This window comes from Lytechinus pictus, chromosome 9, assembly GCF_037042905.1.
Source record: "Lytechinus pictus isolate F3 Inbred chromosome 9, Lp3.0, whole genome shotgun sequence".
Lineage (NCBI taxonomy): Eukaryota > Metazoa > Echinodermata > Echinoidea > Temnopleuroida > Toxopneustidae > Lytechinus > Lytechinus pictus.
Genome location: NC_087253.1, coordinates 6,258,455 through 6,402,633, shown reverse-complemented (window position 1 = coordinate 6,402,633; position 144,179 = coordinate 6,258,455). Strand labels below are relative to the sequence as shown.

The 144,179-nt window shown below is 36.4% G+C and overlaps 3 protein-coding genes across 4 annotated transcripts; 1 reads left to right on the top strand and 2 right to left on the bottom strand.

Annotated features, from left to right (window-relative positions):
- Positions 1 to 35,943: 35,943 nt before the first annotated feature.
- On the top strand, positions 35,944 to 60,647 carry LOC129267858 (uncharacterized). Its single transcript, XM_064104566.1, has 7 exons — positions 35,944 to 36,046; positions 42,395 to 42,568; positions 43,618 to 43,800; positions 44,802 to 44,984; positions 52,192 to 52,861; positions 53,329 to 53,362; positions 56,784 to 60,647. Exons 1-7 carry the CDS (start codon positions 36,029 to 36,031, stop codon positions 56,998 to 57,000), a joined length of 1,479 nt encoding a protein of 492 aa, XP_063960636.1. The 5' UTR covers positions 35,944 to 36,028; the 3' UTR covers positions 57,001 to 60,647.
- A 12,304-nt stretch (positions 60,648 to 72,951) lies between these two features.
- On the bottom strand, positions 72,952 to 100,401 carry LOC129267845 (uncharacterized). Its single transcript, XM_064104297.1, has 9 exons — positions 98,765 to 100,401; positions 91,974 to 93,148; positions 88,650 to 88,819; positions 85,969 to 86,061; positions 78,503 to 78,652; positions 77,266 to 77,490; positions 76,101 to 76,460; positions 74,733 to 75,150; positions 72,952 to 74,153 (listed from the first exon to the last, which is right to left on the bottom strand). Exons 2-9 carry the CDS (start codon positions 93,097 to 93,099, stop codon positions 73,969 to 73,971), a joined length of 2,727 nt encoding a protein of 908 aa, XP_063960367.1. The 5' UTR covers positions 93,100 to 93,148; positions 98,765 to 100,401; the 3' UTR covers positions 72,952 to 73,968.
- A 12,259-nt stretch (positions 100,402 to 112,660) lies between these two features.
- On the bottom strand, positions 112,661 to 131,286 carry LOC129267920 (uncharacterized). 2 transcript variants are annotated; one of them, XM_064104564.1, is made up of 5 exons: positions 131,160 to 131,286; positions 126,427 to 126,510; positions 124,481 to 124,592; positions 122,172 to 122,187; positions 112,661 to 120,369 (listed from the first exon to the last, which is right to left on the bottom strand). In XM_064104564.1, the coding sequence occupies exons 1-5, from the start codon at positions 131,178 to 131,180 to the stop codon at positions 120,180 to 120,182; spliced, it is 423 nt and encodes a 140-aa protein (XP_063960634.1). In that variant the 5' UTR covers positions 131,181 to 131,286; the 3' UTR covers positions 112,661 to 120,179. The 2 variants fall into 2 exon arrangements, with proteins under 2 accessions (XP_063960634.1, XP_063960635.1); XM_064104565.1 differs by having other exon boundaries at positions 124,481 to 124,589.
- Between the last annotated feature and the right edge of the window lie 12,893 nt (positions 131,287 to 144,179).

The following is a 144,179-nucleotide window of genomic DNA, read 5'->3' as shown; positions in this document are numbered from 1 at the left end:
CGAGAGAAAAATAATTGACAAAGTATTTTCAAATGGAGAAAGGACAAAAATGTGCATATTATCTTTTTACAGGGACACTTTTAGTACTCAAGAAATAGTTAGGAACTGGAGTTCATTGTGGGAGGGGAATTGTATTTATAGTCATGGTACAAAAGGATAAAACATACAATTATTGACCCAAATGGCAGATAATTTTCATAATCGGTCTGTTGCAAAATCAGCAGGTTGTGTTAGGAAATGTTTATTTTCTGTTAGAAATCAAAGAACAGGAGCAACTATTTTTTTGGAAAAAATTTTCAACGATTTTGGAAAAGAAAAAACCTAGAAATAGACCTTTTATTATAGGAGAGGACTTTAATATGATGAGGAATGTACTTTTAGATTATAAAGGATGTAGCATTAATAAAATACAATCTAGGCTTAGTATGGATTTTGAAGGGGTTTTTTTATAATCAAAAGGCAATAGATATATGGCGATTTAGAAATATCGATAAGATGCAATACACTTATCATCAACAAAATCCTTACATGCAGAGCAGATTAGATCATTGTGTGATATCATATATTTTTGTTGAAAAAGTATCAAATTGTGAAATAATATCATTCTGCAATAGAATTAAGTATTGATTCTGCCATTACTCATCCTGTTATAACGATAGGACATTGGAAATTGAACAATAACCTTTGTTACGATGAAGAATATGTTAAAAGAATGAAAGAGGAAATAAGTCGTCTAAAACTTCGGCTGTCTGAAGAGATTATTGACAATAGAGTATTTTGGGATTATTATAAAATGGAAATTTGAAATTTCACAAGAAAATACTCTAAGAAAAAAAGCTAAAGAAAGAAAAGAGAAGGTTGATAGGTTAGAAAAGAAAATTATGAAATTGGAGAAGGAAGTACAATTACAGCAAACATGATCGAACTCAAATGATATTTTGACTGATCTTCTGGCAAAATAGAAGTGAGCTAAAAACAATATATTCGTACTTAAATGAAGGTATAAAAATCAGATCTCGAGCCCCATGGTTTAAAAGTGGAGAACGAGAAACTGCATATTTTAAACAACTGGTAGGTTATAATGGTCGGATGGGATTTATTAAAGAACTTAAAATTAATGGAAATGTAATTGATGCCGAAGCTAGTATTTAAAAATTAGATTTTTTTTCCCTCATTTTGTTAGGAGAGGTAAAATCTGGTGATCATTATTTTCCTAGAAACTTTATACCAAAACTAAGCGAACCCCCCCCCCAAAAAAAAAAAAAAAAAAAAACATCATTGCGAAGGGAAAATACCATGATCACAAATTGTATTGAAATTACAAAAGAAATACAATTAAATAAATCACCAGAAAATGTCGTCGGTTTAAATGTTAAGTTTTATAAAATAATGATGCCATGAAATATAAAGAATAGTAACCTTTTCAAAAACAAAAACATAATCACAATTAATCATAACGAAGGTAAAAATTCGATGTTTATTAGCAATTATAGACTAATTTCCTTGCTTAATGCAGATTATATAATCCTAACTAAAATACTTTCTAAAAGAATTAAAACAATTTTGGATAACATTGTTTCAATCGACAGTAGGTTACTTAAATGATAGGAATGTTGGTGATAATAATATTAAAGAATAATAAACGATATGATCTTTCATACATCCAATTTTGATATTCCAGGATACTGAGTTGCAATCGATTTTGAAAAGGCGTTTGACTCAATTTCACATTCATTCCTTCAAGGGGTGCTTAAATCGTTTGGTTTTGGGCCGATTTCTCTTAACTGGGCTAATGTTCCTTACACCAATTCGCTGAGTCGTGTCTTTAATGGGGGGGGGGGGTCGACCGGTTATTTTGCAATCGAGAGGGAGCTAAGACAAAGCTCGGTGAAGAAATGGCAAAGGTAAAAATGGCAAAAGTAAAACTGGCAGAGGTAATAATGGCAGAGGTAAAAATGGCAGAGGTAAAAATGGCAGAGGTAAAATGGCAAAGGTAAAAATTGCACAGGTAAACAATGACAGTGGTAATATATGGCAGAGGTGAAAATACAAAAGTATAAATGGTCAGTCTTAAACCCCCATGCCCCCAATCCGAGGTCCGACCACTTGACCGAAGGTCCGCAAGACCGAGGGTCCGCGAGACCGATGGTCCGCGAGACCGAAGGCCCGCGAGACCGACTTTTTTTCCTTCATCGGTTGCCGCGGTCGAGTGGTTTAAGACGCCTCGTTGCAGCGGCGTAACAGGTGCCTGTTATCGGGAGGGGGGGGGGGGCAAATAATTCCCGGTAACTAAAGTTGTATCAGTGGCGTTGCTAGGATTTCATTTTAGGGGGCGGTGGTGAGCACGCGAATCGTGCGAAGCATGTAATGCGCGCACGAAACGCCCGAGTCTCTCAGGGGCGGGGGGGGGGGGGGTGCAGGGAGGGGGTGTTTTCGCTACTTCCAGTATAAACTTACGATGCCTTATTTCACTGACACTACTTAATCATTTGAAATTGTGCATTTAATGTTTAACAAGAAAACTGGAAATATTATGGAAATACATACAGCTGGAACATTGAACCTTCATTATGGGCAATCATATCTTAGCATTTTTTTTCTTCATTTAAACAGAATAATAAGAACAAGAAGGTGAACGTTCTAAAGAAAAAAAAAACGTATATCAATTTGTCACTGAAATAGAAGTGCCGGTTTAAATCAGTTTTCCTCCGGGAAGCCTATCCTCGGGTGAAAGGTCCTTCGGGGGAGTTTTCATTGGGAAGTTGTCATGGGGGAGTCGCCCTCCAGAGGAGTAGTCCTCTCGGGGAGTTGTCCTAAAACCATTTTTTTTTTATTTAGTAGTAGTAGTCAGGGGCGGATCCAGCCTTCGCAAATAGGGGGGGGGGCGGAATTTTTTTAAGCCATATTTTCCCCGATCGGCCGCACAAAGATGATTGGTGTCGGGATTTTTTGTTTCTTTGAAGGGGTAGACCTAATAGTCAATTCTTAGCTTTATTTTTATGAGTAAACCTAAATATATAACACGATCATCCTTATTTATATAATGCGAGCGCGAAGCGAGCGGAAAATTTCGAGATTTAGACCCACCGAACGAGACACTCTATTCAACTTTTGTAAATCATGAAAAGGATGAGTAAGTGGGGATCTTCCTTACATTAATAATGCTAACGCAGAGCGCGAGTAGAAAATGTTTATATACGTTTTGAACTGATCGAAAAGGTACCTATTAAGGACTGCTTGCACTTAGCCATGAAGACGTTACATATTTAGACAATAAAATAATGCCCGCAGCCCAGCGCCAAACGCGAGCTGAAAATTTTGAAATTTCTACATAAAAAATGTAAAATTGTAATCAATTTTTGTAATCGTAAACATGATAGGTATATAACCAAACAATTGATGGGAAGCGCGAGCGGAAAAAAAATCGAGATTTACACCTAAAACGGGACACTCTATTCATGTTTTGTAAATCATGAAAAGAATGAGTAATAGGGGATCTTCCTACATTAATAATGCGAGCGCAACGTGCGAGCAGAAAACTTTTGATATTGTGATCTTAAACTGGATAATGATTTCAATAGAGAACAAGTTGACTATCTAAATAAACGTGCGCGCGCCCGTTTCATAATTATATAGACCTAGAATCTACACTGTAGGCATTCTAAATATATCTTTTATCATGAACATCAAAGCGAGCGCGAAGCGCGAGCTTAAACTATTTGATATTCCGATCTGAAAAAGGATCAATTTCAGCTCTATTATTTCAAGCACTTTGTAGGAAAAGGAAGATAAAGAGCTGATATTTTTAATTATTATTACTTTGACTTTTAATGTAGGATCGGGACATCCTTAGGACATACATATGAAAATGATGATTATCTTCCTATTCCTATTGCTAAGTGCGAGATGAAACAAAAGGGACACTTTAATCATCAAATTAATATCTAGTTCATTAATGCCTAATAATGGCGCGAAATCTGATGATACTATGGCCTGAAATCTGGACATCTCAAGCATTTTTGTAACTATAAATAGGATACATCAAGTTAACATATTTTAATCATTAATGCGAGGGTTAACCCTAATTTTGTAAAAAATTTTTGTTTCACCTCGGTTGTGTAGATTTCTTCAGAGACTATGGCATGATTTGGTAAGACGATGAAGTGAGAGAGAGGATGGGGTGTCCGATTTCGTAGTATTATTATGAAAAGCATTTTTGCAAACCATTCCCAGTCTAATAATACACCGGCAGAAGCTAAAATGCTATCTAAAGAATTGATATTTAAAAAAGGAATGTATTAATGAATGGTTGAATGAATGAATGAGTAATTAAATAAAATGAATAATTATATTTATTAATTGATTACACCCTCGTAGCAATAAAAAACAAACAAACGCCAGTCCCCCCTCCCCTAAAAAGGGGGAACGTGAGCGAGAAAATAAAAAGGTATAGGAGAACGTAAGACAATTTCAATTTCAATTTTTATTTCATTCATAAAAACACATAAATATACATAGTAATAAACAAAATATCAATATAAGAATGTGGAGACAGCTTAGAAGAACCAAGTCTTATACAGTGCTGCCACCAAAATGTAAGCACAAACATTTTAAAATGGACATTTTAACATAATAATAAGAAAATAACGATGATAAATAAAAATACAAATTATTAATATTCCAAGACAAACCCTACACGATACTTGAACAAACAAAGCCTGATAATTTTATAAGTAATATTTTTTTTTAATAATCGTTTGAAAGAATTGAGTGATACACTTAATTTAATGTCATCAGGTAATGCATTCCAAATTTTAGGACCCTTAAAGAATATAGAATTGATACCAATATTGGTTCTCTCAAATGGCAAGTGAAAATCTAAAGGCTTTCGCATATTATACAAGTAAAAATCAGAATTCAATTTGAAAAATGTTGAAAGACTAGATGGTATAATTTTATTAAAAACTAAAAACATGAAAACTGCAATATTAAAATCATTCATATCAAAAATATTCAATAACTTCAATTCTTTGAAAATTGGTTTAGAATGGGCAAGATAATTGGCATGAAAAACTATTCTTATGGCTTTCTTTTGTAATAAGAATAATCTCATCATTGAATAATTTCTAGAATTGGCCCATACAATATTGCAATAGTTTAAATGAGGTGAAATTATAGCATTGTAAATCATCAATAAAATTTTACGTGGGAAATGCTTTAACCTATAAAGTACGCCAATGCATTTTGAAACTTTGTTACAAACTTGATTGATGTGCTCATGCCATAACAGTTTATTATTCACAATCACCCCAAGAAAATTGATAGACGTAGCAACATTTATTTTAGTACCATTCATTTCAATAATAATGTTATTGTAATTAATTTTCTTATTGGTGAATATCATACATTGAGTTTTATTTACATTTAAAATCAATCTATTTACAACAAGCCACTGAGATAGTTTGCACAACTCATTATTGAAGTTAACCATTAAACTGTTAATATTTGTGTCAGACATAAAAACACTTGTATCATCAGCATACAAGATAAAATGTAATTTCTCAGAAATATTGCATACATCATTTATATAAATAAGAAATAATAAAGGTCCCAGGATGGACCCCTGAGGCACTCCGCATCCTACTGTATCTAATTCGGATTTAACATTATTAATAAAAACATATTGTTTACGATTAGATATATAACTTTCAAATAAATCTAAGAGGACACCACGAATACCATAATTTTGTAACTTATATAAAAGAATATTATGATCTAAAGTGTCAAATGCCTTACTCAAATCCAAAAATAATCCAAATAATATTTCTTTATAATTAAAAGCAGTTGAGACTTTACAAACTAAATCAGCTAATGCAGAGGATGTGGAGTGCCCGGGACGGAATCCATACTGGGATTTAACAATAATGTCATATTTATCCAGAAAATATAAGAGGCGATTGTATATACATTTTTCAAGCATTTTTGAGAAAACAGGTAACACAGATATAGGTCTATAGTTTGAAACATTAGCCGGAGATCCATTTTTAAAAACCGGAACAACTTTGCCAATCTTTAATTGATCCGGAAAAACACCAATAGATAAAACAGAGTTAAATATATTGCACAGAGGATAGCAGATGATATGTATAATTTTTTTAACAATTGAAATATTTATTTCATCAAAACCTGCACTAGACTGATTATCAAAGCTAGAAGTGATTTTTATTATTTCGCCGGGGGTGATGGGATTAAAAAATGCAGTATGAATATTTCGTTTTAAGTACTGTGTAAAATTATTGCCAGAGGTATTGCACTGTATATTATTAGTTAATGAGGAGCCAATCTCAATAAAATATTTATTAAATGTTTGTGCTTTTATGAAATCGTCAGTAATAATTTCATCATGAACATTGATATTTTCAATAATGTTTACTTTTCTTTTATTACCCAGAGCTTTGTTAATAAGATTCCAAGTTCTTTTTAAATTCGCCTTTACTTCAAAAAATTGATTTTAAAAATACTCCCTTTTAACACGTTTTATTTCACTATTAACTTTATTACGGAATGATTTATACGTTCGTTCTCTATACTCCGTTGGATTTCTAATATATTTTTTATATAATAGAAACTTTTTATGACACATTTTGCGCAAGTCTAGATTAAACCATGGCTTATCTTTCCTAGATTTGTTTTTCATTTCGACCTTTGGAAAACATTCATTATAGACTTGCATAAATTGATGCAAAAAATTATTATAACTAGTATTTGGATCCTCATCAACTGTGTGCCAGACGACATTCTCCAATTTATTTGTGAAATCAAGAATATTATGATCATTAACGACACGTTTAGTTAATTTGATTTTTTTTATTAGGTACAATAACCTTTGAGTGTATACAAAATATGGGGAAATGATCGCTAACATCAACAAGGAAAATTCCACATGACACATCATTTAAATCATTAGTGAAGATATTATCAATCAACGTTACAGATTGATCCGTAACTCTGGTTGGATAATGAATAGTGGGATAAACAGACTTATGGGGTGTTGCAAGAAACTTGCGATTGAACGCAAATCGAACGCAACTCCCAAAATTGAGCGTAAGTCCTCCGATTAAACGCAAATCTGCAATTGAACGCAAGTTACGTTCAATCCTGTTGCAAGAAGAAGTTGCGTTTGATCAATTGAACGTAGATCAAGCGCAAGCTTTGCGATTGATTGCAAATCGAACGTAACTTATGTAAGATTTTGGAGGATGCGCAAAATTTGCGTTCGATGTACGTTCAATTGATTGTCCATAGGCTTGTGTACTAAAAATTCTGCAAAAATTTTTTTTTTTTTTTTTTTTTTTGAAAACTTGTGTAAATTATGCCATTTTCAATTTTCCATAGGTTTTTTTCAAGAAAAAACTTGAAATAATGTTATTTTCAATCTTTATAGGCCTCTTCAGCAATTATGCCATTATTTTCACACAATTTCAGTACATTCTCTCCTAATATCATTTTAAAGTGTGTCAATCACCAAAAATATTCTGCTCTTGTTATCAGAGGTCATGGAATATTCAAATTGTGATTTCTGAAATAATTTGTATGAAGAAATGTTGAAGAAATAATAACTCTCCATAGGCACAAAAGCCACTCTTTATTAAAACACTTCATGCACTGGCAAATGCTTATCACTATTTCTGAGCATTTGCAGTAAATACAACTCAGAATATGTTTTGCAAGAGAACTAAATTGCTTAAATGCTTTCATTCATACATATCATAATGAATAACATGCCCAATTAAGTTTTTCAAATAAAACATACATTTCAGGAGATTGCTACACTTCAAAATCTGAAGCTCTCTTGTTTCTCTCTCTTTAATCATGAGATTGCATCGTAGATATGTATCACACTTGCATACAGGGATGAGGTCGAGGCTGATTCTTCCGAGTCATGAGGCAGCTTGAGAGAACTTCCCATAGATTCTGTACAGTGACTCGGACCAAGGCCAGCAACATGTTGCCTCGAGGTCAGCATTGACTACATCCCTGCTTGGACTTGAAAAGATCCATTGATCTGTGCACAAAAAAGAACACTGCTCAAGACATTCATTATTGATGGACCTTTTATTTTTATTTTTCATTATTTCTTGCTCCCAAGGAATCACTTCTGAGATTCAGTAATAAAATTTCATTTCATCTGCATCAAGTGTTTCACCACAGAATGTCTTGTTTGAAATTGATGTGTATCATGCAGAAGACCACAGTTCTTAAGGTTGGCATGAAGAATCCATAGAAGTCCAGTCAGGAAAGCCACAAGCATCTCTGCTTGAAGGAACAAATCTGGTTTCCAGAAGCAGTCTAATTTGCGATGAATTTGGAGAGCTCCATGGAGTGAAGTTTTTAAACAAGCAACGCCTTCATTCTGTAGTCCACTCTTATAATGGTGTTACTACAGACAGGAGCAGCTCTGAATTCAGTTCTGATAATCAACCTCACCTGTTCATAAAAAAATAATATGGGAAATAATGCAAGCCCATAACTATACATAGCTTGGGTTAGTTCAAATTTTGTCCTTTCAGTGCAAGAATGCCCTTAGCAAACCATTTTTGTGCACCCATCGGTGCAGAAATGCCCCTATGTCTGCTGGTAAGGGCGTTGTTTGCACCCAAATGATGATATGATAGAGGGATAGTGGCTTACTCCTGAGACCATAGTAATTGGCAATTTGCCATGATGTAATCTAAAAAAGTGTGAACTGATTGTTTTTCCCCAAATAAAAGAATCATGGAAATCAAAATATGCAATAAATTAAATCAATGAAAGCAAAATACACACTTTCATACAGTACACCTTGGATGAGCACAACCACCCCCTCCCCTCCCCCCCCCCATCAATGGGATGTCTTCATTGCTGAGAAGTCCAGTCAAGATAGAGATTTGTGTTAGCCTTTTTCATTTTGCATTATCCTTGGGTCAATGTGTACAGATTTCACCCCCATCCGCATCATGGTGAATTATTAATAATAATACAGTTTACATGTAACCTACCATTCAAGAGTTGATAAAATGAATCAATCAGCTGGTTGCAAGAACACACATTGTAGCAGACACAGTTATGGTGGTTCTGAGGTTCCAGACTTCTTTGTCATAACTGTAGTAAGCAATTAAAAGCAAAAAGCAAATAGATAAAACATATTCATGAAATTAATATCCAAGTTAAGCTCAGTTGCCAGTGTGTTAATCATTATAGTAGTCCAAGGGTGTTTTGATTAAAGTCACTTCTGGCCTGGGGAGGGGCACTATGGTTCCTCAGCCATGGGCGGCGCAATTAAAAAAAGTATGAAATCATACCTTTTGCTTTAATTTACTAAAAAAAGCTCGTAATAGAATGCCAAACTTTGGTGTACATATTCCTTTCTAGAGCAATCCTAACAACTTTACTTTAAAAAATCTGGTATCAAAATAAATTCCTTTCAATTCATGTTTTTTTTTTTGTTTTTTTTTCTTAACTTCTTAATTTTTTTTTTATTGTTATTTTCAAGACAAAGTTCATCAGTGACAGTAAATTACTATTGTCAATAAAAAACAAATTACCCAGTTATGAATATTGACTTTTTACATGTAATCATGTTTTTGTCTGACATGTACTTAAACAAACATAATGTTGCAAAATTTCCTGACCCTGTACCTGGGAATGGCAAATTTAGTACCAAAAGTTGTGTGAGACTTGAAAGTAAAACGTCAGTCAGTGGTGCGGTAATAAAATTTTGAGTGGCAGATTTATTCTGGAAAATGTCAAGGGGGACCATATGCCCCCCCCCCCCAAGTATTGTGCTTGATGTAAAAGGATGTAAAAAAAAAATCATGATTATGCATTCAATATTAATACTGATGCACCATATGAGACACCCTTTAACTGAAAGCACCTGGAAAAGCATTGTAATCATCCATTAAACAATTTAAAGTGAAAAAAAAGTATGTCATCTTTTTACATGTGCTTGCATAAAAATCAAGAGTCAGCTACATAGTAGCCCGGGGGGGGGGGGGGAACTCACGAGATAAGGCATATGGGGATATGCCGCAGGAATGGGTCGCCTTTTTTGAAGAAATCCCTAAACATGGCGTTTAGTTTTATGATGGAAAATCCCTAAGCATGGCCCAATTTTTAGATAATGTCCTTAAACATGGGTCCATATTCTAATCCAATGTCTTAGGTGCAAATACAAAAGGACCTTACATTTTGGGTGATAACCTTTTTTTCTTTTTTTTTGCTTGTCAAGTTTTTCCAGGCGAAAATGTGCCCCCCCCCCCTTTTTGGAAATCCTGGATCCGCCCCTGTAATGAATCCCTAATAATGGGTACCTTTTTAGCCAAAATGACCTGTAAATATGGGTACGGGTTTTAAACTTTCAGCCACACACCTTTGTCCAAACCAAATCTAAGTACCTCCCCCCTGGCATAGTAGATCTACATATTGAATCTAAAAAATAAAATGTATTTACATGTATATCTTTTTATATTTATATGAGATGGATATTAAAAATGTGACGGCACATCATTACAAATCAACGACACAAATAGACTGTCCTTGCAAAGAACCTCTTGTGCAATCTGCCCGTAAGAAATTTAAAAGGGCCCTGGGCAGGCAACATCCTATTCAATGTTAAAACTTTCCCAAGAATGTGGCAGATGTGGCCAATAGATTCTGAAAAGTAGGCCAACACATGTAGACCCCCTATACCTTTTTTTTTTTTCTTGTCTGGCGAGATATACGGAGTCTGGAGAACCCCCCCCCCCCCCCCCCAAATAAAAAAAAAATAATAATAACTAATTTTTTTTTTAATCCTCCAAAGACCAAAGTCGAAACAGCAAAATTTTCACTTTATCCCAGGCCAGGCCAAGGAAAGTCATAAAAAGGGAGGTTAACGGTAGACTACCTCGAGCGAAGTTTGTGCAGGCTCCACTCCACTTCACTACCGCTACACTACGCTCCACCTACCCGAACTTCGAGACCGTGAACTCTATCGTATAAATAATTCACTGCCGATTTCAAAACATTGCATGCACGCGCGATACGGCAGCAAATTATTTATTTGTGTGAGGAACTTCATGTTGGCTCTAAATCACCAATTTTGAGACTGATAGAAGCATGAAAAAGTGAAACTTGGTGTAAAGTAAGAATATTAGTTTTAATTGTTTTTAAAGATCGTGATGTTGCATGAATTTTATATTTTCCCCCCATAAAATCCCACCTTTGTCACTCGGAATATCAGATACTAGAGTTCAGTCTCGAAGTTCGGGTAGGGGGAGCGTAGCGTAGCGGTAGTGAAGTGGAGTAGGGCCTGCACGAACTTCGCTCGAGGTAACGTTAGACAGACTCTTAAAAAAAGAGAGACAAATGGAGAGGAATCTTTTTTTTTTTGCCTTTTTTGGAAATGTCTAGACTGTAATGGAAGTCTTTAATTTCTATTTACTGGATGGCTATTCTCCGTTGAAACCGATATAACTTAAAAAATCATTTCAAATAGGAACAAAAATAATCTTTGAAGGTCACTTTCGATGTTTCATACATAATTAGAGCCTACACATTTACTTGCTTCTGGGTGATTTTTAACAGCACTGCACCGGCAATGACCTGCCGTGTTGTTGATACAACCGTGCATTACCGACACAAAAAGTCAAGTGTGGGACTGGGATTGAAATTGTACGGTAGAAAATTTGTTGAAGGTGAAATTTCGACCGGCGATAAAGATACAGTTTCACTTTTTTCAAAATAATTTTTTCCCTGGCATAGGACTAAAATATATAAATTCTCTAAAAACATACATAATGGAGAAAGAATTGTCTGAAAAATGAATATTTTCTACTTACTCTCTTCCACAAACAGGATTGTTGCAAGCCATTATTTTGCTTTTTCGGCTAGTCTTGTGCTGCAGACCCTGTTTACAGCTGCAAATCGTCTGCAGATCAGCTGCAACTTGCGTTCAATCGCAAGCCTTTTTCTTGCAACGCAAATTGGCGATTGATTGCTAGTTGCAGTCGATCGGAATCGGCTGCAAAGTTGCAGTCGATTTGCAATCAATTGCAACATAACTTTCTTGCAACGCCCCATTAGTCATAAAAGCATCCAAAAAATCACTAACATTTGAGCAAGAATCGGCATTATACAAATTAAGATTAAAATCTCCAATAAAATATAATAATTTATTTTCACTATTTACATTTCCTAAAAGAATATTCAAGGATTCGATAAAATTAGGAAATGATGAATTTGGAGGTCTATAAATAACATTGAATGAAATATTTTTTGGGCAAGACTTTATTTCTATACAAATACATTCAATAGATTCAGAAAAAAATATTATATTCATTTCTATGTACAAAGTTAAAATCATTTCGAATAAAAGCTCCCACACCGCCCCCTCTACGTCCTGTGCGGGAAAGACCTATAAATGAATAACCGTCAATTTTATAATCAGAATCATTTTGTTTAAGCCAAGTTTCGGTGATACCAATAGCACAAAAGTCTAAATCAATGCAATTTAAAAACGATGTTAAACCATCAATGTTTTTCTTTAAACTTCTGCTATTTATATGCAAACATGAAAATCTATTTTTGAAATTAATAAAAGACTCAAAATCTTTTAGACATGTGTTGAATTCATTTGGCAAATAATAATTTTGATTGGGGCCATTAAAATAATCACTACCATCAATTGGAGACAACAATTCATTGATCCTCGATAAATCAATATCTTGTAAACATTGTTGATATAAAATGCAGTCAGGCATGTAAGTTAAAACAGCATAAAAATAACAAAACAAACAACAAATAGAAATGAGTTAACACACATACAATTATAGTTGGGAGGTAAAAAAACAACCAAAACCAAACCAAACCACCGGGGATCTGTTCAAAATACTATTTTGTAGAACAATTTATATCAAAATGTTCAAGTATATTCGAATAAATACAATTGAAGAGTCAATACGAGTTTAAAACAACAAATAAACAAACAAAAAACTCAGTCTCATTTGGCAAGAAGCAAGCAGATTACAATTTGTTCAGATCACTTTGTCTTCTGATTAGTTGTCTGTCAAGTTTTCCGCCCTCATTTTTGACGATGGCGAAGACACGACCATCAGATGTCCAAGAAGATGTGACTTTTGGGTGGCGAGAGGTCTGAGTTAGGAGGTCGGCATTCTTTTTCGTCAAATCTTCGACTACCACCACGCCGGACCCTTTCAACCTTCTCCGATGCTTCATCATCTGTTGCTTTGATTTAAAAGATGTGAATTTGACGATGGTGGCAGGAGATTTTGAACTACTGTGCAATTCGTCCCTAGAAGTCTGACGACTCGGGAGTCGGTGGGAACGGTCGATGTCGACGGCATTCATCTGGACTCCAATCCTTTTCGCGACATCTATCACAACAGCATCGGTGTCCTCCTCAGGCGTCACCTTGACTCCGAGAATGCGTATGTTGTTTCGACGCGAGTATTGCTCGATGTGATCCAGCCTGTTTGAGAGTTCGTTCACCTTATCTGCACTGGCTTCAACCTTGGATTTGACGTCATGGAGCTCGTGAAGCTTGATGTCGATCGCCACTTCAAGATCGTGGAGGGCAGCAATCTTTTCGTCCAGAGCAACACGCAAACGAGACTCCATTTTCAGAAGATCATCGCTGATCTTTTGCCGCTCAGTCGCCATGGCTGAAGCCACAGCCTTTTGAACTATCATCTCAATAGTCGATTTCACATTTTCCGAACCTAGAAATGTTCTTTCCGATGAAGTTTTTTTCTTGATTCGTGTTCCTATGGGGTCCTCGAACAAATTCAGCTTGGTTGCCCAAAGTTGCCGGTTGGGCAATTTTTCTAATTGCATAAATCCAAAATGGCCGCCACATGCCATCTTAAAAACCTAGCTTTTGATCCCCTTGCCCTAAAATGATGAGGAATGTCTCCTTTTATGGGTTTAGGGGTGTGTAGAATCCATTTCTATAATCATTTTTGCAATATAAGGTCATCTTGAGGTCAAATCCAAGATGGCCGCCAGATGACGCCATCTTGAAATATTAACTTTTGAACCCTTTGCTCCAGAATCATGAATAATAACTATATTCGTGAGTCATTTGGTATGTTGATTCGATTTCTGATGTAATTTTGCAACAAAGAATATTCTTCAGATCAAATCCAAGATGGCCGCCAAGCGCCATCTTGAAAAATTTCTTTCCAAGGCTTGTAGTGTAAGAACTTATTTAAGGGGATTTCAGGAAGAATACAATTTTTTTTTATTAATTCTCAATTTTTAGTTCAAGGGGAAGCAGATCTGAGATGTTGCCAGACGTTCGACATTTACTGCTCACCTAAAAGAGAATCTTCTTTATGTTTCGGCTATGATCAATTTTGTATTTGTATTTTTTTTAATGTCCATCCATACTTTTGTACTGAAGAGGCTTTAAAGTCTTATTTGAATTTGAAAGTGTTTTCTCCATATTTTCCCTAAATCAATGTGTCCAATGATAGGTAGGCATCAGTTCGTCTCAAAAGACGATGGTGTAGCGCGCTATTACATTTTCGAGAGTGGTTGTAGAGCTCCGCTCTAGAGTGGCAGTCTCTAAAGCAAATTTCGTACAGACGAGGGAGCATGGCGCTGAGACAGGTTCAGATAGAGATGCTGCCCTAGCCTTCCTATTTGGTCTTTGGCCTGCCAATGTAGAATTCCGATTATTTTCTGACGTCTTGACCCCTGTACTTATAGTAGCTCTCCATAGATGGCGACTATCATCTACATCTTCACAAGTGTTAGTGTTTATGCCGGCAAGTTTTATGTCACGTTTGCAGGTGTGTTTATAACGGAGGTGATCTATCAGGGGACCAGTCACACAGCTCATCTTACATTGGCGATTCCATTCAAGGATTTACCAAAGTTTCATCCGGCGAACATGAGTCATAAGCTGGGGATGCCAGCATGTTCGTACGCTGAAGGGCCTTATATTCCGGGCTTGTATTTTTCACTCTGTCCTGCCATTTAATGTGTAGGATACGTCCGAGGCAGCTGGCATGGAAGGTGTTTAGTCGCTTTTCTTGATCGGCGTACGTTTTCCAGGACTTATTTCCGTTTAGGGGCTTGGCCATGGTTGTGACAGAGTTTCCTATCCTGGTGCTTATCTCATTGTCCAGTGAAAGGGAACTAGAGACAGATAGTCAATGCAAGGTTGGTAAGGAGTCCACCACAACCAAACGAGTGTGTGGTGTTGATAGAGATATCTGGAGGACAGTCAGTGTCTTGAGTCGATCAGGATTTCTGTCTTACAGGCTGATGGTTCATCCAAACTCCTTCCATCATGTAGGCCGGGCATACATGCAAAAAACAGGCGGCTGTATGACTAGGTCTTGTAGGCCTACTCCAGCTTCTTTATGAAAGGCAGGGGCGACATCTCACGAATGAGAACCATCCTGACCATTGTTTTGGCACGTAGCCGGTCGATGTTGAAGAGTTTCCCATCTGCTCTGGTACGGATATGTAGATGCATTCTGTGCATTCGCCAAGTGCATACTGGGGAAGCATGGAGAAGAAGATCCTAAGATCCTGTCAGGGCCAGGCGCAGCCTAATTGCTTCACGCCACTGCTCACAGGAACTGAGGGAAGCTACAAGATGTTCCAGCATTGTAGCAAACTGTTGACATGGAATGATATGACCATGGATCAGTCTTGGGGAGCCTGTCTTCTACAGGAGGCTAAAAAGTGCACTCGTGCTGACCAAGTCAAAGGCTTTTGTCAGGACGAAAAGTCCAATGATAATTATAAAGGAAGGTAATAAGTTTACAGATTTTCTGACAAATACTGAGAAATCACTATTTAGTTAAAAATAATACTTTGAAGTCCTTTCACTAGAAAAATATGGCTGGACTTCAAAAATAACTATGAGAACTCCCGAAATAGGTCATAGCCCAAACTTTGAATGGTTTCATTCCAAGGTGAGCGGTAAATGACAAAATATATCAACCATCTTACCATCTCAGTCCTTACTTTATTGACCACTGAAAATGGAGAAATTAAAAGAAATGAATCATTCTTACTGAAATACCCTTACATGAGCTCCTACACATAATAGTAAATCTCTTTAGGACAGCATGTCCGATTTTTTGGAGAGTACTTCTTCAAGGTTCAATAGTCTCGGGGATATTTTTTTTTTCATATGGTGTTTACCGGCCATCTTTTTTTTCTTTATCTGAATGATCCTATATTGCAAAATTATTAACAGAAATGGAATCAACATATCGAATAACTCACGAAAAGAGGTATTATTCATGATTCTTGGACAAAGGGTTCAGAAGTAATTTTTTTCAAAATGGTATCATTTGGCGGCCATCTTGAATTTGACCTGAAGATGACATTATATTGCAAAATAGATAGCAGAAAGAGATTCTACACACCCCAAAACCCCTAAACAGAGGTATTACTCGTCATTATGGGGCAAGGGGATCAAAAGTCAATTTTTCAAGATGGCATCTGGTGGCCATCTTTGATTTGACCTGAAGATGACCTTATATTGCAAAAAATGATTATAGAAATGGATTCTACACACTCCTAAACCCCTAAAAATAGTCATTACTCATCATTTTGGGGCAAGGGGTTCAAAAGTTAAGTTTTTTAGGTGGCATCTCGCGGCCATTTTGGATTTATGCAAATTTGCAAAATTGCCCAACCGGCAACTTTGGGCAACCAAGCTGAATTTGTTCTAGGACCCCTTAGGAAAACGAATCAAGAAAAAAACTTCATCGGAAAGAACTTTTCTAGGTTGGTGTATTGAGCCTATGGGACTGTCAAATCGACTACAAGATGATGTGGGCTAAGAGCTCGGTCAGTGTTTGACGACTTTCCGGGTGGTGTGAACGAGCGTTTCTTATTGGGAAACCCCGTTGTTACTGGGGAAACTGGCTGGGCTGAGTCCGATTTAACTCTAAATCGGGTATTGTGTCTTTTCACAGCATCAGTAGACATAATGAATGAGTTACGTAACGACACAATAAAACGTTAAACAGCTCTCACACAGACAAGTACAAATTGAGTCACACAAAAACGTCAATGTGGGACTAGAAAGGCAAGTAGACTCTCTGTATTGCAAACTACAGTGAAGGTACAAACTGACTCACCAATATAAATGCACAATAATGCAAGTTCTCCCGGTGGTTAGGAACAGTTATCCACACATATATTAGTCCATTTTAAGATCCACAGATGGATAGTCCAATAAAAATCAAACGATGCAGTAAAAACATGAATCTGAGCACGAATGGTCAGTATAAGCATTCACATGAAAGTATGTTTACCCTGCAGGCAATGGAGCGAGAGCAGACAAGAAATAGTTCAAGGGATCGCCACAGCTTCTCCCTCCACGCATGATTCCCCCCCCCCCCCCGGGAACGCAGTGTTTCACTGACTACCGCCCCTTTGAACTAAATCATAGCTTCGCCACTAATTTTAGACTTAGTTATAACGGGAAATTTTTGGCTGTGCCCCCCCCCCCATTTCAGACAGAAAACGTAAGAAGAGCGTATGCAGACAAGGAACGATTCAAAGGAACGTTGGAGCTTCCGCAATTCAAATGTTTTCTCACCCCCCGCCCCTCCTCCGTTAACAGGCAGAGAACGTAAAAAGGAACAATTCGAAGGGAGTGGGAAAAATCCCTTTAAAATATGGATCGCCTTTTATTAAGTGTTTCTCACACTTTGCGTGCTCAACACCATCACCTAAAATTAAATCCTATAGCAAAGCCACTGATTCTGGACTTAGTTACCGGGTATTTTTTGCTCTGCCCACCCCCTCCCCCCTCCGATAACAGGCAGAGGACGTATTAAGATAAGCGAGAGCAGATAAGGAACAATTCAAAGGAACGTCGGACCTTCCCCACTTCTTGCGGGGGAGTGCACCCCCACCCTGCATGCACCCCTCCCCCCGGAACGCGCTTCCCGTGCTCACTACTGCCACCTAAACTGAAATCCTAGTTATGCCACTAATTCTAGACGGAATTACTGGGAAATATTTGGCTCTGCCCCCCCCCCCCCCGCCATCTGATAACAGGCAAATGTTACGCCGCTGCAACGAGGCGCCTCAAACCCTCGATCGCGGCAACCAATGAAGGGGAAAAAATCTGTCTCGCGTGCCTTAAAGGTCAAGTCCACCCCAGGAAAATGCTGACTTGAATAAATAGAGAAAAATCAAACTAGCATAGTGCTGAAAATTTCATCAAAATCGGATGTAAAATAAGAAAGTTATGACATTTTAAAGTTTCGCTTATTTTTCACAAAACATTGATATGCATAAGTAGGTGACTCAGTCGATGATGTCCATCAATCACTATTTCTTTTGTTTTTTATTGTTTGAATTATACAATATTTCATCTTTTTAATAGATTTTACAATAAGGACCAACTTGACTGAACCATACAGTATTAAACACTACTAATTCCACATGTTCAGGAAGGAATTAATTGTTGTATCACTTGACAATGAGGAGAAAATTAAAATATTTCATATTTCACATAATAAAATACAAAAGAAATAGTGAGTGGATGACGTCATAGTCTCCTCAATTGCATACCAGCCAGGATGTGCATGTAACTGTTTTGTGAAATTAAGCGAAACTTTAAAATGTCATAACTTTCTTATTTGACATCCGATCTGGATGAAATTTTCAGTGTTGTGCTTGTTGGATTTTTATCTTTTTATTCAAATCAACTTTTTGTTGGGATGGACTTGTCCTTTAAGTTCGGTCTCGCGGCCCTCGTTTTCGCGGACCCTCGGGCTAGCGGGCTGTCACCACTAGTCCCCCCATGTACAAAATGTTAAATAAGAAATGTTCTGAGAATAAAATTAGAATTATAAATATTCAAATTAGAAGCACACTCTGGCTCCCAAGTATTTTACCTTATTCATTAAAGGGGAATTTCACCCTGACATAAAGTTGTTTTTGTAAAAATAGCAGAAAATAATCAAAATGATAATAGTGAAGGTTTCAGGTAATCCATCAACGATTAAAAAGCAAATGGAATTTTTATTTAAACGATGGTGTCATTTACGAGCAGTTTTTCCCATATATGGTGTAATGAAATATACCAATGACATGTTTAACGCATTGTATTCGTAATGATGATGGGTATTCGATTTGGTGAAACGGACATTAAACAAATACTTTATGATGACGATAAATTATAACTATATTCGTAGAAGATATAGATTCAGTATAAAGATTATGCTACTAGGAAATGCTTTGCTTTGAATGGTTTGATATAACTGTGTTGATCAAAAAGGACATAAGTAATAACAAAATATTTTTTCAATAACAGGCTATGAAGAGCTTCCTTACAAAAGGGGTTAGGTACTTTTTTCATCAAATTTGATTTGTACGTCTCAATAGTAGACGGGTCCTTAAAGGGTATCTGCAGCTGTAAATACGAATACATGTGATTTATCTACAATTACAAACATACGGACATAGTGAGGGGGTGGAGCACCTGGTAGACGAGGAAAAGAAAAAATATATTGATAGTTGCTAGGTGAGAAAAAGTATCAAAGGAAGCAAAACTTAGAAGACAGGAAGAGGTATGTGATTGATAAAAGAGCTTCCCTGACTACCAGGCGCCCAATCCACTATCTGACCGTCCTAAAAGTATTCACAAATGAGTACAAATATATAAATATATATTGTATATTTAAAGCGTACAATTGGGTTCTACGAGGAGTTATATTGTCTCAAAAGAGACGTTTTCAATTTTCTTTTAAAAGCAGTTAAGCTAACAGATCTTTTTATATCGAGATTTTGAGAATTCCAATATTTGGGACCTGAATAAATAATAGTATTGTGGGCAAATTTTCTTCTGGCTTTTGGAAGATGAAATGAAAATGCTTGGCGTGTTGGATAGTCATGCAACTGGTTGTTTTTTATGAACATATAATTAAGTGCCTGAGGCAAATCATTATTGTTCAATTGAAACAAAACAGAACCCAACTGCAGATAAAAAAATATATTAGAAACTGTTAAAACACCCTTTTCTAATAAGAGACCTGTTTGAGCCCGTATATGGGCATTGGGAATTATACGAATTACTCTCTTTTGGATAACCAAAATTTTATCAAGTTGAAGCTTACTAGAATTTCCACAGGCAAGAATGCCATAGTTTAAATACGGGAGTATTATTTATACCCAATTCTATGTTCACATGATAGGGTAGTATATCATGACAATTTAGTTTCTCATAAGAATATTGCAATAAGTGAAAATAAAAGACTTGGTTTTTCTCGGAAGGGTCCAAGGTGGATCTAACCCTTTTTGCAACTAAATTCTTCATATCGAAATTGAAGGAAAAGCGTATTTTCCTGAAAATATTTTCTTAACAAAACACATACAAACTGCACCATTTATAGAAGAACATGGTGAAATTAAATCAAATACTTATTTTAAATCTATGAGTCTAAATGACGACGAAATAATAAAAACACGTTCCTTTGGAATGGAAAATTGAATAAAAAATAATACTTTAGTTGATAGTTTGAGGATTGAATCAATTTTCCTTAAAAATGTTTTCCGGCTCTAGTCGGGTTGTCCAAAACAATTGTATAGATCATGTGTAAACATGTGTAAACAAGATTGCCGACACTCGTGTCAGTTTTTACAATCTCGAATAACTTGTCAGAAAAAAAGTATATTGTCATCCGAGATTTTGCACATTAGATAATACGTTAATAGAGTTTCAATATACATTATTATACAATATTATCGTCGTTAGCCACCATTTATATAGGTTTTGATTCATATCGAGTAATGAATGCTCTTTTTGCGATAAAGATAAAGAAACTTCTAGACATATATATTATGAATGTGAAATGGTTGAATGATTGTGGAGATTGTGTAGCAATATATAAAACTTTCAGATCCTTAGAAGCTTACAGTGGAAGGATATCAATACTGGACTCGGAGAGACTGCAGAAAATAGACAATTACTAAATCATATTGTTTTACTTATCAAAGGTTAAATATATTTATGGAAGGGGGTCATAAACTACCAATTGCTGAAGAGATACAAAGTAAAGCTTTTAAAAGTAAAGAAGACGAAAAGAAAATTGCAATAGAGCGAAAAGGCAATTATTTAAGAAGCATTAGGAAGGGGTGGTTACTCCCGGTTTGCACATTTGCGGGGTTGTCTGATCTGTGCCACACTATTTTCTTTTTTTTTTGCATGTTACTTCGATCTCCTTCCTTTCTTTATTAATTTTTTTCTTTCCTTTTTTCTTCTTTCTTTCTTTCCTTCTCTCTCTTTCTTTCTTGCTTGATTTCCCTTTTTTCTGCTTTTCTTTCTTCTTATTTTTTTGTACTGTCTAATTGTTTTCTGCCTTGTATGTGTTTTTGGGGTCGGGTGTGAGAGCGATTTCGTTCTTTCGTGAGGGTGTGTGTGTGTGTGTGGCCGTGCGTGGGGATCGAGTGAGCACCCGATCCCTTTTGTCCGTTTTTTATATTATAAATTTAATTCAGTTTCATCAATGTTGAGCAATGAATTTTACTGCATAACTATTGTATGATTCCGTGAATTCTTATTGGTTATAAATGTTTAATATTAACATTTTTTGTTTTAATGAATTTATCCATTCTTTATGAATATGTTAATACTATGAAAGTTTGTACGATTATTTGTATTATTTTTAGTATCCCATAATTAGTAACCATCTGGAATAAAATTATTGGAAATGGTTTTTTGACTGATTTGAGTAGGTATGGGTGTCAACATTTACCAACAAAAATAGTTAGGAGGAATAAAGGTTGGGGAAAGTGCTTTTTTTCAAGGTCAAAGGTCAATGAACTTTTTACATAGGCTATATGTATATCGTATAATGGTATCTTTGAGATAAAACGCTGCATGTTGGTGATTTTGGGTGTCGAAAAGCAATTTTTGAAAGAAGATGAAAAGGCACAAAATAATCTTAAAGAATTATCCTTCACCTTTGATTTCCAAAGTCAAAGGTCAAAAGTTAATAAATATTTATATATCCATACTTATATCCATGGATGATTCCCCCCAAAAAGAAATTAATTCATTATATTCACATTTTATTTGTGAATGGTAGAAAGAAAGATAGCTATTTGTAATGAAAACTTGGATGTTTAATAATTTCACTCTGAAATAAGGATAAATAATGACCATGAAAAATATATTTAGGGGTTAGAGGTCAATCAACTATGTCAATAACGTCAGGGAATTTAAGTAAATATGCTGATAACTTGATTGTGGCATGTAGGTATATATTGATTCTGATGGGAAAATACTTACCTACGTGGAAAATGAACACAAATTTGATAGTTGATTCCTTACTAATGATGATGTCAAAATACAAGTTCGAGGTGAAATTGAGATCAAATAGCACTTTTTGATATATATTGTAGTAATGCATTGCCAAAAGTGTAAACAAAAATCATGAATGATATAATTTGAAATGGTGAACTCTTCTGAAGTAGCAGTATTTAGATATGCATTTTATAAATCTAAATCAAGGTACTAATTTCTCTGTAGCAATAGGTCACTAACCTCAAATGCTGCTATCAATACTATACACTCTAACTTATTCTGTAAATGAAAATGATAGGCCTAACTCTTATGGAAAGCATCCAAGAACGTTTTCATATAGCCAGGGACAATGAAGAAGAATTAAAATAAGGCAATCATTAGAGCTGCAGGTTTTGTTATTGTAAATGAAGCTATTAAGTGTCTGAACTTCATGAAAGAGTAATTAAACTCTTGAAAACCTTCCGACATTTTCAGGACTTTGATCTGGTCCATTCAATTAAAGCCTAACGTTCTATCATGGGATATCAGACCAGGATCTACATTGTTACTGATATGTTGCACAGTTTGATTCTCAAGAACTGGAAGTGGTACTGTAGGAGGCTTTTTTAGGTCGATGGATGTGTACTTGTAAGCTATTACCTCCTTTTGACTTTCATTATTATATGCCTAATTTGTGCATAATAACAATCAGTTTTTCTGGACCAAATATATGATCCTTGTACAAACTGATATCTAGTAGAAATAGCATCATAGGTGACGTACGGCAGAGGGCAGATATGAAGTTTTGTCATGCAGCATTAGCATCTCGATAGATTCTGGCAGCTCGCAATGAGAGGTAATTAATAATAATACGGGAATTCATCTTTGTTGAAGTTGAGATACATGCCATTTACTATGACAGAAGCTGCAGCTCTAATGATGGCCTTTATTTCATCTTCATCATCATCCCTCTGCTGTTCGGAAATGCTCTCAGATGATAGCTGTGACATGAGAGTTAGATCTATCCTATACATTTTCAGAAGATTAAGCTTATAGTTTACAGTATTTATTATAGCACTCAGGTGTGTGGCTTATCGCTGCCGCGGCTGGAGACAAAAAAAGAACAACCTTGATTTAGATATTATGATGCATTAAATGCTGGTACTTAAGATAAAAATCATTTCAAATTATATTCCTGATTTCATTTATTTTTTTCATTGCTTTTGGCAATGCATCGAAGTATATGAAGAAGTGTTATTTGGTTATCAACTTTTTTTTACTTAAATTCCACTGATATTTTGGAAAGAGTTCATTGACCCCTGACCCCTAAATACATTATCCATGACCTTCATTATTTCAGACTGAAATTATTAAATTATGAATTATTTCATCTGATCTTGGATTTCAAGGGTAAAAGTTAATTCTTTATACTGATTTTTATATCTTCTTGTACAAATCTTCGCATTTTGGCACCAAGATCACCAACCTGCCGTGTTTTATCTCAAAGATACCATTATCATTATCTTAGTAAAAAAGGACATTGACCTTTTTCCTTAAATTTTAAGAGTGAATATGCATTCTCGATGCTTAATTTTATATTATTTAATCTTCCTGTAAGAATCTGTGTATTTTGACACCAAGAACACCAACCTGCACCATTTTTTCTTAGAGATACCATTATATAATATGGTATATAATGTATAAAAGGTCATTGACCTTTGACCTTAAATTTTATGGGTGAATGTGCATTATAGGTACTTAATGTTATTGTATTTGATCTTCTGGTCAGAATCTGTAAAATTTGACACCATGATCACCAACCTGTGCCTTTTCATCTCAGAGATACCATTATACAGTATGGTATATATACACAACAAAAAAAGTAAGTCCCCCCTTAAACAAACATCAATAATTTCCGAACCAATGCGAGTTTTTAATATATTTTTACATGAGCGTGTAGGTAATTTTATAAGCTACCCTCTGAGTAAACTTTATGGACGTATTTCACTTCATGCTTTAGTGAGCACCGTCAGAATGCAAAAATGTCACTTTTCAAAAGTCACAAGCCAAATATCATGACTTTGATTCCATTTTATTCGAACAAATTCCACATTATCATCATAAAAAATAGTCAGAAGGCTTGTAAAAGGTACTTTCTAAAAGACGATACAACTTTTTTGGCTAAATTTCACGGTTGAATAAACACAAGTCCAAATTTGCTATAATTGGATTTTTTACACGTTTATATCAATAAAAATTATAGAATATGATGACATTTATTTTTGGAAGAGTTTCTTCAACAATATTCATCGTTTCACGGTTCAATGAACATTTATTGAAAACAAAAAATACGATTATCAAATATCATAGGCAAGTATTGGTTCATTTTGGGAACTGAAATGATCTTTTCTCAACTTTTTCGTTATGTTCATGACCAATTAACATGCTTCAATGATTCAAAGGCGTTTAATTAAATATCCACGCTTGAATGAACATGTGGAATGCGATTAGCTCTTTTGTACGTTATTGGAAAAAATGCAATTTGTTACTATGGATATCTGTCACAAACCTCCTTGCATAGTTCATTTGATTCGATTTTTATGAAAATCCCGACGTTTAATGCATCACTGAGCACACAATATTCGAAAATTATGCAAACGAGAAGAAAGTTCAAGGCCTTGGCCCCACTCTGTGTCGTATCGAATGGTTATTTTGGTGTGCGCGCCTTTTGGATTGTGTTACTCTGAAGCCATGTACGAAGTTTCATGAAATAACTATTGGCAGAAGTTAACAAAAACCGTCCATGAAACAAACCCTCATTTCATATTTGTTAAAATGTTGACTTCGTCTCTCATAGACTTGTGTACATTATGGGTGCACATGTTTAAGAATAAGTAACCCCTTATTCAATATGGTGGAACTTTTTTTCACGGCTGTCTTTAGTAATGTCATTTGGCAGTAATGTTTTTAACCTATAGGCAGAATTCTGTGCAAAAATGAAATCGATTTGTTTATTTATGGATGAGTGAGCACGCATCAAAGTGGGAAAATTTGTATTTTCAATGTCACAGACTCATTTTAAAGGGTAATAAAGTGAATATTGGGGGCAAATTTGGTTACAAATAAGGCTTAAATTGCTAATGTTTTTATCATACATCATTTCTATCACCACACACTTTCCGAACTTTAAACATTTTCATGGTTGAGCGAGCACATTCGAAAACCTAGGAAAGAATACTCTTTATACTGCATAAATGTATTCTTTTCCTATAACAATTTCTCATGATCAGTTTATTTTATGGACAAATCAGTGGTGGGTCCAGAATTTTAAAATGGGGGAGGGGCCTATAATCGGGGGAGCCAGCAACATTTTCAAATTTTAACATGATCTAACAAGTTGTAGAGGATACTACCATAAACCCCTATGATGATACGTCACAATACAGGGACCGGGGAAGGGTTTTCAAAGTGGGGGGGGGGGGGCTGACCATGCAAAAAATCACAATCGTATGGTCATTTTTACATTTGTTTACATGCTTTTGAAAAAAAGTGGGGGGGGGGGGAATGAAGGTCCCTGCCCAGCCCCCCAACCCCCCCCCCGCCCCGCTTCCGCGGCCCCTGCAATACACTGTGCTCACTGAACCATGAACATATGATATCAAAATTGTGTGTGGAGTGGCTAAATGATGGATAGTAAAACAGCATAACACCATAAAATTCACCTAAAGACAACATTTGCCCAACTTTGTATTTGCACAATCTGAAAAACGAATCTTTAATTACTCATGCATGACTCAACCGATCAATCTTATTTTTCCCCAGGAGTTGCTTAATGAGTGTAGAAAACTACCTACGGAATATCATATCTAAAAATAATTCCGTTCAAAAGTTACAGCACTTTGATTTAGGGGGGACTTACTTTTTTTGTTGTGTATATAATGTGAAAGGTCATTGATCTTTTGAAAGCTTTGACCTCGAATTTTATCGGTGAAAGATTCTAGGTACTTAAGTTTATTCTATTTTATCCTCTTGTTAGAATCTGTACATTTTGACATCATGATCACCAGCCTGTACCTTATCATCTCAGAGATACCATTATACAGTATGGTATACAATGTAAAAAAAAGGTCATTGACCTTTCAAAGGCTTTGACCTTGAATTTTATCGGTGAATGTGCATTCTATGTACTTAATTTTATTTTATTTTATATTCTGGTAAGAATTTGTGCATTTTGACACCATTATCACCAACCTGCGCCTTTCCATCTCAGACATACCTTTCTACAGTATATATGAAAAGGTCATTGACCTTTGACCTTGAAAAAAACCACTTTCCTCAACCCGTATTTCTCCTAACTTTTTTTGGTAAATGCTGACACATATACCTACTCAAATCAGTTGAAAAACCATTTCCAATAATTTTATTCCAGATTGGCTATTTTAGGGTCTCATTTAGGTGACCCGACAATTGCTCCGCCGACATCTGCTCCGCCGACAATTGCTACGTAAAATAAGACAGTTGCTCCGCCGACAATTGCTCCGGACAATTGCTCCGCCGACAGTTGCTCCGTCGACACTTGCTCCGCCGATATGTGCTCCGTCGACACTTGCTCCGCCGATATTTGCTCCGCCGATATTTGCTCCGCCGACATGTGCTCCGCCGACATCTGCTCCGCCGAAAATTGCTCCGCCGACAATTGCTCCGCCGATAATTGCTCCGCCGATATCTGCTCCAATTATACGACAATTGCTCCGCGACAATTACTCCGCCGATATTTGCTCCGATTATACGACAATTGCTCCGCGACAATTGCTCCGCGACAATTGTTCCGCCGACATTTGCTCCGCCGACATCTGCTCCGATTATACGGCAATTGCATGAACATCTTATTTCTCCAAGTTGGTCTATGTTAAATGATAAGAAATTCATCCTGATACAAATTGTTTTGTCGTTGTTTTGTTCTTGTTATTCGTTAATGTTTTATTTATTTTATTCTCCCCCTATCATCACAGCTTTCTGCTTAAAAAACAAAACAAATTGTTCTCCCTGCCGCTGCCACTTGACAAATTGTAACGGAGAAGGGGAATGACACACTCCCCATTGAAATTGTGAATCTGGATTTTTGTTCATATATTATTATCATTGGTTTCACTCCGGTCTTGAGCGGGGAGAGAATTGGGGGGGGGGGGGGTGCTGGACACAATATCTCTTCTGCTTTCCAGCAACTTATACACCATACATTCGCGCGGGCTCTCTCTCTCTCTCTTTCTCGTTTTGTTCTTTCACGTTGTTTATTTTTATTGGTGACCGCTTGATTTATTGTATATTTATCAGTATTATAATTATTAATATTTGTATCAATAATTTTTATTTACGTCTTCGGCCTTATCTACCCTTGCACTTGTTTTCCTTCAATTTGTTTCAAACGAAAGTATGATCATCACTGGCGTACATATGGGGGAGGGGCGTGCTAGGGATCACGGATCCCCCCATTCTCCCTACCAATTACGTGTCTAATAATTTAAATGTCAGAGAACTAAAGGAGCTAAATAAAATGTCTGATTTTATTGAATGTATTTTTATTCAAATTGAAATGCCTGACAAGAAGCAAATGGTTGTTGGTGAAATATACAGGCCTCCTAAAGGTAACACTCAAGACTTTTTGGATTGTCTCCAAAACTTACTGTCATCTCCTGTTCTTTACAACAAGAATGTCCTTCTTATGGGAGACTTCAATTTAGATTTATTGCATTGTAACACTGTTTCTTCTTGCCAGGAATTTCTTAATGTCATGTTATCTTGCTCTTTTATACCCTCTATTACCAAACCAACTAGAATTACAGACTCGTCGTCAACTTTGATAGATAATATTTTTGTAAATAGTTTATCTAGTACGTCATCTGGCATTTTGGTGTCTGATTTGTCAGACCATTTTCCTATTTTTGTTGAGGTGTTTTTCGGCAGAAATAACAATAAATCTGCATCAATTAGTGTTCGAGACATATCAGAAGAAAATTTAAATAGATTTAGGGAGAGATTAAATGAGATCGACTGGAATATCATTTATAACATTCAAGACCCGGACATTTGTTTTGACAAATTCTTGGATCTTTTTATGTCTACTTATAATGCTACAATCCCCCTTAAGAAGTTTTCCCGCTCCACATATAAAAAGACACCTAGACTCCCCTGGATCTCTCAATCTCTCCTTAAGTCTATCAACCGTAAAAATAAATTATTTTGCAAATATAAAAAACAACCTAGTAAAGATAAACTTAAAAGGAAATATATTCGATATCGTAATATACTGACAACTTCCCTACGTCTTGCCAAAAAAATGTATTTTTCTGATCAATTTAACAAGTACAAGAGCGATAGTTCGAGTACGTGGAAGGTGATAAACAAGGTTCTACGATCGAACAAAAAGTCCGAACCAACAAAAGAAATCTCACACAACGGGAGAATTATCGAAGATCCTACTGAAATAGCCGAGTTGTTCAACGATTACTTTGTTCAAATTGGTACTAACCTCTCAAGGAATATCCCTGAATCTGATAGAGAATTTACATCGTTTTTAAAGAATCCTAATCCGCAATCTATTTTCCTTACCCCTATAGTCGAATACGAAGTTAAAGATATTGTAAATAATTTAAAATGCAATAAGAGTCCTGGCAGTGATGGAATAACAAATTTTCTTCTAAAAAAGGTAATTAATGAAATACTCTCACCTTTGACATATATTTTTAATCTATCATTAGTAAATGGAGTTGTTCCTTGTAATATGAAAGTAGCAAAGGTTATACCCGTTTTTAAAAAAGATGATAAACGAGAAGTTTGCAACTATCGTCCAATTTCACTACTCACTTCCCTTTCAAAGCTACTAGAAAAGATAATATACTCACGCTTAATCAAATTTTTAACCGACTCTCAAATATTAAGTGACTCTCAGTTTGGTTTCAGGAAAAAACATTCAACTATTCATGCCTTACTTTCTTTTATTGACAAGGTGGCTTGTGCCGTCGATAAGTCATTACATACTGTTGGTATATTCCTGGACCTTTCCAAGGCCTTCGACACGATCAATCATGATATATTGTTATATAAATTATCACATTATGGTATTCGTGGGAAGGCCTTGGATTGGTTCAGGAGCTACCTCAGTTCTCGTAAACAATTTGTTTCTTATACAGGTATAAATTCTAGTTTGAAATCAATATCTTGCGGAGTACCCCAAGGATCACTCCTTGGTCCCTTACTTTTTATTCTTTACATTAATGATTTTAATAATTCTTCCAATATTTTGTCATTTATTTTGTTTGCTGATGATTCTAATCTTTTTCTGTCTCACCGTGACCCACATACGCTACTTAATACTTTGAATACAGAACTTCTATCAGTTCAGTCTTGGATTAGAGCTAACAAGTTGTCACTTAATGTTAAGAAAACTAATTTTATGATTTTCAGTAATTCTCTCAAAAGTTTACCTGGTCAAGTAGTCATGGATAATGTAAATTTATTACAGGTTGAATCCACCAAATTTCTTGGGCTTTATATTGATCAAGATTTGTCTTGGAAGTGTCACATTAATTACTTGAGTAAATTGACTTCTAGAAGTATTGGTATTCTAAGCAAGCTAAAATTATTTTTCCCTGATTATATACTATTGAACTTATATATGACTCTCATTTCATCACGATTAAATTATGGTATATTGGCTTGGGGTAATACAAACAAGACTGTATTAGAAATGTTATTTAAATTACAAAAGCGGGCAATTAGGGTAATTACCCAATCTGACTTTTATGCACACACAAATCCATTATTTAAAAAAAATAAAATCCTGAAAATTCATGATCTTTACGAATTTCATTTGGGTACATTCATGTTTCAACTCTCAAAAGATGATCTACCGGAAATTTTCTCTTCCTTGTTTCAAAGAAACAACCTCATCCATTCTTATCCTACCCGCCAAAGTGACTCATTTCACCTTCCACGTACTCGTACGTTATTTGCTCAAAGAACAATTGTTTTCGAAGGACCAAGGCTTTGGAATAATCTTCCAAACGAAATAACTAGCTGTTTATCCCTAAGTATGTTTAAATGTAAACTGAAATCATTTCTTTTGTCCAGTTATGGACACCGTTAAGACGCACTGGCTGAATATATATAATGTATTTGATTTTTCCCTTTTTAAAGGTATACTGTGGTATAGTTTTTAATTTTTTTAATTTTCATTCTTCGCTCATCCCCCTCCTATATTTCACATTGTCCACTTTTCCTCAAATTCTTTACCCCGTGATTTTGCGCTAATCTTTGGCTTTTCCTTTGTAGTCTGATTTTTCTTTAGTGTCCGATCTCCTTACGAACTTCATAATTACTTTAAGGAACCTGCAGACATTACAAGCTCTGCTTTTTATGCAGGTTCCTTCATATTTCACTTTATTTGCTGCCATTATCTTTGTATTTTCTATGTAATCAAATGTATTTCTTGTATTATGTTATTTTGTTATCTTGTGAAGTATGAGAATAAATTCAATTCAATTCAATGAAAAAAAAAAGAATAAAGGAAAGGAAAATAAATGTCATCCTTGTCTCGCCCCCTCCATTTTTTGTTGTTGGCTCATTACGCTACTGGTAAGTTACTATAAAACTAGACTTCGGTTGTATTTTTGTTCTATTCTGTGCAAAGCGACAATATAAATATATTATAATAAATGAATATATGTATGTATCTCTCTCATTACGTCTAAACAAATAATGTTATTTTTAAAAGACAATAATATATATACCAACAATAATATAGTTACAAATTCATAAAACCCAATACGCATCTCACTGAATTTATAATGCGAGCACAAAGCACGAGCTGTTATTGACATGGAAAGGGGACATTTATACGCCTTTTTAAAATTGTAAGCATGAAGCATATCTCGGGGGGGGGGGGGATATCTCGTAAAAAAGAAATGAGAGCACGATGCGTTAATTTAATATTTTGGATAATTTACCAGAGTTACAATTCTATATATTTCTTTTTCTTTGTGTTATTTCTTTCGACAAACTGTAATTGAAGTATTGAAGAGTATATAGGCTGTTATGCCTGCTGATCATGATAGAATGTGGATTATTTTGCTGATTCATTAAATTGGGTAATTTGGGTACATGTTAGAAACACAGGCATTGTGCATTCAGATGCACATTGTGGAAATGAGATTCAGTATTCCTTGCAGCTAAGAAAGGTTTTGAAAATGACACTACTCTCAATTACATTTATACTGTGTCCATAGTTGCGAGTGTGTGAAAATGAAGGTGTTTGCAGTCATTAAAGTGTAGTTTTGGTTGGAAAACGTTAATAAAACTGTCGAGAACGTACAGTCTTCATGATTTCATTTATCTCATGTTCTGATCAGTAAATCAAATAAAAAATTATAATGACAAGAACTTGTTAAGTTTATCCTTCTATTTCAATCCCATGAATAAACAGAAATCGCGATATTCAGAAATAATAAGTCATACACCTCCTTTTTTCCTCAAGCTCACACTCACTCCCCCTCTTTCTCTTTCTCTCTCTCTCTCTTTCCCTCCATAACCCTTTTCACAATCATTTTTGTTTGATTTCCGCATAAGCAAAACGACGACGACAATGATAATGATGGTGATGATGAAGATGCTGATAATGATGCTGATGATGATAATGGTGGTACAATGATAATGATAATAAGTACATGAACACACGTTTTCTTCTCATATAGTTCATTCTTGGAAAATACATAGGCGGCCATATACACATGAAGGTATATCATTTATAGAAGAAAATCTTGTTTGATTGATTTTTTTTATTTTTTGAAACTACGTGTAAAATTATATCCCCCATCAACAACAAATTGTTTATTACATTATAACATCATAATGAATATAATTCGACTATTTGCGGACCATATTTAGATTTAGATTAAGATTTATTCATTTTCCGTTCACAAAGCACAACAAAATCAAAGTAACAATACATAGTCAAATTTAAAGTACAATATCAATCGGTATAATGCATAAGAATTAGAACGTATAATGCAAAAATAAATATCCAAGTCAGAAGGACCACGAGGATTGCATCTGGCTGCCATGGGAAGAATTAGTTGACAAGTATTTTGATAAAGCATTGAATATGCTCAACGAAGAACGTTTCTTTTGGTTTGCCGATCAAGTGTACAACGTGCATGGTATGTTTGAAGATGAATACGACTACTGCGTTGCCGAAGCCGCTGAATTCTTCAATTCCGGACTTAAAAAGAAAGGCACACAATCACATGTCAAAAGAAAAGTCAAAGAATTACCTGAACTGAAAATGGGACCGCTTTTGTGAATCAGTAAAAATCCGTAAGAATCCGTAAGAATGAGTAAGAATCCGTAAGAATCCGTAAACATCCGTAAGAATCCGTAAGAATGAGTAAGAATGAGTAAGAATCCGTAAACATCCGTAAGAATCCGTAAGAATGAGTAAGAATCCGTAAGAATGAGTAAGAATCCGTAAGAATCCGTAAACATCCGTAAGAATCCGTAAAAAATCCGTAAGAATGAGAAAGAATGAGTAAGAATCCGTAAAAAAATCCGTAAGAATCCGTAAGAATGAGTAAGAATCCGTAAGAATGAGTAAGAATCCGTAAGAATCCGTAAACATCCGTAAGAATCCGTAAAAAATCCGTAAGAATGAGTAAGAATGAGTAAGAATGAGTAAACATCCGTAAGAATCCGTAAGAATGAGTAAGAATCCGTAAGAATGCGTAAAAATCCGTAAGAATCAAAGTACCTTCGCGCGCGTTTCATGATTACGTATAATTACAAGTTTGAACGTTCATTTTCTTCATTTCCCAACAAATAATCATCGAGTCAGCATGAATATATTGGATATGTCCAACCGTTACGCTTGTTCACGATGCGATAAAACTTTTAGTAGGAAATATAACATGCAGAGGCATGAACAAATTGAGCATGATACTGGAGAAGAAACGAGTGAAGATGAAGAATCCGACCCATCCTCTCAAATGCAAAGAGTTGAAGAATCCAACGGTGATTCCGAAACGAGCGTATCAGAAAGCGATGGACACGAATCGTCAATGACAGCAAACATGGAAGAAACTGAAGACAACCTCGCTTATCGAGGATGGTTAGAGCAAGCCATGACGGCCACCGAGGACTTGAGAGACGAAAAATATCAGAAATACATCTCAGAAGGAATGGAAGAAGAAGACGCTAAAGCAAAGGCTCACGTGAAACTAATGTGGGCAGTCAAACGCATCTTTTTCGATCTGTACTCTCAGTTCTTGCAGCAGAACGTGTACCTCGAAGACGCTGACATCAATCGTGAAATCGTGTCCGATCTCACGGAAAGATTAGAGAATGGCATGGAATTCCGGAAAGCCGTACAGAGAGTGTTAGCCAGGCATGGTTCACAATTCGATGGTTTATTCCAGTATCAAGGTGACGATGACGATAATGATGATGGTGGAGAAGAAACGGAGGGTGAAGATGGAACCTACAACTAAAGGCACAAACATCAGCTTGTCGAATAATCCAAGAAAACGCCGTCAACATAAATGCGGGCATAAATGACAGTTTGAACTTCATTGTGTTCATATTTTCTGAATGCCATCCATAGACATGTGTTACAATCCAATAAGTTAAGCGAAGGAAAAGAAAAAAACGAGAACTTCACTTTAATATTAACAATGAACAGTTAATTATTTTGTTGTGACAACGTAATTTGAGAACATATCTTACATTATTTTTACCTTCGTATCAAAATCTGCTGTTTATACAGTATCTGAACCTATCTACATTGAAATGGAATAGAATAAATGATAGTAATAATAAAGAATCATCCTTGACTGTATAGTGTTTCATGTTATCACCATCTGTACTGCGGCTGAATGAAGTTGATTGAAAGGAGTCGTCTACGGGTTTCAATATAGTATACTTTTGCGGGTCAGAGAGCCGTGCAGGTCATGTGAGTTAAAATGAAAAGTATGAACAAAACAGTATGGAAAAGTCAGAGAGTTTTGATGGGGGAAAGTCTGGAATGAGTAGAGCTTGAGATGCCACTGTTATAATCACATGTTGGATTACCAATAATTGTTGTAATAAGAGACAGAGAGAGCCGGCTTTCACCTTGAATAGGATATCCCATGGAGTCATTATCCAATTAAAATCGCTTCCCGCGCTTCATTATCCAATTAAAATCGCTTCCCGCGCTCCATTATCCAATTAAAATCGCTTCCCGCGCTTCATTATCCAATTTCCTGTTTACCGCGTACCCAAAGGTCAAAGGTCATGATTGACCGGAAGGTGGGGTCAACAGTGACCGGAAGTTGGGGTCAAAGGTCGGTCAAAGGTCACTCAAAGGTCAATTTGGATGAGGTCTCTCCCATAACTACTTCGGCTTTCAAGAGGGTCTAATGTTTGAACCTCCGAGCCCATCTGAATGCAAGTATCTAGCCGGAATTATTTGCTATCTACCCTGTCTTACAAACCTCAAGATCACTGGCATTGAGAAGCTACATGATGATTTCTTCATTGATTTCGCTTCCATGGCAGCATGGCCAAAGGTAATAGAAAGAAGGGAAAACAATCTCCATATGAGTTCTGTTTTGAATGATGTATTCTATTTTCTACACATAGATACATTGAATTGATTAATACAATATGCGTAAAGTTAATCACGAAATGCATATAATTATTTCATAAAGTACTATAAAGTATTTTTTCAGATGCTGCAAAAACCACTTTCATTGCACTGAAATAATAAAACCACAATATTAGTAAGGGAATGAACTAATATTTTACATTACAACCATGCAAGCAACAATGAATAGTGATACATATTATATAAAGCTCCCCATATTTTTATGATTTGTTTATATTCGTATTTTCACTATCCCGTGCTTTGAAACTCAATATTGTATGTCAGTATATGCTAACCTAATTTTAAACTTTAACGTATTTCAATTATTGTTCAAAGTACATGATTTGCTCCTAGAAATGTATTTAAAATACAACAATTTCTACTGATTTGGATTACTGTATGAATTGTGCATAATTTGACACCACATTAAAGATAATCGGTAGATACGAGTTATGTGACCCAACGTCAGTCATAATTTCGACAAACTTTTGATCCCCGAATTCAGCAACATCCATTTTTTGCAGAATAGGTATATAAATTGCCTCTATCAATCTGCAAGAAACCTAATAACACATTACAACATTACCATTAGGTCAAGCTTGCGTGACCTAATGGAAACATCAAGTACACTACTCCTGCTACTGGTGGTGGTAGTCCTGAAACTCGTTATATTTATTATACTACTACTAACTTATACTTAAAATACTTTTACTTCTTATACTACTACTGGTAATGATATTGCTACTACTACTACTATTACCTTAAGTATGAATGATATCACCACTGTTTGGTCCTTATTGATACTGATAATACATTCCTCATCTGCAGACTAATCATGTGTGTAAGCCAATCAGTAATAAGTATTGTTCTGTCTCATTTAGATTCATACATTACATCTCGGCATTCCAGATGAACATCCGAGTCGATCTACATGTAAATGCAAGCATCTAGCCAAATTTATCTGCTATCTACCCTGTCTAACAAACCTCACGATCACACTCACTGACCTGCTACATGATGATTTCTTCATTGATTTTGCTTCCATGGCAGCATCGTCAAAGGTAAAAGAAAGTAGGGGAAATCAATCTCCATATGAGTTCTGTTTTGAATGATGTATTCTATTTTCTACACATAGATACATTGAATTGATTAATACAATATGCGTAAAGTTAATCACGAAATGCATACAATTATTTCATAAAGTACTATAAAGTATTTCTTCAGATGCTGCAAAAACCACTTTCATTGCGCTGAAATAATAAAACCACAATATTGGTTAGGGAATGAACTAATATTTTACATTATAATTATGCAAGCAACAATGAATAGTTCTGTATTTTTGTTGTATAAAGTTTCATATATTTTTATGATTTTTTTTTATATTCATATTTTCACTATCCCGTGCTTTGAAACTCAATATTGTATTTTAGTATGTGCTAACCTAATTTTATACGTTCACTTCTTTCAATTCCTGTTCAAAGTACATGATTTGTTCCTAGAAATATGTCTAAATGCCACATCTTCTATTGATTTGGATTACTGTATGAACCGTGCACAATTTGACACAACATTAAACATATAAAAGATAATCGGTAGATACGAGTTGTGTGACCCATGCCAGTCATAATTTTGACAAACCTGTCTTCCCCGAATTCAGCAACATCCAAGTTATTTATTTATTTATTAATTTTTTGCAGAATCGGAATATTAAATTTCCCCTTTCAATTTGCAAGAAATCTGATTAGAATTTTAAGTGCATTTAAAGGTGAATCCAGCCTTGGCCATAAAATGTTGTGCTGGAAGGGAAAAAAATAAACCAAACAGAATGGGGAAAGTTTGAAAGAAATCGGAGAAGCATTAAGAAAGTTATAGCTGTTTTAAAATTGAGATAACTAATACTATGTAGATTTCAAATCGGCAACTGGGTAAGTAAATTATGACAAGGGGCAATGACAACTTTCCCATAGGCCATGTACTTTATTATCAGGGATTTGTGGTTTTCTCCTAAGTACCCATTCCCTGGGGCCGTAATCTAAATATAACCCAGATAGTATATTGTTTTATATCCTCATGAAAGAAAAATATAATTTGAAATAAAACTTTTAGAAAAATGACATTTTAGCCATAATATGTATTGGAGTACATGAAAGGGTAGTCCTTGCCTTACATCACTACGACATCCCATATGCGGCCAATTTGAAGTCTCCATGAGTATAGTGATTACCAATATTTAAAACTTTTTTAAAATTCATAACTTTCTTGTTGTTTATCCAATATTGTTCAAACTTTCACCAATCAACTTGTCTGATTTTTCTTTTCCGTATAAAAACAAGTTTTTATTTGGTTTGGATTCCCCTTTAATAATCTTCATAATAGATGATAAAGTATGTTATAATGTTGATAACACATTACAACATCACCATTAGGTCAAGCATGCGTGACCTAACGGTAACATCAAGAAAACTACTTCTAGTCTGGTCTGTTAGCGGAATTATGTGGACACGGTGGACAAAAGCATGATTTTTTCTCCAGACCTTTGTTTATGTTTGAGAATTAAAAATGGGGTATGCTCCAAAAAATCTGGCTGCAGGAACAGTGAAAAAAATGGATGAAAATGTCAGAATTTATGAGTTTAGATTTGTCTGATATATAGACTAGTGCTAGTGCAAAACTCAATAGCAGTGCATTATTTTGCATTGGTTTAGTTCTTGAATTCAGACCCTTTTTGAACAGATATTCTGCTTGTCCTCACATCTCCATGCACTAAATATCTTAATGCAGATGCTAAACAAGCCGAAGGGTGGTGGTGGAGGGGGTTGAATGTTGGTGTGTATGTACATATTTTGGTCTTGGGGTAAAGATGTGCAAGACACATTTTTTGCATGTGTTGGAAATTGTGTTGCCATGGTAACAGTGTATTATGGCAAAAATAAGGTACAAATCTTGCAGTTAGAACTACTTCCTCTGTTTTCATCCGATTCTCATGAAATTTGGCACACACATTGGTCTTGAGGTGAAGATGTCTGTCTAAGACACATTTTTGTGTATCTTTTGAAAATTTTGTTGCCATGGTAACAACATATCATTTGGTGAAAATTGGGGAAAAAACCTTACAATTCAAACTGCTTCATCAGTTTTCAATCAATTCACATGAAATTCGGCACACACATAGGTATTAAAATAAAGATGTACAAGGCACTTTTTGTGTGTGTTTCAAAAATTGTGTTGCCATGGTAACAGCATATCATATGGCAAAATATAGGTAAAAACCTTGCAATTTTGAACTACTTCATCAGTTTCAAACCAATTCTCATGGCTCACACATTGGCCTTGAGATAAAAATGTGCAAGAACCTTTTTTTTCATTTGTCAGAGAGTGCATTGCCTTGGTAACCACAAAGTCATATAGTCAGAAATATGGGGAAAACTCATTAATTGTGGATCAATCTACTTCCCCTGTTTTTAGTCAGTGCTCATAAAAGTTGGAAGAAATATTCATCTTTGGGTGAAGATTCATATTAAATTTTAAACTGCATTAAAATGCTCACGCCAGAGTGTGGGGGTATTAATCACCTTCAGTAATATTTCTAGGTTTTGGGTGGAGGAGCGGGATTGGTCCTTAAAATCTGACATAGAAATAAAGAAGGTTAAAGGCGGTGGCCATTAGGAACATAAACACTCTTAAAATAAGCATCCGCTCTAAGGGCATATGCTGGGGGTACACTGGGTGAATGTGAAACCTTCCGCTGTGGCAAAGGAGTTCCAACACTGGCAAGCAAAACAAAATGTGTACTTCTACTTTCAACGGCTGATTTTCTAAACCTTAGTTCCACCTCCCCAAGATGTGCACCCCTCCCCATACCACTTTTAGTTCTATCTCCCCATGCTCAACCAGTCTACGCCTTTGCCCCTCCCTCAGGGGTCTTTGCATTTTAAAGCGAGACATTACTCCTTTTTTGGGGGGGTGGGTCTTTAGAAAATGACCTCATAAAAGTAAAAGTTAAAGGATTATGACTAGGAACTTAACCCCCCCCCCAAAAAAAAAAAAAATAGGGGGCTGATATATTTTTTAGCAGAAAAATGCCCCTCCGGCTCCCCCATTAAAATGTAAGAATAGTCCTTTGCACTTCAGAGTTCAGACCATTCATTTGAAGTTTAATGCATTCTGCTTTGGTAAAAAATTGTTTACAGTAGCCAATTAATCATTGTTTATTTATACTCTCCTACTCAGTCTTTTATTCATATTCTATTCCTACTCTTTCTTTTTAACTTTATCACATCACTCTTGATTTTGAGCTTTACCACACCATCTCATGTTTCCTCTCTCCTTTTTTTTACTCTCTCTCTATATCTCCCCAAGTATATTTTTTGACATATTATAAAGTGTACCTTTAATCATGCAACTAATTAAAGAAATATATATTTATATACAAAAATCGAGGCACTTGTTTTAGAAATTCACTTGCAAATCCATGACTCAATAACATACAATATCAAAAATATACAAATGTGCACAATAAATTTTTGCCTTCTATTTTCTTTCATTTAATTTTTTCAGTATATTTCTGTGACAGCCCCTGCTTTTTACATCCTACATCTCCTATTGTAAAAAATGAATATTATGTTTCAGTAGCAAAATTGTTGGATGCAAGATCTGACTGTCACAAAAAAATGCAAATAATTTTCCATTGGAGTAAAGACGAACTTACTCACTGTTCATTGAGCAAATGATGACTTTTATTTCTCTACATATAATTATGTTCTAGTCATATCCCTTTCAGATGGTGGTAACTGCAGGAATGGGAAAACTCAGTGATATGACTAAAATTTTCACAGAGGATTTTCGGAAAACAACTAAATCCATTTTTTTTTCAAGCAACAGTTATTCCATTCTGAATGCTGCAACTATGAATTTGATGCACCTTTACCAAAATATAATATCATGACAGCCATTTCTTCAATTCTTTAAACTAGACATTAAATATAGCTAATAGTATTTTTCAGGACAGAGTGTAGCCAAAATGGAGTTTAAAAGATTATGAAGAAAACAATAAATGTCATGGTATTATATTTCAGTGTAGGTGTAAGCATTCAAAATGGAATAATTGTTGCTAGATAATAATGAATTAAAATAGCAAAGAAAAATGTACTTTAATAGAGAGGGAGAAAAAGAGGGGGAGAGAGGAAACAAAACAAGAAGGTATGGCAAAGCTCAAAAGTGCAAAAAGTGATGTAAGAAAGTCAGAGTAGGAACTGAAATGAACAAAGACTGTGTAGAAGGAGATAAATAGAAAGTTGATTAATTGGGCACCGAAAATGATCTTTTATCAAACCAGAATGTTTTAGGCTTTAAATTAATACGCTGAAGTGTAAAGGATTTTTCTTCCCCCCTTTTTTTTTGGGGGGGGGGGGTTCAGTTCCTAGTTGTAATTATTTCCTTTTACTCTTTATGTGGCAATTTTCTAAAGGCCCCCCCCCCAAAAAAAAAGAACCTATAATTATTATTTAAGGTGATTAATACCATGAATACCCTGCGCTATTATATGATGTTAAAGGGGAATCCAACCCAAATAAACACTTGTTTTTAGAGGAAAAGGAAAAATCAGACAATAGGTCAAAATTTGAATATCGGACAAACCATAAAAAGTTGTGAATATATAAAAGTTGTAAACATTGGTAATCACTATACCCATGAAGCCTTCAAATTGGCCGTATATGTGATGTCATAATGATGGAAGGCAAGGACCACTCTTCCATGTAAAGGAATAATTAATTGACTAAAATGTCTTTTTCAAAAGTTTTTACTTCAAATTGTGTCTTTCTTTCATGAGGACATAAAACATTATACTAACAGGTTTATATTACGGCCCCAATGGAGTTAAGGAGAACCACAAAAATCAAAGTACAAGGCCAATGGGAAAGTTGTCCTTGCGGCCTCGCCCCTTGTCATAATTTACTTACCCATTGCCAATTTGAAATCTACATACTAGTAGCCTTAGGGATCTTAATTTTAAAGCAGCCATAACTTTATTTTGCTTGTTGATTGCTTTCAAACTTTCACCATTCTTATTTTTCTCCTTTTCCACACACCATTTTATGACCAAGGCTGGATTCCCCTTTAACACTGAATATGAATCTTTACCCAAAATGAATATTTGTGTAAACTTTTTTGAGCACAGGCTGAAAACTGAGAAGTAGATTGATCCACAATTAATAAGTTTTCCCCGTATTTCTGACTATATGACTTTGTGGTTACCAAAGGCAATGCACTCTCTGACAAATGAAGAAAAAAAGGTTCTTGCACATCTTTATCTCAAGGCCAATGTGTGAGCCATATTTCATGAGAATTGGTCTGAAACTGATGAAGTAGTTCAAATTGCAAGGTTTTTACCTAAATTTTGCCATATAATATGTTGTTACCATGGCAACACAATTTATGAAACACACACAAAAAGTGCCTTGTACATCTTTATTTTGATACCAATGTGTGTGCCGAATTTCATGTGAATTGATTGAAAACTGATGAAGCAGTTTGAATTGTAAGGTTTTTTCCCCAATTTTCACCAAATGATATGTTGTTACCATGGCAACAAAATTTCCAAAAGACACACAAAAATGTGTCTTAGACAGACATCTTCACCTCAAGACCAATGTGTGTGCCAAATTTCATGAGAATCGGATGAAAACAGAGGAAGTAGTTCTAACTGCAAGATTTGTACCTTATTTTTTGCCATAATACACTGTTACCATGGCAACACAATTTCCAACACATGCAAAAAATGTGTCTTGCACATCTTTACCCCAAGACCAAAATATGTACATACACACCAACATTCAACCCCCTCCACCACCACCACCCTTCGGCTTGTTTAGCATCTGCATTCAGATATTTAGTGCATTGAGATGTGAGGACAAGCAGAATATCTGTTCAAAAAGGGTCTGAATTCAAGAACTAAACCAATGCAAAATAATGCACTGCTATTGAGTTTTGCACTAGCGCTAGTCTATATATCAGACAAATCTAAACTCATAAATTCTGACATTTTCATCCATTTTTTCACTGTTCCTGCAGCCAGATTTTTTGGAGCATACCCCATTTTTAATTCTCATACATAAACAAAGGTCTGGAGAAAAAATCATGCTTTTGTCCACCGTGTCCACAAGTAGGGTGTTTTTGACGCTAACAGACCGGACTATTCTCCTGCTGCCGGTGGTGGTAGTACTGAAACTATTTATTTTTCTTATACTAATACTGGTTATGATATTGCTGATACTATTACTACTATTACCTTAACTAGGAATGATATCACAACTCTTTGGTCCTTATTGATACTGATATTACATTCCTCAGCTGCAGACTAATCATGTGTGTAAGCCAATCAGTAATAAGTATTGTTCTGTCTCACTTAGATCCATACATTACATCTCGATCCATTATCTGAATCTCTGATTCCATCTGTATGCAAGCATCTAGCCAGATTTATTTGCTGTCTACCCTGTCTTACAAACCTCACGATCACTGGCATTGGCCTGCTACCTGATGATTTCTTCATTGATTTAGCTTCCATGGCAGCATCATCAAAGGTAATATAAAGTAGGGAAAATCAATCTCCATATGAGTTCTGTTTTGAATGATGTATCCTATTTTCTACACATAGATACATTGAATTGATTAATACAATATGCGTAAAGTTAATCACGGAATACATACAATTATTTCATAAAGTACTATAAAGTATTTCTTCAGATGCTGCAAAAAACAATTTCATTGCACTGAAATAATACAACCACAATATTGGTTAGGGAATTAACTAATATTTTACATTACAGTCATGCAAGCAATAATGAATAGTGCTATATGTTTGTTATATAAAGTTCCCATATTTTTATGATTTTTTTATATTCGTATTTTAACTACCCCGTGCTTTGAAAGTCAATATTGTAATTCAGCATTTGCTAACCTAATTTTATACTTTCACTTCTCTCAATTCCTGTTCAAAGTACATGATTTGTTCCTAGAAATGTTTTTAAATGCCACATCGTCTATTGATTTGGATTACTGTGTGAATGTGCATAATTTGACACCACATTAAAGATAATGGGTAGATGCGAGTTATATGACCCAATGTCAGTCATAATTTTGACAAATTTGTCATCCCCGACTTCAGCAACATCAAAGTTATTTTTTTTTCCAGAAGAGGAATATAAATTGCCGCTTTCAATCCGCAAGAATCCTGATTAGAATTTAAAATGCATTTAATAATCTTCATAATAGATGATGGAAGTATGTTATAATGTTGATAACACATTACAACGTCACCATTAGGTCAAGCATGCGTGACTTAATGGTAACATCAAGTAAACTACTCCTCCTGCTACTGGTGGTGGTAGTACTGAAACTATTTCTATTCCTTATACTACTACTAACTTATACTTTAAATACTTCTAATTATTATACTACTACTGGTAATGATATTGCTGCTACTAGTACTACTACTACTACTGCTATTACCTTAACTAGGAATGACATCACCACTGTTTGGTTCTTATTGATACTGATAATACATTCCTCAGCTGTAGACTAATACTGTGTGTACGCCAATCAGTAATAAGCATTGTTCTATCTCACTTAGATCCATTCATTAGATCTCGACTTGCCACGGGTTTATCATGCACCTCTGAGTTCATCTGCATGTAAGCATCTAGCCAGATTTATTTGCTGTCTACCCCGTCTTACAAACCTCACGATCACTCGCATTGTCAAGCTACATGATGATTTCTTCATTGAATTCACTTCCATGGCAGCATCGTCAAAGGTAATATAAAGTAGGGGAAATCAATCTCCATATGAGTTCTGTTTTGAATGATGTATTCTATTTTCTACACGTAAATACATTAATATTGATTGGTACAATGTGCGTAAAGTTCATCACGAAATGCATACAAATATCTTATAAAGTACTATGAAGTATTTTTTTAGATGCTGCAAAAAACTCATTAATTGCACTGAAGTAATAAAACCACAATATTGGTTAGGGAATTAACTAATATTTTACATTACAGTCATGCAAGCAATAATGAATAGTGCTATATGTTTGTTATATAAAGTCCCCATATTTTTATGATTTTTTATATTCGTATTTTAACTACCCTGTGCTTTGAAAGTCAATATTGTAACTCAGCATTTGCTAACCTAATTTTATACTTTCACTTCTCTCAATTCCTGTTCAAAGTACATGATTTGTTCCTAGAAATATTTTTAGATGCCACATCTTCTATTGATTTGGATTACTGTATGAATTGTGCACAGTTTGACACCACATTAAAGATAATCGGTAGATACGAGTTATGTAACCTCATGTCAGATTTGTCATCCCCGAATTCAGCAACATCCAAGTTATTTATTTTTTCCAGAAAAGGAATATAAATTGCCCCTTTCAATTTGCAAGAAATCTGATTACCAATATTTAAAATGCATTTAATAATCTTCATAATAGATGATGGAAGTATGTTATAATGTTGATGACACATTACAACATCACCATTAGTTCAAGCTACTAAACTACTCCTCCTACTACTGGTGGTGGTAGTACTGAAACTATTTCTATTTCTTACACTACTAACTCTTATTGTAAATACTTCTACTTCTTATACTACTACTGGTAATGATATTGCTGCTACTACTACTACTATTACCTTGATTAGGAATGATATTACCACTGTTTGTTCCTCATTGATACTGATAATGCATTCTTCAGCTGCAAACTAATCATGTGTGTACGTCAATCAGTAATAAGCATTGTTCTATCTCACTTAGATCCATACATTAGTTCTCGGCTTTGAACGGCCCCTGCATGGACCTCTGAGTTCATCTGGATGCAAGCATCTAGCCAGATTTATCTGCTGTCTACCCTGTCTTACAAACCTCATGATCACTGGCATTGACCTGCTACATGGTGATTTCTTCATTGATTTTGCTTCCATGGCAGCATCGTTAAAGGTAATAGAAAGAAAGGAAATCAATCTCCATATGAGTTCTGTTTTGAATGATGTATCCTATTTTCTACACGTAGATACATTGAATTGATTAATACAATATGCGTAAAGTTAATCACGAAATGCATACAATTGTTTCATATAGTACTATAAAGTATTTCTTCAGATGCTGCAAAAACCACTTTCATTGCACTGAAATAATAAAACCACAATATTGGTTAGGGAATGAACTAATATTTTACATTACAATTATGCAAGCAACAATGAATAGTGCTTTATTTTTGTTATATAAAGGTCCCCATATTTTTATGATTTTTTATATTCGTATTTTCACTATCCCGTGCTTTGAAACTCAATATTGTATTTCAGTATGTGCTTACCTAATTTTATACGTTCACTTCTTTCAATTACTGTTCAAAGTACATGATTTGTTCTTAGAAATATTTTTAAATGCCACAACTTCTATTGATTTGGATTACTGTATGAATTGTGCACAATTTGACACAACATTAAACATAGTAAAGATAATCGGTAGATACGAGTAATGTGACCCATGCCAAGCATAATTTTGACAAACCTGTCACCCTGAATTCAGCAATATCCAAGTTATTTATTTATTTTTCTGCAGAATCGGAATATTAAATTGCCCCTTTCAATTTGTAAGAAACCTGATTAGAATTTAAAGTGCATTTAATAATCTTCATAATAGATGATAGTGTATGTTATAATGTTGATAACACATTACAACATCACAATTAGGTCAAGCATGCGTGACTTATACCTTGGTCACATTTGCTCTACGGCGGCCGTACGGCGAGTCGAAAACAGCCGTTTTAACATTTTTTAACCAACTACATGTAGGTGGTTTGAATTAAAAGGAATAAAACGGCTGTTTTCGACTCGCCGTACGGCCGCCGTAGAGCAAATGTGACCACGGTATAAATACATTTTCTTTTCTTAGCAGAAGTATCCGATTAGCATAACAATGCTTGCGTGAGGAGTGTCTGAATTCCTAAACGATTCGGAATTCACTGACCGAGTTCGACACAGCACAGTACGGACGTCTTATTTCAACGCTTCTTCCACGTGTTAAACTCTATAGGCCTTATCGTAATAGATCTACGTTTGGATTCGATGTTAAATATAAAATAATTGCGAATCAAGAAATTAACCTCGGGTTATGCCACAAATTAAAGGCAGTTTCAGAAAATTTTACTCAATAATCTGGAGTCTCTTCGCCTTCTTGTAAGCAATGCTACAAAGGAAGCATTGGCTCGTTTAAAGATTGGGCTGGCTGTTTGATTATGTTGATTCTCGATACATTGCCCGGGTCAGCGGAGCTTCTACAACTAAAAAAGGGCGTCGGAGATGTCTTTCGAAAGGTAATAAGGTTCAATATGAATATAATTCTAGACGCCAGGAGGAGTTGGATAAGAAATTTGCCTTATTAGAGTAAGGTAAGCAGCGGGCGCAGCCCTTGCTTTGCTGAAGTAAGGTATTGCAGATATAATTAAAAGGAAGAAACATATCAGAAAAGCAGATGAATCTGAAGCAGGTTAGTGAGATAAAGATGAATGAAAATTCCAAACTAGGCTATTGCTTTTGAAATTTATGAACGGTTGTACATAATAGATATGGCCTTATGTTGTTAATGGAAGCTGTTCGTTTTTCAGCGGAATTACTTTATGACTTAATTATGGGAGATTAATCAAATAAATATATAGAGATCATTTTTATATTTTAGGTTGGTCCGCATTGGATGAATACTGATGAGGGAGAAAAGAATGAGGCAAGCTCAGGCTTGTGTAAATAGAAAGCGTAAGTTATTTCGTTCAACAAACAAAGGTTATATTGGGCAAGAATGTTGGAAATTTTCAAGGTTCTTCTACTACTTCCGACAACTTATTTCGTATACCCTTTGGGTCAAGAAATCGATATTCGCTTGGCAGTGTCGCCAACTTATATGTACAAAATAGTTGGCGCGGGTATGCAAGTTGCCTCAGACCACCGACGAACGTTTTGCCTGTGGTAGACATGGGCACTGGAGAAGTTGCCCAGGTATCAGGAAGCAAGATCCCAGCAAGATTCATCCTTCAGAGATAACAATGCTCAACAGAGTTAAATGATCCATTGATCATGGTCAAACTGAGCAAGGTAAATGTCAGTTTTGTTCTGTATTTGACGAAGTGTGGTATTTGAGAACTGAAGAGTAGAATGATCAGAAGGGCGTAGCAAAGGAATCTATTCTTGATTCTACCTAGTCCATAATTATATGTTAAGAAAAGATGTGTTATTTTGGTTGAATTCCACCTCTTACTAATGAACCTAGACATAGATATGACACAGATCAAACAATCTGGAATATATTGACTACTCCTGGTCCGTCAGCGGGCCCTTCTAAATTAAGAAATACAGAAACAGAGCATTGTTGAAATTGTTTCGGTTGGGAAACATCGAGTAACGTTAGTGTTGATTCGACAAGATGTGCAGGGTAGGAGGAAGAATTTTATTTGAGAAATTATGAGTATGATCAATGAAATTCAGAACCTTTGGTTAAAGGTAGATTGAATGCTTCCTTACAATTTGGAAATCAACTGATGCATCTCAATTTGTTGTAGATGTCAATGAACATGGTTACAAATTACCTTACAATAAGATGATAAGTCAGCATTGACATCGATCCCGATTTCGTTTCTGAAGCCATTAACGAATTATTATTAAAAAGGGTTTGGTTGTTGAATCCACCACTGCACCCCATGATGTTACCCCCTTTCAGATTCAATTCAGAGTTCAGATATAAAAAGAGACTGATTCTTGGTTAACGTTATGTCAACTAACACTTGTGGAAGAACACTATTATACTTGAAGACTGGAATGTAGTCATGTCTTATTTAAAACAGGGAGATTTTATGCTTTCCTTTGAACTTAAGCAAGGTTATCATCATTATTACATTTTTCAAGTGCATGAAAAATTGTAGGCTTTAGTTGGGATTTTGGTAGTGGTACAAGGTTTTTCTCCTTTTAGGTGTTGTCATTGGGTTGGCAACAGCTACCTTTGTTTTCATTACACGATTTAAGCCTATCGTTAATCATTGGCGTATAGAAATGGTATTTTCATTTTTTTTTTTGTATATAGATGATTGGGTCGTGCTGCTTCCTTTGATTCGTATGATACTATGGTCAAGACGGTGAAAAATGACTTACTTGAAGCAGGTTTGATACCAAATGTTGAGAAATATCTCAATGGACTCCTGTCCAGTGTTTGGATTGGTTAGGAATACCACGGGAAAGCAGAGTAGCTTATATAAAGATTACTGAAAGAAGGATGAAGGATCTTGAGTTATGTTCAGATTCATTTCAAGCAGAATTGCCTGAGGTTTCAGAACGAAGGATCGTAGTTATAGTTGGAAAGATACATTGTATCCAGTGTTTGGCACAGTTACTCAAATTAAAACCAGATTTATGCATCACGAAATCATCCGGAGGGTACATTGGGATAGGACATAATGTGATCAATAGTGATGAATTAATATTCGTGTTCTTCTTCTGGAGAAGAAATTGCATATTCTTAACGTAAACATTATTTCTGCTTATTCAGTTCCACAGACTTTCATCTATTCTGATGCAAGTCCATCAGGCTGCGGGGCCTGGGTTTCTGAGTGCGCAGGCATGAAATGGGATGAGATTGGTTTGAGTTTGAAATGGTTAAAAGCTCCACTTGGAGAGAACTCAAGTCAGTAAGTATGACACTGCAAACAGTTGTATCTCACATGAGACATAAAACTGTCAAGGTCCTCTGTGATAATAAAGGAGTAGGATCGATTGTAAATAAAGGAAGTATGATTGCAGAATTGCATGAGATGAGTTTACACATCTTTGAGTTGTGTAAAAGAAACAACATTAGTCTTCACGTTCATTGGGCTCCCAGAGAGGAGAACCGTTTTGCAGATGCATTAAGTCGCATGATAGATTTTGATGATTGGGGTGTGTCAGATGAATTTGTCGGATTTTTGGACAAAATCTGGGGCCCTCACACTGTGGACAGACTTGCGGACGATTTTAATTTCAAAATTAAGAAGTTCAATTCTAAATATTGGTGTCCCCTAATAGATCATGTTGATCCCTTCTCATGTGATTGGTCGGGCGAGAATAATTGGTTGGTTCCACCTATCGAATGTATAGCATGTATAGGGCAAGTACTTAAGCATCTGAAGGTTTTGTTCTGCTAGGGGGACTTTGGTTGTTCCCTTCTGGCCGTCTGCACCCTTCTGGCCGATTCTTTTCTCTGAACAAAGTGATTTTCGTTCCTTATTCTCTGAATACTTCAAAATTGATAATCCTCAAGGAATTTTCGTTCAAGGCAGAAATAATAATAAAAAAAAAAAAAAAAAAAAAAAAAAAAAAAAAAAACGGTTTGTGAGAGATGGCTGACATGAATGCTGGTATGTAATAAATCCATTTGATGGAGGTTAATTCAAAATTATACTGTTGGAATGCAACATGTAATTTTTACACGGCCGCATGGCAGATAGCTGCATAGCTAGGATCCACTTATGCTGCAGAGCAAAGAAGTGGTGATGGAAATTGGAGAATGTTATGATTATGTAAAAGGATAACCATCGTAAAGGTTGATAAGGAATTGATATGAGATTTCATTCTCAAATTAGTTATAATTTACTGGCGGCGGAGCTCAGAATGAAGAAATTGGTGATGATTGAAAACATTCAAAGTCTCAAAATTACAGAATTCTTGTGAATGAAATGTTTCAGAAAGTTTTTTGCAAGTGTTTTAAGGCAAAAATAAACATTTTCGCAAAGGAAATGAATCCCAAAGCTATTGTTTTGCTAAGCCTTCAAGACGATTGAAACGAATTATGATATGGAATTGTGATCTAATGAATTTCATACTGAAATTTTAGTGAAAATATAAAACCACCTGGTTTGAGGATAGCTGCATAGTTAATGTTTAATTTTGCTGTCATGGCTGTAAAACGTATTAGAAGTGATTAAATTTTGAGAATTTGATAAGAATGACTGAACTTGAGAATTTATCACAATTTGAATATATTGTGTTGAGATAAATATATACCAGCTTATAAGTTTTGTTTAAATTTTCTTAAATCCAGAAATTCTCTCCATGAAGGATATGATATAACTTTGAACAAGGTCTTGACAGCTTCGAGAGCTGATAACACTATGAGTAAATACAACAGAGCGTTGAATACCTGGAGAGATTAGTGTAAGCAAAATAAAGTAAATTCTGACACAGCAGAACCAGAAGATATTAGTCGCTATCTTATTCATTTGTACCAAAGAGAAGCTCCTTATTCGAGGATAGAATCGGCTTTTTACGCCATTAAGTGGCATTTTGACTGCAAGCCAAGGATGAATGTTAATCCCTGTGATCGCAAGTTCATACATATTGTTTTACAATGTTAAAAGAAATTACGAAACAAACCGATCGTTAAGAAAGAAGTTATAACCCCAGACATTTTGAAAGCAGTTGTTGAGAAGTATGGATCTTCAACGAGTCTATCAGATATTCGATTATGTGCTATGGTTTTGATTTCCTACGCAGGCATTCTACGATTTGATGAAATGATACATATTCGTAAATGTGATTTAGACTTGTATTTGTCTCATGTGAATACTTTCATCATGAAAAGTAAAACCGATATTTACAGGCAAGGAGCATGGGTTCTTATAGGTGCTACAAATTCCCCACCTGCCCCGTATTAGCTTTGAGGAAATATTTGATTGCAGCGGGGCTTAACGATGCCTCTGATGAAGTATTTCTTTTTAGGCCTCTAAATTACTGTAAATCCAGTAATAGTTACAAGTTAAGACGTGGACAGTTGTCTTATACTAGATGTTTAGAATTATTGAGAGAGGCGTTGGCGAAAGTAGGGTTGAATCCAAAGAGTTTTGGCATGCATAGCCTCCGAAGTGGCGGAGCCACAGCAGCAGCGAACTTTGGTGTTCCAGACAGGTTGTTTAAGAAACAAGGTAGGTGGAGGTCGGAGACTGCTAAGGATGGATATATTAAAGACAATATGAAGGATTGTCTTTCAATTTCTATGAATTTGGGGCTTTAGAATTATTTTTATACCGGGTAAATTAGCCTCAGCCTAGTATGATTATACGTATAACTTTGTTAAAGATGGATTGTAGGCGTTCGATGAGATTGTTGAATGAGACATGTATTATTATCATTATACATTTAAAGTTGGTTAAATTGAAATGATTGCGTCGTGTAACTCATTTTCTTGTTTACCCGTTCTTTGATTGACTGAGAGGGGGAGCTATAAGTTTAGCTTGTCTTGCCGTCGAAGCTTGGTGCTCCCCTCGAAACAGGTATGTTTTTTGTAAAGTATATAAATGTTTTCTATTGCAGGTGTTGATGTTGTTGCACTGGTTGTGCTTAAGGATAGTGAGGCGTGACTGAAAATAATTTATTCACGATTGAGAGTCGAATTAGGGAATAAATACATTTTCTTTTCTTAGCAGAAGTATCCGATTAGCATAACAATGCTTGCGTGAGGAGTGTCTGAATTCCTAAACGATTCGGAATTCACTGACCGAGTTCGACACAGCACAGTACGGACGTCTTATTCGGGATGGATATGTGGACGATTGACTGGATGCAAGAAGATAGAGCAAAGAGAATTCTGATGGATGAATAGGCCTTACAGCATGTAAAGTACATTGATGAGTTCTTCGAGATCTGAACTCAGAGGGAGGCCTCAGTACATTCGTCAGTAAGTACCGTTCGTGCTGTCTTGCCGTCGAAGCTTGGTGCTCCCCTCGAAACAGGTATGTTTTTTGTAAAGTATATAAATGTTTTCTATTGCAGGTGTTGATGTTGTTGCACTGGTTGTGCTTAAGGATAGTGAGGCGTGACTGAAAATAATTTATTCACGATTGAGAGTCGAATTAGGGAATAAATGGTAACATCAAGAAAACTACTCCTCCTGCTGCTGGTGGTGGTAGTACTGAAACTCTTGTTATTTCTTATACTACTACTAACTTATATTACAAATACTTCTACTTCTTATACTACTCTACTGGTAATGATATTGCTACTACTACTAATACTATTCCTTTAACTAGGAATAATATCACCACTGTTCGGTCCTTATTGATACTTATAATAAACCGAGGCTTATCAAGCACATTTCTTTATTTCATTTATAATAGTTGTTTTCTTTGCAGAGTCCTTACTTCATGGAAAGGAAACACATCCCTTTCTTAGATAAGTACTGGTCAAGATGGAGAGAGCTTCAATCGCCTGCTGAAAGTAGTTCATCCGCCTCTTCTACTAACCATTCTGAAGTTGAGCCATCGCAGCACCAAGGGCCTCCTACTGGACTAACCAACCTTCCTCACCACCAACTAGAAGTAGCAACATTGAGTGATTCTTCAATAGGTGTTCACTCAGATTCAGGGTCAATGAACCCATCGAAAACCTATCCACATCGGGCACATACAGAGTCAATCCGATCCACTTCCGAACAAGTAGACTTGACCACAAGGCAACATCTTGATGAGTTCGATCGTTATCTTGAGGCATATCTAGCTGCCAAGAATTACACCCATGTTTCTAGTCATTCACTTGGACACTCCTCAGACTCGGATACGAGACAACAGTATGGCTCCTCAGTAAGAACCAGCACTGCAGTACTCAAGAGACAAGAACAACCAACCCAAATGGAACCTGATACCTTACTACCATCATCTTCATCATACATCAATTCACGAATGTTGATGCATGGAAGTGGTTCCTCAATTGGAAGGAAACCTTTTTTCGAGCACGATGACGACCATTGCATGCCTTCAACGAGTGGCATCGCTTCCTTACAGAGAGCACACCCTGCTGACACGGGTATATCATTTTCTCCTTAAATTTTACAAATAACTTATCATCACGGAAATGTGTACGCAATATTTGCTTAACCGCGCCGTTAATCTGGTAAAAATCACTCACTGAACAAGTGCTTATGAGCTGTTCAAGTTATCTGTTTGCTTCAAGACATAGTAAATGCATTGGTTTAACAGTTTCTTTCGAATAGTACATGGAAAATGTCATTCCCAATGCACACAGCTAGCTGCCAACAATATCAGGGCGCAGCAAATACAAAATTTAAAATAATAGAGTACATGTTTTAGTTTGAACTTCATCTAAGGGAAAATATCACTGCATCGTCAATGGCTGTGTGTGTGTTTTTTAAAAGTCAAATCCAAGTTGGTCTGAACTTTTGCTATTATTTTTTCATACTTTTGTTTGTTCTCGGAATATCATGTATTAAAGTAATGAATAGGTCTACCTTTCATTAATTCATTCCCAAACAGATCCAATCTCGAATGAACATATTCTTGAAAGTCGGTAAGTATTTCAGACAAAGACGTCATTTATACCCTACCATTTTTCCCCATCTCCTCTCTATTTTGTTTCTTCTAATCACTTCATTTCCATTACATCGTCTTCGGTATTTTTATTCCACTCCTGCAAATCTTTCTCTCAATTGCCCATATTTTCATAATGGAAAGAGTTCTCTGTCACACATCATGTATTGAAATATGTTCCCTACGTGGATGAACACAACTTTTATTCATATTGTGATCGAAAGGCCAGACGTGTCCGCACTGAGAAATCATGTTCAAATTATTTTCATTCCCGGCATTTTAACAATGCACAGTAAAAAACGCTGTTTAAGATTTTATACAACGCTGTTTACTATATGAACCTTACAATATTTGTTTAACCGTTTAAACAATCATGTTTAATTTATTGAACATTAGATATTGAAAATTAAACTTTGTTGCTTAAGAATTAAACACTTGTTTAAACTATTTGAACAATTACTGTAAGGTTCATATAGTAAACAGCGTTGTATAATATTTTTTTACTGTGTGTGATTCACTTATTGAGATATAGAAAAAAGCACACTATGAGATGCTGCTTTCTTTCACTTCTCTTTTATGTTATCCTCTTCTCCCCATTTTTTTAATCTATCCATCCATCATCCAACCCTTGTTTTTGGTCATTTTCTTTTCATTTATTTTCATCGCCATTGATTTATAAGAGAGCATAATAGACTATACGAAACAGTTTTTCAACTCTTCATTAATCCATAACGATTGCATTACAATTTATTGTAATCAAAGATGTACTCCAGGCTTAACATAATGAGATTCGAGGAGATTAAGAAAAATTAGACAAAAAAATAATTGATCAAAATCGAGCAAGGATTAACAAAGTTATCTAAAGATTTGCATTATTCCGGTAAAACAGTTCTATGCATGTCTTCATGAATACTCAATTAACAAAGTGATGATGTCATATACCTACGTGCTCTTTTGTGTTTTATCATATGAAATTAGGTTAATCATTTTGTTTTCCTTAAAGAAAAAAATATTGGAATAACAACTGATTAGAAACCATTATATATTCCATGCTGCAACCTAATTCATTAAGGGAAACATATCAGTCACACATGTATGAACAAATGAAACAATTATGATTTCATGTAATAACATTAGAAAAGGAAAAGTGGGGATGTGACATCATCAGTCAATCTAATGAATATTAATGAGGACGTACATATAACTGTTTCCTAATAAACTTAACAATTCAATAAATACACATTGATAACATGAATTAACTTTATAGTTAGATGCCCGACGCATATATATATATATATATATATATATATATATATTGTAAAGAAATGGATGAAGAGAACAATGGTAGGTGTAGCTTAAATCAAGGTTCCCCAGAGCTATCTACCCTTTGGAAAAAATTGGTGATGCCGAAAAAATGTCTCTGCCGGGAATCGAACCCGGGCCCCCAGCTTTGAACGCCGGTGCCTTAACCACTAAAGTTATACATGTACAACAGCTTTGGTAACTCTTTTATTTAAATATTGTAAAGAAATGGATGAAGAGAACAATGGTAGGCGTAGCTTAAATCGAGGTTCCCCAGAGCTATCTACCCTTTGGAATATATATATATATATATATATATATATATATAAATTATTATTGTATGCAGATGATAGCGTACTACTTTGTTCAAATTCCAACCCAAAATTTGTTGAGGATACACTTAGCGAACAGCTGTCTAAATGTGTCGATTGGATGACTGATAATAGATTATCGTTACACTTAGGCAAAACCGAGAGCATTCTGTTTTGTTCTAAAAGTAATTATAAAACTTCACTTGAATTTGAAGTATCATGCAATAATAAGATAATTCAGAGGAAAGAATCTGTAAATTATTTAGGCATTGAGTTGACTAGATCCCTTTCATTTTCATCTTTAGTAGAATCAATCGTGAAAAAGGCGAATGCCCGTTTGAAATTTCTGTACAGGTATCAAAGTTGTATGGATCAAAAAGCAAGGCGTATTCTCTGTTTTGCTCTTATTCAGAGTTTATTTGACTATGCTAACCCTGCTTGGTTTAGAGGCATAAGCGAACTCGATAAAAAGAAGTTGAAAATTATACAGAATAAAATGGTTAGATTCATTAACTGTTCTGGTCCCAGAACCCATGTTGGCTACACCGAACTCTCTGGAGCAGGTTTTCTTGAAGTCAACAAAAGATCAAAACAGCTTATTTTGTACCACGTGCATAAAATCTATCACAATAGATCGAATCATTACATTGGATCAAACTTTAATCTAGTTACCGAATTACATAAATATAATACAAGAAACAGCCATTTCAACTTTTGCTTACTAGAAAGGGTAGGTAGTATTTGTAACTCCTTTTATTACAATGCTATAAAACATTGGAATTCCCTTTCCAATGATGTAAAGGAAATAGGAAACTTTTTGCATTTTAAGAGGAAATTGAAAGAATATCTTTCACTTGAGAGTCAAAGAGAAGATGCAAATGATATGTTATACGGTTGATTTAGCCTGAATACTGACCACGTTCTTTTCTCTTCTCTACCAGGTATTATTATTTATTTTACATAGTTTGATTGAAGCTTCGATATGTCCTTTCTTCTATTCTTTCTATTTCTTTTATCTCTTCCTTCTATTCTCCTCTTCGTGTTGTTATTGTTGTCGCCGTTTTGTTGTTGTTCTTCTCCTTATTATTTTTCTTCCTCATCCTTTTCTTCCGTCTCCTCCTCCTTCTCCTCCTCCTCCCCTTTCTTCTTCTATTCCTCCTCCTTCTCCTTCTTTTCTTCTTCTTCTTCGTTATATTCTTGTATATATTATCTATATATCTTATTTATTGGTAATAGTAAATTCTGATTTTTTTTTCTTCACTTTTTTAATATGTAAATAGTATATTTTACCATTTTATTATCTTAATTCTGTATGTCGAGGACCCCACTGGAAATAAGCTTTCGAGATTTTCATCCTGTGCAAGCCTGTTGTTTTAATGCTACTGTATATATGTTATGGTGACTTGCCAAATAAAATCAATCAATCAATCATATATATATATGTATATATATATATTTTATTGTATCTCGACCCAGATTTTTGAAGTTATCACTTTCCCAGTACTTTTTTACTTTCACTGACTGTTAGAATTCGTTTACATGTTTCTCCATTTAGTGTGCATTTATGCCTCAAATCTCATCTGCTTTGACATAATAAAATATCTTTTACGTTCTGAATATTAATATCATTGTAATATTGAGGGGGGCAAACATGCACATGAAGTATTTATTTGTTCAATATATTTTATTCAAATTACGCATGTCTTGTAAATCCCATTTTCTATTGTGTGTGTTTTTTTTTTCATTTGATTCAAAACGTATATCTATGCACATCAAACCTATCCACAGTGAAAGCAGCGATGACACTGAAGATGATGAAGAGACAACTGCGGGGAGCATGGAAAGGGATCGGCACCCACCACATTCACAAAGTAAACGCATCCACAGTGAAAGCAGCGACGATACCAAGGATGATAAGGATGAAACTGAGGAGAGCGTGGACTTGGTGGATGCACGTCCAAGAAAGCGACGAGCTAAGACAAATCGGGATCCAACATCGCCCTAAGATAGGCAAGCGAAGAGAGCATGGACTTGATCGGGATCCAACATCCCCTTTAAGATATTCGGCATGAAAAGACCAAGTACAATCAAATATCTTCAAGAGTAAGGTCTGTTGTCGTATCATGAATTTCTAGGACTACTTACAGAGACCTTGCAAATCCTATTTTCTTTTAATTAATTCCCCTAATTATGTCTTCAGTTTGAGATCATTCATAACCTTGAAGCAATGGTTTACAATCTTATAATATTTTCGGCAAATTGAGTGGTTGCTTCAAATAACCGATGCTGATCCCTTCATCATCCCTTCATCTGCAACGCTATATTTATTATGATGAAATGATCAAACATCATTGAAGAACTTTCTAGCCTATCATCTGTAGTTGAAGACAATTATCTATTAACTTACAACCCACGCTCACTATTCATCCCAGTGTTCCCATTACCAACAAACTAGAACTTGCCTGACATATCTACTGCCATACATCAGTGTATTAGTATTAGGATAGTTATGTGAAACCGTGTAAAAACGTGAAACCGTGTAAAAACCAGATGCCGTGTCTGTTCGGTACCAAGCTAAAGTAACATTTCGATCCATGTCATTGAATATCTTGAAAGGTATATTGATTAAAAATAATGCACTTGTTGCTTTAACAAGAAAAAAAAGACTTTGACCTGAAATGACTAAAGCTTTTCATGTACGTTATCGTGCTATTTGTAACTATTTGGGTTTTTTGCCAATTTGAGACTGGGATCATGGTTTATTGTATGCACTTGGATAGCAACACAATTACTTTACAAAATGATTATATGTCAGTATGCATGGTATGTATTATGATTCAATACATTTACTCTACCTCATAATTTTCAGTGATCTATGCAACGGTGAAATATCGTACATATCGTGTGTAATGTTCTTCTCTTGCCACGCTACCTCAAAGCAGCTGTCAAGTTCAGTGCAATAATATTTTGACATGCAAGCACGATCAGTACTAGAGTGTATATATTTGTATTATGCTTCTATATTTTGATGAGCTTTTCGTATGTGTATATATGTTTTGGTAAATAATGGAATACAATTCTTGCAAAGAATATCTTAAAGAATGATTGTTTCATATAAGCAATGTTCTTATTAGTGTATTGATATCCTTCTCACGTTTGACATGTGCACATCTCTAATGTAAGCAGATGCATTTTTTGTAACATTACTGTACTATAATGATACTTACCTAACACAGGCATGAACCATTATCATGTATATTGTGTACATCATTTGCCTATACATCTGTTTACCAATGTTCATGTTTTAGGCTCAAGGCCATTCCACTTTTTTTTATTTCGTCATTATATGGATGTGACGTGATATGAATGGCCTATATTGTAATAAGCTTCTCTGCATCCAGACGGTAACTGCTATAATCATATGGGGTATATTATACTTAGTCTAGATGTTATACTTTCTTGCACACGTAAGAATGAGTATGACTGCTCAACATAGGCATGCAAATTGCGTGTTCGCGTTATCTTCTATGTGTATAACATTATTTAGTTTCTAAAAACACAGTTTCTACTTAAAATTGAAGTTCATCATTTCGTACACTTCATAATGTTTGCAGTGAATAATTTGATATAAATCATTTTACTCTTAGAATATTTCATTCTGAAAATCGATATTATTTCATTAGGTTTTAGATTTAATATGTAGCACCAATTGTAAAATATATCTAGCTTTCTGATGTAGTATTACATGTTAATCTATGAAACATTCGGTTTATACATGGACCTATTATGTCCATGGTTTACGTTATATTATGCTGCGTTTTATTTTCGAATATGACAATTTTTATTTAATCAGGTTTTCAACTTTAATATACATGTACTATCATAATCGCTTCATTTTTCCGAAATGTAACACTTTCTTAATTGTAAGATTTTAACAGAGTGTTATGAATGAATGGTTTTTGTCTAAAACAATTGATCCCCATGTTTGCCAAACTGTTCTGAAAAAAAAATGATCAACACATGGAACAACGATCTTGTAGGGAAATAAAAAGCTGCATCGTAGGTATTGATTTGATTGTATTAACAGACACTACCATGGACAATGTTATCTTTTTTTTAAACATTTCAGTGTATTACTGAAGAATAATAAAGCTCTGAAATTCTAATATTGAATGTAGTAGAAAATATAATGGTAGCACCTAATATTGCGTTTTCAGTTCATTATTGAAAAGTGTAATATATTTCATTGACCTATTGATTTTGATTGTATTATCAGAATATTATGATGCTTTATACTCGGAGTCGAGTATTATTGAAAATTAGTGTTGTGACTTGAACCCTTAGTTCTCGAGTATTAAGACTGTAATTACGTCTTGATATATTATGTTTCGTGTGTACGGCATTCATTAAACTTATTTCAACCTAAATTTTCAAATTGATGCCTCTAATATTGAGGAATAAATGTTTGCCTCGAATTTGTATTTGAATGTCTTCTAATTGAGCACGTGCCTTGTTATTCCAATGTATGTGTGTAATCTGAATATCACAACTGATAATTCCTAGAGCCTTCGTTCCCAAGTTACATATACGAGAACATCGACCATCAGCTTTGCAGTGCCGGTCTATATATAATTGAACGCTGATATCAATTATGTTTTGTTTTTCAGTGTTAATGCGTACTTGACTTTAGATACTAAGAAACACAACGTCCTTGAGCACTTGATTTGGGATCAGTGTATCGTTTAATTTGGAGATTACGATTTTGAGTTTACGGCGCCGTGATATTTTATTGTATGAATAGAAATTGCGCCCTCGTCTTTCGATAATTGAAATGTATCTGGAACTCTTGATAAAGACTAAATATTGGCATTGTGACGTCTGCCTGCTATACTGTTACATACAATTATATCGTTTAAAACTTAATTAGGCCGGGTGACACCTGAAACCGAATCAGTTGCGAATCCTTCCAAATACACGTATTTGGTGGATTATGGAATACTCTGTTCTCCATCCCAGAATGCGAGAGATTTTGAGAGGGGTGCAGAAATATTCGGAGGGATTCGAATTGTTTTGAAATGTTCAAAACCAGCCGAATACCCTCCAAAATGCTTCTTAATGTGGCCACGACATATTTCCATTTGGTCCATATTTGATATTTGGGACGTATTCGGACTAAATTCGGTTGGATTCTGGGAGGCATTCGGTGTATTCTGGTCAGTCAATTATGGAGATACTGTTCTGATTGGGGACCGAATCAAGACACATTTTGGCATAATCTGCCCGAATTTATTCCGGTGAATTCGGTTTTGGTGCAACCTTGAATTTAGAGCTCCGGTGTCAGAGTCGAAGTTTCCTGTTTCCAAATAGTGACCTTAAAATGCATTCAGTATATATAGTTAAAAGTGAATGCTTTTCTCATGTTTGAGGATCATGATATTGAAATCCTCATCATTTCGTGGTAATTATGCAATATTGCCATGAATAGGTTATTTATTTCTATGTTAACTTTGCATATGTGTATCATTGGATTATGTAATAGAATTCAGTCAATAATTATTATTAAGTCAAGGATTGTTCATTTGCAAACGTAAGCCGTATCACCTTTTTTTCTGAAATAAACCTGCTCCCTGAATAAATGACACAATTCTTAAACACTTTATCATGTTCAGTTCTTTGTGGGTTTTTTTTTTTTATTGTTTGGGTGAAGGTTAGGTCGCTTAATGCTACCACTCAACTCCAGGTCAGCCTTAGTTTGAAATTAATGTCATGTGCATTTTACATAAACGATTCAAATTGATTATTTTAATTCTGACGATTTTGTTTTCATGTTGGACTTATTGATCAATCACATATAACGCCGACTACATTAACTGCGAATGCAACATGATTGGACATGATTTTTGGCTGTCAAACAGAAGGTTTAAAGAGGTTTAAGATATGTTATTTATTTTATATGAAAGAAATTCACTATTTATAGAAACACTCATCAGCACTAGTTCTAAATATGATCCAATGTCCAATTAGGAACTTGAGTTCACAATTTCACAAAAAGTTCGACCTTCGACGATTGTTCGTGACAAATTTCAAGCGCATTCTAATAAGTCCGGCGAAAGCATACGACTAATCGCGACTCGAGCTCTAGTTGAATGGCGGATGATATTCGCTTCGATAGTGAAGTCCAAAGTTATTGCAGAAATTCCAACAACAAAATATAAGAAGTCTGTGTTATCACGGACCTATTATGTCCATGTTGTTATCCTGTTTTCGAAAAAAAAAAGATTTCCTATGGCAAACATAAATTGAATAAACAATTGAATAAGCAAAAAGTGCGACTACAGTGTTTCGCTATTGCAATGGGGAAACTCTATACAATCCATCGATGTCCTTTGAATGCAATTAAAATCAGAATGAAGAGCTAAGAGACTTATAACGAAAGTCATGGACACTGACAGTAGATCATCCGAATATTTCCAGCGGAAGAACAATTGCGAATTTGTCGTTGTCCAGAGTCGAGAGATTCCAATGCTTTCCCGGCCCACCAACTTTCGACAAAAGCCTCTTGGCTCTCAATTGTAATTTGATTCGCATTTTCAGAGGAGTTTGGTGTGTTGTGGAGAGTTTTCCCACAGTAAATGCGAAAAGCGAGGAATAAGAAGTGATGAGAAAAAAGTTTCCTCTAATAATTACAGAATATGTCACGCCTTCAAACAAAACGATTGGTCAGAAGAAAGTTTGTTGACCATCAACAAAAGCAGATATTCATCAGTAGTTCGGAACAAGGACTTGACTGGGTTGTTCAGAAAATCGATAAGGCGTGGAAGCTTTGGAATGCGCGTATTTGTAAAGTATCACAAAGAAGGGAATGCAATTGCATGTTTTTAAAATAATCGAGAACAATAAAGAAGAATCGATAAAAAAAAAAAAACATTTTACGACTTACTTTGAGGTCAAAATATTTTGATGAGAGGGGGAGAGAGACGGATGAAAAAGAACATCAAAAGAGAGAGAGAGAGAGAGAGAGAGCTATAGACAATGAAAAAGGGAGAGGGAGGTGGGTATCGAGGGAGAGGAAGAGAAATAGGGAGAGACCAGAAGAGAAAGAGGGGCATATTTTGTTTTCATCCTCATCATTATACAGTGCGTATCAATAAAAAGTTTACACTTTGAAAAAGCCCTGGGGATTAAAAATGGTACAACATGTGGGTAATTTTTTCACATACAATATTGTGTTTGGGTCTAATCTATCCAATGAAAGTAAACGTTTTGACAGAATGTTACACTTGAGTGAGCACTGTCCATTTTTGTAAAGCTCGCAGAAATCTGTTTGCACAGAAATGTTCGTTTTCACGCTGTGTCAAGGGGAAAGGGCGAAATCAAACCTACCCTGCACAACATTTCTCATACATTTCCCTTGCAATTTTAGTCAACTGAAATAAAACGGATACATTCAAGCATTTTGTAACAATTTTGCCACCCAAATTGAACTTTCAACACTTAGTAAGCACAACCTTTACCCCTTTTGTGCCAGCTGGATCTGAGGACATAACTGAATCTGAACAAAAGTTTATATCAGACATCTTCAGCATTTTTCACTATGTTTTTTATCATTTAAAGTGGGTTTACATTTCATTTTTCATTTAATACTTGTTTCTCCACACTTTTTCCAAGCTTGACAATGATTAACAAAATGAAAATCAAGCCTAAGCCATTTCATGTAAAATCACAGCTCAGTGTAAAGCAAATATCGTCACGTTGGCCTCGGTGTGTGGGGGAGTGGGGTGAGCACAATGCACTCTTCAAAGTGTTTTGGGCAAGGAAACAAGTTAAAAAAGGTAAAAGATATCTGCAAATCAATTTTACTAGCTGAATTCCATGTGTTCTTCATGATTATGGTCTACTTTTATTCGCTTAAGTATTTCAAAGTTCTGCGCAAATGATTTTTTACTACCTTTTCAAAAGTAAGTGGTGCTCACTCAAGCGGAAATATTTTTCGACAGTTATATCGTCATTTGCTTAAATGGATCTGTACCAATGTTAAAATGTGGAAAAATCTTCAGGATATGACAAATGTATGATTTTACAGGATTTTTTCTAAGTGTAAACTTTTTTTTGATACGCACTGTATTTTGCGTTTTGGTTTTTTCGGCATCTATTTCAGCTCAGTAAAGAGGTAATCAAAGATCACAATGTTTTGTATATGGTTCAAAATATATATTGTTTATTTATTTTAGTAAACTGCATTGATAAAGTACATTACATCATTACGTCTTTCAGGGAGTATCTAAACTGCTTATTACAATGCTTAATATACAAATGAGTAAGAGGTAAGAGAGGGAGAAAAATGTTATGATATATTATAGAGAGGGTGGGGATGGAAATAGAATATATGAGGATAATACAATACTTTCACAATCAATGACCCAAACTGATCTGATAGTCTGCAAGCACAGACTCTAATTAAATACGTTAACAAATACTATAATAATATCCTCTCGAGTATGGATACTGAACTCCAAACAATGTTTGTGTATTTGGTAGGAATAGTCACAGTACTTGAGCCAATCTAGTCTCCTATACATCAGACTCTGTATGATGCACTATTGGAAAACCAAAGGTCTGTGTTTATAGAATACTGATTTGATTAAGTTTCCAGATTCGGCAACAGACGACAGTTTCCAAATAAAATTACCAGGAGCATATTAAATTTTACTGTCCATGTTTACGTTGGGAGCCTGGTTACGACTAATTTTGTCTTTTTTTGGCTCCCCCACAATAATGTTCGTTTCTTTATATTATGTTTGACTTCTTTATTTGATTCATTTTCGTTTCCAGCTGTGTCTGTTTGTACATATTTGTAATGGTTTTTTATATTATTATTGCGGAAACAAATGATTTGATTTGATTACCAATTAATGAATTAGATCGCTAATACACCCAACATATCTATGATTTCTTTCCAATTATTTGTTTGTTTTGATCTTTTTATTTTGTTTTAACTAGAGTTTGATTAATTTAAATTTTCCACCTAATACATTTTGGCAAATGCATTCACAAGAATCCTGAAACTTTTACCTAAAAATTGGGTCAGTTACATGTCAATATCTAATTGAAAATTATTAGTCACAAACGTCATGAACCTACGGGTCATATGATGAGAAGGAAACAAAATAACCGATTTTCAACCACTAATTCACAGTTTCTGAAGCTCACGTGTTTTTTTTTAATATTATCATCATTTAACCATTAACTCTGCATTGATGTAATAAATAGGTAATCCTTTCCTTTCTCTAACAATCAAAGAAGAAATACATATCGAACGGAATGTTACTCAAATGAAAACATTTATAGTGGTTGTTATTTTGTGAACTTTTGACCATTTATACATTTTTTTTACATTTATAATCAAACGGTAAAAATAAAGTGCTTATCATTTTCAGGAAAAAAGTAACCCTGATGTACAAAATGATTTTGCATAGTTACAACGGCTATTTTCTATAGCCCTTGTAGACGGGTCAATATTTTGTTTGACCCGGAACTAATTGCAACGAAAGGTTTTTTTAACTGTTTCTGGCAGTGTTTGACCTCAGGAATAACATTCTTAAAATCTACCGAAATCAGCATCCAGGAACATTTTCAAGATGGCGTCCAAGATGGCAGAAATTCATTGAAAATGGATAAAACTTATTCATTATCCATCCTAGAATCCTAGTTTCGTTCATTTTCCATGGTCCCGGGGGTAAACGAATAAATATAAGCACTTCAGGGTTCCTGGAAAATCCAAGATGGCGCTAAATCGCTCTGAATTCTGTTCATTAATGGTTTTAAGGGTAAAGTATCGTATGGGAACAAGTTACAGGAAACGTCATTGGTGTGGTTTGTCAAAAAATCCAAGATGGCTTCCAAAATGCAGTTTAAAATGGCAATTGATACTCAAAATGGACACAGTTCATTTCATATCCACCCGGGAGATATGATTGTGGTGTCTAGACCATGGTTTCAGTGGTCAAATAATGCATCGGGACAAGGACAGCCAGCGGTCTGTTGTGTCCAAAAATCCAAGATGGCTTCCAAAAATGGAGTTTAAAATTGCTGTTGATATTTTAAATGGACATAGCTCATTTCATGTCCACCTGGGAGATATGATTTGTGTGTACATACCATGGTCGAATGGGTCATATTGGAATAAGTGATAAGGATGGCCGGTGGTCAATTATGTCCAAAAGTCCACGGTGGCTTCAAAAATATGGTATAAAATAGCCGCCGTTATTTACAAATGGACAGAGTTCCGTGTAACATCAGTCAAGGGCATATGTTTTAATTGTCTTAACAATGGTTTGAATGTCAGAAATTTAGTTACAAGGACAGTCAGTCATCCAATGTCTACAAAAATCCAAGATGGCTTCCCAAAATCGGAGTCTAAAATGAATGATATTACTTAACATGAGTGAAGTGCATTTGGCAGTCTCACCTGCATTACGCGATTCAATATAGCAACAGCACTGACTTTGAAAACTACTATAAAATGATAATAAACAAAAAACACCATTCATATACTGATACAATACTACATTAATTGACCTTAAATGACATTTTACCTTGATCATTTGACCAAAGACTTGTCAGTGATACTCGATTACCCCTATGTCCACATTTCATAAATTGAATCTATAAACTTTGAAAGTTATAACAGCAATTTAATAATTATATCCAACATGGTCAAAGCTCATTGACCTTGAATGACCATTTACTTTGGTCATGTGACCTGAAACACGCACAAGATGTTCAATGATACTTAAAAACTCTTTTATCCAGGTTGTATGAACTAGAACCATACTCTTTCAGAGTAATGATGGTTATTAAACAAATAACCCCGACTTGGCAAAAGTTCATTGACCTTAAAATGGCATTTGACCTTGGTCATGTGACCTGAAAATCGCAACAGGACGTTCAGTGATACTTGCTTACTCTTATTTTCAAGTTATATGAATGACATCCATAAACTTTCAAATTTATGATGGTAATTCAACAAATACCCCCAACTTCGCCAAAGTTCATTGACTCTAAATGACTTTTGACCTTGGTCATGTAACTTGAAACTTAGCCAGAATGCAAAATGTTTGGTAATGTCTTATTACACTTATGTCTGAGTTTCATGAACTAGGTTCATATACTTTCGAAGTTATGATGACATTTCAAAAACTTAAAGTCAGGTTAAGATTTTGATGTTTATTCCCCCTAACATGGATTAAGTTCATTGACCCTAAATGACATTTGACCTTAGTCATGTGACCTGAAGCTCAAGCAGGATGTTTAGTAATACTGGATCAATCTTAAGTTCAAGTTTCATGAACTAGACCCATATACTTTCTAAGTTACGCTTTCATTTTTAAAAACCTAACCTTCGGTTAAGATTTGATGTTGACGCCGACGTCGCCGTTGGAAAAGCGGCGCCTATAGTCCCAATTGAGGTGACACAAAAAATGGACATAGTTCATCAAGGAGATACGATTTTGGTGTCGACACACTTTGGTGTCATGGTTAAAATAATACGTTAAAAGTGGTTACAATGATATGCAGTTGTCCATATTGTATAAAAATCAAAATGGGCTTTCAAAATGGCATCTAAAACGGCTCAATTTTGTCCAAAGTCCAAGGTACATGTAGATTCCAAAATGTTCATCAAATTCATTGCTGTTACCAACTCATGAAACTTATCCCAATGCACCAGAATTTTCCTCACAGATGGATATTGTATGATCTTTGTCCACTTTTAAATAAAAGCAGTGATCTTTATAACCCATTTTTGAAAAACAACTTTGATTCTAAGACAAAATGGAGAACTGTATAATTAACATTGCAACCAGTCCCAAAGCATTTTTTACTCTTGAAACCACAGTGTAGACACGAAAATAATATCACGCAGGTGTATTTGTCCACTTTTCAGGAGTCATAATACCCCATTTTTTAAGCCATCTTGGATTTTTAGACATACTGTCCTGACCGTCCTTCCAACTTGACCAAATGTACTACCTGACCCTTAAGACTTTAGTGTAGACATCAAAATCTTGGTATCAGGATAACTACCCCCTGGACAATCACCCCCCGGACAACTACCCCCCGGACAGTTACCCCCGAGGACAATTACCCCCGGACAATTACCCCCCGGACAACTACCCCCCGGACAATTACCCCCGGGCAATTACCCCCTAGACAAAGGGGTGCACAGAGTCATACGTCGGCCGTACGTTTGACGTAAGAAGTACTCAAGGCATTCTCGAGTATTTTGGAATCAAACGTACGCCGTAAGAAAGCTGTAAAATTGAGCTCCATCCATAGGCGGATCCAGGGGGGGCGAGGTGCCCGCCCCCCCACCCCCCCCCCCCCCTATCGGCAGAGCAAAAAAATGAAGAAAAAAAGGGGGAAAGAAAGAAAAAAAGAAAAAATAAGAGGAGGTAGACGAGTTAAAAAAAAAGGTCAGGGGATGACCTGGAAAATGATTAAACAATATATTTCATGTCACTGTATTATTTTTTTCACTCGCGCTTCACGCTCGCATAGCCTGTTCGATGAGATACACATCTTGCTAAATAGGCTGATATGTAGCTTAAAATGTCAAGTTTTGAAGTCGATATTACAAAGTATATTTCAGCTCAGACATTATTCATAATTTTGTTTGATTTACAAACTGATTTTTAAGTGCTCTGTTTAATGTCTGTTTTATAATGTGAATATAACTTGCAGCTTGCGCTATGCGCTCGCATTATTCGATTTGCCAAATTATATAACAAACTACTTAAAACCCCTCTTTTATGACAGTTTACCAAAAATTTCGTCTCACGATTTGCACTCGCATTTTTGTCAAAAATATATCAACTCACAAATCCTATTCATGATTACAAAAGTGCTTAAAATATCCAGTTTTCAGGCCTCAGTGTCAACACATTTTAATCACTCATTTAGGCTTGTTACATTAATAAATATGATAATAAAATTTTCATGAATTCTTAATGACTAAATTGTCCCTTTTCAGAAAAGAATATCGACAATATCACAGTTTCATATGTTTCATATCGCGCTCAGGAAGAGGAATAAGAAAGTTGTCATCATTTTCATATGATGACAAAATGTCCTTAGACCTAGAATGTCCAGGTCCTAGGTCAAAATAATAATGAAGATATCAGCACGCGCTTCACACTCGCATCATTTATGAAGTGCTTTCTACATCCACTTCACAATTACCATACACAATGCTTTAGATTCACCATTTTCATACCGGAATATCAAGTATTTTCCGCTCGCGCTTCGCGCCCGCATTGCATTTTCAATGAGATTAATATCTTGCTCAATATAGGCTGATATGGAGCTTAAAATATCAATTTTCGAAGTCAATATACAAAACATATTTCATCTCGGATATCGAGCTTTCATTATTTTTAAATTTACAAATTGATTTTTCAAGTGCTCTGTAAAATGTCCGTTTTATGGTCTAAATATTAATATTTTCAGCCACGGTGCTCGGTCGCATTATTTGATTTGCATAGGCCTACTTCTTTATAAATTCTTACAAACCGTCCTTAAAATGCACCTTAAACGAATTGTATACTATCATGATTGCCAATTTGTATAGAAAAAACACTGTATTTGATTATGTCATATCGTTTACTATTTAGTAAATTTGGTACTTAATTACCTACTTTAATGTTTAATTATTTTCACCCAAGAATAATACACACAAAAACACCTTGTAATTTACAAGGTGTTCTTGTGTGTATTATCTTTGCATAAAGTTTTTTAGCTTACTGTATTAAGTTATAAAGCCACACCTTAATCTGGAATGTGCACCAATTATTTCATAATTCTTAGCTTCTTGTTAGTTGAACTGTTTTAAAATAACAGATTTATAGGTCTAATTGACAGTGTTAGTGTTGATAGTTGCGTTATCGACTTTCAATATTTCTACCTATAAAGGTGTCTTTTTTACGTTTTATCTATTTGCCTGATTTCTTACATGAAATTAAACCAAAAATAAATATTAAAAAAAATTCAGATCAGTTGGAATCAGAGATATTCAGCATTTGTGATTATTATGACTAATCGTGTTCAATTGTTCTATGAAAACTTAGAATGAGGGCCAGTTTACAAATGTTCTGATGTATATATGCATAGCCAAACGGGAGGTTCCGGGTGCAAGCCCCCCCCCCCCCCCTCCATTTTTCATGATGCAGAAGGCGCCGCTAAACAAAAACAAAAAAGCAAAAAAGAAGAAAGTGAGAGAACAGGAGAAAGAGCAATATAAAAGAGAAAGAAAAGGTTATTAACGTAAGATAAAGAAGAAAATATTTCGGAAACCTGTGCCACCGACCAAAACTTACAATGGGTCCCGCTTAATTCTCACATTGATGCTGGAGAGAAGGGGGGATTTTCTGAAGGTAATTGTCTTGGGGTTAATTGTCCGGGGGTAGTTGTCCGGGGGTAGTTGTCCGGGGGGTAGTTGTCCGAGGGGTACTTGTCCGGGGGGTCGTTGTCCGGGGGGTAGTTGTCCGGGGGGTAGTTGTCCGGGGGTAGTTGTCCGGGGGTAATTGTCCGGGGGCTAATTGTCCGGGGGGTAATTTCCTCGGGGGGTAATTGTCCGGGGGGTAATTGTCCTCAGGGAGTAATTGTCCGGGGGGTAGTTGTCCGGGGGTGATTGTCCAGGGGGTAGTTGTCCTAGAACCCAAAATCTTATCCTCAAGGTGTATTTTTTAATGAACTATGTCTACTTTTAAGAAACGACAGTCAATTTAGACCCCATTTTCGGAAGCCATCTTGGACATTTTGACGTATCAGGACACTAACTGTCATTGTTACTTGTCATTTGACCTTTGAAGCCAGTGGTTTATACACCAAAATCACATGTACCTCACCGATAGGAGACGAGCTATGTCCGCTTTAAGTATCATCAGCCAATTTTAGATAAATTTTTGGAAGCCATCTTAGAATTTTTGACATATTCTTTAGCACACCAGACCACTGACTGTTCTTGTAACCTGCCCTACTGCATTCCTTGTCGCCTTAAACCAAAGTGTAGACACAAAACTCATATTCCCCAGACAGATATTGAACAAACTATGTCCATTTAAAAATAACATGAGACAATTTGTTTCTCTATTTTTAGAAGCCATCTTGGAATTTTGGACATACTAATCGACCGATTGTCCTTGTGACTTGTCCTAATGTATAATTTGACCCTTAATACCATGGTTTAGATATCAAAATCGCATTTCCCGGGCCGATATGCAAAAGCTTTGTCCGCTTAAGTATCAGCAAGCTAATGTAGAATGATTTTTTTGAAACCATTTAGGAATGTTTGACATACCTGACCACTGACTGTTCTTGTAATTTATGGTTATATAATACTTGACCGGCCAGTGGATTAGAAATCGAAAACAAATCTCCCAGGCCGATATGAAATAAAGTATGTCTGTTTAAAGTATTATTAGCCACTTTAGAATCAATTTTTGGAAGCCATATTGGATATTTGGACATACCAGACCACTGACCGTCCTTGTTACCAGTTCCATTGTATTATTTGACCCATTTTACCACGGTACAGACACAAAAATCATATTCCTGTATATTGAGCCAACTATGTCGAGGTTTTTTAAAGTAACAACAGCAATTTTAGACTCTATTTTTGGAAGCCAGCTTGTATTTTTTCACATACTGTGCTTGTAACTTGTCTCAATGTAGACTATAGGCTAGACACAAAATAATATCTTCCAGGCGAATTTAAAATTAGATATGTCCATTTTAAGTATCAGATCGCAATTTTAAACTCCATTTTTAGAGGCCATTTTTGAATTTTTAACCAAGCACATCACTGACTGTCTAACTTGTTTTAATGTACCACTTCACACTTGAAAGTCATTTAAGTAAGCAATATATAAATTGCAGCCTATGGCAGCCATTTCGGGCGTCATCATGGATTTTCCAGGTACCCTGGAGTGCTTATATTCACTTTTGCCTGTATCAACCAATTATGTTACCCCCTAGACCATGGAAAGTGAACCGAAATAGGATTCTTGGTTGGATAATTTTTTTGGATTCATTTTCAGAGAATGGCGGCCATCTTGGACGCCATCTTGACAATAATCACTTTCCTGGATAGGGATTCTAGTAGATTTTTAGCGTGTTATTCGTGAGGTCAAATAGTACCAAAATCCGGTGCAAAAAAACATTAGTTCCGGGTAAGGCTATTTTGGTCGTATATTGACCCGTCTACAGTAAACAGCGCCTAATTGAGCATAAAACTACTCAAACAATTCGTGTTTCCTCTTCTAAATACCATCCTTTAAAGGGGTTATCCAAGCTGAATATAATATGGATTGAACAGATAAATATAAAAATCATTTAAAGAAACAATACCAAAAATTTAATAAAAATCGGAAAAGGACAAAGTTATGACAACTTAAACATTTGAATTTTTTCGATGAAACAGTTCGTGGCATGTTTTCATAAATATTCAATGAGCAAATTGATGATAACTCATATATCCACGTGTTCCTATGAACCTTATTACATGAAATTATGCATATTCAAATTTTGTCGTCAAAGAATTGGAGTGATAAAAGATTTAATGTATTGTGTATCCATTGCTGCAACCTATTTTAATATATTGGAGACATATCACACACACACACATGTATGGATATATCAATAATTATGATTTCATGTAAAAAAATAACAGGGAAACCGGGGACATTACTTCATCAGTCAACCTAATGAATATTCATGACGAAGTACATATTACTGTTTTCACATAATATTGCTTAACTTTAACATTCAATAATTCCAATAACATTATTTTCTATCAAAATTTGATGAATTCTTCAGCATTTTCTTCAGTGAATTTTACTTTATTTATCAAGACATGATAATTTGCAGTCCAGAGTACCACTTTAACTATATTCTATGTGAAATTTATACAGTTGGATGGCAAAATAGAATTGACTTTAACTTATTTGGAACATTTATACATAATAATGATAATCATAAATTATGCAACATTACCACTGCTTTAACACGGCGACCCTGATCAGGCACTCAAACATTCAAGGCAATGCTCCCTAACGGATATCCATTTACTACACCTGGGTGGAGAGAAGCAAATGTAGATAAACGCCTTGCCAAAGGATGCGAATGCTGTGGTAGCCGGGATTCCAACCCCGTACATTGAGGTTCAAAGTCCGGACTGAGCCACAACAGTCTACACCCCTACATGACATATTTTCAGAAAATTATCTGGCAATGTCATAACGCATTAATGTTTCACCGCAGCAATTAAAAGACTATCATGGTTTATGTTTTCGTTTCCAAGTATTTTGCCATCTTGTAATGTAATACTTCTTAAAGGTCAAGTCCACCTCAGAAAAATGTTGATTTGAATTAATAGAGAAAAATCAGACGAGCACAATGCTGAAAATTTCATCAAGATCGGATGTAAAATAAGAAAGTTATGACATTTCAAAGTTTCGCTTATTTTTAACTAAATAGTTATATGAACGAGCCAGTTACATCCAAATGAGAGAGCCAATCATGTCACTCACTCACTATTTCTTTTGTTTTTTATTGTTTGAATTATACAATATTTCAATTTTTACGAATTTGATGATTAGGACCTCCTTGCCTGAAGCACAAAATGTTAAGATAATGGAATTCCACGCGTTCAGGGAGGAATGAAACTTCATTTCACATGACAATGACGAGAAAATAAAAATATTTCATATTATAAAATACAAAAGAAATAGTGAGTGATGCCATCAGTTCTCTCATTTGCATACCGACCGAGATGTGCATATAACTGTTATGTGAAATGAAGCGAAACTTTAAAATGCCATTCCTTTCTTAGTTTACATCCGATTTTGATGAAATTTTCAGTGTTATGCTTGTTAAATTTTTCTCTTTTTATTCGAATCAAGTTTTTGTTGGGGTGGACTTGTCCTTTAAGACCAGCCATCAGCAAGGACTTCTATTCCTGTCCCTCAATGTGAGACAGGGGTAGCGAAAGGGTTTTAAAGTTGGTGGGAGACACGAAATAAACACATATTAAGAAGGGTATAGATATTTTCCCGAAACGTCGTGTCCAGTTTACCCGATGTTTGGCGAAAATTATCGAATGGTCGTGTAAACTGTACCCAACATCCCGGGAATTTAGGTGGCCATTTTCTCCAATGCGCAGGTTTCGCGATTGCCCGATCCGATGCGACAACCCGATGTGAGAACATAAGCCGATAAAGCATGCACTGCAAAAACTCCGGTGTTGATTTAACACCAGCCCGGAATCTACGTTGTATATATGTCCACACCAGAGAAGTGTTAAACAACACCGGTTTGGTATTAGTCTAACACCAGATAGGTGTTTATTCAACACCAATTAGTATTAAAACAGCATCGGTTTCATTCCAAACTGGTGTTGTTTCAATACTTCTCTAGTGTGGACATATATAGATTCCGAGCTGGTGTTAAATCAACACCGGAGTTTTTGCAGTGTGCGGCTAGACCCCAGAAGCCCCCCTCCCCAGGCTCCAAGTTTTCTGTCAGAGGACAGTTTGCTTTCAAGTGATTTATTTCAAAATCTATCTTCTTGTCAGATTCAGTAGTGTTCGTCATTGCTGATTTCCCTTGATTCCTACAATACACAAACACAAGAATACAGTCATCATCGGCTATGTTCTCTGCAAGTCATCAAATTCATATGAATGACCTAAGCAACGCATTTTACAAATATACATGTCTATCTTCAGGAAGATCATTTGTTGCTTGCAGTATAATCTAGGTCAGACGTGGTAATCTTTCATAATTCGATTGTGATTACGTGTGCGAAAAATCGATTATTCACGGCTTTGTGAGCTTTGAACCAGAGAAGACAACAGATTCGTGCGTGGGAGAACGTCATCAGCTTGAAATGCAGATCGTTATCCGCTTCTTGCTGTTTTTAATTATATTCATTTTGTTTTGCCTTTTCTTTCCTCTTTTCGCTGTTCGAGTTTTTCCGCCCTTTGAGAGGGACGAGTGCTTCGTACGTGTTCCCGTCTTCAAACACGCTGAAATTCGACCTCGGGACTTCGTAGATCTGTTCCGCAGTCGTTTCCTTACTACTTCCAGTGAACCTCAAGACATCTGCAATCAAAAAGAGACAAGAGTGTGAACATAATCCACGTACAGTCTGTTGCAAAGTCTCTATAAAGAATCCCAAACAATGGCCATGTTTTGCTAGGAGTCCACTGGGCTGCACAAATCCACGCCAATGCAAAGCAGATGTGGTGCCTAGAGTTGCCAATAAGTTGCCTACACATGACCTAGTGGCGTGCAGTGGCTCAAACCGCCTCCAATATGGCGAGCACGTGGTGGCGCCTAACGGCGCAAAATATTGAGTTTGGCGCGACGAAAATGTCTAAATGTTTGAGATACGTCGATCGCGCCAAATTTCGATATTACGCAATGTTACGCACCGCCACGCGCCAGCTGGGAGGTAGTTTGAGCAACTACTCGCCACTCGTGACCTTATTGGCGACACTAGGTGCCCATAGCCGCGATTTTTTCCGTAGCCGCTTTGCATTGGCGCGAACTGGCGCAAACTAGCGCCCCCTCCCCCCCCCCCCCCCCGTTGACTTCACCTACCATCTTCATTCCGGATGGTGCATACAAAAATACAGTTTATGCGTTCTGACTTGAAATAAGACTTAGTATTACCCTTACCAGATGATTTACTCTTGAACCAGCAGACAATGTCATTTAGTCTCCCTTTAAAGCTCTCTGATGAGGGTGTCAAAACGGTGACATCCCCGTCGCTGAACGAGTGTCGCGGACGTGTCCGGTTTGTGGTAACAGCGCCACCCACGTTTGTTCTAATCTCAAATTGGCCGCCTTCGAAGAGAAACTTGCTGTATCGGTCGATTTCCTGGTCGATGCGTGTCAGCTCGCGCCGGACAACGTGGGTCAGGTCGTTTCGTTTCATTTCCTGGAAGACGGAGATGAGGCGCACGAGGAGTGCTCGAGCTTTCTCACGGGGAGACGTCGACGGACAGCAGGACGTCGCCGCCGGGCAGGTGCCGAAGAAGAGGTGGATGATGGAAAGTGGGGACTGGAAATTGTAACGATCGGACATCCTGTCAACCTAAGAAGGAAGGCACAAGAAAAGTGATGAAACAAAAACGTAGGCTGGTGATGCACTCGGTGCACCCTCCCGCTGAGGCAGAGGAGATCCGACACTGGCAAGCAAAACAAAATTTGTTTCCATTCTTCTGCTTTCAACAGCTCATTTTCCAAACATTAGTTCCACCTACCAAAGATGTGCACCCCCCCCCCCCCCCATCCTCCATTCCACTTTATTTCCATCTCCCCAAGATGTGCACCTCCTAATGCTCAAACCAGTCTACGCCCTTGTGAAACATGATAATATCTACATTCTCGAGCCTGGGATAACGCGAGACTCTATATTCGGTAAGTTTTAGTGTGAAACTGCAGAGACCACACAAGAAAAATAACGTAAAATATGCATTGTACCCGGGAAAGGGGGCCACTTTCATTTACACCCCCCCCCCCCCCTCCCCCGATATTTCGTTAAACGGCAGCCAAGGTGGAGGGGTGGTTTGAATAAGCACTGCCAATGTAAGAAAATTTGGTTGTCGTCGTCTTTCTGCATATTTCGTAGTGTGTGGGAAAATTCAAACCCGATGTGAAATAAAGACAAGTAGAGCGTTGCTCTGATTTGCCGTTTACGATTTGGATTTCACTCCGACCACAGGGCTTGCCACAAAAGCTAAATTATGATTTTATTATTCCTAATATTGTGCAAAACTTCAAATGAAATTTTACTTCTTGGAACTTTTACATTCAATCTAAAATGCGATTTTTTAGAAAAAGAACGCGTCGCATCGGTTTGCATAGTGTGCGCTAGGCTTTGTGGCAAAGTAGTCGCTATCAAGGTGAATATCTGACCGCCTGGTTTATAGAACTCTCGTCACTCTGTCTTAACTGAAGGATTCCAATAACAGTTAGGTTACCGCATTCAAAGATTGAAAAAGTTACTGCTTAAAATACGTCATGTACAGAATAACTGCTAACCTGTTCCATTGATAGACCAATCTTATTGGCGAAGGTCATCCAGTCTTTTTCGCTGGATCCACTCATGGAAGCTTGCAGCATCAAGCAGAGTTCGGCGAGACCTTTGTAGGACACGTAGATATCCTCAAAGCGGGCTTTCGCTGTGTCGGTCTGTGCGTCATACGAGTTCAACAGCACCACCGACTTCCGGTCGACATCCGGAACAGGTTGCGGCGACACGGAGGGGCAATGTGATGGTATCTGTGAGGAATTTGATGAGAGGGATGTTTGACCGGACCCATCACTAGAGGGCGGGGTAACCACAGTTTGAGGTACAGTCAGCATTGGTAGACGTTTTGCAGATGCCCGTCCAAGTGATTGCTGTAGGCAAGATTTAAACACAATTTAATGTTACAAAATCGGTTCCAGTTGATCCCACGAATGCGCATTTTAATGCTAGTTGCCCCTGCTTTGTGTGACATTTCGCCAAGGCCGTAAAGGAAGACTGATGAGGTCAGGTCCAAACCTACGTGACGTCAGTCATACTCGTTAATGTACCCGTCGACGTATGTCGACATTGATTTTTGGCAGGGTCATTTAAATCATGCTGATGGGGCCGCGGAACACTGATCAATGATTGATAGCGGGAATTGTTACGAAATAGCATTGGAGTTCTACTTACACTGTAAAAATGAAGTGCTATTTTAGCACTTACAGTGCTTGCATAATGACTGCACTACGAGTGCTGATTTTTAGTGCAAATTTAAACTAGAAAATCAGCACTCATAGTGCAGTCACTATACAAGCACTTTAAGTGCTGAATTAGCACTTCATTTTTTTTACAGTGTACAACGCATCTTTAGTCAACAGTGGTCCTCGGTCCTTAATATCTTATCGCAGTGGCAGACACAAAAATGACTGAAGATTCATTATTCTTCTTCTACTTGTCAAATTGTTTGTAACATAAACCTGTCAAAATTATCTGAGCAAATCATACCTCATCCCCACCCCTTTGTAAAGTCCTGGATCAGCTTTTGCTTCAGGACATTTATATATATTGTCATCAATGCTAGCTATGGTGAAAGCATTGGACCATTTTAATTATCTTAACCAATACAATGGGGTACCTAGTCCAGTGAGTCATTTAAGCGGGCATGACTCTGACCGCGAATTAAAACAAACTTACACTTTGGAACTGGCCACTCTTTGCCACGATGACGTCCCCCACCAGCTGAACAAAAGTGGTGACGTCAGCATCCTGGTAGTTTGCTGAGGATCCCTCGTGGACGACAACCATGCACTGGACGAACGCATCGGTGGACATGAGGTTGGTGGCCGGATTTGACAGGGCAAAGGTCACAGAGGGTGGATACGGCTCAGCGTAGTTGAACAGCTCGTCCGGTGTGAATTTCTGTCATGAAAATGAGTGACTCGATTGGTTGAAATTTGTAAGGCAAGACTTAAGGTTACCTAGGTTTGTCAATGTTTGTAATAATAATCATATGCAACAGTTATATAGCGCTTAATACAAATGGGCACTGCATACTATTACCCCGACTTTAGCACGGCTACCCTTATCGGACGCTCGAGCGTTCAGGGAATTCCTTCTTACCGGGTACCCACTGACTACACCTATGTGAAGTGGTAAATGTAGATAAACGCCTTGCTACATGATCACTGCCAATGCAACACAGCGTCTTCGTTTTAACCGATGATCGATGGTTGCACACTCTTAGTATTTTCTTTTAACCTCACGAGATACACTTGTTTAATCCGGTAACATGATATTTGCTCCTGCAAAAATATTGCTCCAGGCTTAATTTCGTCTAAGATATAGGGTTAGGGTTGCGAAAGGGTGTTATGTTACGTTTAGGGTAGGGTATAGTGTTAAACCCAGGGTTGAAGTTGGTCATTCGATTAGAACGTGGAATTTAGAGCGGAGCAATTTTCGCCGGAGCAAATGTCATTGAACCGTGTTTCCTTATGGGGGAAACCCCAAAATCTACTCATATGACCATTTTTTATCAGGATGTCATCGACAACCATTAGAACGGAGTGTGGTAGTGTTGCTACATGATTGGGTTTCCATTGCTCTTCAACCAGTAAATCGGAAGATTTCCGACCTGATGTGATAGAAGTTTTTCCCTTCCAATATGCACGACGCCTCAAGAACAAAGAATCGCTATTGTCAAATGCCCTTCGACAAAGCAGCATTTGTCGGAAATTTTGCAATTTTTGTTTTCGTCAGCTACGAAACCTAGGACGAAATTGCTGTTCTGGTTCACGAATTTTTGACAAAGACCTCTCACCAGATCATTGTGATTTGACTGGCATTTTCAATACATTTAGAATTTTAGAATCCTTTCCCGATAACCTTAATTTTGGGAGTTTGGTCCCGTCCATTCCCTAAGCGATATACTCACCGCGGTTGAACTAGTCTGGAGAATCCAAGATGTGTTCTTCAACTGACAGAATGACACCCAGATAGGTTGACCTGAAGACGTCTGGATGGACAGCGCCCTCACGTGGTCTAGCTTACGGAATGAATCTCGCTTCTCTGATTCGATAATCCTCTGTATTGATATAATCAGTCAAATGAATAGAACGTTTACTTGTTTTTCGAAAAGGAAAAACTACTGCCAATACATTGCCATTTCCTACTAGGCCTGTGTGCGCTAGGCATGGCCCTGGTAAGTGGCACCCCCATGATTTACCTGGGTGTGGCCGCTGCGTGTTCTCCCTAAGAGGCACCCCATGAAAATTTGGTACATACCCCAAATAGGAGAAATGTATTACCTATTTTCTGTAGGGAACCCCGTTTTCGTGCATACGAAGTTTTCCTGGACATAAATCACCTTCATTTTGTTTCTTGTCAGATTCAAAACAGCACCCCATGATCCTGGCGCTAGGACAGGACCTACGAGACAGAAGGTTACATGTGTTTGTCTACGTTATGTTCTCCTTACCTCAGACTCATTGTCACTTGGTCCGGTGGGAAGACCCGTTGCGTTTCAAGAGCGTACAATTATGATCAAACAAAACAAAAGTCACACTTCAATGCCAATCGCTCTTTTACACTTGCCTGTCAATTGACGTGAAAAATTCACTCTCTTACTTACTAATTGCATGGCCTTGGGAGGCGAGGGTGTTAGGGGTGCTGAAACAACTTCCCTCATCCCCATTTTCTGGTGTTGCTGCGTATAGCACCCTGGGAAATCAGGTTGGTTTGGGAAAATGTCGAAATTCAACCAAAATCACCTTCCATTTGGAGCGATAACCACTATTTGAGGGGCTTGTAATTTTTTTTTCAAACTAGCATCTGCACTTCAATAATCGGTCCAAAGGCCACTAATTAACTATTTTCAAATCTAAATGAAAAACCGCTCTTTGGTTAAGAAAGTTTTTTTTATGTAATTAAGTAAAAAACAGATCTTAGCCAGCGTAAAATGAAATTGCGCTACGCAAATGTATTAAAAGTCATTCAATTTATTTTTTATAGGTCACTTTATACCCCTTTCACAAACCCATCCTCCAATTATCCGCCTAAGAGTAATGCGGATAATTCAATAACAAATTGCATTCACAAACTCCGAAAATAATCCGCACTATTTTTTACGAGCGCCCGACCTGAAAAAGGCGGATAATTGTCATCGCAACTGCACACACCCCCTCCGATGGGGTTGTGTTGGAAAAGGATGACCTTGTGACCGCACCATGGCAATTATCCGAATTACTTTGGAAATGCGTTCATAAAGTCAAAATCTGGTCCCGATGCCGCTTTTATGCGGATAATTGCAGCATCGAAATAATGCGGATAACTCTGGTCCCGCTCCGATTTTACGTTTACTTGTTTCGAAAAGGAAAAACTACTGCCAATACATTGCCATTTCCTACTAGGCCTGGGTTATATTATCCGCATAATTGGCTTTATGAAAGGGGTATAAGAGGTTCAGCTTAAAACTGCCGTATACATTTTGAGGTTAAGAACTATTAGTTACAATATTGTGCCATAATTATGGCAAAACTATGAAATCTCATAATCAAAAATACTAAAATTTTCTTCACCATCAAAGCATACTGTATATGAAACGTGAGGGGAAAATTAAACATGGGAAACATACAGGCACAATGCGAGGAGAGTATGTGTTTTCCACTGCTTCAGATGATTTTAACACGAACTATAAACAAGGCTTATGACTGGATATCTTTATAGGTTGCACGAATTTTCTTTTCTAATACAACTTGTAAACTGCAGTTTCAAAACCATTATCTGAAAGTACCATACAGTTATATAATTATACAGTGCTTCCCACATGAAACGAAACCAAGGTTTAGAGATGATTTATCATAACTTGATTACAAATACAATAAACAAATGACCTATCATTGTAAAGCTGAGAAGCTCTTCTTTTAAATGGTATAACATACAATATTTCTCATCCACGCATGAGTGAGTAAAATAATTTGAAAAAAAGAATAGCAAAAAGTCATTTGGCGGGGGGTATCAAAATTTCAAAAAGAAAATCAGATGTTTAAAAAGTTGAATGTCTGCTCTTTAATTTGATAGTTAAATCGCAGAAAATGGTGAAGAAAAATGAAAGCTTTGTTTTTTCAAAACAATGCTTGTATTTCCATAATGTCATGAAACATACATGTTTTCTCCGGTTAACAAAATAATTTATGCATGGCTGATCGTCAACATAACGGAGTGTCGAGTAATTCTTAGAGCTATCCTGTAACACCTCTTCATTTTATGAAACTATTGGACTTCATGCCTTATTTCAAATAAACAGAACTTTCTTTTTTTCTTGCCTGTTTTCAGTAATTGAGGTGTCAAATTAAAGACCAGATATTGAACTTGTTAAAAATATGATTTTTTTTCATTTTGAAACTCAGATTCCGCCCACCAAGTAACATTTTGGTTTTCTTTCTTCGAATTGGTTTTGCTCACTCATGTATGAATGTTGAATACTCTAAGTTATATCAAATGAAAGAGGAGACACTAAGCTTTACATTTATAGGTCACTTTTTTAGTGTATTTGTGATTAAGTTATGATAAATCATCGATAGATCTCGTTTTTTTTCTGGGACGCACCGTATATATATATAAATATATATATATATTATGTGTGTGTGTGTATGTGTGTGTATGTATATACAATATATATGTGATGTACATTGCGTCCCCCAAAAATGGAAACCCTAATTCAGTGCAATTTTTTTTCCTTATCATGATCATAATTTGTTTCATGAAATGTACATGAATGGAAAGATTATACTTTTCTTCTTTCATTTGACACTCATCTCAACGTTCATAATGCACACACGACTGAAGTAGAGCAATGGAAAATGCTACCAAAAATTACACTGAATTCCGGGGGGGGGTCTGGGCTGCACTGTATGTCCGGTGTTTGTAGCAGTTACTTCGATGTCTTTCAAGTAAAAATTTTAACAAAGCCAGTATGCTGATATCCATTTCTGGGGAAATGATGTCACTATACTGAAAGTCTGCGTCATGCAATGTTTGAAGACAATAGTACCGATACAAATTCTTCATCTTCGCGACGACCGCGTTCACTTTTCTCTCACTGTGAGAGAGTGTAGTCTGCAGGCACAGACCCTAATTGAAACGTTGATCAACAAGTGGGTTTTCACACAAGAATGGCACAAACGCAACCTGCTGTACTCGGGTCATTAACGTGGACTTTATAATGGTGTGTTTTTTTTTTCTTTACGAAGTCTAATAATTTATCCTTAGATAACATGATTTTTTTTATAAAATAAGAATGATAATATAGGAATTGTATAGCTTACGTATCCACCTTGTTAGGTGCTCAAGGCGCTTCTATATTACTCCGGCCGTAAAGCTAGTCTACCGATTCTGGAGCGCACAGCTTTTTAAGGTATTACTTCCTGTCGGTACCCATTTACCTCACCCCGAGTCGAGTGCAGCACAGTGTGGATAAATTTCTTGCTGAAGAAAAACACACCATGGCTAGGATTCGAACCCACGACGATCTGTTTGAAATGCGAGAGTCAGAACCACTAGACCACGACAAGCCAACACCAATGGCGTATAATCCGTGCTTAACTCTTTGCACCGTGAATGAATTCTGAAGACAATAAATAATGACGATTATTTTTTTCATATTTTTAATTTTTGCTTTCCTCGTTGTACAAATACCGACACTAATACCGATAGATATTTTCTAGATGTTACTGAATAATTTTAGCTATTATAAAGCTTTGCTTACACAAAGATGAAGGAGAAATCTAATCATTACAATTTGTTAGATTTAATTGTAAGAATACGCAAGTTCGCAACATTGATGTAAATATGGGAAATCGTTATAGAATTTCCCTGATATCATGATGCGGCATTATGAAATCACCATAAGAGCTTAACTGGTTTCATTAATGCAAAATCATGTAAGTCCTGTCATCTTGATAGTTGTGATTGAGTGTAATATTTCTTACTGAAAGTGGAGATGATATGTCAATTTTACTTTCACTTTCGCAAAATTACGATTATTCATAAGTAGTTTATCGCGGAGATAATCATTATCTGTCTGTGGTTGACTGTAATAATCGTGATCGCTTTCCTGTGCAGTTCAAATAAAGGCGAAAACAGCTATCAACTATTTTATCTGGATAAGAAACAGAAACAAAATCCTAGCTTCAAGCCACTGTGAAAAGGTAGAAATGGCTCCATTACGTGAATTATATTTTAATATCATCTAACATTTCACTTTTACACGAGAGTATAGTGACGTGGAACTTTTTTGTGGTTTTTTTTGGGGGGTGGTCTTTTTAAATCTACGTCATTCTCCCCAAGTCTAACGATTAAATGTAGTTGTGATACATAATAAATCCATGTGGTCGTATGACCTAAATCCGTGTAGTCGTGATACATAATAAATCCATGTAGTCGTGATACATTATCAATTCGAGTAGTCGTGATACATTATAATTCCGTGTACTCGCGATACATTATAATCCATGTATTCGTGTTACATGATACACTCTAAATTCCAAGGATTTGAAATAAATTCAGATCGTCGGGAACAGTGACAAGCCGAATATTAGATTTAGTTTTAAACCTTGTAGATTTAGATATGAATCTAAAAGATTTGAATCTAAATATTTTGTGATTTGAAAGTTAATCCTAAAGATTTGAAATAAATCCAACAGTCGGCTGGTCACTATCCACAGCCGATTTTGATTTATTTTATATCCTTGGAATTTAGAGTGTAAATCCGTGTAGTCGTGATACATTATAAATCCATATAGTCGTGATACATTATAAATCCATGTAGCTGTGATACATTATAAACCCAAGTAGTCGTGATACATTACAAACCCGTATAGTTCATAAACATAGTATATATCCGAGTAGTCGTGAAACATAATAAATCCGAGTAGTCTTTAAACATAATATATCCGAGTAGTTAATATACATAATAAATCCAAGTAGTCGTAACAAGTATTAAATAAATCCGCTGTAAGACCGTGAAACTTGCTTGATCTTACAAAGGTCTTTCAATGAACTTTTAATAATTCTTTCATAATTCCTGAATGATCTTTCAGTGGTCTTCATGTTTGAGTCCATGATCTCCATTTTTTTTTAAACGCTTCAAAGTAGCCTTATGTATTTCGTGGCGGGTCTTTCAGCAGTCTTTCGGTGGTCTCTTGATGAACTTTCAAAATTCTTGTTATTCTTTCCATCTTTTGACAGTCCCTCAAGATCATTGCGGAGATAATAATAATAATAATAATTATACAGGTATATTTACCCAGGGAAGCCGCTTCAGTTCCGAAAACTGTTCACCCAGCGGGCCCTGCTTTTATTATTATCCCGGCTTTAGCTGGGCTGCCTAGGCGCTCAAAGCATTCAAGGAATTTCTTCCTACCGGGTACCCATTCATCTCACCTGGGTTGAGTGCAGCAAAGTGTGGATAAATTTCTTGCTGAAGGAAATTACGCCATGGCTGGGATTCGAACCCACGACCCTCTGAAAGACTCGTGAGAGATCGTTAATAGATCTCTGAAAGACCATTGATACATCTCCAAAGGACTAGTCAAAGCCCAGTAAGAAAATAAATATTAATCAGTCTTTCAGGGTTCTTTGAGGGGTCTTTCGGAGCCATTTTCTACGGAGATGACAAATTTCAGTGATCCTGGAGACTGCTGTAACACCTTGCCAATTTTTGCCCTTTCAACATGTTCAAAGGTCTCCTTTCTGTGGAATGGGAGCCTAAACATAATATATCTGAGTAGTCGTTCAAAATGATAAATATGAGTAGTCATTATACATAATTAATCCATGTAGTCGTTTAACATATTTAATCCGAGAAGTCTTTATATATAATAATTTTGAAGTGTCGGTAAACATAGTAAATCCGTGTATATCAAACAATAGTGAGTTTTCACAATCGTGGAACAGAAAATTTATTGTCATAAGCCTTTCATAATAAACCAGTCTTTGGGCCTTTTCACACGTGAATCTTGAATCATCATTGTACACAGGGGGGGGGGGCACTTCCATTAACGAGTGGATACCATGCGCGACCATGGAGTCTCGAAAATTACCCTAAATACGCATTTTCCATATTCTGAAAATGCACCCCTTAACAAGTATCGGCGTGTGAAACCCTACCCTTAACAAGTATTAGAAACAAACCATAGGCCTACTATTGGCAAGTATTCCCTGAATTGAACACATAAACAAGTACAGCGATATTTCAATGTCACGGACGTCGGTCGTCGGTTTTACCTTTACCTACATAATAATAAAAATAATAGGCATTTATATAGCGCCATCTATCTAGAAATTTTATTCTGAGGCGCGACAAAACTCAAATACACACACACACACACACACACACGTTATTATTACTATTACACCGGCTTTAGCTCGAGCTGCCTTTCAGCGCTCATACATTCAAGGAATTAATCCTGCCGGGTACCCATTCATCTCACCTGGGTCGAGTGCAGCACGGTGTGGATAAATTTCTTGCTGAAAGAAATTACGCCATGGCTGGGATTCGAACCCACGACCCACTGTTTCAAAGTCAGAAGACTAATCCACTGGGCGACAGCGCCTTGTCTCGGTAAACCAATTTTTGGCATAGGCCTCTCAGCTGTTCATTGTGCTTTGACGAGCATTTTCAATATATTTTCTATGATGCAGGATCCGACCCCGTTGCGATATCGAAAACTCGCTGATCAAATCCTGAGAACAATGGCTTCTTCACGTGGTGCATAAAACTCTGATGTTTCAGCGGATTTTGTTGACACAATGTCAGTGACGCGATTACTGCCACTGACGCACTATCGTGTTACTTTTGTTATGCTCTGTGATTATAGTATTTATCTTATGTAATGCAATAATTGTCATTTTGCCGTGTCATTTTAGGTTGTGTTTTTATATTGTAGGCCCCTTAGGCCTATACACTACGTATATTGATACATGCATTCTATTGTCAAAACCTGTTCAAATTCGACTTCAAGCTACGATATGTGATTCGATATGCTCCCACGCTAATTAAAACAAATTTTAAAAGCAACTTCAGACTTACAATATAGGGCTACAAGCATGACAAGAGAATATGACTTTTAACCGTGTTTATGAACATGTCAATCTCTGTATAATAGATATAGGCCAATTTATTAAGCCATGAGAGATGTTGTTCAGGGAAATACAAAACACAATCTTAATGACCGTGATTAGAATGGTGATAAGTACTTTCAAAACTGACTTGCTAAAAATTGTGGTTTTGACATCAGAGCTTTATACACCACGCGAAGAAGCCATTGTTCTCAGGATTACATCAGCGAGTTTTCGAAATCGAATATATATATTTATTTTTTAATGTCTCTTTTTTCTCACCTCTACCTCTTGATCACAATCCTTGCAGAACACGACATGAAGTTTTGCTCGGTTAGATTCCGGCAGAGATCGGCCGAAAAGGGCAACTCGAATCTTTGAAAAGCAAAACAAAACAAAAACAAACAATGTGACATAATCAAATGAGAAAGATGAAAATGAAAAAGATGATGAACATCCATAATTTATTGTTCGAAATAGACATGTAATGAAATACTCCGCAAATTTGCTTTGCCCTATTGATCGGCAGCCGCTGTGCAGCGCCAGATCGACGAGGCTCTATCCCTTTAATCGTTGAATGCCAAACAGGGTAGCAGCAACTCCCATCTTTTATCGTCTTTAGTCTGACGCGGTCGGGGTTTGAACCCCCCGACCTCCCGGTTGTGAGACGGACGCTCTACCAACTGAGCCAATTCGAATTTGCATGTGTCAGAGAAAAGGTAAGCTCAATATGTTGCCAATTTGCCGCAGTGGTCGTCACACAAGTGCCGCGCTATTTATGATTTTTTTTTTTACTTTGAAAGTAATACAACAAAAAACATAACAAAATTGGAAAAGACGAGACTTTATTCTAATAAGGCGCTCAGGATTCATCGCGACTTTAACATCTCACCTGCCAGAGATAAAAGAAATAAGTTGGTTTAAATAAAAAAAAAAGTTATAAATATGGTGCCAATTTGCGGCAGTGGTGGTTGTTCCAAAAAAAAGCTGAGTGAATACTAGAGAGTGGAAAAAATATATTGCTTTTTCTTGGAAAATGAAGTTAATATCAGAGAAATATACAACCATTGAAAATCCATTTTCAGTTAACATGGTCATTATGTCACTATTTTTTTTTTTTTGGGGGGGGGCTAAAACGTTGTAGCTGACTTTAACGCTCTCTTTACAGGCCTAACCGGAAATAATACAATAATTACAATAAAAAAATACATGAATGCAAGAGCAAACTTAGTGATTATGTCTAAAATATGAATTGAATTGAATTTATTGGAACATCATTTGTATCAGTTTGTCGGTATTCTGTTCAAAACAAAGAATATAGGATAACGGAAAACACACATACAATTTGAGGAGAAAACTAACATTAAATTAAACAAATATGAGTAATGACACTCGATATAAAAAAATATGTTTTATCTTGGCTAATAGAAAGAATATATTTCTTTCATTTTAAGTTGTAAAGGTAAATAAAGAATGAGACACATGTAAGAGTTTCTTTGACACAATTTTTTTTTTTGATTGCTCAGAGTACTTACACTTCGTAATTCCGAAACACGTTGTTCGCTAATCCAAAAACGAAAAAGGGTTCGTTAATCCGAACATTTGTGGCGTTATTCCGAAGGTTCGTTAGTCCGAAATCAAAATAAGATTAATTATTCTGAAGGTTCTTTAATCCGAAAACGACAAGAGGTTCGTTATTCCGAAGGTTTGTTAATCCGAACAATGAAATAATCTATGGCGAAGCCGGAATAACTGGAAGGGCAAGCGTGGTGGAGGGGGGTGGATTAAAATACCGTTTCATTTTCAAATGTTATGAGGATGGGAAGGCAGGGGCGCGACGGGACGTATTTTCCATTGGGGGACAAAGCAACAACAAAAAGGGCACGTATATATATTCCAAAATTGGCCTTTTGGTGATATTTCCACATTGAGATTTTCATCATGAGGTTATCATCAGTGTGATGTCGTTGCGAACCTTCGGAATTGCGAATCTTGCAGCGTTTTCGGACTAACCAGACTTCGGAATAACCAACCTTATTTCGTTTTCAGATTAACGAACCTTCGTAATGACGAGCCTTCGGAATAACCAACCTTATTTCGTTTTCAGATTAACGAACCTTCGTAATGACGAACCTTCGGACTAACGAGCCTTCGGAATAAAGTACCTTCGGAATATTCGAACCGTCGGAATAACAAACCTTCGGAATGACGAATGTCACCCGTGCGTCCCGCATGCTTGAGTAAGCCCTGAACTTCAAACCTTTGTTTCTTTTCTCTTTTTTTTGGGGGGGGGTAGGGAGGTGGGAGGGGTCTTCCATTGAATTTCTTCTATGTATATTTAATCAAAAAGGGACTAAGGGGTACTTTTCCATTACTTATTATTATGTCCTTCATAATTTGCTGATATTTTGAGTTTTACTTGAAATTTTGATGTAATTTTAAGATCATTGGATAGCCTACAGTGTACTCCTTCAATTTGAAGAACAAAATTAATCGAAAAAATAACCGCTTTTGTTCCTTCTTGCGAGGAGCCGAGGATTTCTTCTATGTACATTCATCAAAGTGTTTATGTGGACAATTATTGACAGATTTAGACAAATTTTAATACTTTTTAAACCTTACAAATACATGTGTTTTTCCAAGCTTAATAAAAATCTCATACTTACAATTTTTACGACTTGGTTTGAGAGTGACATGTCACATAGTTATGAAAGTAAATCAAAAGAAAGTAAAGGGAAAAAATAAAAATAAAAAAATGACTAAATGTGACAGTTTCTGGTGCATAATAATGAAATGTTAAAGACTGGAGGAATGACAATCTTTCTATGTTCTTGCATAAATCTGAATCCAACAAGTGACCAATAATTTCAAGTGGTAAATGCAACATTGCAAAAAGACTATCATTCCTCCAACCTTTCAATCTTGATTAAACAGTTCATTTTTAGAGTGTTGAATGGATGTACCTTTCTTTTCGAAGTATCGCGAGGTATCGCGAGATTCTGATACTCCGGAGCTGCTTTGGTCGCCCTGATGACGTAGAAGGCTGACTGGGAAACCATGAGAACGCCACGCCCACCACAGACAGTGAAAAAGTAGTCGTGACCGGGAGCTAGAATCCGCCATTTTGAGTTCTCTGGTGATCGTTGAAAGAGAATAATAATGAGGCAAATTGTCAATTCTTCTATTGCCAACTCGTCGACTCAGGGGCGGATCCAGGATTTTCCAAAAGGTGGGGGGCATATTTTTCGGAGGAAATTAAGGATATTTCGTCCCCGAAAAAAATTTGACAAGCAAAAAAAAATAATAATAAAAAAAAGGTCTTCAACCAAAAATTATGGGTTTTTCATACCCGAAAAAAATTGACAAGCAAAAAAAAAGGGGTAAGGGGGGGGGGCACGTGCCCCCTGTGCTCCCCCCCCCCCCTCCCCCTGGATCCGCACCTGCGTCGTCACATCACATGGTCTACCTTAATTTATTCTAATGCCATTCCTTCCATGATGATCCACTCATGTATATATATTATCTGTTCGATTATACCAAGGTTATGTAATGATGATAATGAAATATATGATTGATTAACCAATCCATCCATCAACAGTTCGTCCAGATAAAACCATTTGGTCCAAATTTTGGTCCAATGGCCACTTCGTCTAATCACCAGTTCGTCTATAACCATTTCGTCTCATAACTAGTGGGTCCAATACTCTTCTCTTTACATCCATTTCGCCCATGAAAATTAAGTCAAATTAGACCAAGTGGTATATGGACTAAATGGCTATTGAACAAAGCGGTTATTAGACGAAATGATGAGTGGACGAATGGAAATTAGACCATGTGGAAAGTGGACAAACTGATGGTAGACTAAATGATAGTAGACGAGTTGATAATTGGACGGATTGGCATTAGACCAATTGGAAATAAACCAATAATGAAAGGTGCGCACAATAAAAATCGGTGTCTATATTTTTACGAGTTACTATAATTATGAACCTAACCGTAGTTGTTACACTGCTTAACAGTTTGAAAACAACCATGCTCAATTTATTTGTTATTAAATACCAAAAACCAGTATTGTTTAAAGATTTTAAACGCTTGTTTTAAACGTTTAAAGAACTATACTGTAAGATTCATATTGTATACAGCGTTGAATAAAATATTTGAACAGCGTTTTAACTATGTGAAGGAATAATTTTGACAGTCGCGATTGTTCAGTTGGCATTTATTCGATACCTATCATGATTACTGTGGGGACACCACGGAAGGGGGGGGGGCTAGCGCCATTTTGATTGATTGATTGATTGATTGATTGATTGATTGAATTTATTCTTTTCATTTCAAACAAATTTACAAAGTAAGTAAGAGCAAATCGGAATATGAATAACAGAAATGAAAAAAGGGAACTCACTGGAAAGCATCGCTTGTTTATGTGAGTCCCCTGAAATAAATAACTGATTAAAATTTATCAAGCACAAATAGAAATTAACAATATTCAATTGAAAAATACTAATAGGGTCAAGCTTCGTATGTTTATGCACTATATAAAACTTAATACAATTATTACAACATAATCATACCCATGGTATACAAGTAATATACAAAACAACGATTCAGATAGTGTTTATAAAATAAATTAGACAAGAAAAGACGGAATATTAATAACAGAAAAAAACAAAGACAGTGAACAGAGGACAAGACAGGACTGAGAAACCACAAAAAAACACTACAGAAAACGATCCAAAAGACCAAAACAGACAAAACAAACAAGAAAACTGCACAATAAGAATTAAAAGAGAAGACAAAAGTGTGAGGAGAGGGGAAGAGAGAGAAAAAAGGAGGAAGCTGCTTAAGTAGAGACGTTGGAGATCAGCGGTTTATATTTGTGGAGAAGAATTTTCTTTAACCCATTACTGAAACTAAAATGTGTCGGTTTATTGCGCACTGATTCCAAAAGAGAGTTCCAAAGTTTTGTATCGGTAAAAATAAGTATTTTATTCAGAAGGATGGTTCTAGCTCTTGGTGGGTGAAATAGTCCGGCGGACCGTGCTGGATAATAATGAATATTGACATTTTTAGCGAACATGGAAAAAAAAATGTTTGGTAGTTCATTTCTATCTAAAGTATAAGTTCATTTCTATCTATAAAGTATACATTGTATCTTCATGAAGTGGAGGGGCGAATAGATGGCTCTGAGCCTAATAAATGACATCATCGTTTGTTTTCGAACAAATCAGAGAGGTATTGTGATTAGGGACCAGGGGCCCGTTGCAGAAAGAGTTGCAATCGATCGCAACTCTAAAAATCATGCGCAACTTGATTTTCAACCAATCAACAGCGCGCATTTGGGACTTGCGATTGATTTTTTGACTTGCGTTTAAACGCAACTCTTTCGCACCAGGCCCGCACTAGTCCGCACCCCAAGCGTTCGGTAACTTTAGCAGAGCCGCGTTACTTTTTTAACGCTACTTTCACGATGGCACTCGTCTGGTGCTGATAAAAGGAGCACCAAAACTAGCCTGGCCATGATGACACGGGCTATCTTAGCCCGCACCATTCATAAACTCAAAATTTTACGACTTAGCCTGGTCCTGGACTAGACCAGCGAGTCACTAAAAGCGGTATTATACAGGGGAATCCTACCCAAATGAAAACTTGTTTTTATAGAAAAAAGAACTATCAGACAAGTTGATAGGTGAAATTTTGACCAATATCGGACAAACAATAAGAACACTTTTTTTTTTGCGAGAGTGATCAAGACCATAGTAGATTGCGAGACAAATGAATACCCTCTAGCGATTAACAATAAGAAAGTTATGAATTTTTAAAAGTTGTAAATATTGGTAATCACTATACCCATGGCCTCATATGTGAGGTCATCGTGTTGGAAGGCAAGGACTACTCTTCCATGTACTTCAATATATAAAATAGCTTCAATGTCATGAATGTGATTTTCCCAAAAGTTTTACATCAAATTATATTTTTCTTCCATGACCTTGTAAACCAATATACTACCTGAGTTATATTTATATTTCTGCCCCAGGGGAATCGGTACTTAGGAGAAAACCACAAATCCCTAATTATGGCCTATGGGAAAGTGGTCCTTGCCCCTTGTTATAATTCACTTACCCAGTTGCCAATTTGAAATCTACCTCAATTTTAAAGCAGCTATAACTTTCTTATTGCTTGTCCGATTTATTTCAAACTTCCGCCATTCTGTTTAATTTATTTTTCACCAAATGGCCAAGGCTGGATTCCCCTTTAACAGAGAGTAACATTTCTGAGCAACTTACCGGATGAAAAAGCAGTATCAAATGATTTCACGGTGAGAACACTGAAGAAACTCGCCGTACTGTGTGACTCGTCCATGGGAAACGATAAAACGACATCGACGGTGCTGTACTTGAAGCCCGGTTTACCGATGTACATTATCGGACTCACAAGGAACTGATCCGGCTGTAAGCATCCGACAAGCGGCGAGTATCCGACCTGACTTGTCTTTGCCATGAAGTAAAGTACAACCGGTTCCGGATCTCCGAGTATTGCATGAGGAGGAATGAACAGAGTCGCTTGAAGGCGCATGAGTTTCAAATATCCACCAAGATGGTTGACATAGGCACACCCGAAATTTTCTTCTCCCATAACCAGGCTCTGTTTTCCTATGTTTTCTTTTGAGATTTCATTGCAACGGTAGATCCGCGCGTCGAAGTCAATCGCACCGGTTTTCTTGAAACCCGGAAAAACTGGATCCGAGGCAAAGAGGTGACTCGCATGAGCGGTAATTTTCTTTGGACCCTGAGGATTTCTTGAAATCGGATCCTTGCGCCGCATTACGACACCTTCCAACTGCTGTTGGATGTCCGAGCTTACATTTCTCGAATATCGTCTGTCTTTCTGTGGCTGAAGTCTATGCAGTTCTTTAACCTGAGTTCGGATTGGTAAAGCTGGCTGTGGAGTAACATGTTGAGTGAGGACCGCGTCGCTTGCTCGCGGTTGCATCCTCGGTGATAACCGGGGCGGTCTCAGGACTACATTTTCATACTGACTCTCCACGGCCCTCCGAGGATCCGGTATCCTTAAAGGCGGTGATTCGTATTGCGATTGCGGTTGCGGTTTCGGTTCGGTTAAAATATCAAGGTTGTCGTAGGTTGACTCTACCCGATCGGATACCGGTTCACGTGTTGGCGACATGACGCGGGAAAAACGAGACCCTATGTGTCTATTTGGGTGACTGATACGTCGGCGACGTTGGGCAGGCACCGGTCGGATTGCCGGTCGCTCCTCCGATTTTTCCGTCGCCGGAGTATAATTTTCAGCCGACTCGGAAGTTCCACTGATTGGGGCCATTGTGACGTAACAATCGGATGGGGATAAACAAGCAGAAAAGAAGACTTCCTCCTCGTGGCCAGACCTCGCCATAACTTTCCACTTTGTTTTACGGCCTCAGAAAATATTCACGAACGAGCTCCTACAGAACAAAAATAAACGAAGGGATTTATTTGTTAATTCAAAATAATGAGGTGATATGAGGGGGATCGATGAAAGGGCGTAGGCCTACAATATTGCTGCCAAGAAAAAAAGATGTAAGGCCGCAAAAGTGTAACCACTTTCGAAACTAATTTAAAGGACAGGTCTTCCCCGACAAAAAGTTGATGTGAATAAAATAGTCCAGTCAATCTAGCCAGAATAGGGGGGTAACCCACCACTAATTGCAACACGAGATATTCCACTGAAATGCTTTCCAGGAAGGTCCCCTTAACTACATACTAAAAGTCCCAAGAAATCCAAGCAGTGGAAATTTATGAAATTTGCATATTATGCAAATTAGCCAATGAAAATTAGAAAAAGAAGGGGAATAATCCAAAGATTACAAATTAAATGTCAAAAAAAAAAAAATTTAATGGAAATTCATGATAAATAACTGAATTCAATGTTTTTAATCAAAAGTGCAAACATTTCTACCTCATTTGCATATTATGCAAATGAGCATCCTTATATGGAAAAAATGTCAAGATATTGTGATTTTTCTCATATAGACTTGCTTGAAAACATTTCATTAATGTTGACATTAATATGCTACTACAGTATATCACTAAGCATGAGAATTAATCCCAATGCCTGAAAATTAATTTGCATATTATGCAAATTAGCCATTTAAAAAAAGAATGAGGAAATTAATCCAAAGATTACAAATTAAATGTCCACAGCAAGTAATTTTGAACAAAAGTTCATGATGAATAAATAAGTTCAATGTCTTTATTTAAAAAAGCTAGCAAATCTGCCTCATTTGCATAATATGCAAATAAGTATCCTTATATGGAAAATGTCAAGAAATTTTGATTTTTATCACATTGACTGCAGTGAAAACATTTCAGTTTTTCAAATTAATATGCTGCTACCACTAAGCATTCAAATCTATCCTAATATGATTTATATTCAAGGAAAAATACTGGAAATATGTTCTTCGCTTCTTAAGCCGCGTTGTTAGTCTGACAAGATGATGGGATCGGCAAGAACAAAGCACAGTATTTGAATTGGTGTGTAGTTTGTTTAATAGAGTTGACAACCCTTTCTTATATGGATGGGAACGACTTATACTTTGTTGAAAATTCACCGTATGATAAAGGGAGGCCAGGAAAAGCAAACTTATGGCAGGTAAGATCTGATGAGTAGTCTCATTAAGAAGTGTAGCAGAGATTCCGTCTGGCCTAGTAGCTTCATGCAGGGTGTTTTCTTCAACAATTTCTTCAGTAGTCTGGCTACACCTGTTTGACTAAACAATGTTATCTGGCCATATCTGGATCAGGACTGGGTCCCAGGACTCGTAGAGCAGCATCATCATCATCATCATGATCAGTGGTGAATACTAAGACTAAAAATCGTTGCCTTCCTTTAATAATGCTATTCCAATGTAGTCATAGCTATTGATATTAAGGGCTCCCAACATGCTAATTGTTACAGCCTGGATCATTGTCAATCCGGTCAACAAATTATGTATTATAGGCTTGTCTACAAACCCTCTTATGGTCCTCTTTAATGCATTGTAGCAATTCTGAGCTTTATCTTACTGATGCTTTTGGAGCTCTAAAATGTGCAAGCCTTTCTCTAAAACTCTTGACATCTTCCGACACAACTTATGTCCATTGTCCATTGAGGCAACTTGTGTCGGAAGAAGACATGGTTAACAGTGTGTTCTTGTTAAAGTCCTCTTGATTGGCATTCAGTCTCCTATGCTCGACTTGTCGGATTTCAGTACAGAGAGTTGTATGATTGTCCAAAGTACATCTGCATGACACTATTAAAGTCAGCATTCCTCCAGAAGAACATCCTTAGTCGTACCATAATTACTAAAAGGTTTATTCCTCTGGATAACCTCACAGTATACCCATGAGTACCACATTGTGGCAAATAAATCCTGGAAGTGGTACACACTGTCTAATCAATGTTGGATGGTATTTGATGGTGATTTTAAGGGTGTTCCATTATGTTGTGTCCTCTTGTTGGAAAGGCAATAATCTGGCTTAGTCCTCCATCTGGTTTGTTCATTGTCTCACTGAGGAATTTCTGTTTACCATAAATATCAGGACATTAATATTATTATTTGCATACGACTTAGAAAATATAGCTTTAATATTTGGAGATGGTTGCCATAGATTTATCAAAGAGGAAAGAACAGAAAATGGATACTTCATCATGAAGCAGCAACTGGATTCAGCAAGAACGTCTAATCACGATTCCTGTATCTGAGAAAGATGCCTATAATGCACTTTAAGCCTTCATCATAAATTTATGAATGGCTTTCATGTTGCTCGTATAGGCAAATGCCCATTGTTACTCTTATTGAGCATGCCCAGAGATCTTGTGATCCAAGCAAGTACTCATATTCACCACCAAGACAAGTGATGATGATGATGATGATGATAGGTTCTTGTAAAGCGCCGGTATCCGCCTCAGATGGGCGCTCATGGCGCTTGCTCAAAAATAGGAAATATCTCACAAATTTCAATGTCTTTAAACAGTGCTTAGAATCATCATTCAGTTCAAGTACTGTTCTAGTAATGCTACAATTGAGTTATTCTTGGGATAATGTTGGAGTGGGGAACAAAAAGGTCTTCAGGTAAGAGTCAAAAGTTGATTGGGTCTCTGCTCTCCTGATAAATTGGGGAAGGCTATTCCACAGCTTTGGTCCAGAGATGTAGAAGGCTCTGTCACCCCAGGTTGTGTGGCTGAGAGATTCCCTCAGCAATGCTTGATCTGCTGATCTGAGACTGCGTGTTGGTCTATGCTGAGATAAGAGCTCTGATATGTAGGGTGGAGATTTATCGTTAAGCGCTTTAAATACAAGGACCCCAAGTTTATAAGCTACATGTAAGTGGTGTGCTACAAGGACCAAATATTCGAAGCTAATGGGCTTTTATTTGTACGGGTGTGACATCTTGTGCTGATCACTTGGCAATCCAGGAGCTTGCTAGCGTGAACTATACTTGCAAGAAACGCAAAGTCTCTACAAAGTCAAGAAGAGAGCAAGACTTGGATGGAAATAATGAAGCATTCAAGCAGTGGGATCCATGTAGAATGGACTCATCATTGTACAATATGAGTGGGGTAACTGCTCGTGACAAAAGTCAATATCAACCAAGCAAGAAGTGTAGGGAAGGTCATCATGGTTAATACACATAATCTACATGGAATTTTAGAGGAAAGTATCACTATGTGTTTCCTTGAATATTTATAACATGTCGGATGCTTGTTTGCATAATATGTAAATTACACTTCAGATGTTAAGCTGATTATTGTTTTTGCCATTCTTAGTGATCACATTATATTGATCTAGACTGAAATGTTTTCATAACTGTTTTTGTGAGAAAATCAAAATTTCTGGATTTTTTTTCCATATAAAAATGCTCATATATATGCAAATGAGGTAGATTTATTTACAATTTCTTATTTTAAAAATAACTAAATTTGTAAAACTTATCATGGGCTTCAGTTCAATTCGTATTGTTTTCTGCACTTGATTTCCAATATTTGGATTATTTTCCTTATTTGTAATTTATTATGGCTAATTTGCATAAAATGCAAATTTTGTGATTTTCCTATATGCTTGTATACTTAAGGACTTTTAATATGGTGTTTAGGAAACCTTACTGTAAGGTATTGCCATATTCCAATTTCAATAGATAATCTACTTGCAATTTTTGAGGGATGTATCACCAGTGTGTTTTCTTGAATATTTATAACATGTTAGATACTTTTATTTGCATATTATGCAAATTACACTACAGACACTAAGCTGAATACAAATGTATTTAACGTCCTTAGTGATAGCAGCATGTAAATTTCAATATTAATGAAATTTTCAAGCAGTTTATGAGAGAAAAATCACAATACCTTGACATTTTTCCATATAAGGATGCTTATTTGCATATTATGCAAATGAGGTAGATTTTTTTGCACTTTTGACAAAAAACATTGAATACAGTTATTTATCATGAATTTTCGCTCAAATTAAATTGTTTTGGACACTCAATTTGTAATCTTTGGGCTATTGTCCCTATTTTTCTAACTTTTTATGGCTAATTTGCATAATATGCAAATTTCATAAATTTCCACTGCTTGGATTGCTTGGGACTTTTAGTATGTTGTTTAGGGGACCTTCCTTGAAAGAATTGCAGTGGAATATCTCGTGTTGCAATTAGTGGTGGGTCAAACTCTATATTGACTGGACTAAAAGGAGAAAAGTTCATTAAGCAGAATAGTGACTATTTCGTAAAAAATCGGGTTTAAAATAGACCGAAGCAAGTTATGGCATTTTCCAATTTCGCATATTTTTACAAAATAATTATATGCTCATCCTGGTCGGTATGCAAATGAGGTGACTTATCTCCCACTCACTATTTCTTTCATATTTTATTATATGAAATATAAAATATTCCAATTTTCTTCTCATCCCTGAACATGTGGTATTACGATTATTTTAATATTTTATGGAAAATTGAAATTGGTCGTTATTGTCAAATCTTTATATTTGAATTATTGTACAATTTAAACAATAAAAACAAAAGAAATAATGACGGACACCATCGACTCTCTCATTTGCATGTCATTGAATTGTGCTCATAACTGTTTGTGAAAAATTGAAAAATAAGTGAAATTTGAATAAGTCAACTTTTTAATGTTTTTTTTGCGTTATGGGGTGGACTTTTGAATTCCCCCCCCCCCACCCTCCCAACATGGACTTATTACAAACTCGCGAACAAAAATATGTATTAGAAATTTGTTATCTATATAGTTCTGTGACATTATTATTGCATCTTATTCATTTTCCGTCAATTAAAACAACGGCTATTATACGCAGAAACGATCGGTAAAAATATGGAGGCATTGTCCCGATATACTCATCGTTGATAATGTATCAACGCTGTTTGATAGAGTGGATCCTATTAGAACAAGTCTTTCTGATGAAAACAGTTCTTGTCATATTTTTTTTTTATTATTAGAATTCTTCTTCAACATTAATTTATCCGGGGCTTATAACAGTGAACAAAGAAATTTATCAAATCACGCACTTATCAAGCTCCCACTGTTATTACCTACACAGCAAAAACTGTGGTGTTAACCGGTGTACATAGAGGACCACACCAGTCATTTCACACCGGTGTTAAATTGACAGTGTTAGTTTAACACCTATGGGTGTCATACAACACCTTTGGTTGTTACATTCACACTCTTTGGTGTTATGTTCAATCTCTATGGTGTAATTTTAACACCTCAGGGTGTGGTCTTCTATTAACACCAACTGGTGTCAGTTTTAACACCACAGTTTTTACAGTGTACTGTTTCATTTTTCCTTTTTTTCATAATAATATTTTATTATGCCGATTGCTATTTTTCCCAAGTAATTAATAATTAACAGAATACAGCGCGCTTTAGTAAAAGCACCCTATAAACATGATAAATGCTTTTCATTATAATTAATATGATTTTTTTTTACAAGACTTGTTGGTCATGTATTGTAAGGTCACAATTTCAATAAAAATGAACACTTTTAGAAAGTCAAATCGTTCAGATAAAGGTAACTTACTTCATGCCGATCCACGGCTGGAACTAAATGACGTCATGAAGGGATAAGATTACTACCAGAAGGAGGAAGTAATTGTGAGCCCAGCAGAGTCGATGGTAGAATAACAAATATTGCTGAAGATATCGTAATTACCTGATTACAAACGTATATTCATATATTATATCCGTCATCTGACATGTGAGGCGTTCCTGTGGAAAGGCCCTCCGCAGATAATTCCACAAAGGATTATATAATTTCCTGGTATATCGAAATAGGACCAGTTATGTTTTTTGCAAACTGTATCATGTGCTTCTAGGTTAATGCTCCGGTTCTATTTGTCTTGAAGAAGTGAAGTAATTTTTCGCAAAGATTGTTCTCGCTGGAAAAAACAACGATCCAAGTCTCTGTCTCAATCACGTGACTAGTTTAAGGCCAAGACGGCGATGATGATATAATGACAGTTGCTTTAAAAAGAATTCTTTCTCCCGACCAACAACCAAAAAAAGACTGCTTCAAGTACTCCTTCCTTCCAAGGACTATGGCAGAATGGAATCAGCTGCCAGTAGACATACGTGAAGCTAAACCGGTCGATGGTTTTAAGACAAGGCTAAACAAAATTCAAATGTCTACTTTCATCCGGGGGGGGGGCACATCATTAATTCAAATTCATCACTAGCCACACACGCCTGCAGCAATTATATCCCGCTTTGGGGGGTTTGTCTGCAGTAACAGGAAGAAGAAGAAGAAGATTTTCTTGAAGACAGAATAGAAACAATATATAGGCATAGAATTCCACAAACCTATAGATAGTGGTGTTGTTTGGTTCTTCCGCTGTTCATATCTGTCTGAGTAGCAGCAATTCTCTTTCAGCATCCACCAGGAAATGAAGATCGCTTTATTTAAAAAAAAAAACTTTCACTTTGTAGAAGACCATCTCGTCCGAGAAGACGCTATATTTAAAATTAGATGAGTCATTTTCTAATTGTGTGTAGAGATGTGCAGGTAGAAGACGGTGTGGGTGTGGATCTTAAATCACGCTTTCTCTTTCAACAAACGATTAATAATCGGCACAGATCCACCTGTTCTCAAGGGAAAAAGCGAATGACTTTGTGCCCTTATACACTGTAAAAACTGTGGTGTTAAAACTGACACCAGTTGGTGTTAACAGAGGACCACACCCTGAGGTGTTAAACTACACCCTAGAGATTGAACATAACACCAAAGAGTGTAAATATAACAACCAAAGGTGTTGTAATAACACCTATGGGTGTAAAACTAACACCACCAATTTAACACCGGTGTAAAACAACTGGTGTGGTCCTCTATGTACACCGGTTAACACCACAGTTTTTGCTGTGTATGTTGTAGGATATAGTTGATGTCGCGTCTGCTTGATGAAATTGACATAGGAATGTCGAACAACTAACAGAGATATAAAACAAAGAATATTCATCCTGTTTTATGTAAATAAGGTATTATATCGATTGGTGTCCAGCATTGTTGCCAAATATTTTACACAAATACCACCACCTTTGCCCAGAATAATGCTGGCCTGTCATGTAGGCCTGTCGTGTTTTCAATTCAGTAAACGTTCGCTGCGCCTGCAATGTAGAATCCATTTCCTATAGAGCCTTCATTCATTGCTGTCTTCAAACAGTGATGATTTATTTTTAAATATAATCGTTGAGTGCAAATCAGGAAGTAAAACTCTCATAAACTTGACGGAGTCGATCGACCACATGATAATCAAAACTAGTTTAGAGTACAGAATTAGAGTATAGGATTAGCAATGGCGGGGTATGGGGTAGGGATCGGTGATCGTATCTTGCAAAAGGGGGGGGGAGGGGCAGGGGAGTTATGAATCTCCATCCCATCCCAAGAAGTTGCTACTTGCATTTTATTATTATTATTATTATTGAGTGTTTAAATGCGCAGTAAAAAAAATAAGCTGGCTATAGAATCCATCGTCATCATCCTTATTTTCTCCATAATTAATATTATTGCTATTACCATCGCTACTAATTATTATAATTACTATTATCATTACTATTATCATTATTATTATCATTATTATTATCATCATTATTATTATTATTATTATTATTATTATTATTATTATTATTATCATCATCATCATCATCATCATCATCGTTATTGATATTATCATTAGCATTATTATTATTATTTTGGTCGATATTATTATTATATAATTTTTATTGGTATTATTATCATCATCATTATCCTTATCGTTATGTTTATGATTATTTTCATCATACCCTCATTTTATCGTTATTACACCTATCAATTTTTTTATCTTTTTAAAAACAATTCTGTCTAAATAATATAATTCATGATATAATAATATTTGTCAATATTATTGATTTAATCAACAACAACAACAACAACAAATGCCGATCAGGGCCCCGTCTTACAAAGATTGATTACAATTGATCCAATCAATCGTAACTCTATGGAAATCCATCAGTGTCATAATTTTTTATACAGGAAATTTGCACAATGTCCTTTGAAAACAAAGGGAAACACACCAAATTGTGAAGAAATCAATTAATGTATGGATACACATTCATATCTAGAAATTATTTTGAACAAACGTGCATTTTTTATGTTGAATTTGCTGGCTTTCCATAGTTGCGATTGATCGGATCAATCACAACTCTCGGGGGGGGGGGCTGTGTGATAGTTCCCACGCTGTTAAAAACTGTGGTTTTAAACTGACACCAATTGGTGTTAATAGAGGACCACACCCTGAGGTGTTAAAATAACACCCTAGAGAATGAACATAACACCAAAGAGTGTAAATGTAACAACCATAGGTGTTGTAATAACACCTATAGGTGTAAAAGTAACACCACCAATTTAACACCGGTTTAAAATATCTGGTGTGGTCCTCTATGTACACCGGTTAACACCAAAGTTTTTGCTGTGCAGTCATGTAAAATCTTGATGTTAATCTTCTGTACACAGCTAAAACTGTGGCGTCAATAATTGGTGTACATAGACGATGACCGGTGTTAAATTGGCAGTGTTAGTTAAACACCTATAGGTGTTATTACACCTTGGTTTGCTACATTAACACTTTTTGGTGTTCGATCTCTATGGTATAATTTTAACACCTCAGGGTGTGGTCCTCTATTTACACCAACTGGTGTAGGTTTTAACACCGGTTTTTACAGTGTGGCTTCTTTGTGTTTGAGCCCATCACTAAAATATGTCCGAGAAGGACGTGTGCAATAAACTGAGAAGTTTGTTTAATACCCTGTCACTTTCATCTGTCTTTCTTTTGTCATTTTGTGACTTTGGATTCTGAAACCAATGAAACTGACGGGCTATAGCCTCTCTGTGATTGAATAAATCCCTTAATTATTGACTAGTAAAGGTTATTGGAGCTAGCTTGTGTAAAAAAAAAGGATCATTCATTTTGGCTTAATGGAGTTTGTGCAGCGCCCTTGTAAAGTTTGATCAGTTTCTTTTGGAACTCAGTTTACGTTGTTTTTTTCAAAGTCCAGGACGACACTGCTGTTTTGATTCATTGATTTTCGACAAAGACTACTTTGTTTCATGAAGGGCTTTTGACAATATATTCGCTGCGTTATAAAAAAAAACGTCGGCGAAGTGATTGCTAACATGCCCTAAATGTAATCGAAACTATATTATGCGCAAAAATAGTCACGATAGTTGGGGATTAACATCCAATGGCTCTCATAACCGAAAGAAAATTAATAACAAGGCCTCATTAATAAACTCATATGATAAATAAAGTATGACTTTCAAGCGCCCTACGTGACAAGATCTTCATGAGAAAATGTATCAGCATTACCGACTACTGCAGCGTACGTGGTGTGTCCTACAAAGCACCGGATGTTAGCATACATTCATGAGTATATATTCTAAATGAAAATATTGGTTAATTGGTGGTCACGTGGTACACTGCAAAAGCTCCGGTGTTGATTTAACACCAGCCCGGAATCTATATTATGTCCACACCAGAGAAGTATTGAAACCACACCCGTTTGGAATCAAACCGATGCGGTTTCAATGCTAATTGGTGTTGTATAAACACCTTTCTGGTGTTAGATCAAAACAAAACTGAGGTTGTTTAACACTTCTCTGGTGTGGACATATATAGATTCCGGACTGGTGTTAAATCAACACTGGAGTTTTTGTAGTGTAGAAGAAAATATCATCAGGAAATACAATTAATCTTAATTGCAATAGCGAGTTCGTTGTCTTTAATGCTAAATGTTAGTATCCCACATTTAAAACAGGAGTGGTGAGTTCTTGGGTTTGTACACAGCAAAAACTGTGGTGTTAACCTGTGTACATAGAGGACCACACCACTTATTTTACACCGGTGTTAAATTGGTGGTGTTAGTTTTACACCTGTAGGTGTTATTACAACACCTATGGTTGTTACATTTACACTCTTTGGTGTTATGTTCAATCTCTAGGGTGTTATTTTAACACCCCAGGGTGTGGTCCTCTATTAACACCAATTGGTGTCAGTTTTAACACCACAGTTTTTACAGTGTATAATTACACCCATATTTATGTATCACTTCTTTGCTTGTTTTCTATGAAAATATAAATAAATAAAACAGGGTGCATCCTGAAAGAAAGCAAACCAAAGCTCAAGATCCGTGATACATGAATCGTTCATTTTATATGAGAAGTTGGTCGACTCTGTAACACGTTAAAGGGATGGTCCAGGCTGGAAATATTCATATCTCAATCAAAAGAGAAAAAATTCACAAATCAAAAAGCTGAATAAATTGATCAAAATCGGATAACAAATAACAAAGTTATTGAATTCTAAAGATTTGCATTAGCCCGGTGAAACAGTTCCAGGCATGTCCTTATGAATATTTATTAGGTGGGCTGATGATGTCATATCCCCACTTGTTCTTTTGCATTTTGTTTTAAGAAATTAGGTTTATTCAAAAAAATTCTACCTAGAACTAAAACAATTGGATTGACAGCTGATTAAGTGCATTAGTTATTTATTGCTGGAACTTACTTCATCATAATGGAGACACATCATTCATACATGTAAAAAAAAAATGAAGCATTTATGATTTCGTGTAATAACATATGAAAAAAGGAAATTGGGATGTGACACCATCAGCCCACCTAATGAATATTCAAGACGATGAGCATATAACTGTTTTCACAAAATATTGATAAACTTTAAAATTCAATAACTTCGTCATTTTTTTTCCGATTTTGATGACATTTTTAGCATTTTGATCCGTGAATTTTACTCTATTTATTTAGAAATAAATATTTTTCAGCCCGGATCATCCCTTTTTACCCTTCGGTCGATGAAAGTGCATTGTCTGAATGAGAATTGTGCGTCGAAGGTCCCTCTCGTTTAAAAAAAATGAAATCGAAACAAGAAACTGTATTCGTGCTAGGATTTTCTCGATGCCCATTAATTTTGTTGATCAAATTTCAATCAGGGTCTTTGCCTGCAGACTAACCAGAAGTTTCATGGCCAGTACGTGCTCTGATTGGACGAAAGTTTGCGCGAGACGGGAGAATTAAGTAACGACTAGTTTGTAACGTAGCCCGACTGCGTGCGCACACACACGAACAGTAATTTTGGCACAGGCCATATAGAGATATATAGTATATATATCTCTATGGCACAGGCAGAGGCTGCAACAGGTCTTTGCCGTTCAGCGAAACGGAAGTGACAGGTCTGACGCGGCGAGAATATTTTCGTTTGTAGCCTCGCTACATCAGACGCATCTATTGTATGACGGCAAAGATATATGGTTATAAGGATAGTATTCGCACAGGTTTCCAATCCGTTTCTACTGGGCTGACTCGTCTAATAGGAATGCGGGCCTACGTGGATTGAGGCATACGTATCTGGTAAATATTGACTTCATGAAAATAACGTTGGTTGACTTCTTGTCGGTCGAATAAACCACTCACGCAATGTAACCATGCAAGCCCCTCGGGCATCCATTTATCAGTTGCGGAATAACCCCCCCCCCCTCACTCGACGTCCCCGAATATATTTGTACCTCCTCTTTCTGCGGAGCGTTGTGGCCCAGTGGATTAGTCTTCTGACTTTGAAACAGAGGGTCGTGGATTCGAGTCCCATCCACGGCGTAATTTCCTTCAGCAAGAAATTTATCCACATTGTGGTGCACTCAACCAAGGTGAGGTGAATGCAGGGGCCGCGGAAGCGGGGGGGGGGGGGCTGGGGGGGCTTCAGCCCCCCACTTTTTTCCAAAACCATGTACAAAACGTAAAAATGACCATACGATTGTGATTTTTTTGCATGGTCAGCCCCCCACTTTGAAAACCGTTCCGCGGTCCCTGGAATAGGTACCCGGCAGGATTAATTCCTTGAATGCATGAGCGCTAAAAGGCAGCTCGAAATAAAGCCGGGGTAATAATAATAATAACAATGCGCCCCGAAATAGATTATTTCTAGATAGATGGCGCAATTAGTCTGGTAGGGAGGTAGGGTTCCCATGCACCCGAATGATATATTTTTTTAACCTACACTTTTGTAATCCTTAAGATGTTTATTGAATGAATTTTGATGTTCCCAAAACGAAATATTGTCCCGTGGGGTTCAAATTCAAGATGGCGTCCAAAATGGCCGCCATATTCATGGGATTTGGATTTTCGTACATAGATTCCGACACAAACATTCATTTGCCACAAAATTAGTGTCATATGAAAGATAAATAAATTTTCTACAAGTTGATACTATTCATGGGTGATGAAATGGTAATTCGGCTGAGATTTTAATAAGAAAAGTACAATTTTGAGAATTTTTTCAAAAAAAATTAAAATTTGTGAAATACATGATTTACCATAAATCTAAGGAAAATAAAGAAATCGCCTCGAAAATTTCTAGAAAACTTTCCTAATATACAATTATTAACTGGACGAAATTCCAAATTGATATCATTATTAGTCACAAACTTATTATGTCTCAAACTTGAAAATTCAATTTTCAGAAATTTAGCTTTTTTTTACTGCATATCGGAGACTTGGATATATTAATGTATATTGTCACATTTTCAACCCAGAAAATGGAAATAGGCCTTAATAAAATGCGAAATTATCTATTATTTTGTTGGTAGAATTTACTACAATCCCTTTATTCTTCGATTTCAAGTCGGTTGATATAGTTTTTAAAAGAATTAAGACTTTTGGCCAAAATTTGTGTTTTTGGTAAAAAAAAATTGCACATGCACTGTTATTGATCAGATTTATTATGAATATCAGTAATAAATGCACAATCTCAACATTCGATATGAAAGAGGATGTATCAACGAGAATATTGGCAGGCTTCATGCCACTATAAGTATCTTAATTTGCTTCAGATAGAAGGAAAATATGCTGAATGTATTAAGCGATTTTGCGCTAAAGTGAGGCCAAAAAGCAACGTCGGTGTGGCAGTCACACCTATGAAAACGATTGCAAAGTGATGAATGGTATGCCATTTAAATAATACAATAGCTCTGATCAGCCTTTCGCATCGATTGTGTTGGTATGACTAACACACCGTAATGTACAGTATAGAATGTGCATGGTAATAAAAATGTATCTGATTCAGAAGGATGTAAAGGGGAAAAAGGTGTTTCTGTTACATCATAAAGAAATTTATTTATTGAAGTCTTTTGGAAACATTTATAAGATACACTAGCACTGCAGGTAATAGAGATGAAGTTCTGACATATCAATACATAACTGAAAGGAACATGTCAAAGCTACCCCCACCTTATCTGTATTTTGAATCTATGGCCTGTATTCCAAAATCAGGTTTATTTTCCAACACGTTCTAACTCTTTTCTAAATTTATGAAGAGCCAATATTCTGTTTATTGTATATCTCTTATGTTTACAACTCTGTTCCGTTTGCTTTCATAATGAAGGAAAAAACCTCAATTATCATTCTCAGACAACTATGAACCATTTGGGGGTCAATATTAATGGAATTTGCTCTCAACAGTAAAAATCATTGGGGGTAATTCTGTCGTCAGTCAAAAAGTGATCATAGTTGAAAACCATAACGTAGTTCAGATGACCGAAGATCTGACATGGTATGTGATGGTCGTTTACCAAAACAAAAGAAATCACGATCAAAATCAAAACGTCGAAAGAACTATATATAACCAATCAGCGAAATGGACACAGCACACGATACTATCACAGATCCTGATCATTATCAGTCTAAAGGCAGTCTATCCAACTTTGCATAATTTGACATAATACATACCAATGGACCAAACACAGTTGTAAATTCAGAAGGCACAGTAGCATTTGCTAACATTTACATATGCCCACAGAGCCGGTCAACATAAGCTCTACCTAAGAGTTGACTCAAGTGCAAGTACTAACACTATCATAGTCCGTACGCCAAGGAAATATAAAGTTCAAAGTGGGAATCATTAGTGAAACAAACACCAGTAAAACTTGAAGCTTATGGTGAGATTCCAATTAAATGTAAAGGTACACTAATTTGACATAAAATGTTACAGTCCAAAATGGTCAACATAGACATCCTATGTACAAGATGTCAAGGTTTCAGCTATCCTTGGGTTGTTAGGTTGCACTGACCTTGGAATTATCACAATGTACTCAATGTACAATTATGACACACCAACACCTAACCCTAAACCTGAACAAATACTTAATACTTAAGTGATGAGGATCTCGAACAAGCATTTCCAGAGCAGTTCGATGCTATTGGTAGTTTCAAAGGAAAAAACGATGTTTCATGTCAAGGACATCGCTAAACCTATACCATAGACGCACCACGCAAGTGCAGCACATTAATTGAAGGACAAGATCAACGTGGAGGAACACGACAAGAATCGGTACTTGTTCATGGAGACGGCAAAGCAAGAAGGCTCAGTGTTCTACAGCTCCAAGTGCACAATCAAGAAAGAAGCTATCAACTTCTTTGGCTCCAAGTGCACTAGATCAGATATCTACTCAGATCCTAGCAAGGTAGAAGCCAACACATTACCCAAGTACTATTACTCAAGGACGAAGAGGATGATGTTCAGAAAGGCCTAATATTGTTCAAATACCTAGCAGCATATATTCCTAATTTGTGGGAAAAGTCGGCACCACTTCGATAACTTCTCCACAAGGAAGTACCGTTCATCTGGGACGATGATCATGAACATTCCTTGAACAGCCTGAAATGTGCAGTATCATCAGGTGCATGCCTATAGTTCTATGACCCAGAGAGAGAGGCCTGTCGAGATGGATACATCAATGAAAGATCTAGGAGCATGCCTTGCTTCAGGATGGTTACCTGCTGCGTTTGCATCCAAAGTCTTTCCACTGCACAGTCCAACTACTCAAACATATAGGGAAATCTTAGTCCTAATGTTTGGTATCAAACGCTTCTATAATATCAGTTCGAGAAGGAATTCACAGTCATAATCAATCACAGACCACTGGAAATTATATGGAAAAAATCTTACAAGTGCACTGCCGCATCTACAGTGATCGCTTTTAATCAAAGTCCAAGGAAACAGGTTTCAAGTCAATTACCGACCTGGAAACAACATGATTCTTTCTGATTCATTGAGTTGACTTTGTAATCCCAAGGAAGCATGCGATGTACCGTTAGGTGTCAGAGTTAAATCCATCTGCTCTTAGGAAAAAGATTTGCATATGCGATCGACTTATTACTCTTCGGAAAACACAAGAGGACAGAACTTTTGAGAGAAACAGCTAATGATCCAATACCTAGATCATTATGGCAGATAGTTACTAAGAGTTGGCCTGAAACAATCCAAGAGTTATTGAAATCCCTTATGCAGTATCGGTCGTATAGAGATAACATCGGATTATCACATGGAATACTCTTCACGGGAAGTCAAGTCATCGTACCGAAGTCACTGAGGAATGATATCCTTGGACAGCTTCACCTAGGACACATGGGAATCGAAAGTACCAGCTGACTTGCTCGTGAGACAGTGTTCTTGTCAAACATCAACGAGGACATCGACCAGTTGATAAAGCAGAGTGAAACATGCCAGAAACATCAAGCAAGGCAGCAGAAAAAAAGAAGTGGAATATCAAGCACATTACTTCTTCTCCACACTATCCAAGATCAAACGGATTAGCTCAGAGGATGGGTCGTACAGTCAAGAATCTGTTGACAAAATGTTCTCAGACTGGCCAAGACAGTCAACTAGCAATGATGAACCTGAGAGCAACACCAGTCGAAAGTTACTTTAGATCACCAGCAGAAATGTTATTTGGTAGACCCATCAGAACCACATTATCAAGTCACTATTTCTCGAGAGATTCTACTGCCACTGATTTTCTCTTGAATAGGCAAGGCAAGGTGAAGGAAGTGCATTATCGACAAGTTCTGATCTACCACCTCTGCATGTAGGACAGCCAGTGAGAGTTATACATCCAAGATAACACACTTGGATACCAGCTAAAGCATCCAAAGTCTGTGAGGAACCCAGGTCTTACGAAGTATCAAAGCCAAACGGAGGAATCTTGAGAAGGAACGTATCACACGTGAGGGAAATTCCATCCACCATCCCCACTCCAAAGCAGGAATCGAAATTAGCGGTCGCCCGGGTGACGTTGGCAACCAAAACTGCCATCATGGTTGCCAGGATGGCAACCAAGAAAATTCCATGTTTTTTTTCTCAAAGAGAATAAAATTCTCTTGAATTTTGCAACAAGCAAAATTGCTTTTCCAGTCCAAAGTTTACAACTTCTGGATCAGGAATATATCTTTCAAGATCACATTGGCACAAAGTTTTAGCTAAAAAAGATCGCCCAAATGTAGCACATGAGCCTGCCAATGACTTCTAAGATTGACTGTCTGTTTGTCAAAGTCCTCCCTAAGAACCATAAAGCTTGCATTTTGACATGATATAAGTTAATTGTTGGAAGTTGTAAAATGCAATTTACAGGAGGCCTTTTCCGTGGTACTGATTCGTCACCACATTTTCTACTTTTGAAAATATTAAATAGATTAATAACACAGCCATACACATCTCAATGTTCCAAAAATGCCTTCCCCTTCTTTACATTGGTCAACAGAAAGAGGTTTTTGTCATTTTTGGCACTTTAATGTATCAGAATTGTTTGATTTAAATTGTAAGAATAAAGATAACCCACTCAATTAATTTCTCATACTAGGAATACCCTCAAAATATTTGTAAGAGTTCTTTTGTCAGAATCCAAGATGGCCGTCAAAGTGGCGGCCAAGGGACAATATTCAAGTTTTCAGAACATCAAAATAAATTCATTTAGTATACGACTCCAGGATTGAAAAGGTGGAGGTTAGAAAAACTTATCAATGTGGTGAAAAGGGGTGGTAAAGATAATGACAATATAGTAATTTAAGTCTGTAAAATGCAGTAAAAAAAATCAATTTCTTAATAATTGTATATTAGGAAAGTTTTCTAGAAAGTTTCAAGGCAATTCCTTTATTTTTCTTAGATATATGGTAAATCAAGTATTTTGCAAATTTTCATTTTTGGGGAAAACAATTTCAAAATGCACTTTTCTTATTAAGATCAGCCGAATTACCTTTTCATCACCTATAATTAATACCAACTTGTAGAAAATTTATTCATATTTCATATGACACTAATTTTGTGTTCGAAGATAGACCTGATTTAGGAATACAGGCCATAGATTCAAAATACAGATAAAGTGGGGGTAGCTTTGACATGTTCCTTTCAGTTATGTATTGATATGTCAGAACTTCATCTCTATTCCCTGCAGTGCTAGTGTGTCTTATAAATGTTTCCAAAAGACTTCAATAAATAAATTTCTTTATGATGTAACAGAAACACCTTTTTTCCCTTTACATCATTCTGAATCAGATACATTTCTATTACCATGCACATTCTATACTGTACATTACGGTGTGTTAGTCATACCAACACAATCGATTCGAAAGGCTGATCAGAGCTATTGTATTATTTGAATGGCATACCATTCATCACTTTGCAATCGTTTTCATAGGTGTGACTGCCACACCGACGTTGCTTTTTGGCTTCACTTTAGCGCAAAATCGCTTAATACATTCAGCACATTTTCCTTCTATCTGAAGCAAATGAAGATACTCATGGTGGCATGAAGCCTGCCAATATTCTCGTTGATACATCATCTTTCATATCGGATGTTGAGATTATGCATTTATTACTGATATTCATAATAAATCTGATCAATAACAGTGCATGTGCAATTTTTTTTACCAAAAACACAAATTTTGGCCAAAAGTCTTAATTCTTTTAAAAACTATATCAACCGACTTGAAATCGAAGAATAAAGGGATTGTAGTAAATTCTACCAACAAAATAATAGATAATTTCGCATTTTATTAAGGCCTATTTCCATTTTCTGGGTTGAAAATGTGACAATATACATTAATATATCCAAGTCTCCGATATGCAGTAAAAAAAGCTAAATTTCTGAAAATTGAATTTTCAAGTTTGAGACATAATAAGTTTGTGACTAATAATGATATCAATTTGGAATTTCGTCCAGTTAATAATTGTATATTAGGAAAGTTTTCTAGAAATTTTCGAGGCGATTTCTTTATTTTCCTTAGATTTATGGTAAATCATGTATTTCGCAATTTTTAAATTTTTGGAAAAAAAATCTCAAAATTGCACTTTTCTTACTAAAATCTCAGCCGAATTACCATTTCATCACCCATGAATAGTATCAACTTGTAGAAAATTTATTTATCTTTTATATGACACTAATTTTGTGGCAAATGAATGTTTGTGTCGGAATCTATGTACGAAATCCAAATCCCATGAATATGGCGGCCATTTTGGACGCCATCTTGAATTTGAACCCCATGGGACAATATTTCGTTTTGGGAACATCAAAATTCATTCACTACACATCTTACGGATTACAAAAATGTAGGTTAAAAAAATATATCATTTGGGTGCATGGGAACCCTATCTCTCTCCCCTACTAAATACAAATGCCTATTATTATTATTAAAGTGAGATGTGTCACAATTTTCTATTTTGCCCCTTTCCCCCGTTTTTGTATTCATTTTGTTTGTTTGTTGTTCATTTTATTGGGGGGGGGTGCTTGCTTGCATTTTAGAGAATTGCGAGGCGATGACTTGTCATATTCTATTGTTATTAATTTTCATCATTATTTATCATTATTTTCATTTTGTCAATATAAATAACATCCCTCCTTCTTCAGGATCACATTCTCTCAGTATATGCTCAATATGAGTGGGATTTGCAGACAACCATTCAATTGAATTGTTTTCGACTTCAACCATTTGCCCCCATATAATCCCCACTGTCCCCCTCTCCTTCTCTCTCTCTCTCTCTCCACCGTTTCTTCAATCTCTTCCTTTCTCTTCTCTCCCCCTTCATTCATCAGTTCATTTTCTCTCTGCCTTTTCTTCGTTTCTTCCTTCTCATCCTCTCCAACTCTCCCTTCCCTCTCTTTCCCTTTCTCCTTCCTTTCCTTCACTTTCTCTCCCTTTTCCTCCAATCATTTTCTTCCCCCCTCTTGATTTCCATTCTTTTCCTCCCCCCCTCCTTATTTTTAAGTGTGGGGGGGGGGGGCAAGACCCCATCGACCTCTCCATAAATCCGCACCGCCCACCTGCCCCCCCCCCCCTCCCCTAACCAGGGGTGTAAGTGGTCACAAATAAAAAGATCTGAAAAAAGCTGAAGAGTATTGAAAAAGTCTGAAATAGAAAGAGCTCCCATACTTTTTGTACAGAGGAAAGCCAAATACATAAGCTGAAATTCAGCTGAAAATCAAAACAAAAAACTCTGAAATCAGATAAAAATCTGAACTCTCACACCCCTGCCTAACACACATTAAAAAAATCATTTGGCGACCCTTACAGTAATCCACATAATAAATACCTCAAACATAGCCCATATAGGTTATGTATCAAAGATATATAATACCATTTTATTTCCACATAAAGGTTCGGCAAACACACTCTTGATTTCCAGCACAAAACGCTGTCAAACAGAGTAATGACAAAAAAATAGAACTGCATGGTACATATCGACAATAATAGTTTCAAATAACAGTGTAAGAAACCAGTTCATAATTAATCTGCGCATGAGCAGACGAAGGTTATTGGACATTAACTAAAATAGTGTTTATTAGATCACCGAGATTAAGTATTATAACTTATTCTTTATCCCAAGGGAGTGTAACGTAAAGATTAGCGATCGATCGCTAACTGGACTGACCAATCAAGATCATTGTTTCACGCGCACTTGGCTCAAAATGCTGACCAGTAACCAATCAGAAGCGTTCTTTCATATTTGCTATTCATCGCAAAGCTTTGTGCAATACCGCACATTGGTTTACCAGGCAAGCTTACATAACATCTTCTAAATAAATAACAAGTAGCTGACTACCTATCCAACTGAAGAAAAAAAATAAAAAGAGCTTGTTTACGAAATGTTGCTTTTGAGCTAATTTCAAAATGACTTCTTAAAGAAGTCTGAACATGTTTTGAATGTCGAATCAACACGTGATTACATTTTATGCCTATTACCAGGTGTCCCAGAATATTGGGATAGTTTACAGTTTGTTACATAGGCGGCGGAAGCGGGGGAGGGGGGACCTGTCCCCCCTAAATTTGAGGTGGGGACGATCCCCCCCTAAAATTTTAGTTGATAACCTTTTTTTTTTTTGCTTGTCAAAATATTTTGTTGGACCACAAAATTTTTTTTGTTGATAACCCTTTTTTTTTTTGCTTGTCAAAAAATGTTGCTGGTCCCCCCTAAATTTGTTGGCTTCCGCCGCCATTGGTTTGTTATTTATACAAAAGTTTAAATACTCTGGAGATTCAACATTCGGAGCATGCACAGTCCGATTTACTGTTATTCAAAAACAAAATAAGATTCGTTATTCAGATTGTTCGACAGTATGAAAATGAATAAAAGTTTGTCTATTTTATTAATCAGCGTACACAATCTTTATTTTCATTTTCAGACTAACCTTCTGAAAAACAAAACTAAATATTACAATCGATATTTTATTATCTGATTAACAAACGTCCAATCAACACGTGATTGTGTTTAATGCTTATACCAGGGCCCCCGTCTTACAAAGATTGATCCGATCAATCGTAACTCTATGGAAATCCATCAGTGTCATATTTTTTTCTATATGAAATTTGCACAATGTCCTTTTTAAACAAAGAGAAGCGCAGTGAATTTTCAAGAAAACAATTAATGCATGAATAGACATCACAGCTAGAAAATATTTAGAACAAACATGCGTAATAGATATTGACGTTGGTGGCCGTCCATAGTTGCGATTGATCGGATCAATCATAACTCTTTGTAAGATGGGGCCCAGGTTCCCCAAAACTTGGGGTAATTTACAGTTTATTATTATTACAAATGTTCAAATGCTCTGGAGGCTCAACATTCTGAACATGCAGAGTCCGAATGTTCGTTATCCAAAAACAAAATAAGGTTACGTATTCTGAAGGTTCGAGAGTCTCAAAATGACGAAAGGTTCGCTCACTTTATTAGTTATTGTATACACACCTTATTTCATTCTTGGAAAAACTTTTAGAATCTCAAACATTTCAGAATTACAGTCCTTATGTCGGATTAAAAATTCTATAGAATATCTAGCTATACTGAACAAAAAAAAAAGAAAAAAAAGAAAAGAAACAGAGCAGTGGACTTAAGTATTTCACCTTAAAAGCAGACTTGATTTTTTTCCTGATTCACCGAAATCATTGATTTTGTTATTGTCAAGAGCAAAACGTCTATTAACATTTTTAAGGAAAAGGTTCTTTTAAAAAACACCTGTCCTACATTTTCTGAGAGATAACAAAAAAGTGAAAAATTGCACTTTTTTTTTTACTCTGGTCAACATAAGAACTATGAATGAGTTAACATATTCAGAGGGTGTATACTGTACATACTTTCAAGACCGCCCTAGAAAACTACTTGGACAGGTGAAAAGCTTCACAAATGGGTAGGGAAAAAATGCTAACATATTCTAAAAAGTATTTTGAGAACATGAGTGCTTTTGAGTGTGTGTATAACCTACGCCTTCCTTTGGCAAATCTAAACAGTTGAATTTACTCAAATGGTTATCATGAAAGACAGATATCATTTACATTAAACAAACATTTTTGATATTCATATCATGCAAAAATATAAATGAATAAAAGTATAGTGAAATATTTCCGCTAGAATTTTTCTCCATAAAGGATCTCTACAAAAGTACAAAATGAAAAATACAGAAAATAAAATATTTTGAAATATATAAAAAAAAATAAGACGAGTTGAAGTAGGTCTGGGTTTCATAACAAATGCAATGTGAAACATATCAAAACTTCCAAAGTTCCAGTCAGGAAAAAATACATGGGGACTTGGCCGATTTTGGTCCCAAAATGCTAAGAAGATCCCAGGAAAATCCCTGTTTGCAAAGCTTTTCCAAAGTTGGAGATTTAGCCAGTAGGTTGTGAAGATTAGACCCCAAAAATATGAAAAGAAAACAAAATTATCAGCTTCAAATGTTTTCCATGAAGATAGGTTAGGGAGATATACCATGAACCTAATATCGCCTATTCATTGAGATTTAAAGGGATGCTCCAGGCTAAAGATATTTATGCCTCATTAAATAGAGTAAAATTCTCTGAGCAAAATATTGAAAATTTGATCAAAAATCGGATAACAAATAATGAAGTAATTGAATTTTAAAGATTTGCATTATTCCGGTGAAACAGTTCTAGGCATATCTTCACGAATATTCATAAGGTGGGCTGATGATGACATATCCCCACTTGTTCTTTTGTATTTCATTATATGAAATGAAGTTTATTCAAAAAAATTCTACCAAGAACTAAAGCAATTTGATAAACTGCATTAGTTATTTATTGCTGCAACTTATTCATCAAAATGAAGACACAAAATTTACACATTTATGAAAAAAATGAAACAATTATGATTTCATGTAATAACATAAGAAAAAGGAAAGTGGGATGTGACATCATCAGCCCACCACATGAATATTAAAAAAAGACATGCCAAGAACTGTTTCACCAGAATAATGCAAATCTGTAAAATTCAATAACTTTCTTATTTTCAGCATTTTGCTCTGTGAATTTTACTCTATTTTATTTAGATTAAACATCTTCAGCCCGGAGTATCCCTTTAAATGTCACAATATTTGTATATTATTGTCATATCATAAAGCCTTCCTACTTCTCATGCTGCAGCATTGGATGACAGAATAATCAAATTGAAACATGGTTCAAATTTCTATTCGTCGACATACAACAGTCTCATACGAAACAAAAATATTTACAACTCTATCATTTGGCAAAAATACACTGTCTTATAGTACATGCTCGAAATAAGTATGAATTTTTTGTATGAAAGCTATTTACAAAATCAAAACAAAAAAATATCTTATTAATCCCGCTATCCCTTCATGACTACAAAAAGTATGTGTGCATCATCAAATAATACGTAATGTTTCTTATCAATGGTCCATATTCTGACGTCGGGTTTAACTTGGACCATGGTCTAACTCTGTGGTAAAATTATGGGAAGCCAAACGTTTCAAAAGTTTATTTACAGTGATTGCTTCTCAGGTTTATTGTGCTCTTTAATAATTCTTTAATGGTGAAGACAACTGTCATACTTATCCTTCCCAGGCAGTTGATAATGTTTTGGGAGTCAAATGAGCTGATACATTGAACCTCTACTGTTTGAGATTTACGTAACAACTGGCTTTCCATGGTTAAACCACAACTTAAAACCAGAGTTTAATTTAAACCCGAGTTCAGAATACGGGTCAATGTATTTAAGGTGCTATCTTCTACATTTAGCTACATAAGACAAAAGGTTGTACACACGGGACTACAGAGAAAGTACCATCAAGAAACACCAATAGTTCAAAAATATACATGTATTGCCCAGTACAAAAACAAAATCTGCATCCTCCAAAATATGGCAACTGCTATTCAACAGAACAATCTTTTGAGGCAAAACAAGAAAATTGCAACCATCTGCAAAATGAATATATGTAAAAAACAACAACGAAGAGCAGCCGTGCTTAAGCCGCGGTAATAGTATGCGGTGCTTAGATACATTGTATTAAGCGCTATAATAAATGTTGCAATTATTATTATTATTAATTAAAGGAAGAAACAAGAACTGACCAACAATATGTGTGGTTCCTTATTGCTTGCATGTTTTATAGTTAAGTCTTAAAAATCTTTTGTGGCAACTATCAATAACATCATGAAAAAAATTAGCATATGGCGTCGATCCTGGGGGGGCAGGGGGGGCGATCGCCCCACCAATGAAAATATTGGGGGGGCAAACATATCGTTTTGCCCCCCCAATAATTCCACATGTGTAAAAAATAAAATAAGATTGTAATGTTACACAGAAATCAGCAAGCGAGATCGAATTACACAACTCGTTCTTTATTTAAAATCATGCTCAACTAATGTCCGCTTTTCAGATTGGAATATATAAATTTTCAGCTCGCGCTTCGTGCTCGCATCAATTCTGTAGCAAAAACCCATACTTTTCATGATTAATAGGTGAATAGAATGTCCCGTTTTCAGTTCTAAGCCTCAAAATAACTCGCGGTTCGATTTGCAATAATCTTTTGTTGGATATATATCTTGTTCTTAATTAAAAACGTCCATTAAACTCAATTTTTTTCTGATCAAAATATCTAAATTTTCAGCTCGCGCTTCGCGCTCGCATCTATTGTTTTTTAGATACCCATCTTAATCATTGGTACCAAAAATGCATAAAATAGCAAGCTTACAGGTCAGAATATAAAGAAATTTCACCTCCGGCTCTCGCATTATCTGTGTAGTGAGATATGTATCCTCATGACAAACAGTCCTAAACAGGCACCTTTTTCCTGTTATCAGATCAGTATACAAAAAAATTTCAGCTCGCGCTTCGCGCTCGCATTAATTTGTTGGTGAGATATGTGTCTCTATCTCATGAGTCATATACATATTTATATATATGTGCGTGTGGGTGTGTGTGTGTGTGTATAGATATATATATAGGCATATAAGGGTGTGTGTGTGTGTGGGTGAGTTTGTTTGTTTTGTGTGATCGAGCGCCTTGGAAAGTTGATTCATGATTTTGCCCCCCCAATCTGAAAAATGGATCGACGCCCCTGTGTACCGGTATATGCAACCTAAAATGATTGGAGGGGAAAAGATTTGTTTGCTACTTGATAAGAGCAGTATGAACGTATGGAGTGGTGAATTATATGCTTTTCACACTGTACTTTTTTTCCTTAAAGGAGAATGAAACTCTTGGAGCAAGTTAGCTTTTGTGAAAGCAGAAAAATCAAAGAATAAGATCAACAAAACTTTGAGTAAAATAGGACTAGCAATAAAAGAGTTATGAGCATTTGAATGTCGAGATCACTAATGCTATGGAGATCCTCCCATTGGCAATGCGACCAAGATCTGTGATGTCACACACGTACAACTCTCCCATTTGGACACTGAAAATATACCCCAAAACATCTCTTTTTGCTCATTCTAATCATATGACAAACGATTCATCAATGATATAATGTTGTGAAACCTCTGTACTTGTCATCTCATAAAGAGAACACCTCACCTTGTGATAGACTCTATAAAAGTGAGAATATAAGTGAAATAAGTACTAAAGTAATGAGGGAGTTGTACGTGTGTGATATCACAGATCTTGGTTGCATTGCCGTTGGGAGGATCTACATGGCACTAGTGATCTCAATATTCGAATGCTCATAACTTTCTTATTATTCATTCAATCTTCCTCAAACTTTCAACAATATGTTTCTTTGATTTTTCTCTTTGATATGGATTCAGCTGGTTTCAAGGGTTTCATTCTCCTTTAACCCCGGGAAATTGGTGGGGCTAAGGGGGGGCCTTAGCCCCACCAATATCTGGGGTTAAGCTTAGCCCACTTCGTTTTCACACTACGTTTTAGCAAAGTGGGCTAGCACGGTTAACAGTACGGTACTATCTGGCCCTGCAAAAAAGGAGGGTTAGCCTGCTTATAGTGGTGCTAAGCACCACAATTGCGGTGCTTAGAAATGCAGTGTGAAACGAAACCGGGCTAAGCGAAAGTGGGGCTAAGCAATAACCAATCACGGAAGTCGAAATTGCACGTTAATCGCGCTCTGTATGGTAAAATCATCAATATTCATGAGCTGTGGGATAGTCCGGGGTTAAGGCATTAACCCCGGCTAAGCAGATAGTATGGGGTTAAGAAAGACAGTGTGAATCCCCAAAACGATAGTATGGGGTTAAGGACAGTCCGGGGCTAAGGATAGTATGGGGTTAGGGAAATGCAATGTGAAAAGCATACTAGTGTGTTACTTAGTATTATAAAGGTGGGCTAATATAACAAGACTACTAAACTGCTGAGAATGATGCATTATGGTAAGGAATCTGACCAGATATGAGTAGTTGAGGATTTGAGTGGGTGCTAGACCCTTGAAGGCTTCTGGTTCATATTGACTTTAATTCTGCAGCATGATATGAATAGTGATAACATAGTGTATCATCCATCTTTGTCTTTCTCATGTTGGCCAATGAAGCATTCAAATCTTAAACAATCTTTCATCTTTATAAAAATTGATAAATTGTTAACTTGTGTCCCACGGGATAGAGGGTAAAGGTATGTATAACAACATAAATCACAGTACTGTTCACAAAAAAAAGTTATCTGAAACTACAAATTTTGCTGACTTGCAAGTTGACTTGCTAGATGCCCAAAGGACGTGGGACTTAACGCGGACTTGCAACAAATGACGTAAGATTTGATTTGGACTTGGAGCAAATTCCTACTCAAGGAGAGCTTTCCTTCAGCAAAAAATGTATCCACATTGTGCTGCTCTCAACCCAGGTGAGGTGAATGGGTACCCAGTAGGAAGAAATTCCTTGAATACTTGAGCACCTATATGGCAGCCCAGCTAAAGCCGTGGTAATAATAATAGCAGGGCCTGCTGGGAAAACAGTTTCAGAACTAAAAATGGCTACTCAAGGAAAGTATGCCAGTGTTATTATTTTTATAAATTCTAAAGAAAAAAATGTTGGTATGGGTGCTGAACTGTCAACGGACAAACGAATCAAGTTGCTGGAGAACCTAGCAAAAATTGTGGTATTGCTTCAGAACTTCGACAAGCATCATAATTTTTGTCATATAATATTTATAACACATTTACAATGGTAACACACATGTACGAATAATGTTATCATCTTAATAACACACTTACAATGGTAACATACAAGTAGAAAAATGTTATCATCTTGATATAAAAACGTGAACTCGATTGTGTGGACAAAAGTGAGGAAGAAATATATCCTCCAACAATAAAAAGGCAGGTGAATATATCTATACTTTCTTTGAAGGTACTGCTCCCACTTTGAAGCATTACTAAGGCGATCTGCCCCTATCAGGGCTTCTGGAACGGCTGTGATGGTGACCGTTTGATCGCTGAGGCGATGGAGAACGACTGTATTTCCGAGGGCTTTGGCTTCGGGATCGCGGAGATGAACGTCTGCGGCGATCAGGGCTACGGCTGCGACTCCTGTTACGGTCTCGGCTCCTGCTTTGGCTACGGCGTCTACGTTCACAAAAAAGAGATTAATTGATAACCAACAATAAGCGCAACTCAGCAATGAATTATCCAACTTAATTTTTACATTGAAAGTATTACAACTTCAAGATATCTTATTTATCAATCAGATATGATTATTTACTTCTGGGACCAACCTTTAACGTCACCATCCAAAAGACGTGACCAGGCTCGAACTTCGAACCTCTGCCTCAGTTTGTAACTTCCCCACATAGCTTGGATTACAGGCGCACGCCACAACGCCCAGTTTGCACCCTACCCTCTCAGAATTGAAATTTGGTACACATGAAATTTCACATGGGCCAAGCAAAAAAACAAAAACAAAATAGTGCGTACAGCACGTCGGTTCTTGTGCTTTGGCCTGCCCTTTTCTCTTTGTTTTGACAAAACTGGATGTGAGCTTCAACTTTCAAATGGTCATTGCATTGCAACTACTTGACCAATTTTCATGAAAATGCTCCAGTACTTTAATTTGATGCATATAGTGGATTCCTCTCTGAATTTCCTTTTAAACAGTACCAGTTTCAGGAAGATTGGTCAACTTGTTATGACAAAATGTCCGTTTGAAAGTTGAAGTTCATACCCATTTTGTTAAAACAAATTCTGAAAACATGGGGTGCTTCAGACCCTGCATTATGCAAAGTGGTAAAACAATAGAACGTTAAAGAAAATCACAGTTATACAACAAAATCAATAAACGTAAAATTTAAAGAAACTGGCAGTACACTATTTAAACGAATTATTAACACATACGCTACCCACTTTTTCATTAACTCATAATAGCACATGCATGAATCATATAGTTTTTATTCCTTCATCATTTTATGTTTTCGTCATTTGAAATACCTCTTGCCAATTTGTTTAATGTTTCCCTTTAATTTGTTAATTATTTCCGATTTTATTATACTTGAATACTACAATGCAATACACACTATTCATTTCCCAGACACACAATTCACTGTCAGTTAATATTTCTTTCTAGAATTCCACAGCACAATTAGTTTCAATACAATACTTTATTTGTAATATTTATTTTGTAATTATCTATGTTACTGTTTGAATATTGTTTTTGTCATTATTACCTTGTAGTACATCGCAATTCGGCCTTAGCCGCGATGTCTTGTTTTTATTAATAAACCATTTATCTATCTAATCTTTCTATCTAACAAAATATACTTATAAAGAAAAGGCACTTTCTAAATTAATTGAGACAAAGAGGAGAGAGAGAATTGCATATTCATTGGGTGAATTGGCATGGAATGACCCTTTCACCTGAATTCTCTGGGCTACATCTCAAGAAAGGACCAACATCTGACAATACCCATTGTATATGAGAGTTACCATTATGAAAGTAGCATTGCTTTTCAGTGAAAGCTGTCAGGGCCCCGTCTTACAAAGAGTTACGATTGATCCAATCAACCACAATTATGGAAAGCAAGCAACGTCAACATCTAAAATACATGTTTGTCCAAAATATTTTAGAGATATGTTGTATATCTATCTATACATTCACTGTTTTCTTGGCAATACTATACAGTATGCTCTTCTTTGTTTTCAAAGGACATTGAGCAAATTTCCTAAAGAAAAAAATATGACATTGACGGATTTCCATATACTTGAGGTTGATCGGATCAATGGTAACTCTTTCTACGACTGAAGACTGATAACTCGTCAGACAAAAATATTGATGAATCGCTCCCCAGGTTCTTACGGGGGGGGGGTGGGGTGGGGTCAATTCAATATTTAACAATCATGACATAAGAATTTGTGTAAGAGGAATTCTGACTCACCTGGAATACCCATATGCTGTGAAAAGGAAGAAAAAACAGAAAGATTAATTTCATAATCTACAGTGATAGTTGTAAATAGCACAGCTACCCCCTTCAATATTCACCTTTCAGGTCCCAAATACTGGAAAAGCCTTAAACAATATAGAAATATAAACACCTTCAAAAAACACCTAAAACTCTCATTCCTTAATGAGTACAATGTATGAAACACATGAACTGCTTTATCTTTTCCACGATACTTGCCTCTCGGCCCTATTTCTCTTTCTCCTCCCCTTTCCTTTTCTGCTGGGCACATAATCGTTTCTTTTTGTTTTGTTTTTTCCCCCAGTTATTTAATATTCCCTTATCCCCCCAACCTATGTAGTTACTGCCCCCCCCCCTTTCTTTCCTTGTTATTCAAACCTATTTTGCCGTTCTTCATATATGGTCTAGATTGTCTTACTTTACTTTTAATTACATACGATTAAGATTACTACAAATTTATCCTAAGGGACTTACAATTACAAGCTTCGCTTTTTAATAAGTCCCTCATTTTCATTTTCACATGCTAACTGTAATCTATAATTTGTCTAATCATCAAAATGTATCTTGAACAAAAATTGTATACATTTCATCTATTTCCTACGAATTTGTTATTTGATTATTGAAGTATTCTTATGACACTTATTCTGTTTTGTACATTTATACATATGTATATATATGTTTGTTATGTTTATTATCAGAAAATGGAAGTGAAATAAACTAAACTGAAACAGAAACTGAACTGAAAATTTACCAATGAAGGAGGGGGATCTTTTTTCAATTACACACAATCCAATTCAATACATCCATGTACTGTATGAATCAGGAAGATGTTAAAAAATCTGCAGTTTTTCCTCGAAAATCAGTCACTTTTCAAGGAGTCTCCCTGACAATCAGATACACTTGGCAGCCTTGAAAAGGGAGTTTTTCTTATATTTTTCATTTTTAAAGAGATTTTTTTTTCAAACTTTCTTATTTCTAATCACTTTCATGATCAGGGCCCTGAATGTTGCCAATGGCTGAGGGTATTTTATTACAGGGGGGTTTATAAACAAAAGATGCATTAAAGATAAATGCCAGTTGTGGTAGCGATCTCTAAAGGAGTTCAAACGGAATCCAATAAAATGACCAAACATGTGTTTGAATGCATGCGTATATAAGAAATATGTCCCAAACGGCTCTGGAAGAAAATGTGGTGCTGCTGAGAAATGAGCAAAACAAGCACGGAATTCCATCAAATGTTGGGCATTTTTCCAAGCAATATTTATACACTGTCCCACATATGCTTTTCTGTATTGACTTTAAAGTAATCATCAGAATTACTGGTTTTCAGCTAAGATTTCATGATTTCACAAAGACAAGGTTACATTTAAAGAGTACCAGTTTAAATCTACGTTATATGGTGACAATCTTAATAATAAATAATAATAATCCGCTTTTATATAGCGATTAATACATCAGAACGACGTGTCTAAGCGCTTTACTGTTTACAGATATATTATTACCCCGGTCATCGGATTCAATCTGTCATTCCCGCACACAATGTGAGCACATCCCCCACTCCCTGGGGAGTATTCCAGTCAGTCGCCGGTGAGGCGCACACAGTACTGGACAAGCTACAATGACTTTCACATCCTACCGGGTACCCATTCAGCACCTGGGTTGAGAGTGGCAAAGTGTGGATTAACGCATTGCCAGAGGACGCCAGACCGCGGTGGGATTAAAAAACACGACCCTCTGTTTACAAGGCGAGGGTCAGAACCACTTCACCACGGCTCCACCACGATCTTGATTTAAAAGACTGTTTCATAATATAATTGTTTGATGCAACTACTTTCTTTAGCCTATAAAAACAGTGATTTTTGTGAAGTTTGATTGGCCTCAGCCACCTCAATCCCCTTTCAATGGCCTAGGAGATGTTTCTGTCTTTAAAAAAAAATTCTAATTTGTCTTCTAATACACCTATATAGAAAAGTACCCTGTAGAGGGCGCATGTAAACAAATACAAACAATGGAATAAACACAAAACTAGGCAAAGTCCAAAATTTGCAGGTTATCCTCCAAACACGCACAAGATTCAAAATCTGAGTCACCAAAATTTCTTCTTTTTAATTGTTCAGCAGAAAAGTTTGATGTCTATGCAAAAAAGCTCCCACATCAGAAGTTTGGTGAATTTTTAAAGCATCCAATTTAGAAAAAATTTCCATATCCTTTACAAAGACATTCTTTGGCCGTCAATCCTCACTTAAGCCCTGATGTAGCAGTCGGACAAGAGGGCGCTAACTCACCTCTTCCGCCTCCGCCTCCCCGTCTTCGGCCCCAGTCTCCACCGCCTCCTCCGTCTCGGCAAGCCCGGGCAAAATGACCTCGACGTCCGCACCGATAGCATTCATCATCCTTCTAGGCAAGAAGAGAAATGAGGAAAGAGAAGAAGAGCAATTCCATCAATAATCTTAAAGGTCAAGTCCATCCCAGAAAAAAGTTGATTTGAATAGAGAAAAATCAAAGAAGAATAATGGTGAAAACTTCATCAAAATAAGATGGAAAATAATAAAAGTTATGACATTTTAAAGTTTCGCTTATATTTTACAAAACAGTGATATGCACCACTCAGTGACATGCAAATGAGACAGACGATAATGTCCCTCACTACTTCTTTTGTTTGAATTATACAATATTTCATCTTTTACAGATTTGACAATAAGGACCAAATTTACCAAACCATTTAGTATTAGAAAATGCTAATTCCACATGTTCAGGGAGGAATTAATCGCTGTTCACTTGACAATGAGGAAAAACTAGAAAATCTCATATGTCATGTAATAAAATACAAAAGAAATAGTGAGTGGATGACATCATGAGTCTCCCCATTTGCATACCGACCAGGATGTGCATATAACTATTTTGTGAAAAAATTAAAGGAGAATGAAACTCTTGGAGCAAGTTAGCTTTTGTGAAAGCAGAAAAATCAAAGAATAAGATCAACAAAAGTTTGAGTAAAATAGGACTAGCAATAGAAGAGCATTTGAGCATTTGAATGTCGAGATCAATAATGCTATGGAGATCCTCCCATTGGCAATGCGACCACGATCTATGATGTAACAGATGAACAACTCTCCCCTTTTGGACACTGAAAATATACCCCAAAACATCTCTTTTTGCTCATTCTAATCATATGACAAACTGAAAATATACCCCAAAACATCTCTTTTTGCTCATTCTAATCATATGACAAACGATTTATCAATGATATAATGTTGTGAAACCTCTGTACTTGTCCTCTCATAAAGAGAACACCTCACCTTGTGATAGACTCTATAAAAATGAGAATATAAGTGAAATAAGTACTAAAGTAATGAGGGAGTTGTACGTGTGTGACATCACAGATCTTGGTCGCATTGCCAATGGGAGGATCTACATGGCATTAGTGATCTCAATATTCAAATGCTCATAACTTTCTTATTATTCATTCAATCTTCCTCAAACTTTCAACAATATGTTTCTTTGATTTTTCTCTTTGATATGGATTCAGCTGGTTTCAAGGGTTTCATTCTCCTTTAAATATGACTTCAAATTGTAATAGGAGGCGCGATAGCTCAGTCGGTAGAGCGGGGGGATTCGTATTCCGGTGACCCGGGTTCGATTCACACTTGGTGCGCTATTGCCCTTTGGTAAGGCATTAATCCTCATTACCAGGTCCTTCAGAGGGGACCTTAAGCCGTCGGTCCTCTGGTTGCTTGCTTACAAGCATTCATGCTTTCTTAGCAATCAGGTAAAAATCCCAACCAATCAAATCAATAATAACTTTCATATTTTACATACGGTTTTGATTAAATTTTCAGTGTTATGCTTGTTGGATTTTTTTGTTTGTTAGGGTTGACTTGTCCTTTAACGTCAGTGATGTGGCACGGATTATCCACTGGATGGCATTCAAATATCAAAATGAAATAATCTTTTTTAGAAATTCTTTATCCAATGTGCGGGTACAATAATATTCCACAAACGCAACATGTTGTACAAAATTTTGACATCAACAGAAAGAAAAAGAAAGATAGAGAAGTCATAGAATACCACAAAAAACATTTTTGTGAATTGTGGATTAATTGCAAAAGAAGGGATGAGGGGGGTAGAGTAATTCATTCATCTGCCACGATTTCTCTCCAGGCTCTATCTCAGAATTACTGTAAATATGAAGTGAATTGAGAAAAAAGAAAGAGAGAGAAAAACAACTCACAAATCCCCTTTTCGGTCCCCGGGCCCATTCTACCACGATATTCTGGCCATTCACTTCTCGTCCGTTCTCGTGCTTGATGGCATCCTAGAAAGAAAAAAAAAAAGAAAAAGAAACAACCATTACTCCAGCCCAGAAGGCAAACATGATCATTTAGAATAAATAATAGAACAAAATAGATTACCAACTAATTTTCAACTTTCTATAATAGACATTTGCACAATACAGTTTTGAGAGGTGAAATACTTTCATACTTGATAAAAAAAGTTGGCATCTTTGTATAGAGCCAACAACATAAATAATTATTACCTGGATAAATTTGTATGTCTCGTCAATAAACATCATCAATAAAGGATGTTTTGGGGCAACACTTGTAATAGTATTCAGGAATATTCTTGCATTTTACACAAGGTGCGTGTTCAAATCAGATACCAATTGGAATTCATGTTTGATCCTGATTTTACATACATACAATACATAAAACAAGACACAGTGACGACACCATCTCTTTTGTTTTGATGTAAACAACACATACTCTGCTCAAAATCGTCAATACGGAATTCAGAGCCGAGCAATCGGTCAACGGTCAAGCCCACAAACAGCCCGGTAGATCTATCTTGACCCTTGCGGGTGGCTCAAGTCATGGACGACCCAATTCTTTTCTAATTCGTCAAACTTTTGGTAGAGCATTCAAGGTAGATCTTGGGGGTAGACCTTTAGGTAGAGTATCTTTCAGCATTCCAAAGGAGAGTAGAGATCAGAAAAGCTAAGGGTAGCCAGAAAAATGAAAAAACAATTATGAGGTGAAACAATGTTACATTTGATTTGAATCACACAGCAAGCATTACTTTTCTGACAATCATAGTTTTACAGACATACCTGTTTCAAAGGTAAATTGCCAATAAGCCTGTTCACGGTTGTAAACTGCGCACGAGCAGAAAAAGGTCATTGGAGACAACCATGAAGGTGGCTCTCAAATTCACTGACATAGGCATTTGTGATTTGATGATTATTCATGTATTCCTTTCAAAATATTTATCACATCCAAGCTGAAGAGTAATAAATAGAGCCTTCATAATCACTGGTATTTGACAGTAGCCTAAACAATAGTCAAATGTGCCAAAGGCAGACAATAAAACAGATTTCCAAACTTTATCCCTGATGTACTATTCTAGTCACCTGGTCTATACAATGCCTTTTGTTCTTAGAATTTGAATACTCTACAGGTAAAGCTTACGCAACATCTACATTCGAAATTGATAGTGCTTATCCTAATGAAAAATCACAAAGGTCATTGGAGAAAAGTTGATCATGAGCTAACCGTGAACTGGCTTATTCGTCTACTGCCAACTCGTCCATTTAGACTCTGGTCTAATAGTCTTATTACTGCCATCCTGTCCATCAACATTTAGTCTAACAACTGTTTAGTCCAATAACCATTTGGTCCAATCGTCACTTCGTCTAATCACCATTTCATCTATGATCATTTCTTCTGATAATCAGTTGGTGTAATATTCATTTTATTTTCATTCATTTCACCCAAGTAACGCTAAGTCCGATTAGACCGAATGGTGGACCAAATGGCTATTGGACCAACTGGTTACAAGACAAAATGGAGTGGATGAAATGGCAATTAGACCATGTGGATGGTGGACAAACTGATGGTAGACCAAATGATAAGTAGACAAGTTGGAAATTGGGCGAATTGGCATTAGACCAATTGAAAATAAACCGATTCAAAGACAACATATAACCCCCAGCCTGTCTATACTACGGGGTGTGAGTGACCACTTGTACATGGAAATAGCTGACATTGCCCCACCACTTTTGTACTTGCTATTTTAATGCAAGACTAAATCTGCAATATTATAAGCTTTAACATTATTAGATGAATGTGGATTTCCAGGGTTCCTTTTTCAGTTTCCAGGGATTTTTATGAGCATATCAAGAGAAAAATATTCATTTGCGATGGTTTAATAGCGCGTAAGAAAGGACCACCAGTCGTTCTTAAAGTCGTTCTTAACTTTATTTCGAAAGTATAGAGGGAATTATTCATCCTAGTTTGTGCTGGCATAATCACTAGTAATGCCAGTCAAACCTAGGATGAATAATTCCCGCTATACTTACTTAAAGCCTGGTATATACAATGTAGTATAATGTATTATGCCATTCAACAAGGGTCTGTGTCTGCAGACTACTCAGAGGCTGGGGAGAAAGCAAATTACCTTTCCCCTATCTCTATGTTACCTCCATGACTGACATCTTTTAGGGACATTTCACACTCACAATCAAGGAAAGTCTGCACTGCCCCAACCCCCTCTCTCCACCCCTTCCCTATGCCTGCCCGCCCCTCCCTCCCTCCTGCCCTCCCTCCAACCCCCTCCCTCCAACCCCCTTACTCCCCCTCCTCCTTCCTACATCCCTCCACCCCATATGCAAATTGTTTGTCACACATTAAATGAAGCATGTTAGCGAAATCACAAAGCAACAGATGTTGTTAGACTTTGACCTTGGTATCATACACCTAAATACAATGGCCCGAATTCACAAAGGTGGTTTTGGAAACCATCAGTTGAATATGAAAAATTCATGTATGAATTATACATGTATGTATGCAAAGAAAAAAAAATGTCTAATGCTGATGCATGCTGGTTTTTGTCACAGTGCGCCAAACTGATGCTTGTTGGCATGGTTTAGCACGCTTTTTTTTTATTCATCAAGTCCATTGTTATAAATTAATGAAGCCACTGTTCAAAACAGTTCCAAACAGCATGTTACCATGGCAACAAGCATCAATTTAGCGAACTAGAAAATCTGCAATAAACCATGAAAGACAAACAAAATTGTATTAAAAATACATGCACATGATGTACATCAATAAAGATTACAGGCTACTGCATAGAGACTGCCTATTATACACACAATGCAATGATGGAAATCATAATTCCTTTGTGCAAGCTTTAACAAAAGGTATAATACATCTCTGTATGTATGTTGACTTTTAATGACAAAGTAATTTGAAAATGTATTTAGAATGAAGAGTTTGTTTAAAAGAGCCTTTCAATATTTAGAATAGTGCAAACCCACCAAACGCGTATCAAGCATCAACCCCAAGGGGTGGGTTGGGGGGCACACACGATAGACACTATGGCCCAAATTCACAAAGGAATTTTAAACCCCATCTCTATTTCACCAACGATGGTTTCTTTAGTCCATGGTTTAAACTATGGTTTTATTTTGGTTCTGAGCATGCTCAATAGAGCATATGTAGTCTGCTACTCTCAAAATGGATTCCACACCAGCTTGCAGAGGCAGAGCAAGAGCTACCGTAAACGAAATTGGCAAATCACGGAGTGCAACATGCTTCTCGAGCTCATAGCTGAGCAAAAAGAAATTATCCTGAGTCGGCAAACTGACTGGGAAGCCAACACAGAAAAATCAAAAGGGTGGCTGGATATTACAAGCAATTTCCATGCCAGATTTAGCAAAAGATGGTCAACCCAACAAATCAAGGAGCAGTGGAAAAGAATGCACCTTGCCGCGAAAAAACATAATTCTCAAACTACACCAAACAGGTCAGGAAGACCGCATACATTCGTAATTCCGAAGCTTTGTTATTCCGAAGGTTCGGTTATTCCGAAGGTTCGTATTTCCGAAGGTTCGTAATTTTGAAGGTTCGTAATTCCGAAGGTTCGTTAATCCGAAAACGAAATAAGGTTCGTAATTCCGAAGGTTCGTTAGTCCGAAAAAGAAATGAGGTACGTAATTCCGAAGGTTCGTTAATCCGAAAACGAAATGAGGTTCGTAATTCCGAAGGTTCGTTAATCCGAAAACGAAATAAGGTTCGTAATTCCGAAGGTTCGTTAGTCCGAAAAAGAAATGAGGTACGTAATTCCGAAGGTTCGTTAATCCGAAAACGAAATGAGGTTCGTAATTCCGAAGGTTCGTTAGTCCAAAACGAAATGATTAACGAACCTTATTTCGTTTTCGAACTAACGAACCTTCGGAACAACGAACCTTATTTCGTTTTCTGATTAACGAACCTTCGGAATAACGCCACAAATGTTCGGATTAACGAACCCTTTTACGTTTTCGGATTAACGAACATCGAGGTATAGGCAATTTTCGTGATTCGGAATTACGAACCTTCGGAATAAAGAACCTTCGGAATTACGAAGTGTAACCAGGAAGACGGATGGAGGACCACCCCCACCCAATCCTAGTAATCAGACCAGAATTATAAAGAAACCCTTATGATTTTGTGCAAATTAAGAACATTTATGACGATGATGCAGGTCAATTCGAAAGAGACGATTCAGCCACGGTGTCCTTGTTGACTATGGCAACAGGGTTCGAAAATCCAAAGTCTGGGGTTTAAACTACAAAAATTTGTCATATCAATAGATAACATGAAATGAAATTACATTAAAAACTTTTTCAGTGTTGGATGAATCGCATTGTATTGTACATCCACTTTTTTTTTAGATACATCATGAAATGCAATAAAATTGAAAGTTTTACTCAACCATTACAATCGTCTGCGCGTCAACGAGAATCTCATATCGGTCCCATCCATAGACATCGATGGCATGTTTTTTATCATTTAATAAATTAAATTGGCTGAAAATAAATGACAACTAAGATTACCTGATAAAACTTGAAATACAAATATTAATTACTTCATCAGTTTCAAAAATAAGTATTATCATTTTATATAACTTTCTCACAATACTTACATTTTGAGTGGTAAGCTGCATTTAATCTGAAAATCTGCTGTTGATTTTGCATGTATACGATCTTGATCGCTCAGAGTTAACGCGCATGCTCGTCCACCAAGCTAAAGGTATGGATCCTCTAATGCTTCTTCAGTATAAAAACAACAACCAAATAAAAAAAGAAAGTGAATAAATTGTCGATCAGCTGCTTTTACATCATAATCAAAATTGCAAAACAACCTTTGAATCCAATTCCATCAAAAAATATATTTCAATTCAAATGTAGATTCTAGAAACAACACGTCCCCAAATTTACATGTACTTCATATTTTTACATCACCTATATTTCTTTCGTTTAGGTTAACTTTATCCTTTATTGAAACCGCCCTGATTAATGCCCTATAACAATCTTGATTTTTTTTTTTAATGGTAATCAAAAATGCATCTCATTAGTCTAGCATGCATTGAAATTAATATAATGCATCTTTTCTAAATGTTATAACTTTGTTATTCCTTGTGTTTTGCTTGTCTGATTTTTCTTTATCTGTTCAAATCACATTATTTTCAGCCTGGAGCATGGGCGTGAATATTTCCTTTCCATAGGCAATATGCATCATTGTGCTATTTCAATGTTTTTGGAAGTCTACATGGCCATTTTCATAGAATCTTTATTCCAGACAACCATGATCCTATTTTTGTTTATTGTCATCTCACCTTTAACCAGTGAGCAAACAATTTTTCATTGAACAAATTTTGACTACTTAATCCCTTTTTGCCCTTTTTATATATATTTTATTTTTCCTTTTCTTCTAAAGTTTACTGATAATTTACCCTTTAATCCACTGTAATATATACATATTAATCTAAAAATTGAAGCAACATTTTTCAAGGCTCGTCCCCTACGCTCACTCGCCACAATTTCTCCCATTAAATTTGAAAGACAATTATCATTCTGTCAACCAATTATTGAAAAGTTGCTCACTTGTATTTGGATATTAAGTGTAATTCAGTAGTTTTAAGTCACAACAAATTCATTACAATTTGTATACATCAGACAAAGATTCTTGCCATCTGATTGGTTGAAAGGTGTTCAATATTTGGTCCATTCTTTACTGCATGCATTTTTTATTTTTCCATTGCACAGTACTATAGCTCCCCCTCAGTATGTACCACTAATCATGGACATTTACTTCCCTTTTAAAATCATGTGTGTGTGTATTTGCGCGCATGAAGTTAGCGCAGATCAAACTAGACTGACTGTGCGCACTCAACAGATCCATGAATCTGTGCGCATCACAAAAGAATTATAAAAGCAAGGGGCTGATGAGCTGTCGATACATGGGCTGGTGGGGAAATCCGCCGTAGGTCGACAAGTAATTATCAGAGAAAAGAGTTGCTGGACATAGGCCTACCTCGTCTTAATTTTATCTATTTTATTCCTTTTTTTATATTTTCAAAAAAACTTGGAACCTATATGAGTTAAATAAAACAAATAATGCATGTAAGTATTTGTGCAATGGAAAGAATATTTACATTTGATGAAAGACGAAAATGTCCCATTCAACTCGGCTAACGCCTCGTTGAATGAAACTTTTCATATTTTATCTCATGAAAATATTCTCCCCACTGCACGCATACACATGCATTATTTGTATAATAGCCGTCGAGGATAACATTGTGATAGTCCTTCAAGTAAAAGATAGGAGAATCATGTATGCATCCTTAACATACAGCCTGGGATGTGATAATTACACACCACCTGGACACTCTTCCACCTACATGTATTCTCTCTTTACTCACTCGCCATATTTATCCAATAATTATAACCCATGAAAGACGATTTTGTTCATCACGTCTTTCAACTACACACCCTTTGAAAGGTTTTTGGACACCATTCTTTCTTCCACCTATGCTCTCTATGTTCACTCGCCGCATTTTTCCAATAATCATTTCAATATAACCCATAAAAGATCATTTTGGTCATGTCTCCCAACTGTTGAAAGTTTGCTCGCACGCTTTGCTTGCTCACATTTAACTGTATAGTTCAGTAGTTTATCACAACAAATTCATTGTTACAATAAAGGTGCTTCGGGGTCATTCAAGTTGAATGTGCAAGCAGCCAAGGCACAGGCAGTGGAGAAGGCCAAGAAGGAAAAGGAGAAGGTCAAGAAGGAGAAAGAGAAGGAGAAGGCCAAGGCGAAAGCTGCAGCCCAGAAGGAGAAAAAGCAGAAGGCAGCCGCCGCTAAGAAGGCAAAGGCAGCACCAAAGAAAGTGAAGAAGCCAGTAAAGAAGACTACTGAGAAGAAAGAGAAGAAAAAGACACCAAAGAAGAAAGTCCCTGCCAAGAAATCGACACCCAAGAAGGCGACCAAGAAGGCGGTAGCCAAGAAGCCAAAGGCTTCGAACCCCAAGAATAAAGCCATCGAAAACAAATAGTGAGAGGCCTTTAACTGAAAGATAGGAGTATTATGTACATGGTCCTATACCCCCCATATACCTACATAGCCCTTGGTGTGGGTGTGTGTCCCCCAAATTTTGAATTTGCTTATATCATCCCCCACTGCTTGGACCTGGGCCCCCGTCTTACAAAGAGTTATGATTGATCCAATCAATCGTAACGCTATGGAAATCCATCAATGTCATAATTTTTCTATAGGGTATTGGCACAATGTCCTTTGTAAACAAAGAGAAGCACAGTGAATTTTCATGAAAACAATGAATGCATGAATATACACCATACTTTAGAAAATATTTTGAACAAACACGCATAAAACATGTTGATGTTGCTGGCCGTCCATAGTTTAGTTGCGATTGATCGGATCAATCGTAACTCTTTGTAAGACGGGGCCCTGGGATCCATTTCATAAAACTTGTTGCAATAACATATTTACAATTATCATTAAAAGCTACTGAAATCCTTTAATCTGATTGGCTGATAGTAAATTTGTTATAGAAATTGTGCATTTGTTATTGTAACAAATCTTTAGGAAACGGGACCCTGATTTACGCCAGAGGCCTGGGCCCCGTCTTACAAAGAGTTACAATTGATCCAATCAATCACAACTATGGAAAGCCAGCAACGTCAACATCTAAAATACATGTTTGTTCAAAATATTTTCTAGTTTTAAGGTATATTCATACATTAACTGTTTTCTGGACAATTCAGTATGCTTCTCTTTGTTTTCAAAGGACATTGTGCAAATTTCCTACGGAAAAAATTATGACACTGATGGATTTCCATAGTTACGATTGACTGGATCACTCGTAACTCTTTGTAAGACGGGGCCCTAGAGTACCTATATTCAAACTGAGCAGCTAATGTACATATCTCAGCATGAACCAGGCAGTTCCTGTACTAAGAACATATGTGTACATTTAAATGGAAATTCAAACAAAAACACTATGCATCATCTTGAAAAATAACAAAGAGGTTTCGTATCTAGGCTTTACAGGAAATAGATAAAGATATGAAACCACTTAAATCTCAAGTGCTCTGCTTAAAGTCCAAACTATTAATTCATACTAAAAAACAAAAGAAATCATCTAGTGTCGGGTCATGCAAACAATGTTGAACTACCAAAGGCTGGTAGATTTCTTGTCATTTGGTCTAATGCCAATTCGTCCAATTGCCGACAAAGTCTACCATCAGTTCGTCCAATTTCCACATGGTCTAATTGTCATTTCGTCCACTCAACATTTCGTCTAATGACCAGTTGGTCTAATAGCCATCTAGTCCATATACCATTTGGTCTAATTAGACTAAGTATTACGTGTAATTGTGCAAAATGAATGAAAATAAAACGAATATTAGACCAACTGGTTATGAGACGAAATGGTCATAGATGAACTGTTGATCAGACGAAGTGTTGATTGGACCAAATGGTTGTTAGACAAAATGTTGATGGACGGAATGGCATTAGACTAAATGAAGGTAGACCATGTGGTGAGTGGATGATTTGGCAGAAGGGGAGTTGTTGGAAATTGACCAGTCTGGGGTGATTCACAAAGACTTAAATAAGACTAATGCTGCAGTCATATTTCCCCTCAGGCGGCCATAAAGCAAGTCGTTTTATTCATTTTTATTCAAACCACCTATATGTAGCTGGTACAGAAATTGTTAAAACAGCTATTTTCAATTCGCCATACGGCTGCCATGGGGATATGTGAATGCGCTATTAGAGTCACACTTATATGTCAACGTTTATATGATATGCAATGCACAATCTTATTTATGAATACGCGGTAGTGCACGTCCTCTTGGCTTGATCTGACCAATGAGGTCGTGTCTTCTATACCGCACACAACTAGGCATTTAAGCGCAACTCTAATCTTTGTGAAACACCCCCTGGATGAAGCCCCAGATTTATCATTTTCATCTGTGCAATAGAGCATGTTGTTAAGGTAAATTGCCAATTTGTTTACTGCCAACTCATCCACTCACCACATGGTCTATCTTCATTTAGTCGAATGATAATCCGCCCATCAACATGGTCCAATAACCATTTGGTCCAATCATCACTTCGTCTAATCACCAATTCGTCTATTACCATTTCGTCTCGTAACCAGTTGGTCTAATACCCATTTTATTTTCATTCAATTCACCCCATTTAACACTTAGTCCAATTAGACCAAATGATATATTGACTAAATGGCTATGGGACCAACTGGTTATTAGATGAAATGGTGAGGGGACAAACTGGCAATTATTCAAAACCATGTAGACAAAATGATAGTAGACAAATTGGTAATTGGACAAATGGGCATTCGAACAATTGAAAATTAACTGTCGATCATAATTTCAATATGAGGAAATTGTAAATAAAATTGTATTGAAACAAGTGGAATGCCTCTGGCCGTCTCACCTGCATCACGCGATTCAATATAGCAGCAGTGCTGATTTTGAAAACTACTATAACTCGCACAAGATGTTCAGTGATACTTGGTTACTCTTATTTCCACGTTTTATGAACTAGACCAATACACTTATAGAGATATGATGGCAATTCAACAAATACCCCCAACGTGGCCAAAGTTCTTTGACCTTACATGACCTTTGACCTTGATCATGTGACCTGAAACTCGCACAGGATGTTCAGTGATACTTGATTACTATTATGTCCAAGTTTTATGAACTAGACCAACACACTTTCAAATTTATGGCTGTAATTCAACAAATACCCCAATTTGGCCAAAGTTCATTGACCCTAAATGACCTTTGACCTTGATCATGTGACCTGAAACTTGCACAGGATGTTCAGTAATACTTGATTACTATTATGTCCAAGTTTCATGAATCAGATCCATAAACTTTCAAAGTTATGATGGTAATTCAACAGATACCCCCAATTCGGCCAAAGTTCATTGACCCTAAATGACCTTTGACCTTGGTCATGTGATGTGAAACTCATGCAGGATGTTCAGTGATACTTGATTAACCTTATGTATAAGTTTCATGAACTAGGTCCATATATTTTCTAAGTTATGATGACATTTCAAAAACTTAACCTTAGGTTAAGATTTTGATGTTGATTCCCCCAACATGGTCTAAGTTCATTGACCCTAAATGACCTTTGACCTTGGTCATGTGACATGAAACTCAGGCAGGATGTTCAGTAATACTTGATTAACCTTATGGCCAAGTTTCATGAACTAGGTCCATATACTTTCTAAGTTATGCTGTGTTGACGCCGCCGCCGCCGCCGTCGCCGTCGCCGCCGCCGTCGGAAAAGCGGCGCCTATAGTCTCACTCTGCTATGCAGGTGAGACAAAAAGGGGGATCAGGCAGGGGACAAATGGAAGAAAGGGTCTATGCAAGGCCTGTCTGTTGTGTCGCCGACAAATGCACTGATAATATGAGCTACATATTACAAAATTTAAAGATCAAAATTGCATACACACCTCTGCGTCACGCTTGTCAACATAGTCCACAAACGCATAGGCTGCAAAGGAAAGAAACATAAATTATGACAAATGGCAGATACACATAAAGCACACAATGTCAATGAAAATGTATATAAACATTTTTGTGATTGTTTTGTTTTCTCAAGTACTACATACTGTACAAGTACATGTACAGGTAGCTGTAAACATTCCACTTCTGTACTTACTGTACATGGCCATTCGTGCACTTAAAATCAACATTAATATTGTGGTAAAAACAACTCTAGGCAAAAGTGACATTCAAATGTAAATGATGTATTATTCCAAATTTTTTATAAATATCTGAATTCCAAAATACTAATCATTTTCATATAAGCGTGATTGTTGTTGCTGTTGGTGTTATCAGAATTCAGATCATTATCATCATGAACAGTATTATTTCTATTATTATTACTATCTTTTTCTATCATTATCATTATTATCATTGTTGTCATTATCATCAACATTATAATTATTATTATTATTATTACTACTACGGTACTTTTTCATTTTTTCATTGTTGTAGCGTAATATAGTTTAATATAGTTTTATTCAATATGTTCAGTACCAAATTAATACCATGAAATGATATGTCATGTAATATTATCATGTGTTGGCAAATATAATGCAGTGTAATGTAAATTTAATGTAAATTACAATACTTAGTTTAATGTAGAATAATATTTTGATCTAATGAAAACCGTATTAATAATTCGCTTGATTTCTTATGTAATAAATAATTCATTTGTTAAGTGCATAGAGATCACGAATATTATGCGCTATATAAGTACAATAGGCCTATTATTATTATTATCATTATTACTTCTTCTTCCATTGATTACAGGTATGTACAGGTGTAGTCGTACTACTACATGTATCATTCTTGATTTATCATCATCATCATTGATAGAAGTATTACTCATCTTATTTGTGAATTTCAACATATTTTGACACATTGTCATGATATTGTACTCACCCATGCCTGATCCTAAAAGAACAAATGGGAGAAAGAAAAAAAAATGAAAATTAAAAAGTGCAGGTTTATAAAAAAACACATCTACATGTAATGTAAAAAGCAGCTGGTTACAAAACAACTTCCATCCCAGCTCAAATGACAAACTAAAAATGTTTTAAGTTCAAACAATTTCAATTTTCCTGCTTGCACTAGGGCCATCTGCACCATCCCGAGTTTTCAAATTAGCGCGCTATTTCTGATCCGGCAAATTATCCCGATCTGAAAAATCTCGAGATTGTTTGCAATGGAGACGCAATTATCGCGCTAGTTCGCAGGATTAATCTCGAGATTGCAATCCCAAGTCAACTCGGGTTTATTTGCAAAATAGCGCGCTATTTTACGAATTATCCCGCTAATTCGCAGGTGCAGACGCACTCGAGATTGGACTCGGGGTAATTTATTCATGACGTCAGTCCATAATGCAATTCGCGGTCCACTTCTGCCTTAGTCAAAACATAGAGCTATTAATAGCTCCATGGTCAAAACATAAACACACCGCGACCGTACATAACACATGCACTTTATACATGTGAATAGACCTTATCGTAAATAGCGTTCATCGTTTCCCCAATCAGCTATGGTGTCCCACCAGTGAATGGATTTGGGGAGAGACCAGACCGATGGGGGGAGGCGCTCATTATCGACGATGGTCATAGTCACTAACAACACTGACAGCAGTGTCGTCTTATTTATTTATTTATTCATTGCAACCATGACAGTTGGATTATTGACAATGCAAAGTAGTACAATTAAATACACAATTACATATAAAAGAAATATTTAAAAACTGGTGAGAAATATGTTACAATATAGTACTGTACATTAATACCAAAACAAACAGGGAAATAACCAGCCTAAAAAGGAAAACGGAATATGAATAATAAGCAGGGATTGAAAACAAGAATATCTATTTAAAGTTGAAAAAATACTCACATGAAACAGGGGGGGGGGCAAAAAACCTGAACCGCTTTTCTTTATAAATGGTCAAACCAGATCATTCAGAATAAATTAGGATAGTTAATAGGTAATTCGGATGGGAAGGAGGAAGAGATGGGGAGAAAGTAATAAGGAATATGAGAAAGAAAAAAGAAAGGAGAAGAAGAAAAAGAAGAAAAGAAAGAAGAAAAAGAAGATGAATATGAATATGAAGGAGAAGCAGAAGAAGAAAAAGAAGAAGAGAAAAATAAAGTTGAAAAAAGGAAGTAGAAAGAGAAGGGGTAGTATGAAAAACAGGGTAAGGGGTCAAAAAGGAGAAGGAAGGAGGAAAGAAAGAAAGAAAAGAAGGAGAGAGAGAGAGAGAGAGAAGAGGAGGAAAAGGGGAAGGGAGCATAAAGAACGAACCTGGAAGATATTACACATTGTATCACTTTCAAGTATACAGACTTAACATGATTGATAGCAAATCTGGGAATACGCAATATTTAAATACAAAAATGTATGTATAACATCAAGAGAGTGCTCGATCCCTTCAACTGGGTAATAAACAAACTCATTGTCTAATGCGCTAGAGACTATTCTTGTTATTGAAGGTTGTACAGACACCAGGGGATAAAACTCTGTTTGTACCTCTTTGTTTTACACGTTGGCAAGGGAAATTGTTTTCTGTTCCCAAAATCATACATACTCTTTCTTTGATGGAAGGAGGTTATTTAAGATATGATCTGACTTTTGCAATTGGAGGAATTGCTTTTCACACATGATTTTCCTGCGGTCGGATAACAATTCTAATTTTAATTCTTTGAGTGCCTCAGTATATTGTGGGTTGATTCTACGCATTGCTCGTTTTTGTACAGATTCCAGTAATTGTGATTGTTCGTTTGTTAACCCCTTCGCAAAATGTGAGCAAATAGCATTTCTTTCCTCCTCTCTCTGTCGTTGCCTCCTTCTCCGCCATGACATTAAAACCATCATATTTAACAAAGAATACAGAGGATTGTTGCATAACATCGGTCAAATTTGGCGAAAGTGCTAGTGAAAGGAGTACATTGATTGCATATCGCGGGAAGTTATTCAAAAGCGCGGCCGTTGAAACTCCAAGATCCGAAAGTGCGCATGCTCGGAATATCGGGCCTGTTGCCTCGCTCGAGCAGGAAACGCTCTTCTTGCAATGGTGGAGACGGGGTTTCTTGAATCTCGAGATTAATCGCGAAGAGGGCCGATCGGGCTAAAATCTCGAGATTGAGCAAACTCGGGATGGTGCAGCACTGCCTACTGTCAACCTTTTTTTTATGGGGGGAGCATGTCAAATTTTTCCTCGGGAAAATGTGTCTCCCCCTTTCGGAAAATCCTAGATCCGCCCCTGGTACATTCAATTATTTCATTTCTGATGTCTTCATGAGTAATAAAAATATGTGGTACCAAACGATATTTTTTTTATTAAACGTGCAGCATACAACACTTTTGTAAGTACCCTTACAATCAATCAATCAGTCTGAAAGGGGATAAAGGTACAATATATTTGTACATTTTTTTCTTTACTTGTAAAAACATTTATGAGACTATATTACTCTGTAAATCAGTAAATTTACCTTAATGCTTTCAAAACAAAACAAAAATGCAAATGTCAATAGAATAGTTGATCAAATAAAGGCTAAAAATAGTCCAGAAAATAGTCTTATTACCCAATAAGACCTACATACATAGATGCATCTTTTAAGTAGGCCCAATGTTCATATGGTCCATTTGTCAGAACCTGTTGACCTTGTTTAATAATAATTATGTAAATACTGTGAAAAGTTGACACAGGCTGTATACAAGTTATACTCAGTCATGTAACCTAGCTGGGTCCCGTAACACAAAGGTTAGCGAATAATCGTACGCTTAATTATCACGATTGATTGTTCTTTGCTCAGTCCCTACCATCAGATCCTATAAAAATCAAAGAGCTTTACCCTGAAAAAAAATTTAGAAATAGATCAGCCGAGCGATACCACGTTTTTACCTCAAGTGGCCTCTTCTGTGCCAATCTATTTCTCTTTTTTAAGGGTAACCCAATTGGTAAATTGCCAATTCGCCTACTGCCAACTCGTCCACTCACCACATGGTCTATTTTCATTTAGTCTAATGCCATTTCGTCCATCAACATTTCGTCTAACAACCATTTGGTCTAATGACCATTTGATCCAATCATCACTTGGTCTAATCACCATTTATGACCAATTCATCTCATAACCAGTTGGTCTAATATTCATTTCATTTTCATTCATTTTGCACAAAAAACACGGAGTCCAATCAGACCAAACGGTATATGGACTAAATGGCTATTGAACCAACTGGTTATTATTAACAAATTGGCAATTAGACCATGTGGATAGTGGACAAACTAGTGGTAGACCAAATGATAGTAGGCGAGTTGGCAATTAGACGAATTGGTATTTTTAGACGAATTTGAAATAAATCACCCAATTGCTCTTTGAGTTTGGATCTAGGAACCGAGAAAAGGAATAATAATAATATAGGATTTGTATAGCGCACGTATCCACCTTGCTAGGTGCTCAAGGCGCTCCTATATTACCCCGTAGCATCGAGATGGGTGCATACTTTCCATTTGTTTGTTTTGTTTTAAGGGGTGTTACATTTAGGGTACATTTTAGACTGATAATCAACCGTTTCTTCGGAGCTTTTTCACATTTTATTCTTTTCAGTCCTCCTTCACACTGGGGATACCCGAGTGACAGAAATACACTGATTCTTCAGTCTACGTCATCAGATATCCCACCATCATCATCATCATCACCGTCATGATGATGATCATCCTCATCAACCATGTCCATGTCATCACAATCATCTTGATAATCAGACATCATGCCATCACATCATCATCACAATCATCCATCAAAATCATCATCACCAGTTCACCACCATCGTCATCGATCCTTGTCATCATCCTCATGATTATCATCAATCATCCTCATGACATCATCATCATCATCATCACGGTCGATCGATTGTCATCATGCATCACAATTCATATGCAAATTACAATACCAATATTTTAACTGAGCTGAGTAGATGCATGGACAGGCATCACCTTGACCGTACAGTGCTCGACTGGGCCTGTGGTACCTCAGGCTCAGGCGATGGCTCGTGTAGGCTTCATTTCACTACCGCTATCATGGCTATGCAACTATACCCGCGGAGCTGAGGGTAGCGCCTGGCGGTAGTGAAGTGTAGTGGAGCCTACACGAACCATCGCCTGAGGTAAGCCGGGGGCGGCGGCTGCAGGTGCATGCATTCAACTTGAAGACCAAGTCCAACTCCTAGCCAAGCCTTACCACATTTCACCTCGCATCTTGACATTTTCCCATAATAATCAAACATGTCCTCGATATCTCTCTGTCTGGTGCTCTTGCTCAGTCTCCCGATGAAAAGCTGAGCGGTCATGATGGTGCTAGACTTAGGAAAACTTAAGAAATTTTACTGATTTATTCACAAAGTATTCGATGTTTACACTAGCAGGATATTCACATGTAGTATACACAGTACAGGGAATATGTCTGGGCGGCGGCGATGCATGTGTTTTTAAGCGCGCGCTTTGTGTATAGCAATCTACATAGCATCTAGCACACAGGCGAATCACCTTGTGCCACGTTAAACGCACGCACACACATACACAACACACAAAGGGGATTCCCCCGAAAGTTTGGCTACAGAACATGACCTTGACTGTAAATTGGTACATTGTCCGTGAGCTGGGGGTGGGGGGGGGGGGGTCACTCACGGAATGACGCGGTACACGGTCATGGCTGCCCCAGGGTGTCCAGATTAAATATTGTAGGGGCGGATCCAGAATTGAAATTTTACGGGGTGCTACAGGATCCAGGATTTTTAAAAAGGGGTGGCACATTTACTCGTTGGAAATTTGACTAGCAAAAAAAAGGAAAAGGTTTTCACCTATATTTAATGTCAATTCGTCTCTCTTTACAGGGGCCGCGGAAGCGGGGGGGGGGGCTGGGGGCGCTTCAGCCCCCCCCCCATTTTTTTCCAAAACCGTGTACAAAAACGTAAAAATGACCATATGATTGTGATTTTTTGCATGGTCAGCCCCCCCCCCCCCCCCCCACCTTGAAAACCGTTCCGCGGCCCCTGCTTTATTTTCCCTTTTTTATCCTAGATGGGGAGGCTAACGCAACTTCAGCCCCCCCCCCCCCCCCCTGAATCCACGCCTGTCTTGGGCAGTCAAATTTTGAGCATGCAGTTGGAGGGATATCACCTTGAGGTGTTGGGTGATGCCAATGGCGATTATAATGAGCAAAAAAAGAAAGGCCTATATACACTCATTACATGAATGAACAGAAAGGTCAAATTGAATGTGTTTTGATCTGTTACAAAAACAAATCACGAGACACCATGTAGAAGGGGGAAGGAGAGGCGAAGAAGAAAAAAAAAGACGCGCCCTTTTTAAATCACTGGTTTGCATCCTGTTTGGTTACAAAAGTGCTCACAACGTCCGGCCAGTTTTTAACTCCAATTTTTCAGCCCCTTGTTATAGTTCAGTTTATAAAACAAAAATCAACTCGCGCTCCGCGATCGATTTTGTAAAATATTAAAGAATCTTTACCGCTTTTGCCCCTAGGTCCCCCCCCCCCCCCAACATGCCCCCTAAATTTTTGGTTCCGCTTTGCATTTTAGCACATTTCCCAAATAAATATCCCGTTGTTGTTAAATTTACTATAGGTTTCTTTTATCTTGACCGTTGCTTAAGAATAATTGTTTCAACGCTTAAGTTGTATTTTTCATTTATAATCATTTCGACCTGCAAAAGCACCTGCATGCAGTGATTCATGAACAGAATACATATCTCGCCAGTCAAATAATGCGAGTGCGAAGCGCGAGCGGAAAATTTTGAATATCTCGACCTAAAAACTGGATATAAGCACATTCTGTTGAACAATGAACAGGATTAATTTATAGGCCTCACTTATTGATGTGTGAGCGCGAAGCGTGAACAGAAATTTTGATTTTCCGAGCTGAAACCTCGACATTCTAAGCACTCTTTGTCATGTTTGCAGTGACTCAGGAATATTATGCTATATCTCACCGGTCAAATAATGCGTACGCAAAGCGTGAGCTGAAGATTTTTGAGATTCTGATAGAAAACTGGACAG

What these genes read in the sequence shown, in the direction of transcription:
- LOC129267920 (XM_064104564.1), bottom strand. Translation starts at nt 131,180, where the DNA reads ATGCAGCTTACCACTCAAAAT. An exon ending in TGCAGCTTACCACTCAAAAT is followed by an intron (nt 126,511 to 131,159) that starts GTAAGTATTGTG and finishes TTTTCTTTCTAG; the next exon opens with GATGCCATCAAGCACGAGAA. An exon ending in GGGGACCGAAAAGGGGATTT is followed by an intron (nt 124,593 to 126,426) that starts GTGAGTTGTTTT and finishes CTTCTTGCCTAG; the next exon opens with AAGGATGATGAATGCTATCG.
- LOC129267845 (XM_064104297.1), bottom strand. Translation starts at nt 93,099, where the DNA reads ATGGCGAGGTCTGGCCACGAGGAGGAAGTCTTCTTTTCTGCTTGTTTA. An exon ending in TGATACTGCTTTTTCATCCG is followed by an intron (nt 88,820 to 91,973) that starts GTAAGTTGCTCA and finishes AACGATCACCAG; the next exon opens with AGAACTCAAAATGGCGGATT. An exon ending in GCGATACTTCGAAAAGAAAG is followed by an intron (nt 86,062 to 88,649) that starts GTACATCCATTC and finishes TGCTTTTCAAAG; the next exon opens with ATTCGAGTTGCCCTTTTCGG.
- LOC129267858 (XM_064104566.1), top strand. An exon ending in CCATGGCAGCATCATCAAAG is followed by an intron (nt 42,569 to 43,617) that starts GTAATATAAAGT and finishes TATCTCACTTAG; the next exon opens with ATCCATTCATTAGATCTCGA. An exon ending in GAACATATTCTTGAAAGTCG is followed by an intron (nt 53,363 to 56,783) that starts GTAAGTATTTCA and finishes ACCTATCCACAG; the next exon opens with TGAAAGCAGCGATGACACTG.